This window comes from Artibeus jamaicensis, unplaced genomic scaffold, assembly GCF_021234435.1.
Source record: "Artibeus jamaicensis isolate MK-2021 breed Jamaican fruit bat unplaced genomic scaffold, CSHL_Jam_final contig_264, whole genome shotgun sequence".
Taxonomy (NCBI): domain Eukaryota; kingdom Metazoa; phylum Chordata; class Mammalia; order Chiroptera; family Phyllostomidae; genus Artibeus; species Artibeus jamaicensis.
The window spans coordinates 155,837-300,015 of NW_026521576.1; the positions used below are offsets into that span (position 1 = coordinate 155,837).

Consider the following 144,179-nt stretch of genomic DNA (forward strand, 5'->3'; position numbering starts at 1 on the left):
CTGTCACTGTTTGCAGATGACATGATAGTGTATAGAAAATCCTATAGATGCCTCCAAAAAACTACTCGACCTAATAAGTGAATTTGGCAAAACAATGGAAAACAAAGTCAATATTCAGAAGCCAAAGGCATTTTTTTGTACACCAACAATAAAATATAAGAAACAGAAATCAGGAAAAAATCCCACTTGATATAGCAACAAGAAAAATAAAGTACCTAGGAATAAACCTTACCAATGAGGTAAAAGACCTGTACTCAGAAAACTACACAACACTGAAGAAAGAAATTAATGAAGACACAAATGGAAGCATGTACTATATTCATGGATTGGAAGAATTAACATCATCAAAATATCCATAGTACCCAAAGCAATTTCTAGATTCAGTGCAATCCCTATTACAGTACCAATGACATATTTCACAGATATAGGACAAACATTTCAAAAATGTATATTGAACCATAAACAACCCTGAATAGCTACAGCAATTTTGAGAAAGAACTAAGTAGGAGGGATCACAATGCCTGATACCAAACTGTATTACAAGGCCACTGTAATCAAAACAGCCTAGTACTGGCATAAGAGCAGACACATAGACCAATGGAACAGATCAGAGAAGCCAGAAATAATCCCAAGTCTCTATGGTCAATTAATATTTGACAAAGGGAGAAGGAGCATAAAATGGAGTAAAAATAGCCTCTTCAACAAATGGTGTTGGGAGATCTGGACAGCTACATGCAAGAAAATGAAACTCGATCACCAACTTATACCATGCACTAAAATGAATTTAAAGTGGATAAAAGATTTAAATATAAGTCATGACACCATAAAAGTCCTAGAAGAAAACTTCGGTGGGGAAATCTCAGAAATCTCACACAGCAACATCTTCACTGATATGTCCCCTAAAGCAAGGGAGATAAAGAATAAAAAAATGGACCCCATCAGATTAAAAAAAATTTTGCATGGCCAAAGAAAACAGCATTAATATGAAAAGAGAACCAACTATATGGGAAAACATATTTGCCAATAATACCTCAGATTAAGGTTTGATCTCCAAAATATATAAAGAACTCTCATGACTCCACTCCAGGAAGACAAAAAACCCAATTAAAATTCAGCAAAAGACTTCATCAGACACTTTTCCAAGGAGGACATACAGAGGGTCCAGAGACATATGAAAAAATGCTCAGCATCGCTAGCCATGAGAGATATGCAAATTATAATCAAAATGAGATACCACTTCACACCAGTCAGAATGGCCATCAGAAACAAATCAATAAACAAGTGTTGGAGAGAATGTGGAGAAAAGGGAACCCCAGTGCACTGTTGGTTGGAATGAAGACTGGTGCAGCCACTGTGGAAAACAGTATGGAATTTCCTCAGAAAACTGAAAATGGAATTGCCTTTTGACCTGGGAATTCTATTGCTGGGATCCTAAGAACCCTGAAATACCAGTCTAAATGGACCTATACACCCCAATGTTCATACCAGCACAATTTACAATAGTCAAGTGCTGTTAGCAACCCAAGTGCCCATCAGTAAATGAGTAGATCAAAACACAATGGTATATTTACATGATGGAATACTATGCAGCAGATAGAAAGAAGGAGCTCTTATCCTTTGCAACAGTATGAATGGAACTGGAGAGCATTGTGCTAAGTGCAATAAGCCAGGTGGTGAAAGACAAATACCATATGATCTCACCTTTAAATGGAACATAATCAACAAAAGAAAAAAGCAAGCAAAGTATAACCAGAGACATTGAAATTAAGAATAATGTGACAGTAACCAGAGGGGGTTGGGAGGGGATAAAGATGGGAAGGGTTTTCAGGAACAAGTATAAAGGACACATAGACAAAACCAAGGGGGAGGGTGGAAGCAAGGGAGGGAGGTGGGTTTGGCTGGGGTTGGGGGCATTGGTAGGGGGGAAATGCAGACAACTGTAATTGAACAAAAATAAAATAATTTTTAAAAACTACAATTGATTTTTGTATATTGATATCTCCTGCAACCTTGCTGAACTCACTTATTACTTTGATAGTTTTCACTGGATTACTTAAAATCAAGCAACTTTTGTGTGTATATATATATATATATATATATATATGTATATATATATATGAAAAAAAACAATCTATTATAATGAGAAAAATGCAAATAAAATTATCATAAAACAATCATGAGATATGGTTTTGTTACCTACTGAATTGGAATATATCTGAAATGTCATTATCTTATGATCCAGCAATTACACTTCTTGGAATATATACCAAGAAACCAAAAACACTAGTTCAAAAGAATATATGCACCCCTATGTTCACTGCAGTGTTATTTACAATAGCTAAGATTTGGAAACAACCCAAGTGCCCATTAGTAGATGAGTGGATTAAGAAAGCTGTGGTATATTTACACAAGGGAATACTAATTGGCTTTTAAAAATATATAATTATCTTTTGTGACAGTATGGATGGACCTGAAGAGCATTATGCTAAGTGAAAACAAAACAGTCATAGAAACACAAATACCATATTATTTCAATTATATGGGGAATCTAGTGAACAAAATGAACTAACAAACTAAACAGAAACAGACTTATAGATACAGAGAACAGACTGATAGCTTGTTGGAGCCCAAGAGGCCTGTGAGGGGTCGAGGATAGGGTCTAGCACCGCGGGTGTGGTGACTGGGCCTGGTTTCCGGCCTCGGGGCTATCTTGGGTTGTGACTGTTCTCTGACCTCTTGAGAAACTAGCCGCCTTTCCTTTCCCATCAACTCATATCTTTGGCCTGTGCGTCATGTACCCGGAAGGTATGTTAGCCTGAGAACATCCTGACTCTAAGGGAAGAGATAAACTTTGTAGGTCAAGGAAGTGAGCTACGTGCCAGAAGGCTTCTCCTTTGTTCTCTATGTACTCAAGATTATATTTAAGCCTGAAGACTGCCCAATAAACTTGCCTTATGCCAGCAGAGCATTTGGTCCTCTCCTTTATTCAGTCCCTCGCTCAGCCTCACGACCACCCTTGCTGCAGCTGGCTGCGGCAATAGCTGTCAGAAGAGATTGGGGAGGTAGGTAAAAAAGGTGAAGGGAGTAACAAAAAATCTCAGACAGACAACAGTATGGTGATTACCAGAAAGAAATTGAGGGAGGGGGAGTAGAAGAGGGCAAAGGGGGAAGAAATGGTGATGGAAGAAGACTTGACTTGGGCTGGTGAACACACAATACAATACACAGATGATGTTTTTAAAGAATTGTACACCTGAAGCCTATGTAATTTTTATTAACCAATGTCACCCCAATAAATTAAATTAAAACCATAAAATTTAGATATCACTGTATGTGTGTGGTATGTATTAACACAAATACCCATACTCTTTATTCAGCAATCCTACTTCTAGGAATATATCCCAGAGGAGCTGCGTTCAGTTTGCAGATAGTACCCCAGGGGTAAATAAATAATATTGAAGGAATGTAATACGCAGGTATGTCACAGTTTGACCTATTTATATAAAGGTCAAAAGCAGGCAAAAAACTAATCTATTGAGAGAAATCAACATAACTATATAATATCATTGGGTCAAAATCCTTCAGGATGTTTCTTTTTTTCCTTTTTAAGTATATTTTATTGATTATCCTATTATAGTCCTCCCATTTTTTTCTCCCCTTTATTCCCCCTCTTCCCAGCACCCACCACCCTCCAACATCCCCCAACCCCCTTAGTCCATGTCCATGAATCATACATATATGTTCTTTGGCTTCTCTATTTCCTATATTATTCTTAACCTCCCCCTACCTATTTTATGCCTACCAATTATGCTTCTTATTACCTCTACCTTTTCCCCCCATTTTTCTCCCCCACTCCACTGATAACCTTCTACGTAATCTCCATTTCTGTGATTTTATTCGTGTTGTAGTTGTTTGCTTAGTTTTTGTTTTTGTTTTATAGCTTTCCTTGTTGACAGTTGTAAGTTTGTTGTCATAGTACTGTTCATAGTTTTTTATCTTCTTTTTCTTAGGTAATTCCCTTTAACATTTCATACAATAAGGGCTTGGTGATGATGAGCTCCTTTAACTTGACCTTATCTGGGAAGTACTTTACCTGCCCTCCCATTCTAAATGACAGCTTTGCTGGATAGAGTAATCTTGGATATAGGTCCTTACCTTTCATGACTTTGAATATTTTACAACCCCTTCTTGCCTACAAGGTTTCTTTTGAGAAATCAGCTGATAGTCTCATGGGAACTCCTTTGTAGGTAACTCTCTCCTTTCCTCTGGCTGCTTTTAAGATTGTCTCCTTATCTTTAATCTTGGATAATGTAATTATGATGTGCCTTAGTGTGTGCTTCCTTGGGTACAGCATCTTTGGGACTCTCTGAGCTTCCTGGACTTCCTGGAAGTCTATTTCCTTCATCTGATTGGGGAAGTTTTCCTTCAGTATTATTTTAAGTAAGTTTTCAATTTCTTACTCTTCCTCTTCTCCTTCTAGCACCCCTATGACTCTGATGTTAGGACATTTATAATTGTCCTGGAGGTTCCTAAGCCCCTCCTTATTTTTTTGCATCCTTGTTTCTTCATTCTGTTCTGGTTGGATGATTATTTATTTTATTATTTATCCTCTTATTCCAAATTGTTGATTTGAGTCTGGTTTCCTTCCATTCACTATTGGTTCCCTGTATATTTTTTATTTCACTTTGCCCAGCCTTCATTTTGTGACCGAGTGCAATCAATTCTATGAGCATCCCGATTACCAGTGTTTTGAACTCTGCATCTGATATGTTGTCCATCTCCTTATTGCTTAGTTTTTTTTCCTGGAGTTTTGATCTATTCATTCATTTGAGCCATATTTCTTTGTCTTGGCATACCTGTTATGTTGTAAGAGGCAGAGCCTTAGGTGTTTGGGGGGGATGGGCAACTCTTTGCTGCCTTGTGGTGCTGTCTGGGTGTGAGGGATCAGAGAGGAACAATGCTGCTGGCTTGCTCTGCTCTAGCCCCACTTTTCAACAAAATTTCCTATAAGACTGGGAGTTTCTCTTGCCTTTGCAATACCCACAGTATTTTACAGTTAGAGGTTTTGAGCCTTTAGTTTCCCACTTAGCCAGTCCTGCCTTGCCTGCACAGTCTGCCACCTTGCTGCACAAGTCCTCTCCCTGCCTCCATCTCCACCTCTCCTACTAATCTGGATGGATGTCTCTTTAACTCCTGGGTTGTCATACTTCCATGCAGTTTGACTTTCTGGCACTTTTGGTTGTTTATTGTTTTTAAATTGATTGTTATCCTTCTTTCAGTTGTGTTAGGAAGTAAAGCATTTCTACCTATGCCTCCATCTTGGCTGGAACTCTCCAGTATGTTTCTTTTAGTAAATAGGGCTTCCTCTTCCTCAGCCTCACCACAATGCTACTACTATATCCCTCCTCAAAAGGATAATAAGTCCCAACTATTAACAAGAACTAATTTGCTTGCTGCTTGAAATTCATTGTATTACCATTTTTATAAATACTCCATCCAGTTCACATCCTGTCTTCAAAAATTATTACAGTAACCTTCTAATTGGTCTCCTATATTTCAAGATTCCCACTGTAGCCCTGGCTGGTGTGGCTCAGTGGATTGAACACTGGCCTGTGAACCAAAGGGTCATTGGTTTGACTTCCAGTCAGGGCACATTTCTGGGTTGCAGGCCAGGCCCTGGGGGGGGGTGCAGGAAGTGAGAAGCAACCACACATTGATGTTTATCTTCCTCTCTCCCATCCCCTCTCTCTAAAAATAAATAAAATAAAAATCTTAACAAATTAAATAAAAATTATCCTGAATAACCAACTGAACACTAACTGGAGAGAAGGCCTTATAACCAAACACATATGGAATAAACCACATCACCACAATGAGATGGGTAAGAAGTATGGAGACATGAGAGGGCTGACTGGACTCCCATAGTAGCAGCTAAAGTTCTGGGAAATATTTCAGCAACTGGGAGATTCCCCCCGAGAAGTGTAGGGTCTAAAGCCCAACCTGGATCCCCAGCCTTGAGCAACAGAACCAGGAAAGGAACCCAAATAACATCCACCTGTGAAAAGTAGCAGGGTTTCTGTCCATTAGAGAGAAACAGCTAGAGACAAAGGAGCCTCTTAAAAGGCCAACACACAAAATTTTATTTGCAGCCACACGAAGAGAGTCTGAGGTTGCTGCCTCTAGGGTGAAAGGTGATGGCTGGCCACCAGGATCCCTGTGCTCAGTCATTCCCCAAACTGCAGAAGCCATCTTTCTCACCCAGACCACTCCCCCCATGCAACAGCAGCCTGAGGGGAAGTAATAGCCCTATCTGTAGATATCCCACTTGCCTTACTTACACTGTGGGGCTTAGGCCAGGCTCATGAGGAGTACATCTGGGGGCACTTTTAGTAATTAAGCCTAACAGAAAGTCAGCAGGCTATGGTGAAATTCTGAGAGCATTGAGATACTAGCTGACTGTCCTCAGGCCCACTGTTGGTAAAAACAGTCCTGGTGCACAGCTTGGTTATTTCTACACACATCCAGGCTCAGCAGAGGAAATCACAAGCTGTGGATCATTGATATTCCAATCAACCGCCGCCAGTCACAGGCATTGTCTGACACTGACCTACAACAAAGTCTTCACAGATATACCTAATACACTGAAGCAAACACAAACAGGTAGCCAAATTGGGAAGACAAAGAAATGGGCCACAAATGAAAGAACAAGAGACTCTTCCAGAAGAAACCTAAATTAAATGGAGACAAACCATTTATCAGATATACAGTTCAAAGTAATGGTTATAATGATGATCAATAGCATGAAAAAAGATAAAGAAGCAATTAAAAATAATCAGAGAGAAGTGAAAAATACAGTATCTGAAATAAATAATACATTGGAAGGAATAAAAAGTAGGTTACATGAAACAGAGGATTATATCAGTGATTTGAAAAACAACATAGGAAAACAAATACCAGAGCAGAGCAGCAAAAAGAAATAGAATTTTAAAAAATGAGGAGAGTTTAAGGGAAATTTGGGACAACATGAAGTGTAACATCATCTGGATCATGGGGATACCAGAAGGAGAAGAGAGTAAGGGATAGAGAATCTATCTGAAGAAATAATTCTGCCTATCACCTATCAGACCCAATAAGCAGAAACAAGGATAGGCACTTTACTCAGATGGCCAGCGATCTGAGAAGACTGCAGATTATGTACCCTCACAGACCATCTTAAATTCCATTTTAAACTGACCTTTTTGTAAGAAGAAGGAAAGTGTAGGTAAGGGGTTTGGAATTCAGTGAAAAAGTTAGATAAAAGCTGCAGCATTCTTTCATCTGTGCCCTGGGCAGTGGTCTTTATTTATGTCCTGAGCAGTGAACCTCTCACCCTGGAGTACAATGGCTCAGGTAGCACCTTGATTACTTACAGTCCTCCTAGGGCTCAAAGGTGGAACAGTTTATGGTTTCCTGGAGTCAAGGTGAATCATACCTTCAGTTCCCAGAGCAATAACTTTTTATGTGCATTGAGTACTAAGTTTATTAGCTACTACCTAAACCAAAATTTCAAAACTGCCTTTCATTCTTGTGCCTCACATCTTTGGAATGTTAAAACAGGGTAAAATAATTTTGGATTGGGCCTAAAGCAACAAAATATCCCAAACAACTGTTTTCAAAGATAACAAGAAAGCAGTTATTATCACCACTGGACTGAGGACTACCAGACCGAAAATTAAAGACATTCTTTAGAATTAGCATCACTGTGCTAGCTTATCTGCACTTATAGAAATTCCTTCCTTATATTGATATTATTCCCTTTCCCTTTCTCTAATACCCCTTTTATTTTGCCTCCTAATTGGAATGCTTTGGGTTTCTGCCTGAATCAGTGCTTCCCCAATAACTGTTCTTTTGGATCTCGAGTAAATTCTTGTTGCCTCTCACTTTGGCCTTTTATTTTTAGGTTAGCATATGTATCCATCTCTGGGATAGAAATTCCTGTATCAACAAGTAGGAAACCAGGACTCAGCAATAAGAGACATAGGCCCTACTACACGTCAACTTTTAACATGCTAACTTATATTAGACAGCAATAAAGTTCCTGCAAAAGGAAAATAGAGGTAGACTCTTCTGACCTAATGTGGGCAAGAAACTGTAAAGAAATTAACCATGTATTTGTTTCTGGAAATGCTTGGTTTGGAAGTTGGAAGAAAGCAGGGGCAGCGGGAAGCTGAAGCTATATGCCTTATTTATGTTAACATAAGAGACATTCAAACTCGTAGAGAATTTTTGGTGGGTTTATTTGAGCCAAACTGATGACTATTGCTAACAATTTCCAGGAAGTGCTCTGGAAAACAGTTTAGCACATTATTTTATACATTACAATCAAAAGAGAAGACATGAGGGAGTTTACATGAAATATGGTGGTAGATTAGGTAGGTAGAAGAAAGAAAAATGGAAGGGAGAACTTCTGGGATTGGATAAAAGGGAAAATGATAGACACATACTTCTTTTACATAGGTGGGTAAAGGTTAGTTAGCAACCCACAATTAACATGATAGTGGATTTGTAGTCTCAGTTCTGGTGGTTGTATCTAAGGGTTTTGGAAAAAGAGAAGTTACCCTAACATTCCAAAGGTATATTATCATAGATGCAAAAATACAATAGACAGGCTCAATTAAAGATTGACCTTTGTTAGGCAAAATACTGGCCAAGGACATGACTATCTGCCAAGAATTGATTTCGGTTAATAAGTTTTAATTTCAGACCATCCTTTGTAGTTAGTTAAGGTCTCTTGAGTTTGTAAGGCTGCAATACAGCCTCGAGCTTGTCAAGTTTTGCATATGGGCCCTTTTCTTCCACACTAAGCATCCTAGAAATTAAAAAATAACTTGGATATGACTTCCGCCAAGATGGAGGCATAGGTGGAGACGCTGTGCTTTCTCACACAACCAAGTTTAGAGACAACTAAATATTAGCAACAGAAAACACAGCCAGAACACAGAAAATTAACTTTTCAGAAGTCTGTTAACAACAAATTCTTCAGCCTGACCAGTAAGAGGGGCGAAACTAGCAGCTGGCGGAGTAGGGTAGCACAGGAAAACTGGGTCAGATGGACTCAGGCACATGGAATCAAGGCGCAGGGTTGGACCTAGTGAGAGACCCAGTGAACGACCTCGAGGAAACAACGAGGGAGCAGGGCTGCGGGTTGACTGTGATCACACATTTGTGTGCAGATAGACAAGCGAGGGAGTGGGCGATTGGACAGGACCCAGCGGGTCCAAGGCAAGCAGCAGCAGAGGGCGCCACCATTTCCCCACTCTGACCCCGCCTCCACATACAACGTCATAACCCAGTGACCTGGGAGTCCAAGGCTCCGCTCCTCACACTTAACAGGCACAAACAGACGAAAAATGGCTCAAGAAGATCTCAAAGCCCCAGAGCCTATAAATCTAAGTGATGAAGAAATAGCACAACTCTCAGACGCACAGTTTAAAACACTGGTTATCAGGATCCTCACAGAACTGGTTGATTATAGCCACAAATTAGAGGAACATATGAAGGAGAAACTAATTTAAATGAATGGTAATGCACAGGAAACCAATAGTGATGGAAAGGAAACTGGGACTCAAATCAAGGGACTGAACCAGAAGGAAGAAAAAAATAACCAAACAGAAAAATATGAAGAAACAAGAATTCAAAAAAATGAGGAGAGGCTTAGGAACCTCCAGGACATCTTTAAACATTCCAGCATCGATTTATAGGGGTACCGGAAGGGGAAGAGGAAGAGCAACAAGTGGAAAACTTATTTGAACAAATAATAAAGGAGAATTTCCCCAATCTGGCAAAGGAAATAGACTTCCAGGAAATCCAGGAAGCTCAGAGAGTCCCAAAGAAGTTGGACCCAAGAAGGAACACACCAAGGCACATCATCATTATATTAGCCAAGGTTAAAATGAAGGAGAGAATCCTAGAAGCAGCAAGAGCTAAGGGGATAGTCACCTACAAAGGAGTCCCCATCAGACTGTCAGCTGATTTCTCAAAAGAGACCTTACAGGCAAGAAGGGGCTGGAAAGAGGTATTCCAAGTCATGAAATCCAAAGACCTACAACCAAGATTGCTCTACCCAGCAAAACTTTCATTTAGAATGGAAAGACAGATAAAGTGCTTCTCAGATAAGATCAAATTCAAGGAGTTCATCATCACCAAGCCCTTATTATATGAAATGTTAAAGGGACTTACCTAAGAAAAAGAAGTTAAAAAAAGCATGAACAGTGAAAGGACAGCAAACTCACAGTTATTAACAACCACACCTAAAACAAAAGCAAACTAAAAGGACAGCTAGATAAGGAGTGGAACCACAGAAATGGAGATCACATGGAGGGTTAGCAACAGGGGAGTGGGAGGAGGAGAAGGGGGGAGAAGGTACAGAAAATAAGTAGCATAGACAGTAGATAGAAAATAGATGGGGGGGCAAGAATAGTATGGGAAATATAGAATATAAAGAACTTGAGACACATGGTCATAAACTAAAGGGGGGTAATGGTGGGGACGGGGGCGTAGGGTGGAGGGGAATGAAGGGGGGAATAGAACAACTGTAATGGCATAATCAATAAAAAAAGCTTTAAAAAAATAAGTTGGATCCCACTTTTACTTGTTATTTTGAAAAAAAGTTTTTCAGGCAAAGCGTAAAAAATTGCACAATGAACACATATATCCAGCACCTAGATCCAACTGTTAACATTTTGCTATCTTTTTTTATGTCTATATAAACTACATGTTTCTGAGCCATTTGAAAGTATTGCTATACCCATGAGAACTCTTGACTAAATAACTCAGCACACTTCTCACAAGGCATTCTCATAAATTGCTATCATAACACTGAAACATTTAATGATTTGGTAATACTCCCTCATATGTATTCCTCATACAAAGTTCTCCAGTTATCCTCCAAACCCCCTTCATAACATCTTTCTTCCAACCTGATATAGGACCAAAAGTTATGGGATGATTTGCTGGTGATCTCCTATGGAGGGATTCCGTAGCTTTTCTGTTTTTCTTGATACTGACTTTTTGAAGAGTCTGGTGGAACTGTTTAGCAGAATGTCCCTCAAACTGGATTTGTCTGATTTTTTTCCCCGTGACTAGATTCATTTTAAACATTTTGGGGCAGATATACATGAATGATATAAAAAACCATTTTTGACATTCAGCATGCTAATTAGCAAGGCTTCAGAGGTCAGTTGAGATACTTCTAGCAGGACTAGTAGTTGCCTCCTGGAAAATATGTGGCCCTTTCAAACTTACAGCTGGCCAGGTTTCCTGGCCTTGATAGTACCACTGATCAGTCTAGTGATACAAAGAGATCTGATCAGATCACTCAGGAGCAGGAAAAAGTGTTAGGAGGAGGTTGGCGGAGGCAATGGTAAACAGTGTAGAACCAGATTAGCTGAGAAGCTGAATGTCTTCAGAGCCAATGGAATTGTGCACCAAATTTAATGTAAAAAGAGAACTCTCTGGCTCTTTCTATCTTAACGATGCTTGGATGATCCCGCTGCAGCTGCCTGCATTTCCCAAAGGACAATATTTTGATTGGGGAGGAACTCCAGCTACAGCCTAGGATTGAGCTGGCCAGGCAGAGGTTATCATCCTTCAGATGTTCCAGAGGGGACTAGCTCGGAGGCAGAAACCTGTCATTCTTTAAAAATTGTTTAGCTTTTGTATCTTATGCTGTTTTAGTTCCTTAGCTATTCCTATAGAAATAAAATAATGAAATAAAGGGGGAATGATAAAACTCTGGTGTGAATCTAGCCTTAATAGGTTTAAGTGATTAAAGCTGTAACTAAAGAGTTAAAGAGTTTAGCCTTAATTGATAGGCCTAAGTAGCTAATGCACGTAGAGAGCTGTTTTTCCACAGTTGAGTGGTTATTAATACAGACTCCTTGTCTTTATCACCAAACCTTTGCCTCTGGAATTTTGCCTACAGGGTGGCAGCAGGCAGCAGGACCCTACTTTGCTGGTCAGTAACACTAGAGGCAACATCAACATATAAACCAGGGGTGTTGGAGTTTGAAGCACATTTGGCTTTGTATTGGAGATATTTTTGGTTGTGATACTGTTACAGAACAGACCCAAGGTGGTGTACAATATACTATTATCGAAAGGACCCCCCACTAGGTTCGCTATGCCTGCTGCCAGAGGAAATATGTCTCTCAACGCCAGGGATTTGTGAAAAGGAAATATTTATTTAAAGCTATACAGACTTAGAGTAGTGACTTAATGTCTTCATTAAAATATTAAAGTTTAGGATACCCACAGATGCACACCGTCCTTCCTTCTCCCTCTGTCCTAATCTGGGGTACCACGTATCTCAGAAAAAGAAGTAGAAGTCTGTGATTCAGGCTCATGGCACCATCAGCTGTGTAGCCGCTAGAATCTCCAGTTAATCCAAAGCCATGTGGCACCTTCCTCATGGCCCACCAGCAAGAGTCCTTTCACTCCTTTTCTTCCAGGCAAAGTCTCTCCTGCTTCCTAAGTCACATGGCAAAAGGGAGCACCCAAAGCCATGTGGTTCTCCCCTTGCCAAAGGTGCAGGGGTCCCCAGTCTGCCTAAGCCAAGTGCTTCTCTGCTTGCATGCCTGCTGAGTCTGGGTTTAAATCCCTGTGCCAGTCTTCCTCTGCACCCCCATTTACAACTCCTCCTACAATCAGTTACACCTGCCAGCATTCACATATTCTTCCAGCTTTACTGGGCTGCCATCATAAGTATGGGCAGGTGTTGCCCCATGTCATGGATCCAATGTTCTCCAAGCTCTCACACAGGCACTATAACCAGGGGGAGCTGCCTCCCATTTATATCTTGGGTGGAAGTCACTTCCATCCCCTTGGCTCAAAGCTTGGCCACAACTATTTCACATATCCATGAAACCATTTAAGAGTTATAGATATGTTAAATGACCATGCCAGAGGTTAGCTGCAAAGCTGTTGCTTTATAAGATACCTCTGCAGGTTCCTGCTCCATGTGTCCCTTCCCCCAATGCACACCTGTTGGGGGGAGGGGGGAAGACATCCTATATATCTTTCTAATATTTCCTGGACATCTTGAGTTCTGGACCCCATTCCAAATCCCTATTTGGGGCCCCTCTCTTGGCTACACCCTGTTACAATACTGTTGGGGGAGTGGTTGAACTATTGGCATCTAGTGGTACATTAATTCTTTTTAACTCTTGAAAAAGAATTATCTGACCTCAAAGGTCAATAGTGGAGAGGTGGACAAAGCCAGGGAGCGACTGAAGTGTTCCAACCAGCTGACTGGTTGGCATCATTCCTCCTCCTTTCTAAAACAGCTCCACTACTGCCTAGGCCATCGACATTAAACACACAAACGAAAGTAACAATTTTCCAATGCTTCCTGTTAACTACAAGTTCACTTTTATATGTGTGTTATCTAAATTGGTCCTGTAGTTGCTCGGTGAACTTCCCGTACCTGCCAATGCGTCATCTGAGAGGAGCACTTTAATTGCTAGAGCAGGTAGTACCAATCCTATTTGGAAGAAAAGGAGCCAGCAAAATCCCAAGAGCATGGTTAACTAACAAGTGTGCTGCAGGTCAGCGTACACATGTGATTTCCAGCAATATGTTCTGTCACTTAACCTGACAGCACTCGTGGAGACAGTTTGTTACTACGAAGCTGTTTGGGCTTTCAAACTGAACCAGAAGAACCACATCTGTTGGAGGACACTGGCTGGTGAGGGTGGAGTGGGTGAAGGAGAGAGCACCGAACTGGAATAGAGGAGGAGGTAGGGTGGAGAGAAGGGGCAGACCCTAGAATTCGGAGGCAGTTGGAGAAGGAGCATGAGCAGGGCAAGGTTAGGTTTCAGACCTAGGATTCAGCCACCAGGTCCTGCAATTCCTCAGGTGTCAAAACTGTTCCTTTCCCGCTCCTCACGCAAATACCTAACCCTAATCCTCAAAGAGAGCCTTAAAGTGAAATAAAGTCAAAGAAGTTCACGGGTGGCCGTGAGCATGCCCACGTTTGGACCTCAAGAAAAGGTATTCCTATTTATGATTGGGGGCCTGGAACGGGACGGGGAGAGGTCGGGTCTTGAAAAGGATTTCCCTCTCCCTACTTTCCAAGTAGGGTAGATGAGCAGACGAGGCTCGGGTCGGGGCGCCGATGGCCGGCAGATGCCCTTGGGCCGTGTCCAGCTTCACCCAAAAGGCAATGTGCGCGCCGGAGGTCGACTCGCTCTCCCAAGGACTAGAAAAACTGATCGTTGAATTTAAGGTCTCCCACTGCGCGAAAACGATAACCTAGAGATCTTACTTCCGTCGTCAATACGTCCCACTCAGTCTCAACGGCTTCCGAACAACCCCCCCCCCCCTTCCCGGCACGCACCTGGAGCCCAGCAGCACCGCCCACTTACCGCGCCGCCAAGTACTAGCGGCTCTAGGCCCCGCCCCATCGCCCGGCCCCTAGCCCGCTGTATCCCATCCATTTACTCCAGGCCCCGCCCCGCCGCCAGGTGAGTAGAGCTAGTCCCGCTCCGCCGCACAACAGACATTGTTCAATGGCTCCCCAGGCCCCGCCCTACCGCTAGTCTCGCCCCGCCCACCCTGCCGCCAGGTGAGCAGCTCCAGGCTCCGCCCATAGCCCTTGGCGCTTGCGCAGTGAGCCGGTCGGGGCTGAGGCCTGGCGGCGCGGTCGGCGTAATCCGCGGGTGCAGTGCGCGTGCGCTCTGAGGCCGGGGGCGGGAGGCGGTGGCGACGGCGGCGGCCGGCGAGCGGGGGCGGGGCGGCGCCGTCTGGCTCGGTCGAGCCGGGGCGGGAGCACGGCGCGGGACGGTGGGGCCCGCGGGTTGAGGACAGCGGCTTCGGTGGCCGACAGGTGAGGCCATTGTGCCGCGGGAGAGCAGGCGCCGCGACTGGGTTAGTCGGGGTCGCTGTGGGGCGGCAGCGCCCGGGGAGCAGCGGGCCCCGGCGCATTGTCCGGGCGGCGGGCGGTGCCTGCACAGCGCCCCCTGCCGGCCGGGCTGCAGGCGGGGGCCTCCGGCCGTTCGCCTTTGTTCACCGCCCCCGCCAACATGGCTGCCGTCCCCAGCCTGGCCGCACTGCGCGCTTTGTTCCGGACGCCGCGGTACCGGTCTGCCGGCGCGGCCGCGGGGCGGGGGGGCGCTGTGACGGGCTCCAGCGGGGGCGGGCGGGGTGAGTTGCGTAATGCTGGCTGGGCCGGGGTGGGGGATCGGACCTCCCCACCCCAGGCAGGGGAGATGGTTAAGGGAGGAGGAGGGTACGAGTCTCCTGCGGCCGGAGGGAGGGTGGGGAGGATGTCGGGAGAGGAGGGACGGGGGCGGGGACCAGGATGGTTCCACCCGGTACGGGGTTAGGCGGTGCGCGATCCTTTACGAAAAGATGGACTGGGCTGGGACCCCTGGGGAGGAGAGAGAAGGAGGTTCTTTGGACGGTACTCTGACACGGCTCTCCCGGCCCCGGCGGTTGACTTGGCGGAGAACGTTGCTTTTCGGGTCTTCCTGTGAAGCCCACCGCCTCTCTTGTGGCGCGGCACCCTGCGCCTTAGGCGCATTTCGCCAAAGGGGAGGGTAGCGAGGTCCACCCCCTCATACACACTAACACACTTTTCCTCACAATGACCTTGAGCGCATTTCGCAGCTTTTGTGGAACTGAATCGCACGACTCGGAAACTGCGCAATGCCTTGGGTTCGGTTCTGCCTTGTCTCTTCCCTAGAGATGCGACCTCCTATCCCACCTTTATAACTAGGCTGGATTTTAGTGATGGGCCTTCACAGTAAATGCCCTGAAATAGACATCCCAAATCTGTTTAGGCAGTTTCATGTTTATTTGCTTTCTTTGATATGTAGGTTGGGATTCGGGTTTTGGAGAGGGTTTTTCCTGTATGTTGAAGTGGCAGGTGCGGATTATTTGGCTGTTTTAGCTGTATCACAAAGCAACACGAGATATGTTTTAAGTGTCTTAAAGGATTACACTGTGTAATGTGACTTTTACAGAAGATGGCACACCTGCAAAACGAATACCTGTATAATTTCTGTTGGAATTTTCTGGATCGTTGCAGTTGGAAAGGATTGATGGAGAATGGAGTAATTGCTTTTTACATAGCTTTTGTTAGGAAGTGAGAATTACCGGTAAACCTGTACTTACAGATGTATACGAGGACATAATGTGTTTGTGAACACTCTTAGAGATTGTGGGTTTTCTTTCAGAAGTTGCGAAATTTCAGAGGGGGCTCAAGTGAAAATGAGACTTTTTCCGATTCCCCTCCCCAGCTTTGGTTAAAGGGCAAACACCAAAAAATTGTTGTAGCTGCTAATTTACAGAGTGTTTATTACTGAATTTGATAACATATGTAACGTTGCACAATGTGCCAAAATTACTGGTTGTAGTTATCAGTTTCTTGTGAGGAATAACAGAATTCTTTATTTCTAAACTTTAGAGTAGGATAATATTGTTAAAATGCTGAGAAATGGATATGGGAAAAGGGTCTTGGGTCATGTCATCTCTTTGTTTAATTTAGATTTTTTTTAAGACTTTTGATGATCCAGGAATTTCTCTAGTACTGTTTCTAATGGTACTTTTAATTACTAATTTAGAATACAATAACAGTGTTTACTTGGTTTTGGAATACCTGAAGCAGTGTTGCTTAAGGTAAATTCTCTGAGACACTACAGATTTATGGTTTTACACCCAATTTATGGTTTTACACTTTACAGCGGTGTGAAAGCAATGTTCATTCAACACAAATCAAACTTCACATTCTGAATTTTGAGCTGTTCCTGTGGTAGTAATATGCCACAGCGTACTTTCTCTTGATGCTGGGCAGGGGTCCGTAGCTCCCAGTCAGCTATGTGTTCACAGCCAATACTGTCTAAAGTGAACTGTTGCCAGCGTTTTGGAGACACGGTTTTGGGTTTTTGTATTCCATACGACCATCTATGTGTCCTGTATCTGATAAGAGAAATGCATTTACTCTTCAGATGAAACTAAAGATGCCATAATTGTGAAACTGTAGGCTAATGTAAGTGTTCTGGGCATGGTTAAAGCAGGCCAGGCTAAGCCATAATGCTTGATAGATTAGGTGTATTAAATGCATTTTTGATTTACAAAGTATTTTCAACTACGATGGGTTCCTTGTGATACAACCCCATTGTAAGTCCAGGAGCATCTATAGTCTAAGAGATGCTATAGAATAAAGGATTCCTTGGTCACCAAAGTTTGGGAAACAGTAATACTCCTTCTCTCCTAGGGTCACAGTTGTGAATGTCAGAAATAGTGCACTGGTGATTTCTGTATTTGGCCCCAGGTCCCTTTTTGTTTTGTTTTTAGCATAATATCTATTAAAGCCCAAGAAAACTAGGTAATCTTGGTCATGGGGTTCCTTACGGTGTATTTTTATTTATGTTATAATTTATTGGTTATGCTATTACAAGTTGTCCTGATTTCTTCCCTTTTGCTTCTCTCCACCTAGCATCCCCCACTGCCTCAGGCAATGCTCCCACCCTTGTTCATGTCCATGGGTCATGTCTGTAAGTTCCTTGGCTACTCCCTTTCCTATACTATACTTTACATCCCCATGGTTATTTTGTAACTACCTATTTGTACTTCTTAATTCCCTCACCTCTCACCTATTCTTCCCCTCCCCATATATCTTTATCTTTTAACATTTGGCATTTTAATTATGATTTGTCTTAGGGCGGGTGTCTGCATTCATCTTGTTTGGGACTTTCTGTGCCTCTTGTGTCTCTTTCTTTCATCAAATTAAGGAATTTTTCTTTCATTATTTTTTTCAAACACATTTGCAATTTCTTGCTCTTTTCTTCCGGCACTCATATGTTGGATTGCTTAAAGTTGTCCCACAGGCTGCTTACACTATCCTTGTTTTTTTGGATTCTCTTTTCTTGTTACAGTGTATCTTAACTAAACCATTCCTTTAATGGTGAATCAGGAAGTTATGTGGTTTGTGTGTGCCTTTGGGTCAGATTTGGCTGTTACTGTATTGATAAGAAATTATGAGTTATTAATTTGAAGTCTTAACTAGAAGAAATTTAATTACAGTGTTTTTAGTACCCGATCATTTACTTGATTACATTGTAACTTCTGGCTGCATTCCTTAATTTTTAACTTTTCTTTTCCTCCTGGAATGTTAGAAATATGTGGAAAAAAAATACCATTGTTTCCGAAGTCACTAATGTGGATTATTTAGAGATTAAAAATAATGCTGTTGGGTATTTCTTTGGTTTATCTATTAGCAGGATCTTCATTTTTCTGAGAAAGAGCAGTTAGTACATATATCCATGTAAAGACTTATTTATGCTTATTAGATGCCTCATTAAATTTTTTCCCTTTTCCTTGAATAAAAAGAAAGTGGAAGTGGGGAATCAATTTATTTGTCCAAGTATTTTGTTCAGTTTGGAAGATGGTATGGTGTTGTGAAAAGGAGATGAGCTTTGGAGTTGGCATGGAGATATTATGGCCTTTCAACTCAGAAAAGTCAGGTTGAAATCCAGCCCCACTGATCCAAAGCCACATAGCTGATTGATCACGTAGAGGTCAAGATGATAAACTTTCAATTCTTCATCTGTAAACTGGGGTGAAACCTATCATATGAGGATATTATGAAGATTGAACGAAATATGTTGTAGAGTTCCTAGTACAATTCCTGATAAAGAGCAACTAATGCCACATTGTTGACTTCCTGCTTTTAAACTTTGCTTAGTTATTAGCATGATTTTTTTTAAAGTAAAGAAGTTCTTAGTTGTGCCCAGTACTCAATTTAATTTTTAGTTAAATCTCCATTAGGTACTTATTTTATGGTCTTAGAATTGCCATAAGTCTTTTCTAGGAAAGTTACGTACGGGCATAATAAAGATGTGCCCTTAGAGACCTTACAGTCTGTTATACTGAGAGGATACGCATGTGTGTATCGAGGAAATTTTACACAGAACTGTGTGGGAGAGGGTGATGCTCCAGCAGAGTATAGAGTTAGGAGAGGATGAAAGTCTACATGGAAAGATAGCAGGAACAGAGAGAGGCATAAAGAACATGTTTGAGACCATACTAGATTTAAATCCCAAGCAAAAGATGGCCCTTGTTATCTTTTTTTTACTCCTGTGTGTTTATTTGTAGAATGGATGAGGATACCTACATCATTAAGTGTATGTTTCAGTGGAGTGGCTCCTGGATGTAGTGAGTGCCCTGTGGGTATTGATCATGATGATGTTCACCACAGCTGATAACACCTGTAGTTTGGCATTGCCAGTTTTCCTAGGGATGAATTTGGAGCCAGATTTCAAATAATCCTACACATCACATTAAGGCAGTTGGTGTTTAAGGCAGTTGGGGGGCAACATTGACAGGCATGGAATAGCATGAAGGTGGATTGGAGGACTCTGCCAATGTAGGATCTTTAGTCTCCAGAGTCTGGCCTGCTGGAGAAAGTAGGTGAAGTTATTTGAGGCAGGAGGGAATTGGTCTGGTGTTGCTAGAATGTTAAATATGTTGACCTTTTGGAATATTATGTTATTCTAATGTTGGATAAAATATCACTATAAATTTATCCAAATGGTCAGAGAGTAAATGAAAAAACTAGTAAAGCATTTTACTCCATTTTAGATGTGTTCAGGTTGTAGTAATGTCTTTAAAATAAAAGGCAAAACAACTTTTTTAAAACTTAGATTATATTTGTTTATAGTAAGTTGTCACTTCGCTTGTAGTCATATAACTTAGGTTTAATTTTGGATCTGCCTACAAATGATGTGTTAGTTAGTTGTGAGTTTCTTTTTGCCTTTTCTGTCGAGTATCACTGTGGCCCATGTTTTTTTGTGTATTCAGTGAGTCAGGTAGACATCATTCTTTTCTTCAGCATGTGTTAAATTGGGTGTGGTGGTGTCCTTTCAAGGTAGTTTTCTTCACTTGGATACAACCCCATTAATCTTTGAACTGTGTCTTGCTCCTGATACAAGGTGTCTGGGGCACATTTTGTATTTTTCCTCACCAGTATTTGTCAGTTTTAACCCCTTTTATCTAGAGTGGAATTTTAGATATCAGAACCTGGTGCTGTGCATCCTGATTGGTACTGGATGGTTGTTTCACCGGATAGATTTGGGAAATATAAAAAGTTTGGTTTTGTATGGTTATTTTCAACTTATACCATTGAAAATTTGCATTTTTAGCAACAGGAGTTACTTTTTTTCCCTGTGATATATAGTATTTTGAAAACACTAATACAAAAAGAGTGGTAGGTTTGTGTTTTATTACAGTTATTTTTGTTCTGAAAATGTGTCCATGTAAGGATGTACAGTTGACATTCTGAATTATTGGGTTGGCCAAAAAGTCCATTACTTTTTTTTCCAGTAAGATAAGACACTTTTATTTTCAACAATAAATATTGATTTGGGTAATCTGAGTATGTTTGCAGTCTCCTGCTCTTGTGGGTAGAGACCAGGAGTGCTGCTAAACATCTTCCAATGCATAAGAAAGCCACACAATAAAGAATTACCTGGCTAAAATGTCAATAGTACCAAGAAACTTCACAAACCACTTTGACATGCTCAGTCAGTCATAGTACCTTCTCCATATACTGCACAAACCTTTTTTTTTTGCATTTCAGTTGCATTTTTACCTTTCTTGAAATAATAATATGCTGAAAACATTGCATATCATCTTCCATCTTCAGTATTAAAATGACTGAATAAAAATTCACCAGTTTTGATCATTTTTAAATGCACACTGATGACAGCTGTCACTATACAGTCTAACAAAATTGTTTCAAATGAAGTTAAAGACAACCAAACACTACTAGACCCATCATATGGAAAAAACATAATGGACTTTTTGGCCAACGCAATACAATACCACTTAAAAATACTGTTCTCTCTAATTATATTAGCGGCTTGATTATTAGATTTATTTGCATGAAATCCTTAACGTTAAGGATTGTTTAAAATTATTTAATGTATTATTTCATTTTGTAAACCATTAATGTGGTTCAGAAGTTGAAGCTGTCTTACAAATGCAGCCTTTTATTCCTGTCCTCTGTACCCATTCTCCTCCTGCCCCATTTTTATTAGTTCTCTGGTTTATTCTTCCAGTGTTTCATTTTTGTAAATTCAGGCTCAGTCATATATTTTTATTTCTCTTCTTTTCTGAAACTAAATGTAGAACTCTGTGTACACAGTTTTGTTTCTTTTTACTTGCTATATTCTGGAGATCCCTTCATATAAGCTTTTTTTTGTTCTTTTGTGCTTGCAGTTTGTCTCCTAATAATGAACACTTGAGTTGTTTATATTCTGTTGCTGTTATACATGTTGCTAGTCCTGCCATTTCCTGTGCCCACTGTTTCCTTTTCCACCAGGGAGCATGGCACTTGTTTTTTCCCTTTGCCTGGAATGCTTTTCTGTCCCTATTCCATTTTTCCTAGTCTTTAGAGTTTGTCTCATCGCTTTTTCATGATTTTTGTGTGTGTGTGTGTGCATGTTAAGGATAGAGACAGTAGTCCAGGAAACCCTGTAAATCTGCTGCAAAAACCATCCATTTTCTGAAGTTTTTCTTGACTTCCTTGAAGCCCAGTCTTCCTAATACATGCTCTTCTCCCTAGTGGGTTATCAAATTTATAGTGCTACATTAGTTTACATAATTTAATTAACTTTTATTTTCCCAAAAAGGCTGAGCTTCATGAAAACAGAGACTATTATTGTTTTTGCCCATAATTACTTTTCTAGTACTTTGCTCAGTGCCTGGGTTGTGAGTACTCAGACCACCTAGATAGTAATTGTAGAATCATCCAAGGAAAGGTGAAGACTGTTTTTATATCTGGTCTGCTGTGAAGAGGTCTCTCAAACAGTGGTTATTAGGGATCAGAGTTAATGGGTGGGAGCTGACAGAGCAGATTAAAGAGAAAAAGGCTATTGTCTGCTGCCCGATGCTGGAGTTTGAAGTTCACAGGGCAAGCTTTTGGGAAGAGAAGATGTAAAGTAGGGAAGATGACAAACAAGCTGGAGGCTCCAGCAGGCCACATTGAAAGTTCTGTCAGTTCTTTTGTCTGTGAGTTTGGTCAAGTAGATGGCCTGTAAGAACTGGGCCCTTGTCATGGAGCCAACCACACACATTTGGCCCAGAAGGCAGAGGAGCTCAGGGAGGGGAAGGTACAAGCAGTTGGTGCAGCTGGTGCAGGCCCAACCATGCCTCAAATCAGTGAGATGTATGGGGAGATCCATGGATGCAGGTTAGAGGGGTGGCCCTTAGTGTGCCCTCTGCACTGCACAATAATGTCTCTTGTGGCCTGCCCAAACCAGACACTAATGGGAGAGGAAGTTCTTGGAAATGTGATTCAGCCAAATTCAAACAATTACAAAGTGAAACTATGAGTTCAGGGTTTTAAATTCCCAACTCATGTTCCATGTAAGGAAGTTTCTGTGTCTGCTGGGAATGTACAAATTGAATCCACAATTTGTAAGTTAGAGCATTGATTGGTAAGGAATGGGATCCTGAAAATTGGATTAAGAGCACAAGGTCAGATTCTGACTGACCTTTAATCCCTAAATTCTGCTGGACTACCTTTGCCAATAGAAGCAACCTTTCCACCTTGTGCTTGAGGAACTTAATTTCCATTTGCCTGAAAAACTTGTAATTGGCCTCTTTAGGATAGTCCCAGCAGTTTCCAAAGGGTGAGGTGCAAGTGTGCCTTATGAGGAGGTGCGTTACTGTCCAAAAGATTATCTGGTTTGCTACCATGTAGATAAGAACCTGGGGAATATGCGTGGGAGTGGATCTTAAGAGTGTGGGATACCAAGAATCCTAAAACATCAATTTCAAAGAACCTATGCACCACAATGTTCATAGCAGCACAATTTACAATAGCCAAGAGTTGGAAGCAACCTAGGTGCCCATCGGTAAACAAATGGATCAAAAAATTGTGGTACATATACACAATGGAATTCTATGCAGCAGAGAGAAAGAAGGAGCTACTACCCTTTGCAACAACATGGATGGAACTGGAAAGCATTATGCTGAGTGAAATAGGCCAGGCATTGAAGGACAAATACCATATGATCTCACCTTTGACAGGAAGCTAAAGAATAAAACAAACAAGCAAACAGAATAAAAACAAAGACACTGAAATAGAGAACAAGTGGGCAGCGACCAGAGGGGAGAGGGAAGGGAATTTAAGGGGAAAAAGGGGGAGGGATTTTGAAGAACAAATATGAAAGACACAGGGATGAGGACTGGGGGGGGGGAATGGGAGGGAGGGGGGAGACGGGGCGGGGGGGTGGGTGGGATGGGAGAAATAGATTAAATGTACTTGAAAAATAATTAAATAAAATTTATTAATTAAAAAAAGTGTGGGATAGTGGTGGAAGGAATATAAAGTAGAGTTAGATTGAATTTACTGATATGGACCCATAAACAGAGATTCTGAATTCAGCATTGTAGCTTGAGGGGTTAGAAAGGGCTCTGATCGCTCGAAACAACTCAAAGGGTAACCAGTGCTAAGTGACGTTAAGCTGCTAGAACTACTGTGGTGTATGAGGTAGGGTCCATAAATTTAAGAGCACTGGAGTATTGGAGTGGATTTGTTGTGAACGACCTCCTCACCCATCCTGGGGAGATTCAGAGCATATGTCTTATCCCACAGCTGTAAGACATTTGTGAGGGGAGCCCAGTATTCTTGAGAGCACTCGTTACTATTCTCTGTAGATCTGAAATCACAGTGGGAGTTGGCTGGCACTGATCTGGTGATTGTAAATGTAGTGGGGATAGTTGGATTCTAAGGTTGGCAGGTCTGTTGAATGGTCTTTTTTATTTAGGATTAATCTCTGGGCTTCAAAAATTGGTAATATTTTTGGTTTACTTTTGTGTTATTATTTAATCCTATAAAGTTTTTCCCTTAAATTGACAAAGTGAAAGATAAGAGCAGTTCTGTATACTTTCCATTTATAGTTACTTTTTACAATTTTTGAAATATTCATAAAGCAAGGGTCACCAAAAACACATGGCCTTTAAATAATCCATGTTATTGGTAGGACTGTAATTTGGTAGAGCCTTTTTGGAAAGTGACTTAACTATACTTAATTTAAAAAACGCACATAGTCTATTTGGTCTAGCAGTTCCACTGCTAAATTGATGCATTTACACAAATATACAGATTTGTATGTGTAAGAGTATTGGAGTTAGCAGGGTAAGATAAATGGTCTTTTTACCCATATAAAATCCACTATACTACATGAAAAACAACACATAGTGAAAGAGGCAAGTTGTAGAACCTGTGTGCATGTGTTTTGTGTGCATATATGTGTTTTAAGATGTTTGTGCATCTGTTATGCTTTAAATATTTCCACAGTGTGTTACTAGATTTATTGAAGTTTTACTAGTGGTTATCTCTGGGGGATGGGACTGATGGAGAAGGAGGGGAAGGAACCTATAAGAAAGTAACACTTTAGCTTCAGATAGCTTCTTTGTGATTTGAATTAATAGCAAATTAACCTTTGATTTGAGGACTGTTGACTTTTCAGTCTTGTATTTTCTTGTAATTTTAAAAAATTATGAAATATACTGTAAGTACAGAAGTATTGACAGAGATCTGTACCTGTGGTTTGTGATACCACTGAACTGCCACTGATTACATCAGGAATTTTACTCATGTGGTCACATACAGTTGTCTATTCATGTATGATTTATTTATGTATCATGGCTACTCATTTTCCTGTTAAATATTGGGTTATTTCCAGTTTGAGACTGTTAGTTCAGGTCTCCCAAGAAGAAGATGGCAAGTTGGGATTGGGTCTAGCTGTATCGAGGGAAATACCAGTGAGGCCAGCCCCTTGAAGGTCTGATGCATGTGGAGGAGGAATGAATAGGTAGAGAGAAGGTCTGGTGGGAAAAGTCTTAATGACCACAGTGCAGTTCTGAGAAAGTTTAAGCAAGGCCAGAGAGGAGTACTCCAGCTGAATATGGGTCAGAGGCATCCTTTGTCCTGCTGGAGTGGGCCTGCTATAGCATCCTGCATGCTAGGAACAGTCTGTGTAAGGGATGCATGGGGCTAGGGGTGGTGGCGATGGATTCAGCTGAGCAGCAGAGTCATCACTTAAGCTCCCATTGTAGGTGAAGTGCTCCCCATGGTAGGTGGTATAAGGGGCTCACTTCATTTTCATGGCTGATGTGGGGCTTATGTGAGTTGACTTGCTGTGAATATTTAGGTGCATGTTTCTTTCATGCTTTTCTGTTGTGTAGAATTTATGGGTCTCATATTCGGCTTGTGTTTAGTATTCATAGATAGTACTAAACTTCCAAAGTAGACATACCAATTTCTATTCCTGCTACAGCAGGGGTTCCTCAGCCCCTGGGCTCTGGACTGGTACTGGTCTGTGCTCTGTTGGGAACGTGGTAGAGAAGGAAGCTCCCCTGAGCTCCACCTCCTGTTCTGCCCTTCTCTGATCCCCCCAACCAGGCCACAGCAGGAGGTAAGAGGCAGAGAACAAGTGAAACTCCCTTGAGTTCAGCCTCTTGACCTCTGACCCCCCCCCAAAAAAAAAAGGTTGGGACTGCTATGCTACAGTGAATGCAATCCTGTGTCTCCACATCTTCACCAATATGTGGTATCAGTAGTCTTTTTCATTTTAGTCGTCCCAGTGGGTGTTTAGTAGTATCTTATTCTAGGGATACTAACCGCCTACATTAGGTGTGGCCATGTGATTTATCTTAACCAGTGATATGTGAGCAGGAGGGACATGTCAAAAACTTTTAAGAGCAATGGTGAGATTTGCTACATGTCCCTCTTTGCCAGTGATCTGTTTCCAGATGGAGCTTCCTGCAGTACATTGTCTTTTATATGTTTACTATGAACCAAGAGCAGAGGGAGGGAGGAGAAAGAAGGGACAAGGATAGAGAAAAGAGGAGGAAAGGGAAAGCAGGGGGGAGGGACTGGGAATTTGTCTCAAGCAACCAAGATTTCTGGGATCATTTGTAACCGTTGTAAACTTATTAGCCTATCTTGACAGGTAAACCTTTAAAAAATAAACTTTATTTTTAAGAGTATTTTGAAGTTCTCAGCAAAATTTAGCACAAAGTACAAGTTTCCCTGTATTCCGATCCCACAAAGGCACAACCTTCCGTATCCTGAACCAGATTGTACATTTGTTAGAATCAGTGAACCTACGTTGATATATCTTCATCATCCAAATGCATAGTTTACATTAGGTGTGTATATTCAGTGGGTTTTTACAAATATATAATGTGTATTCACCATTATAGTAAAATACATAGTGGCTTCACCACTGTAAGAATCCTCTGCTCTGTGCCTGTTTTTTTTTTTTTTTTTTTAACTGATTTCTGTTTGGTCAGAACACTGTATGATTGAAAGTTTATGAAATTTTTTTTTAAGCTTTATCTCCCAAGAGATGATCAGTTTTTATAAATGTTGTGTGTGTACTTGGAAAGAATGTGGTTCTGCCTTTGTTGGATGCAGTGTTTTGTATTTGTCAGTTAGTTCAACTTAACTAGCCATGTTATATTCTTCTATGACCTGGCGTAATCTTTTTTTTCTCTTCTGGTCTGCTGCTGTATTGGTTACCAAGAGAAATATATTAATACTGTGATTTTGCATTTATATGATTGTCCTTAGTTCTGGTAACTCTTACTTTATATGGTTTGAGGTTATGTTTATGCATATATGTTTAAAATTGTATAATTTCTTTATCAGTTCTGTTTTTAAACACCATTGTGTTGCTCCTTCGGGCAAAAGCATTATTAGAAGTAAAATTTTTTTAGCTTAATATTCATGTAGCTGCACTCTTTTCTTAGGTTAGTGTGTACCCTTTATTTTCAGTCTGTATGTGTTTATGTTTTAGACAATTTTGTTGTCAACAATATGTAGTTGGAATTGTAAAAATCCAACATGACAATATTTCTTGAAAGTGGAATATTTTTTTGATTTGTTGACAATATTTAACAAGATAGTGGACATATGGCCCTGGCCAGGTAGCTCAGTTGGTTAGAGCATTGTCCCGATATGCCATAGTTGTGGGTTCAATCTGCAGTCAGGGCACATACAGGCAGCCAATGAATGAGTAAATAAGTGGAATAACAAGTCAGTGTTTCTTTCTCTCAAATCAATAAATAAAAGATAATGGACATAGTTGGGTTTAAATCTGTTATCTTTCTAAGTGCTTTCTGTTTCTTATACCTGTTTCTTGTCTCTTTTTAAAAGATTTTATTTATTTATCTTCAGAGGGGAAGGGAAGGAGAGAGGGAGAGAAATATCAATGTATGGTTGCCTCTCGTACGTCCCCTGCTGGGAACTGGCCTGCAACCCAGGCATGTGCCCTGGCTGGGAATCGAACCGCAAACCTTTGGTTCCCAGGCCCGTGCTCAATCCACTGAACTACACCAGCCAGGGCTTATACTTGTTTTATTAACTATTTCTCTACTTTTAAGGGGGGGGGTGCTAATTTTTATTACTTTTTCCTTCTGTTATTACTTAAAACGTGCATCTTTAACCTATCAAAATCCAGTAATTGGTTATTTTCCCCTTTTCTTGGCTAAACTCTGTGTATCTTATTTTAAGTAATGTATTACTGTTGTGTTGTTATAATTCTGTGTATGTTTTATCTTAAGACATCGTTAAGTTGTTCAGTCAGTAGCCTTTTAGATTTATCCTCCTTAATTGCTCTTCATTCTTTGCTATAATTCCAGTCCTCTATCTTTGAACATTTTCCTTCTGCCTGAATATGTTTCCCACTTGTTGTGTGACTGCGGACAGTGAATTCTCTGCATATGTGTTAGTATAGCTATCTCAAATTGACCTTTTCAAAGAATATTTTTAAGTATTTTTTATTGATTATGCTATTACAGTTTTCCCAATTTTCCCCCTTTATCCCCCCTCCACTCTGCTTCCCCAGCCCTGCAGCATCCCCCCCCCCTTAGTTCATGTCCATGGGTTGTACATGTAAGTTCTTCGAGTCTTTTGTTTCCTGTATCATTTTTATCTCTCCCCATCTATTTTATGCCTACTGATTACCCTTCTTCTTCCCTGTACACCCCCCCCCCGTTCCTTCCTTGCTTCCCCACTGAACTCCCTCTGTGTGATGTCCATTTCTCTTTTCCTGTTCTGGTTGTTTGCTTAGTTTTTATTTTCATTGCTTTTCTTTTAGGTTCATTTGTTGATAGTTGTGTGTTCTCATTTTATTGGTCATATTTTTTATCTTTTTTTTAGATAAGTCCCTTTAACATTTCATATAACAAGGGCTTGGTGATGATAAACTCCTTTAACTTAACCTTATCTGGGGAGTTCTTTATCTGCCTTTTCATTCTAAATAAAAGCTTTGCCGGGTAGAGTAATCTTGGATGTGGTTCCTTGTCTTTCCTGACTTCAAATACTTCTTTCTAGCCCCCTCTTGCCTATAAGGTTTCTTATGAGAAATCAAGTGATAGCCTTATGGGAACTCCTTTGTAGGTAACTGCCTCCTTATGTCTTGCTGCTTTTATGATTTTCTCTTTGTCTTTAATCATGGGTAACTTAATGATGATGCGCCTTGGCTTGTTCCTCTTTGGGTCCAACTTCTTTGGTACTCTCTAGGCTTCCTGGACTTCCTAGAAGTCTATTTCTTTTGCCAGATGGGGGAGGTTTTCCTTCATTATTTGTTCAAGTAAGTTTTCAATTTCTTGCTGTTGCCCTTCTCCTTCTGGCACCCTTATAGTTTGGATATTGGAACATTTCAGGTTGTCCCAGAGAATCCTCAGCCTTTCTTCATTTTTTTGGATTCTTGTGTCTTCATTCTGATCCAGTTGGATGTTTATTTCTTCCTTTTGTTCCAAATCGTTGTTTTGAATCCTGGTTTTCTTCTTGTCACTGTTGGTTCCCTGAATATTTTGCTTTATTTCGCTTTGGGTACCTTTCATTTGTTTTTTGGGGTTTTGGGGTGTTTTTTATTGTTTTTTGTTTTTTTTTGTTTTTTTCATTTTTTGACGAAGCTCAGTTAGTTCTCTGAGCATTTTGATTATCAGGGCTTTAAATTCTCCATCAGAGAGGTTGGCTGTCTCTTCATCACTTACTTCTCTTTCTGAGGTTTTGCTGTATTTTTTCATTTGGGCCATATTTCTTTGTCTTGGCACATCTGATAGGTTGTGAGGGGGGCAGGGCTTTAGGTATTCTTGTGTGGGAGGTGCCAGAGAAGGAACAATGCAGCTTGCCTGCTTGTCTCTAGCGCACTTATCTCTCACCCTGGCAACCCCAGCCTTAGCCCACAGTCAGCTCTTAGTCTCAGTTTTCCCCTTAAGCCAGTCCCTCCTGTGTAGCTCTGGCCAACTCCCCAGTCAGCCCCGCCTCTCAGCCTTCAGCCACGGTTTTTCTGAATTGCCCACCTGGAGAGGTCCGCCTTCCCAGTCTGAGAGGTGGGGCTGGGAAAAAATCAACCCATCTGGTTGATTTTTTCTTTAATTCCTTGGTTGTTAGAGTTTCGTGCAGTTTGATTTTCTGGAGATTTTGGTTGTTTATTGATTTTAGATTGGTTGTTATCCTCCTTTGGGTTTTGCGAGGAAGCAAAAGGTTTCTACCTACACCTCCATCTTGGCCAGAACTCCCTTCTGAAGAATATTTTTGATGTGTATAGAAAATCAGTTTTCTACTAAAGCACTGAAAGAAGTTACTGAGTTACATCTTCAGCTTGCATTCTTTCTGTAAGAAGTGAGTTTAACATATGCTGCAATGGGTGTAACTCTATGAAGTTGACCTGTACACACTTGGACGCATATTTTTGCTTCTTTCACAGTGGCACCTGTGCCTTGGCATCGTTCTTTTTTTCCTACTTGAATAAAAGTTGCTTTATTCTCACTACAAACAAAAATATGTATTAGCTCCTATGAATGGAGTCTTTTTTATTTCTGGCTTTTATTATTATTTCTTGTCTTTAGTTTTCAACTCTAACTGTGGTATGTAGGTATATATGTCTTTTTGTTTATATTTTGTATTTGTAGGTCTAACTGAATCTGTGTGAATGTCTGAGAACCCATTTAAATACATGTTAGATCTTCTCAGTCTCACCCTCTTCACGCTTCATCCTGGATATAGTTTTCTGATTTCTCTAATTTTTAACAAATAGTGTACTGTTAATCTTTGTTGTGTTTACTATATTGTTTTTACTTCTGGGAAATATGATTCTTTGACAGTTTTCTATGTCTTATCTCTTTGAGCATAATACAGCTTTTTATATTATTGATCTTATGGGTTATTTTTAGAGAGAGGGCAAGGCAGGGGGAAAAACATCCATGTGAGAGAAACAATGATCAGTTGACTCTTGCATACTCCCCAACTGGTGACTGATCCATAACTCAGGTATGTGCCATGACCAGGAATTGAACCAATGACCTTTCGTGATGTGAGCTTTCATGACCTTTCACTCGGGACAGTGCCCAACCAACTGAGCCACACCAGTCAGGTCCTAATAATTTTATCTGTTTCAGTACCCTTCTTCCCCTAGCTTTAAGTTACAGTTTTGCAACTCCAATATCTGGCAGCCCTATGGGCCTGCCTTTTTTTGTTTCCTATTTATTGTTTCTTCTGGGTTTTTAAAAGTATTTTATTTATTTAATTTTAGAGAGGGGAAGGGAGAGGGGAGGGAGCAAAACATTGATGTGAGAGATATATTGATCAGTTTCCTCTCATACTTCCCCAGTTGAGGACCTGGCCTGCAACCCAGGCATGTGCCCTAAATGGAAACTGAACTGGCAGCCTTTTGGTTTTCAGGCTGGCACTCGATCCACTGAGCCACACCAGCCAGGGCTGTTTCTCATAGTTTTTAATTTGTTTCTTGTGGCTGCAGTGCATGTGTGTGAATGTGTGCGCATGCAGTAGAAGATTACATTTTAAAGATTGAAATAATTAGGGCCTAGGATGATATTTCTCAAAGGATTTACGCTGGCTTCTGCCAAGCTTCTGAGGGAGTGGATAGTCTGGGATTGCCTCAGTTCAGTTTTAGGGTAAAGAGAAGTTGCAGCTAGCTTCTTAGCCTGGCTTCCTTACTATTACTCCAGCTCTTGAGAGTACATTAAGATTTCAGCTCATGTGATGTGGGTTTACCAGTCCTCTCCTTTTCGTAGACTCTGGGTTCTGGTCTTCTACCTCTCGCCTTGCAAAGCTGTCACCCTTTCAGTTGTTCTTAACACTTGGTAGTTGTTCTCAAGGGTAAAATGATTCCAAATGTGGGGTTTACTTCCCTAGATTGTGCCTTTGTGAGGTCTACTATCTTTAAGTTCTTTGATGCCTTCAAACATAGTTTAGTGTATGTGTCAGTGTCTGTGTGTTCAAGTTTTGTCATTTAAGTTTTCAGCCATGTATAGAAGTCATTAAAATAGTGTAAAACAACCCTCTTTGTCTTCTTGACACTATTCCAGTGATATCTTCTGGCTTTGAGAGCTTCTGGCTTCTGGCATGACAGTGTTCTAGGCTCCTCTGACTTGGAATTAGCCATTCCAATAAGAAACCCTGGTTTCTGATTGTTTCTTTAGGGATATTCTTTTAGATGTTCATTATTCATCTCTCTCTCTATTTATTAGCTTTCAGGAGAGGTTTAAATTATTAGTCATTTTTACCAGGAGTTATTTGTTCTTTTTTTTTTAAAGATTTAATTAGTTATTAGGGGAAGGGAGGGAGAAAGAAACATCGATCAGTTGCCTCTCGAATGTGTCCCAACCGTGGATCGAACCTACAACCCAGGCATGTACCCTGTCCTGGAATCAAACCAGTGACTTTTTGCTTCTGGAGACGATACCCAGCCTACTGAACCACACAGGTCAGGGCAGGGAAGGAGTTGTTCAGTCTTTCCATTGATGCCTGCAGGTGTCCTATAAAGACTCATCAAAGATTCAGAGTTGTTTTTTGCCAGAAGTTTTAGGAGGAGCTTGTGCCTTGGACCTTTAAGCAGTCTGGTGAAACCTGTGAATGCTGTCTCAGAATGTTTCTGAATACAATAAATAAAATACTAGGGAATCACAAATGAAATCAATTATATTTAAATAGTTATAAAAAATAAAAACAGTTTTAATATAGTAATATGGTGACTTTACTAATGTGTGAACTGACAAGACATTATTAGCATACACATAAAAATTTTACATTTTAAGAAACTAAAATGACTGCTTTTGATGCTTATCGGAAAAATACATTGAGATATCTCCTTTCACATATTGATCAACAAATTAATGGTGTTAGGAAACAAATTTCTGGTGTTAGAGAATACTAGAGAGCAGTGTAGATCTGTGTATCTACACTGCAGTGGAGTCCCGACACACAAGCAACTCAGAATGGAGTCAGACTTTATTACATGCCAAGGCACTGTCCACACAGCTGTTCTTAAATGCAGACACCAGCTGCAAGCTGCGAGGTCCCTAGGACACCATACTTGTGACCTGCTGGATACAAATTCAGGGTTCCCATGATTCTCAGGTTCAACAGTTTACCAGAATAATTCAAGTGCTGTACTTAGGAAATACACTGTTACTACAGCAGAAAAAGATTCAAATCAGGACCAGCCAAAAGCACAGGGTGTGGCTTGTGAGGGTTTGAGGGAATCTTTTTCAATGGAGTTAGGACCATTACCCTCTGGTATATGGATGTGTATCTCTATGGAGTCAGAGCACTGATGACCAGGAAAGCTCATTCTAGCTTCAGTATCTAGAGTTTTTATTGGGGCGGAGGGTTAATCGCATTATGTAAGCATGATTTGTTGGCCATGAGGTTGAACTCAGTAGTTTCCCTCACTAGAAGTTGGGCTACTGTCATGGAGTTCATAGTCCCAATCCTTTACCCTGTGGTGGATCTTTCTGGTTTGGCCATCCCCCCATCTGGAATCATCTTGTTAGCATAAACTATCTGGTAGCCCACCGTGAATCGCAAGGACTCCTGTCACTCAGGAAATCCCAAGGATTTAGAGGGTGTTTCTCAAGAACTGGGCCAAGGACCAGCCAAACTCTTTTGTTTTATGACAGTCACCAATTCTGTTTTTATAGTGTGATCACTAATAGCCTCATGGCCGATCTACTCGACTCATGTCCATTCTGTGATGAGCCTGGTAACTCCATTTAGAATTAGTTTATGAGTCTAAAAGCTATTTTGAGATCTGCAACCAGGGCATTGTTTCGAGGAGATCTGTGATTTCTATGATTGAAGTGAGAGTTACTAGTAATAATGCTGTTGTTTGTTGTATTGATAAAAGAGTGTTTGGGTCTATCAAAAAGATTTGTAAATTTTGACTCAAAACAAGTATGAGGACATGCCTGCCTGGAGGCTGGATCTTACTGATTGAAAAAGTACTCTGGAGAGAATGGCAGTTTTGCAGCTTATTTTATATAGGAATCAAAGGAGAGAAGGTAGGAAAGGTTATATGAAATCCATTGGTGGTAGATTAATGAGGTGGGAGAAAGAAAGAAGGAGAAATATCTAAGATTGGATAAGGAAAATGGAGAGATACATACTTCTTTTACATTATTGGGTGTAGGATATTAAATTTTTTTAAATATATTTTATTGACTATGCTATTACAGTTGTCTCATTTTTTTCTTCCCTTTATCTCCCTCTACCCTGCATGCCCCCTCCACCATTCGCCCTCCCCCTTAGTTCATGCCCATGGGTCTGGCATACAAGTTCTTCAGCTTCTCCACTTCCTATACTATTGTAAACCTCCCCCTATCTATTTTGTTCCTACCAATTATGATTTATTCTCTTCATCTTCCCCTCTTTTTATCTCCAACCCCCTCCCCACTGATAACATACCATGTGATCTCCATTTCTATGAATCTGTTCCTGTTTTAGTTGTTTGCTTAGTTTGCTTTTGTTTTTTAGGTTTAGTTGTTGACAGCTGTGAGTTTTGTTGTTTCGATCTTTTGCTTAGGTAAGTTGCTTTAACGTTTCATATAATAAGGGCTTGGCAATGATAAATTCCTTTAACTTGACCTTATCTGGGAAGCACTTTATGTGCCCTTCCATTCTAAATGATTGCTTTGCTGGATAAAATAATCTTGGATGTAGGTCCTTGCCTTTCATGACTTCAAATACTTCTTTCCAGCCCCTTCTTGCCTGCAAGGTTTCTATTGAGAAATCAGCTGGAACTCCTTTGTAGGTAACTGTCTCTTTTTTTCTCTTGTTGCTTTTAAGATTCTCTCCTCCTCTTTTATCTTGGGTAATGTAATTATGATGTGTCTTGGTTTGTTCCTCCTTGGATCCAACTTCTTTAGGACTCCTTGAGCTTCCTGGACTTGCATGTCTATTGCCTTCACCAGCTTAGGGAAATATTCCTTCATTATTTGTTCACGTAAGTTTTCAGTTTCCTGCTCTTCCTCTCCTTCTGGCATCCCTATGATTCGGATGCTGGAACATTTTAAGTTATCCTGGAGGTTCTTAAGCTTCTCATTTTTTGAATTCTTGTTTTTTCCTTCTATTCCAGTTCAGTGTTTATTTCTTCCTTTTGTTCCAAATTATTGATCTGAGTCTCAGTTTTCTTCCCTTCACTGTTGGTGCCATGTATGTATTTCTTTATTTCACTTTGTGTAGCCTTCACTTTTTCCTCTATTTTGTGTCTGTACTCAATCATTTCTTTGAGCATCCTGATTACCATTGTTTTGAACTCTGCATCTGATAGGTTGGCTGTCATCTCATTGCTTAGTTCTTTTTCTAAGAACCAAGAGTTTTGATCTGTTCTTTCATTTGGGCTGTATTTCTTTGTCTTAGCACAGCAGTCTGGATTAATATTTCTTCTTTAACCCCTTGGTTGTCAGACTTTCATACACTTTGATTTTCAGGCAGCTCTGATTGTTTTTGTTTTTTAAATTGGTTGTTGTCTTCGTTTCGGTTGGGCGAGGAAGCAAAACATATCTACCTATTCCCCCATCTTGGACAGAAAGCCTTGAAATATTTTTCATTCTTACATTCACAAACCTCCTTGTGTCCTTCCTCTACTGCAACTTCTTCAAGTTATATTTTATACTTTTTAAAAACATAACAAGTTCAACCTGAAAAATTTAATTAAGTAGTAAGTAGTTGAAAGTGGTGAGGTTAAATATTCTAGTCAGAAAGGTGAACGTTCTTTAGAACATTAGTAGCTAAATTTTCTTTTCTTTTTTTTTTTTTAATTGAGAGAAGTAGTGAGGGAGAAAGAGCTTCTCCCATGCCCCGAAGTGAGGACCTAGCCTGCAGCTTAGGCATGTGCCCTGACTAGGAATCGAACCAGTGACCTTTTCGTTTGCTGGCCTGTGCTCAGTCCACTGTGCCATGCTGGCCAGGGCAGTAAGCTAAATTCTTGTTACAGAGCCAATGTAACTTATTAAGAAAGGCTACATGGGCATTTGTGTAGATTAAACTATTTCTCAGTCTTTGAAGAAGCCTTGTAAAGAGGAGCAGATAAAAGCAATGGAGTTATTGGATGTTTTTAAAGTTGGGAAATACTACATCATTTAGTATGCCAGTGGGAATTCTAATGCTAAGAAATAAGTTGATACAGAAGACAGAGATGGTACAGAGAAGACAAGTAAAAGGTGTGAATTTAAACAGTTCATCTGTTCCTATAGCAGCAAATGATAGCAATCAGTTGGTGAATTTGGTGGTGGGAAGGTATTTTGTTGTTTGCATCATTATTGAGTTTATCTGCTGAAATTGGGGTAGTCTTGACTGCTCACTTGAGACATGAAATTAAATAATTTACAGGGTTTCTTTTTAGCAGTGCCTACCAGTTTAAGCTATGGGCAGGGTAGGCAGATAGTTGGGTTAGAGTTTTGTCACAAAAGTGCCAGGAAGAGACAATGGAGAAAAGCAAGGGAGTCACTTACGGTTGACAATCTATGAAACTTAAGCTGAATTAGGACAATGAAAAAGTGGTCATGATGGAGTGAATGGTTGCATCAAAAATTTGTTGGAGTGATGTTGTTGCGTTAGAAAGTGGAATGATCAGCAGTGGATTTGAGTGTGAGGTTCTTGAAACAGATTCCAGAGGCGTTGCAGTCACTGGTGGTAAAAGGTTGAGGTTATGACCTTGGATAGAGGTGGCTAGAAGTGGGTCTGTAGTTTGAAGTGAAGATGTTGAAGAATTGAGGGATCAGGTTATTGAACAGATCATATGTTGCCAAGAATGTACTGATAGTGGTGGAAAAGGCTGTACAGTAGGTAACAAAGTCCTCAAAGTATGTGCAGACAAGAGGACTAATAAGAAAATGGGGCAGCAAAAACAGGAGATTGCCCAAACTGGTGCTGTGACACATACTTTCATGTGGGGTGTCGGTGTAGGAGAGATTGTATAAGGATAGATAATGGAAGTACACACAGCAGCACTGCAGAGAGCTACTGGGTGGAAGGGACTTTAGATAGACTTTCTTAAAGACAAGCTGCCTTCTGAAGGCAGTCAGAGAGGTTTGGCAGACAGGGATGGGAAGGCAGTGGAGTCCCAGTAAAGATACATCAGTGTGGGGGGGAGTTTAATGAGAGAAGCTGAGATGTCTGTTACTGATCAAGGTAGAGGGATGTGAAGTTTGCGTGGCTTTTGGATGGGCTCTTAGGTGAAGGTGGGTGACCAGTTAGGTGTGATGACAGTATTGCCCTCAGCTTAGTCTCCTTATGTCTTTGGGGCTGTGAGGCAGGCTGGTGTACCTGTTAGAGCACTTTGGACCTTGCACAGGGAATAATCACCTCCAGAAAAGGTGCTTGCTCCTGTGTCTTTCTTGATGTTACTTAATGCCACTTGAGACACTTTTTTAAAAATATTAAAGTATTTTATTGTTATTCTATTTGTTGTCCCCATTTATCCCCCTTTGCCCTCCTTTACTCAGCCTGCTCCCAAAGTCAGTCCCTACCCTGTTCATGCCCATGGGTCAATCATACATGTTCCTTAACTAGTCCTTTTCCCTTCTTTCCGATCTTATCCCCCTCCACCCCCATCTGGCCACTCTCAGTTTGTTACGTGCTTCCATACCTCTGGTTCTATGTTGCTCGTTATTTTGTTCATCTAGAAGATTTCCGTTATAGGTGAGATCATATAGTATTTTTGTTTCACCTACTGGCTTATTTCACTTAGCATAGTACTTTCCAGTTCCACCCACACTGTTGCAAAAGGTAGGAATTCCTTCTTTCTTTCTGCTGTGTAGTATTCTATTGTGTAAATGTACCACAGTTTTTTGATCCACTCATTTACTGATGGGTCCTTAGGCTGTTTCCAGCACTTGGCTTTGATTCCAGCAGTGGAATCGCTGGGTCAAAAGGCAATGTCATTTTTACTTTTTTAAGGGAATTCCATAGCATTTTGCACAGTGGCTGTACCAGTCTGCATTCCCACCAAGAATGCACTGGGGTTCCCTTTCTCCACATCCTTGCCAGCACTTGTTTGTTATTTTATTAATGATAGTCATTGTGGCTGGAGTGAGGTGATATCTCATTGTGGTTTTAATTTGCATCTCTGATGGCTAGTGATGTTGAGCATCCCTTCATATGTCTATGGGACATCTATGTCCTTCTTAGAGAAGTGTCTATTCAGGTCCTTTGCCTGTTTGATGGGATTGTTTGACTTCCTGCTTTTGGGTCATATGAGATCTTTATATGTTTTGGACAATCAGGCCCTTGTCTGATGTATCATTGGCAAATATGTTCTCCCATACAGTTGGTTGGTTCCCTTTTCACTTTGATGGTGGTTTTTTAAGTCATGCAGAAGCTAATTTGGCAAAGTACTGCGATACAAAGTTAATATTCAGAAATCTAGGCTACTTCTGTATACCAACAATGAAATATCAGAAAGAGAAACTGGGAGAAAATTCCATTTTACTATAGTAACAAGAATAATAAAGTACCTGGGAACAAGTTTAACCAGTGAGGCCAAGGAGGTAGAAGATCTGTACTTGGAAAACTACAGAACACTGAAGAAAGAGATTAAGAAGATACAAATAAATGGAAGCACATACCATGTTCATGGATTGGAACAGGTAACATCATTAAAGTGGCCATACTACCCAAAGCAATCTATAGATTCAATGTACTTCTTATTGAAATACCATGCCCTGACTGGTGTGGCTTCGTGGATTGAGCACTGGCCTACAAACCAAAGGGTTGCTGATTTGATTCTCAGTCAGGGCACATGCACGCGCTGCAGGCACGTTCCTCTTGGGGGCACAGGAGAGGCAACCACGCATTGATATTTCTCTTCCTCTCTTTTTCTCTCCCTTATTCTCTCTCTAAAAATAAGTGAATAAAATATAAGAAAAATAAAATACCATGCCATATTTCACAGATAGAACAAATACTTTAAACTTTTATATGGAACCAAAAGACCTCAAATAGCCTCAGCAATCTTGAGAAAGGAACAAAGTAGGAGGGATCATAATACCTGATATCAAACAAGGCTGCTGTAACCAAAACAATCCAGTACTGGCGTAGAAACAGACACATAGGTCAGTGAAACACAATAGAGAGCTCAGGAGTTAAACCGATGTATCTGTGGCTACTTTATATTTGTCAGAGGGGGTAGGAACATACAATGGAGTAAAAATAACCTTTTCAATAAATGGTTTTGGGAAAACTGGACTGGAACATTAAAAAAAATGAAATTAGATCACCAACTTACACCATTCAGCAAAATAAACTAAAAAATTGGTAAAAAAAAATTATAAGTTGTAATACCATAAAAGTATTAGAAGAAGACATAGTCAGTAAACTTTGAAATATCCCATGCAAGAATATTTTTGCTGATATATCTCCTAGTGCAAGGGAAATAAAGGAAAAAAATAAACATGGCACTTGAGACAATTTCCTTATATATTTGTGTACTGTCTCTGCCCTCCTACATAGACTCTGAACAGTAGTTACTCAGTGAATATTGAGTGGATTAATTATATAACCCATACGCTTTTAAATCTAGCTTCCTTGTATATAAAAGTTTTACATAGTTAAGAATTTTTTAACCACATCAAAATTGTAATAACAACTAGAACCATCATTCATTCAGAACTGTAAGAAATCAAACTAAATGCAAGTCCTCCATCTGTGGAATTAATAAGAAACCACATTGAAACTGGTAGGAGGAGCAGAGATGTGGAATTGGCTGATTCCACACCGAGGTGTGGCAGATAAAAATAGGAAGAGATATCTCAGCAACAAGAGGTCTGAGCCACACAGCAGATCCCCCATTCCAGGGTTCCAGTGCCAGGAAGATAAGTCTCCATAACTGCTGGTTGTAGGAACCAGTGAGGTTTAAGGCTGTTGAAGACAAACTTTTGGAGTCCATGGCAGTTCTCTTAGTGGGACCATGCACAGATTTGGACCCAGTCCCTCTGAACTCTAGCATGGAGGCAGCAGATTGAAAGGTCTCAGAGACATATGGGGAGGAACTGAATTATATGTTATCAGGGTAAGAGTTGGGGGGCAGCTTTCTTGCAGACAGAAGTGCTGGTAGAGGCAATTGTTCCCTTGAGCCCTCACAGAGCTGTCAGGTGGGCACCATATATGAGACTCCATCAACCTGGCTCCATGTTTTCTTTGCCTTGGTGATTCCCTGAGGCCCTGTCCTGCCCAACTTACTTGGGGGGGGGGGTGGGTAGATGGCAGGGGCAAGCTGTTTCTGGTGGCTTTTCCATAAGAATGGCTTGTTTTGGTCATCCTTCAGATTTTCCTAAGTTGTCTCAATCAAGCAGCATCCAGCTTCAGTGAGAACTGTATCTCATGAAGTTACCTCAGGTCCAGCACTAGCAGCAGCTCTCCTTGGTTCACAGCTTGGTCTTGCCTGAGCACCTCCAAGCCCAGAACAAGTAGCAACCATCTGCAGGTCATTCTGTTGCTTATGCTGTGTGATCCCAGACAGAACACAGTCATTGGCTGACATTGAATGTGCCAACAGCAATCAAGGCTCAACTACAGTAGGAAGGTTTACACAGTCCTGTTGGTGGGCATACCTTGAATATCCATCTTGGGTGAATGGGGAGGCTGGGCCATTGATCCCTATAGGATATCTACTACATTAGGCCACTCTACCAATCCTGGGAGGCATATCAGCTTTACCTAATACATAGAAACAAACATAGGGAGGCTGCCAAAGTAATGAAATAAAGACATCCAAATGATGGAACAGAACAAAACTTCAGGAAGAACTAAACAAAGTGGAGACAAACAATCTACTGGATGCAGAGTTCAAAACACTGGTTATAAGACTGCTCACTGAACTTAGAACGTCAGCAGCATGAAAAAGATCCAGTCAGAAATGAGTGATACACTAATTGAAATAAAGAACAGTTTATAGGGAAGGCACAGTAGAGTGGATGAAGCTGAGAATCATATCAGTGATTTGGAATATAAAGAAACTAAAAACCAATTGAACATCAAAGAAGGAAAAAGAATCTAATACAATGAGAATAGTATAAGAAGTTCTGGTACAACTTGAAGTGTACCAATATTTGCATAATGGGGGTGGCCAGAAAGAGAAGACAGAGGGCAAGAAATTGGAAACCTATTTGAAAAAATAATGGCAGAAATATTCCCTAACTTGTTGAAGGAAACATGTAGAAGTCCAGGAAGTGCAGAGAATCCCAAACAAGATGAATGCAAAGAGGCCCACACCAAGACAGCATAATTAAAGTGCCCATGGTTAAACACTAAGGGAATCTTAAAAAGCAACAATAGAAAAGCACTTAGTTGCCTATGAGGGAGCTCCTATAAGACTGTCATTTGATTCTCAAAATAAACTTTGCAGGCCAGAAGGTATTGGCAAGAATTATTCAAAGTGATGAACAGCAAGCACCAACAACCCATGTTACTCTACCAGCAAAGCTTTATTTAGAATGGTGGAAGGATAAAGAGCTTCCCAGACAAGAAAAAGCTAAAGGACTTCATCACCACCAAACCAGTATTACATGAAGGATTAAAGGGCTTCTTTAAGAAGATCAAAAATATGAACTTCAAAGTGGCAATAAATATCAACAATTGAATCTGGAAAGCAAAACCAAAAAAGAACAGAAACAGAATCATAGAACCAGAGAATGTTTTGATGGTTGCCAGGTGGGAGGGTGCTGAGGGGGATTGGTGAAGAAGGGATTAAGTACAAATCGATAGTTAGAGAATAGTCATGTGTTATATAGCGGAGGGAATTGAGTAAGCAAAGAATATACATGCATGACCCAGGAACATGGGGATTCCCATGTTTACACTTACACTTTGGGGATTGCCTGAAGAATTTGGGTGGGTAGGTGGGGGTGGGGGCAGAGAGGGAAAAATGGGACAACTTTTTTATTCTTACCAGCATAAACAATAGAATATAATTTTGTAAAAAAAATTTTTTTTTACCAGTTAAGCTGATTTCTTTCTCTCTAATTAATTAACTGTGAGCACATGGCCATAATTTGTAGACATGATTAAATGAAATTTTCGGGACATGTTTTTTTGTTTGTTTGTTTGTTTGTTTGTTTTTGATGAGAATACGTCTCCATATGTTTTACTGTGTGGACTGAAACTATAACCAAATTTGGTTTAAGTGATAAACTGATTATGCAAGATGACTTTAATTTATGTGTGAGTTGGAAGTTTCTCTGAGGCTTTTTCAGTTACTGGATGTGTTTCCTCTGTTTTCGGGAAGCTTGAAAGGAGAGAAAAAACGTGAAGTCTCATTGGTAGTAATCATTTTGCACAAAGCTGCTGGCCTACTGACCTACTGAGCTGTGGCTCTGTCTTAAATTTGATTCTTGTGTTGTCACCCTTCCTACCCCCTTACTTCACATGTTACCACCTCCATGCAGTGAGTGCATTGATGGGTCTTTGTCTCCAATATAGGAGATGGGCCATGTCAGTCTAAATCTCTTCTGACCTCCCAGCATTGCCCTTTTCCAACTTTTGGCAGCAAAATGGATTGAGGATGCCAGATGCTATATTCTGTTCCAGTTGATCTCTGAGGAATAGTACTTTGGGGTCTTACAAATGCCCCAGACTTCCTCATTGAAGGGTCTAGCTAATAGTGTCGACGGGAGAGACCTGGTTGTTCTTGCCGAGCCATGTAAAGAATTTCAGATAAGCAAATCTATTAGCGTGTAACCAGTTTATTAGTGACCTATTCCCATGGAAGAGAATGGGACTAGGTAGAGTGGGGGTAAAAGGCAAAGTTTAAGGGCAAAGCAGGGCAACAAAGTAAGAGCAGCTGAAGACCAGGGTGGCAAGCCCCCGGGCAGCCTGAGGCCAAATGGCCAAAGGCCCAGTGGGCCCAAGATGCTCTGAGAACCCAAGAGCACCAAAGAGCGTCCTGAGCCAGGGGGAGGGAGAGGGAGAGACACCTTTGTTCTGAGGATTTGTACAGTTGCTGAGATAGGAGAAAAAAATTACGTATTGATTAATGGGTAAATGTGGTGCCAGCTTTCCTGGGGGAGTGTGACTACCCAAACTTAGGTATGTGTGAGGGTCTTTTAGCCCTATTTCTTACCATGCTCCAGACTCCATTTGTTCATCTTGTTGTAAAACAAATATGTGACAGGAGGCAGTTAATTAAAATTGGGGCACTTTCTGAAGTTATTTATGGGCTCTTTCCGTAAGCATCAGGGACTCCCTCATAAAACAGATAGTGACCAGAGGAAGACAGTTAACCAGAGTTGTTTTATGGGTTTCTTCTTTGGGCACTAGGGACCCTCTCCCGCATTCAGGCCTTGGGATGAAAGTACATGTACTTTCAAGGCTTTCTTTTCCAGATAATGGAAATGCTACATAGAATTTCAAGGACTTCCCTTCTTTCTTGCTAACAGGTGTTTCTTGTGATGTTGGAACACCTGGTAATATTATCAGACCAGGCTCAGGACTGCTGAGTTAGGGTTTGAGACATGTCTCTTTCCTTCTCCCTGCCTCAGTTTACTATTTAATCTACCTAATTTGTAAAAGGCATTTCCTTGCAACCAGGGTGCTAGAGGCTGGCCAGTAACAGTATTGCAATCTCAGAGTTCTTCCTGTGCTGTCTCCTGCCTCGATAGGGGTGTCTAACCCATGGCATTCGGGCCAGATGCAGCCCAGGATGGCCATGAATACAGCCTAACAGTAACAGTAAACAAAACAGTAAATTTACTTAAAACATGAGATATTAATGTGCTTATGTGTCACATTGTATTCAATGTATGGCCCAAGACAACTCTTCTTCCAGTGTGGTTCAGAGAAGCCACACTGGAATGTTGGACATCCCTGGAGCACTTCCTTTATTCCTGACTCTGAGTTGCCCTAGGCATCCGGGTCAGGAAATAAAGTTAATTGTTCTTGGCAGGGTACATTTGAGCTAATGTTATGCTTAAAATTTCGTGTCACATTTGATAGCTTAGCTAGATAATTTTGCTCTTGTGATGCTGTAGTAATGAACTGTTATTTCACTATTTTACAGAGTGCTTATGATTTCACGTATTTTTGCTGAACTTGTATAAGAGGCACTTGGATGATGGATTAACCAGAACATTGAAATTCTGTGCACAGTTTCAAATTGGAGCATATTGGATTTTCACCCTAGTTCAGCAGCTCTGCTGCTCACTTAAATACAGATGAATGAAGACCCCATTCGGGAAGACACCTGGCCAGCGCTCCAGAGCTGATGCAGGTAGGCAGTGCAGTTCTCCATATATGTTAGTGTGATAAACTGAAAGTAGTTGTAAAATTGAGGATACTTTTACATAATTCCTAGTGGTTTGCTCTTAAATTTGTGATTTCTAATATTTCATATACATACATGTGAAAAACAGGTTTAGATTTTTGAGAGGCAGGATCATACTAATTTTTTCTCACCTTTTATCAAGTTATAGATGTCCAGTAAATTTAGCAAGTGAATTGTAAATACCTAGTTAATAGGATTATAGTAGATAAAGTAATTGTCAGTTTGAAGGAAGAAGTGAAAGTGAGGTAAATAGATGAGTATTAGATTTAGTAAGATTTAGGATATTTATAGCAATATGAAGGGGAAAAAGATAAATTGGTAGTTTTATGTATTTATTTGAAAGAAATTTACTGGAACAAAATATGTGAATATGACTGTTTAATGGAAATTATTTTTGTGGGACACAGCTAACACAGCTAGAAGTTTACACTTTGCATGATTTTTACCCACCCTCAAAACAGATAAGTCAGCCCTAGCTGGGTAGCTTAGTTGGTTAGAGTGTCATCCTGATATGCCAAGATTTTGGGTTTGATCTCCAATTTGGGCAGATAATAGGAAGCAGCCAATAAATGCATAAGTAAGTTGAACAACAAATTGATGTTCCTTTCTCTCTCCCCTTCTTTCTGTCTCCCTCCCCTCCACTCCCCTCCCTAAAATCAATTAGTAAAAAATTTAAAAAATACATTTAGTGGGAGCACAAATAATAGTGTGATCTTACATTACCTTATCTTATTTCTTAGAACATATTATATAAAACTAAAGACAAAGCAGGTACTTTGTAAATTCTACTTGGCCCATTGTTAGAACATGAGGTCATACTGTTTTTCACTGTTATCCTCTTTTAGAAAGATTGCTGACTCTTTGATCAGTATTGATTATAAAATTGTCTTAATCATTCTTCTTAACAAGAAGGGTCTGTTGCTATTAAATCCCTACATCAGTAATGAATGTGCCCCTCGGTGAAGAAAATTCACCAAGGCAGGGGTTTCTTTTTTTTTTTTAAGCAGCAGGAAGCCCAGGTAGGCATTCCACACTTCGTGTGGAGGCTCAGCTATGCCTGTAGTTGGTCCCATCTCAGAAAGGTTAGGGGCTGGGGGGGCTTCAACAGTCTGGCTCCTAAGGTGTCTTTTCAAAGTGGGCCTTGGGGTAGCTGGGCTTCTTCCATGGATGCTCCCAGAGGAAGTGTCTCCAGAGAAACTGAAACAGTTGTGTGGTCTCTTCTGGCTGAGCCTTAGAAGTCTACCAGGTTTACTTGTGCTGTGTTTTTGCCCCTTGAGGCAGTCCATATGCCTGTCCAGGTTTCAAAGGAGGGAGTTGTGCTGTGCTGAATGAGAGGAGCATCAAAGAATTTAAAACTGCCGCTATGGTAAATAGATTGGGTACTGTTTAACATAAGAGTATGAATGATCAATCAAAATAAGAAAATTGAATTTTTATATCCTTTCTATATATCTATTTGAACATATTAGGCATTTGTATTTTTAAAATAACAGGTTTGTATACCTAATGGCAAAGGGCAGCAAATCCTATTATATGGTGTAACTTTTTTTCATATATATTTTCCCCTAAAGTTAGCTTTTATTTTTACTAGTTTACCAAAAGCTGCAGTTTTTCTCCTTTTATGACATACTTTAATCTGATTGTTAGGTACAGGAAATGGTCATAATAAATATCCATGTGCTTAAGACTGAGACCTGACAACAAATTTTTGTTATATTTAATTCAAATGTTTTTAAAACCATAACTTTATTTTTATCGAATTAATAAAAATTCACAGTTGAAAATGTCAAATAATGCCAAACAAAGGCTTATACCAAAAAGTAGGCACTCTATTATGATTTTTAACTTCAAAATTTGTAAATATGAGTATATAAATTTCTTTCGTTCTGACAGTTTCAGATATTATGTATCAACATCTGTTGAGGATTTTGGCTTGTTCGCATAACAACTCCCTCTCCCATTAGCCTCCTGCAGATTTTGGCTAAAATTAAAGTTTTTGTTTCTATTACAGTTACTATATACATAACTGAACACTTTTGAGCCAAGTAATGCAATATGATTAGTCTTTTCTTTGCACTTTTTGTTTTTCTTGGAGTTTAGTGATTGCTTTTTTAACATACTTGCTTAAATTTCTTTGCAGCTTGAAGTCTTTAAACTCTCAAACAGCTATGTAAAACTCCTCTCTGTAATTTTTTTCAATGTTAAATGGGTAATCCATCAGTCCGTGATTTACTTAGAGAGGTGTTTTTAGTGCCTTTCGTTCTTTTCTTACCTGTGTGGATTGCTTTCTTCATACTTCCTTTTTACTGGCATATATTGGATTCTTATTTCCTGGATGCCAGGCCTTTCAAGAATAGTCAGTGAATGAATTGATTGTTAGAGCTGTAAGTAGAATATATGTTGATTCATTCACATTTTTTATTTTTGTGCATGTTTGAAATTGCCTCTATTAGTTTTTAGATACATACAGAAGATAAAGTTGTTTTTGAGACCTTGCCGTGAACATTGTCTTTATTCCACTCTCATGCTCAGTCTTTGGTGGGGTAGTAGATTCCAGGTAGGAAATGACTTTTGATCCAGAATTTTCCACTCACTGCTCCATTCAGTGCTTTTGTGATCCCAGTATTGCTATTTGGGGAAGTTGGATGTCCTCCCTCCCTCCCTCTCTCTCTCCCTCCCTCTCTCCCTCCCTCTTTCCCTCTTTCTTTTTTTCAGTGTGCTCTCTTACTATTTTTTAAATTAATTAATTTATTTCTAGAGGGAGGGGAAGGGAGGGAGAGAAACATCACTGCATGGTTCCCTTTCACATGCCCCCAACCAGGGATCTGGCCCACAACCCAGATATGTGCCTGACTGGGAATCAAAATGGCCATCTTTTGCTTTGCAGGGTGACACTCAACCAACTGAGCCATCCCTGCAGTCAGGGCTTATTTCTGAACTTTTATGTATCCAGTGGTTTTTCCTTCTTCTGTAGAAACTTTTAGAATTGCCTTTTTGTTCTAATCTTTATGACAATGTATGTTTGTGTGGGTCTTTTTCTTTTTTTTTTTAAGGCTTTTCAGCCCTTGGATTCATCCTTTAATTATGTGTAATTCTGTATTACTCCTTTGATTGCCTTTCAGTTTTTCTCTTATTCCTGGAATGTATGCTACTTGGATGTTATTTGGATGGTAATATTTCTGAGGTCATTCTATTTTTTTAACTCTCAATTATTTCTTTTTATCTTCCCTTTTTTTGAGGCATTCACTGACTTTATTTCCCAACCTTTTAAAAAATTTTAGTAAGTGTTTAAAATTTTTAGGACCTCTTTGTTTTGTTCTGTTTATTTATTTATTTCATAGCTGTAAGTAACTTAGGCTGTAAATTGTATTTTTAAAAAGCCTTTCTTCAATTAGCTTTGCCCCTTAGGTATGAAGTTTGTGTTTCACGTGGAGTTTTTCCTTAGATCTCTTTGAATGCAGGACTATTCCCGGGCAGGGCACAGAAAAGTTGATTAGAAGCTGTGTATCTGAAAGTGGACCTTGTTGCCTGGTAGATTTCATGTATATTACTGGAGACTTCCACCTGTCAGTATCTGTGGGTGTTTTTCTAGAAATGCAGTTTCATAGTTCATGTTTGTATGATGAGAATATTTATCACATCTCAGATTTCCTGATTTCTGCCTAACAGTTACAAAGCCATTCTCCTTTACCATCTGTTGAAGTGGCAACCCCAGAGACCACTGTTGGATGTTTAAAACTGGGCTTATTAAATTGCTAAGCAGCAAGGATGTCACCTTGACAGCTTCCCAGGGATATTTCACAAGAGGAAAAAGTGCCCACAGGGAAGGAATGAGTGAATTGGTGGAGTTGGAGGCCACAAGTGTGATGTGGAGGAACATTATTTAGTATTGCTAATCCAAATGAATTTCTGGAACAGATGCTGGTTTTTAGAACATCTGGGTTCCCACAAAGTTAAGTTAAAAGTTGGCAATTTTGGCCCCAATTAGGGTGGATCAGTTTGTTGGGAATTACACAAACCAAAAGATTATGGGTTCAATTCCCAGTCAGGAAACATGCCTGGGTTGAGGTTAGGTCACCAGTTAGTTGGGTTGAATATAAAAGGCTGGTCAGTGTTTCTCGCATTGATGTTTCTCTCCCTTCTTCCCTTCTCTCTTAAAAAAAAGTCGATAATTTTGGACCATGTTTCTGAATGAATTCTGTTAGAACAGTTTAAGTGTGTGTAGGTTTTCTTACCCATCATGATTTAGTACAGTTTATATATTTATTTTTAATATATTTTATTGATTATGCTCTTAGAGTTGTCCCATTTTCCCCCCTTTAATCCCCTCCACCTGCACACCCCCTCCCACCTGCATACATACAAGTTCTTTGGCTTCTATATTTCCTATACTGTTCTTAACCTACCCCAGTCTATTTTCTACCTACCATTTATGCTGCTTATTCTCTGTACCTTTTTCTCCCTCTCTCCCCATCCCACTCCCCCTTGATAATCTTCCACGTGATCTCCATTTCTGTGATTCTGTTCCTGTTCTAGTTGTTGGCTTAGTTTTTGTTTTGGTTCAGTTGTCGATAGTTGTTTATTGTCATTTTTCAGTTCATAGTTTTTGATCTTCAATTTCTTAGATAAGTCCCTTTAATATTTCATATAATAAGGGCTTGGTGATAATAAACTCCTTTAACTTGACCTTATCTGGGAAGCACTTTATCTGCCTTTCCATTCTAAATGATAACTTTGCTGGACAGAGTAATCTTGGATGTAGGTCCTTGCCTTTCATGACTTGGAATACTTCTTTCCAGCCCCTTCCTGCCTACAAGGTTTCTTTTGAGAAATCAGCTGATAGTCTAATAGGAACTCTTTTGTAGGTAACTGTCTCCTTTCCTCTGGTAGCTTTTAAGATTCTCTCCTCTTTCATCTTGTGTAATGTAATTATGATGTGCCTCAGTGTATGCTTCCTTGGGTCTAACTTCTTTGGGACTCTCTGAGCTTCCTGGACTCTCTGAAAGTCTATTTCCTTTGCCATATTGGGGAAGTTTTTCTTTATTATTTGTTCAAATAAGTTTTCAATTTCTTGCTCTTCCTCTTCTCCTTCTGGCAGCCCTATGATTTGGATGTTGTAATGCTTAAAGGTGTCCCAGAGGTTCCTAAGCCTCTCCTCATTTTTTTTAAATTCTTGTTTCTTCTGTTCTCGTCGAATATTTATTTCTTTCTTTTGTTCCAAATCGTTGCTTTGAATCCTTGTTTCCTTGTAGATTGGAAATTCTGATTTCCACTGTTGGTTCCCTGTAGATTTTTCTTTATTTCACGTAATGCAACCTTCATTGCTGCCTGGGTCTTTTTATGCTGTTGAAGTACCCAGTGAGTTTCTGGAGCATCCTGATAACCAGTGTTTTGAACTGTGCATTTGATAGTTTGTATATCTGCTTATCACTTAGTTGTATTTTTTTTGGAGCTTTGATCTGTTCTTTCATTTGGTCCTTTGTGTGTGTGTGTGTGTGTGTGTGTGTGTGTGTCTTGGCATGTCTGTTATGTAGCAAGGGGCCTTAAGTGTTCACCAGGGCAGAGCAACCCATGTTGCTGCCTTGTGAGGCTGTATGAGGGGGAGGGGTCCATGAGGGAACAGTGCCAATGCTCTGTTCTCTGCTGGTTTTCAGTTACTTCCCCTGCTACCCACAATCAAATTGGGCCCTTCTCATGGTGATTCCCAGATGAGTGGGATTGTGTATGTTCTAGGACCTTGTGGGTCTCTCCAGTGAACTCTCTTGTGAGGCTGGGTATTTCTCCTGCTGTCCCCTGCAGGTATTTTAAGTCAGAGGCTTTGAGGCTTTATTTCCTAGTAGTGGAACCTTGGGTTGTGAGGTCTTACTTTGCTCCACAGTTGTTCCTCCTGGTTTATTTGCAGGTGAATGTGGGGTGGCCCAGTCCACGAGCCACCGCCTTGTCTGGTCTGCCTGCCACTGCCTTGCCTGCCCTGGTCCTCTACCCATGCTGCCTTGCCTTGAGTCCTCCCTACCCGATGCCTATCTTCCCGCCTCCTACCTGTCTGGATGAATGTTTTGATTTTGTTGATTTTCTGTTTTACATTTTACTGATTTCTGCTCTTTAACTCCTTGGTTGTCAGACTTCCATACAGTTCAATGTTCTGTCAGTTCTGATTGTTTTTTGTTTTTCTATTTGTTGTTGTCCTTCTTTTGATTTTGGGAGGGGCACAGTGTGTCTGCCTATGCCTCCATCTTGGCCAGAAGTCGATTTAGCACAGTTTAAATAACTGTTTTATGAGTCCTAAAACAGTTTAGTTTGTTAATATGGCTCCATTTCTCTTCTTACTTCAGTCAACAAATAGATGTAGATGCCTAGTAAAGGATCTTGTTCTGTTTTCCATTGAAAAATCTGTGATGCTCGGATGGGTGTTATAATCTACTTTTCATTACAAACTAACATCAGTGCCCATTGAATATATATACCCATCTATCTTCCCTTCTGTTACTTGTGTTTTCCACCTAGCTGTATGTCTTGGTGACCACTTAGCAATATACAAAGATCTTAATGGCTCTGTACAACTACATAGAATTCCATTGTGTACATGTACCATATCAATTAGTTCAGTAATCAGTTCTTTGGGTATTTGGGGTGTTTCTACTTTTCTGCTATTAGAAATAATGACTGCAATGAATAGACTTATTCGTATGTCTTGTCATTGTGTCATTGGGATAGCTGCCCAGCATTACGAATTGAGTCAAATTGTAATTTGTGTGTAATTCTGTGAGATGCCACCAGATTACCCCATATGGGGCATTTTTCTTTCCTCTCTCCCACTGTCTTGCTAGAGTATTTTATTGCCAATAGTATGTTGTTAACTGTATGGATTTTTGTCCATCTGTTGGGTGAGAAATGGTATGTCTCAGTGTAGTTTTAAGTGTGAGGTTGAATATCTTGTCTTGTAAGGGTGTCTTTGGCCTTCCTTTTTCTGTCCTTATCTCAACTATTTCTTCTTTCAGAAGCTCTTAAAAAATGTCAGTTGTTAACCTTTGTGGTACAAGTAATTTATCTTCCCACTGTGTAGTGTCAGCTTCTTGGAGACAACTTCTGAATCCCTGGTCTCCTGCTCCATCTGTATGGGTCTTTGCCACCTTCACAGAAGGTGTAGATTTATGCACTCCAGGGTCATACCTATGGTTTTTTGGCTCCTGCGTATTCATGATGCTTTTCTCTCTTGTTTTCTGAAAAAGTATCCTCCAAAAATTAGATTTGTATGAGATGTGAATTCTGAGCCCTTACATGATTGTAAATGTCAATTTATAATTTTCGTGGGTATAGGGTTCAGAATTATTTTACCTCAACTTTGAAGGTATCAGTTATCTCTCATCTAGCTCAGTGTTTATGGTGTAAGAATAAGTCTAAATACTTCTTCATTTTAGGACTTTTAAAAAATGGACTTAATTTTTTTTTAAAGCAGCTTTAAGTTCACAGCAAAATTGAGCAGAGGGTACAACATCGTCTCTTATTTACTCATTGTCTCCCTAGTCTCCCTCACTGGTAGAGAGGTCCACATCAGAATGTACATTTGCTACAGTTGACACTATACTGACACATCATCAACCACAGTCCAGAGTTTACCTTAGGGATTCACTCTTTGTGTTATAAATTTGGGGGATTTTGACAAATGTGTAGTGATGTGAATCCATCATTATGCTATATTTTAATATCCCTGTGACTATTTTGTAACTGCCAATTTGTACTTCTTTTAATTACTTCAACCACTGGCTTTTTACTGTCTTCCTAGTTTCGCTATTTCCAGAGTGTCATATACTTTCTGTATGATTCCATCAGATTGGTTCTCTTGCTAATATATACTTAAGGTTTCTCTATCTATTCATGGTTTGATACCTCGTTTCCTTTTAGTACAGAATAATATTCTATTGCTTGGATGTAGTGCAGTTTATCTGCTCACTTACTGAAGGGCATTTTGGTTACTTCCAAGTTTTGGCAATTACGAGAAAAGCTGCTATGAATATCCATGTTCATATGTTTGCCTGGACATGTGTTTTTTTTTTTTTTTTTTTTTTTTAGATAAATGCTAAGGAGCATAATTGCTGGATCACATAGTTAAGAGTATGTTTAGTTTTATAAGAAACTGCCAAATTTATGTTCCCACTGGTGATTGAGTAAGAGTCCTCTTGCTCTGTATTCTCTCTAGCATTTGATGTTATTATTTTAGATTTTCACCATCCTAATAGATGTTTAGTGGTATCTCATTATTTTGAGTTTCTATTTCCTTGATGACATATCACATGAACCATTTTTTCATATGCTTATTTGCTGTCTCTGTATCTTCTTTGATGAGGTGTCTGGGAGGATATTTTGCCCATTTTTTAAAATCAGGTCATTTTCTTACTGCTGAATTTGAAGAGTTTTTTTCATATTTTAGATAACAGTCCTTTTTTAAATGTCTTTTGCAAATATTTTTTCCTAGTCTGTGGCTTCTCTTCTTGCTCTCTTGACAGTGTCTTTCACAGAGCACAAGTTTTTCATTTTATTGAAGTCCATTTTATTAATTATATTCTTCATGGACAGGCCCTTGATGTATCTAAAAATTCCTCCACATAACCAACACCTTTTTTATTTTCTCCTATATTTTAGGAACTTTGTAGTTTTACATTTTATATTTAGGCCTTTGATCCATTTGGAGTTCATTTTGGAGGATGTAAAGTCTGTCTAAATTCTTTGTGTGTGTGTGTGTTCTGTTTTAGTGGCATTTGTTAAAAATAAACTTTTTTTGTTATATTGTCTAAGCTTCTTTGTCAAAAATCAGTTAACTATATCTATGAAGGTCTATTCATGGGCTCACTATTCTTTTCCATTGATCTATTTGTCTGCTCTTTCACAAGTACCATACTGTTGTCGTTAGTGTAGCTTTATAGTAAGCCTCAAAGTCAGGTACTGTCAGTCCTTTCAACTGCTTTTTACTCTCAATATTCTATTTGCTATTCTGTGTCTGTTGCCTCTCCATGCAAACTTTAGAATCAGTTTGTTGATATAGTCACAAAATAACTTGTTAGGATTTTGATTGGGATTGCATTGACTCTGTAGAAGAAGGTGGGAAGAACTAACATCTCAACAGTATTATTTTTCTATCTATGAATATGGATAGTCTTTATTGTTCTTTGATTTCTTTAATCAGTTTTATAGTTTACTTCATGTATATCTTGTATATGGGATCTGCAGTGATGTTCCTTCTTTCATTTCTCATTTTGGTGATTTATGTCTTCTCTCTATTCTTAGTTATCCTGGCTAGAGATTATTAATTTTGATCTTTTCAAAGAACCAGTTTTTGATTTTGTTGATTTTCTGTTTTACATTTTACCGATTTCTGTTCTGATTTTTATAATGCCTTTTTCTCTGCTTACTTTGCATTAATTTGCTCTTCTTTTTCTAGATTCCTCAGATGGAGCTTAGATTGTTTTAGATGTTACTGTTTGCCAGTATATACATTCTGCCAGTGTATACATTCAGTGCTGTAAATTTCCTTTCAAACACTGCTTTCTTTGTATTCCACACATTTTGGTAAGGTGTATTTTGATTTAGTTCAAAATATTTTTTAATTTGTCTTAAATTTTTTTCTTTGAACCATGTATTTAGAAGTATGTTGTTTAATCTCCCAAGCAGTTTGGGATTTTCCATCTATCTTTCTGTTACTGAATCTAATTTAATTTTGTTGTTGTCAACATACATGGCATGACTTCTAGTCTTTTACATTTGTTAATGTGTGTTTTATGGTCCAGAATGTGATCTAGCTTGGTGAATACTCCTTGGGAGTTTGAGAAAGGTGTGTTCTACTATTGTTGAATGAAGTAGTTAGTAGATAACAGCTATTCAGTTGAACCGTATCCTACTTGGGATTTGTCCATTTCTTTAATGAATATGTGTGATAGGTTCTTAAGTCTCTGGCTGTGATAGTTGGATTCATCTATTTTTCCTTGTAGTTCTGCCATTTGAGTTTTGTTTTTGTAGTTCTGTCAGTTTTGCTCCCTATAGTTTAATGCTCTGATGTATGCATTAAGGACTGTTATAGCTTATTGGATAACTGACTTCTTTGTCATGGTGAAATGCCTCTCCTCATCGACTTTCTTGCTCTGAAATCTTTATATCTAAAGTGGGTTTCTTACAGACAACATGGAATGTGGTCTTGTTGTTTTTGATGGGCTATGACAGTCTCTTTTTTGGTGTGTTTAGACCATTGATCTTTGTGGTGATTGTTGGATTATTATTTGCCATATTTGTTACTGTGTTCTGTTGCCCTTGTTATTTTCAATTTTTGTCTTTCACTCTTATTTTACCTTTTATGGTTTTAATAGAGCATTTTACAAGATTCCATTTTTTCCTTTGTTTTTTAGCATATCAGTTACCATTGGTCCTTGAACAGTGGGTTTTCACCTGTGCAGATCCACTTACATGTAGATTTTTCGCTGAATACTGTTAATGTATTTTATTTTCTTAATACCATTTTCTTTGTACATTTTAAGTACAAAGAAAAAGAAAATACATTAAGAAAATGTATTTTCTTAATACATTTTCTTTAGTGTAAAAATACAAAGTATAAAACATACTAAAATGTGTATTAATAGGCTGTATATGTTATTGTTAAGTTTTCTGGTTAACAGTAGGCTATTAGTAATAAAGTTTTGGGAGAGTCAGAAGTTAATATGTGGATTTATGACTGCGTGGAGTGTCAGCTCCCCTAACCCCAGTGTTGTTTAAGGGTCAACTGTGTGCTTTTAAAAAACTTTTTTAGCCATAGAATTTGCAATAATACATTTGTAAGTATTTGAGTCCACTTTAAAATAACACTATGGTGTTTCAGTGCTATTAAGAGTACCTTATACGAAGTATTTTCATTCTTTTTCTGGTCCATTTACTAGTACTGTTTTGAACAAAATGTTATCCGTTCAGTTTTAAATAAGAAATCAAAGTTTATTTTAACTTCATTTATTTCATATCTTGGCTATTGTAAATATGCTGCAATGAACATAGGGGTGCTTATGTTCTTTCGAATTAGTGTTTTGGGTTCCTTTGGATATATTCCCAGAAGTGGGATTGCTGGGTCAAAAGACAGATCCATTTTTAATTTTTTGAGGTATCTGCATACTGCTTTTTAACAGTGACTGTACCAGTCTGCATTCTCACCAAAGGGCAAAAGGGTCCCTCTTTCTTCACATCCTCCCCAGCACTTCTTGTTTGTTGATGTTATTGATGATAGCCATTCTGACAGATGTGAGATGGTATCTCACTGTGGTTTTAAATTGCATTTCTCTGATGATTAGTGATGTCGAGCATCTTTTCATATGTCTATTGGCCATCTGTATGTCCTCTTTGAAGAAGTGTCTATTCAGGTCCTCTGTCCATCTTTTAATTGATTTTTTTTTTTTGGTGTTAAGGTGTATATGTCATATATTTTGGGTATTAGCTCCATATCAGATGTATCATTTATGAATATCTTTTCTTGCTCAATAGGTTGTCTTTTTGTTCTGTTAATGGTTTCCTTTGCTGTACAAAAACTTTTTCATTAATATTTTGTTTCCCTAGCCTGAGGAGACATATCCAGATATATATTGCAAAGAGTAATGTCAAAGAATTTACTGCCTATGTTTTCTTCCAGGAGTTACTTGGTTTTGGGTCTTATACTGAATTCTTTAATCCATTTTGATTTTATTCTTGTATATATTCCAAGAAAATGATCTAGTTTCTTTGGGGGGGGGGCATGTATCTGGTTTTTCCCAACGCCATTTGTATAAGAGACTTGTCTTCCACTACATATTCTTGCCTCTTTTGTCGTAGATTAATGACCACATAGGTATGGATTTATTTCTGGGCTGTGTATTCTGTTCCATTGATCCGTGTGTTTGTTTTTAGACAGTTTTTAGACAGTACCATGTGGTTTTGATTGCTGTAGCCATGTAATATAGTTTGATTATCAGGTAGTATGATACTTCTAACTTTGTCCTTTCTCAAAATTGCTTAGGTTATTTGAGGTGTTTTGTGGTTCTATATGAATTTTAAGATTATTTGTTCTAATTTTCTGAAAAATGCCATTGGTATTTGATAAGATGGCATTGAAATTTTTAGATTGCTTTGGGTGGTATGGACATTTTAATGATGTAAATTTTTCCTATCCATGAACATCATTGTTCTCTTAATTTCTTTTTCTAATAGTTTATAAAAATGTAGCTGATTTCTGAATATCAATTTTGTATCCTGCTAGTTTACCGAATTATTAGTTTTAATAGTTTTTGGTGTATTCTTTAGGATTCTCTCTACATATTATAATGTCATCTGCAAATAATGACACTTTTACTTCTTCCTTTCCAATTTAAATGCCTTTTCTTTCCTGTCTGATTGCTGTGGCTAGGACTTTCAATACTATGTTGAATAAAAGTGGTGAAAGTGGACAACCCTGTCTTTCTTCTGATCTTAAGGAAAATGCTTTTAGGTTTTTTTCTAGTGAGTGTGATGTTCTCTGTGGTTTTGTCATACATGGCCTTTGTTATATTAAAGCATATTCCCTCCTATTTTGCTGAGAGTTGTTTTCAAAAATGGATGTTGGGTTTGACAAATATTATTTTATCCATCTATTGATAGGATCATAAGGATTTCATTCTTCCTTTTGTTCATGTGGTATATTACATTAATTGATTTGTAGATCAATGTTGAACCAACTTTGCATCCTGGGAATAAGTTTCATTTGGTCATGGTGTATGATGAGTGTTTTAGTGAATTGTGAATTTGGTTTGCTAATAATTTTGTTGAAGATTTTTGCATCTATATTCTTCAGGGATATTAGCCTATAATTTTTTTTTGTAGTTTCTTTGTCTAGTTTTGGTATAAGGGTAATGCTGGCCTTGTAAAATGAGTTTGGGAGCCTTCACTCTAACTTTTTGGAATAGTTTGAGAGAGATGGGTATTTTTATTTGAATGTTTGGTGAAAAATAACTTGTGAAACCATTTGGTCCAGCAGATTTGTTTGTTGGGAGGTTGTTTTTGATTACTGGTTTAATTTTGTTAGTAGTCATTGGTGTGTTTGGTTTTGTTTTTTTTGTTTTTGTTTGTTTTTTAAGATTTTACTTATTTATTTTTAGAGAGATGGGGAAAGGAAGGGAGAAAAAGAGGGAGAGAAACATTGATGTGCAAGAGAGACATCAGTTGGTTGCCTATTGCTCACCCCCAGCTGGGGGCCTGGCCTGCAACCCAGGCCTATGCCCTGACTGTTAAGTGAACCAGCAACCTTTTGGTTCCCAGGCCTACTCAGTCCACAGAGCCACGCCAGGCAGCAGTCTGTTTCTTCTTGATTCAGTCTCAGAAGGTTGTATGTTTCTAGGAATTTATCTATTTCTTTCAAGTTCATTTGTTGGTATATATAATTGTTCATAGTATTACCTTATAATCCTTTGCTTTTCTGTGATGTTAGTTGTCTTTTTTTTCATTTCTGATTTTTTTATTGGGCCTATTTTTGGGGGATGAGTCTGGCTGGTCCAAAGTTTATCAGTTTTGTTCATCTTTTCAAAGAATGAGCTCTTGATTTCCTTGACCTCCTACCCTCCCTTCCCCTCTCTTTTCTCCTTGGTTTTTTTCTCTATTGCATGTACTTCTGCCTAATTTTATTAGTTCCTTTCTTCTACTCACTTCAGGTTTTACTCGCTCATTTTCTAGTTCCTTTAGGTGCAAATTTAGATTGTTTTAAAGAGATTTTTCTTCTTTCTTGACACTGCTATAAATTTCCCTTTTAGAACCGCTTTGGCTGCATCCCATAGGTTTTGGGGTCATTGTGTTTTTAGTTTTCTTCTTGTGATAGATTTCTAGCTTCATACTATTGTAATTGAAATATTGCTTGATAGGATTTCAGTCTTCTTAAATTTATTGAGTTAAATCTTGTTGAGATTAATTTATTATTATGAAATACCCTTTTTAAATTTATTTTAGAGAGGAAGGGTTGGGGGAGAGAAACATGGATTTGTTTGTTGTCCCACTTATGCATTCCTTGGTTGATTCTTGTTATATGCTCTGACCTGGGATCAAGCCACAATCTTGGTGTATGGGGATAATGCTCTAACCAACTGAGCTACTAGGCCTGGGTTGAATGCCCTTTTTTTTTTTTTTTGTCTCTTATTAACAACCTTCATTTTAAAGTCTCTTTTACCTCAAAGAAGTATGATTACCTCAACTTTTTTTTGCTGTTAATTTTCATTTTCATGAAATACCTTTTTTCATTCCTTTTCTTTCAGCCTGTATGTGACTCAGTCTGAAGTGGGTTTCTCATAAGGCAGCATGTGTACATGTCTTTTTTAAAAAACAAAAGTCTATCCAGCCACTCTGTTTTTTGATTGGAGCATTTAATCCATTCACATTTTAAGTACTTGATAGGTTTGTAGTTATTGCCTTTTTATTGTTTTCTGGTTGTTCCTCTGTTTCTTTCTGGTGGTTTCTCTGTTTCTTTCTCTCTTAGTCTCTTATATATATAACTTTTTTATTGTTGTTCAAGTACAGTTGTATGTATATAACTTTCTTTAGTGTCGAGTTTCGATTCTTTTCTCACTTTTGTATACTGTTAATAGAATTATGGGTTGTCGTTACCATGTTCTTCATATACACCCAGCTATATTCAAATATATTATAAAATCACTACACTTTTATTCACTTTTGTTTTTGGTTTGGGTATTTTTTTTTTTTGGTGTGTTTATGTCTATCCCTTAATGTATTGTTTTTATTATCCATGGTCTTCCTACTTTTATCTTTCAAACTTTGTACTAGTTTTATAATTAGTTGGCCTGCTGCTTTTACTGTTTGCTTTTGTCAGTGAGAGTTTTTTCTTTCCTAGTATTATTCCTGTTTTTGGTTGTTTTTACTTAAAAAAGTCCCTTTGACATTTGCTTATTCTTACCTGGGAGCCTCTATCTTTCCTTTGATTCTAAGTGTTAGTCTTGCTGGATAGAGTAATCTTGGGTGTAGGTCTTTGCCTTTAACTACTTTGAATTTTTTGTGTAAAATTTCCGTTGAAAAGTTAACTTGTAGTCTTATGGGAGCATTCTTGTATGTATCTAACTGGTTTTCTCTTGCTACTTTTAAGGGTCTGTTTTTGTCTTTAACTTTTGGCATTTTAATTATGATGTGTCAGTGGGTGGGGTTGACCCTCAGGCTGACAGGCTGTGAGGGCTGGCCTTGACAACAGGGAACAAGCTGTTTTGAATGGGCTGACCCCACAGAGTAGCAGGCATTGCTGTAATGGGGCTCTGGTGCCATCAGAGTCAACCCTTGGGTCTTTGTAGCTCTTGTGTGATCTGAAGCTGGCCACCAAGTGTGTTGGGACTGCAGCCTCTTAGGAGGGGCTCCAGTGCATTCCAGGTTCCGCCACTGATTGTGCCAGGCTTGGGGCTGCTTAGTAGGAGCTATAAAGATGTCTGTGGTAAGTTGCTTCTTGTGCTGGAAATCGCTTGGTAGAGGCTGTGCTGTGAACTGAAGCCAGCAGCCACAAGTGTTGGGTTTGTGGCTCCTTAGTTGAAGCTACATAACAGGCCAAGACTGGTCATTTCTTTTTATTTATATTTAGAGGGAGAGAGAGAGAAAGATAGAGGGGAAAACATCAATGTGTGGTTGCCTCTCACACACCCCCAACTGTGGATGTGGCCTGCAACCCAGGCATGTGCCCTGACTGGGAATTGAACTGGCGACCCTTTGCTTCACAAGCTGGCACTCAGTCTGCTGAACCATACCAGCTAGGGCTGGCCACTTCTTATTCCAGGCTTAGGGTCACCTGATGGGAGTTACAATGCAAATTGAGACAAGTTGCTACTTATGCCGGGCTTGGGTTTGCTTAGCAAGCTACAAGGGACACTGAAGCCAGCTGCTGCTAGTTGGTGGTGGGTGGACCTTTGAAAGATTTGGGGGAAGTTCATAGCACTAGTCCAGGTGGGCTGCTTATATGGAGAAGCCACTAGAAAGAAGCTCTGTCCAGAGTTGGATGGAATGTCATCTCTGGAGAGTCAATGAGGGTGTGGGGAGCAAGCAGCGTTAGCCAGGTTAATAGAACAGAATGGATCTGATTCTCACCTCTCCTGGACTGGCTGGGTGGAAGGAGAGCTCCAATAAAAGAATGAACAGTGTGGTGTGCCAGCACTTCCATTCTGTCTCTTCCCAAGAGAGTTTCCCTCACCCCTGCCCCTCCAGCCTTTACTTTGAAGTTAGTGAGTTCAGGTGTTCCCCATGTGTTCCCGGTACATTTGAGCTGCTGCTTTGGAGCTTAGAAACAGTTTGTAAACAAGTGAGTGTGCACTGGCCCTTTAAGAGTAGAGTGTCTTGGGAGTTCCAGCCAAGATGGAAGTGTAGGTAGACACACTGTGCCTCCTCACACAACTAAAATTAAGGACAACAAAAATTTAGAAACAAAAAAACAACCAGAACTGGTAAATGAGCTATACAGAAGTCCGACAACCATTCATCTAGACTGTTAAGAGGGGCGGAGTCGGCTGGCAGAGAGGGGTTGCAGCAGGAAAAAGCGATGGCTGGCGGCCCTGGGCTTGGGGTGGCAATGAGCAGACCAGTGAGGTGCTCAAGGCAGCTGGCTGACCAAGGTCACACATTCGGCCGCAGATAAACCAGATGAAAACGGATAGCAAGACAGACCGTGCAACCCAGGGCCCCAGCCCCAGAAAATAAAGCCTAAAAGCACTGACTGAAAACACTTGTAGGGGCTTGAGGTGCCAGGAGATACAGCCTCACAGGAGAGTTTGTTGGAGAGACCCACTGGGTCCTAGAATGTACCCAAGCCCACCCACCCAGGAACCAGCAGCAGAAGGGCCCAATTTGCTTGTGGGAAATGGCAGAGGGGGCTGAAATCTGAGAGAGAGTGGAACAAGCACCATTGTTCCCTCACTGACCCCACCCCCACATACAGCATCACAACCCAGCTACTGTGTCGCCCCACCCTGGTGAACACCTAAGGCTCCTCCCCTCAATGTAATGGGCTGGATCAGACTCCCCCCCCCCCCCCCCGCCAAAAAATGGCTCAAACGGAGGAACAGATCAAAGCCCAGAGCCAGTATATCTAAGCGACCAAGAGATAGCCAACCTATCAGGTGCACAGTTCAAAACACTGGTGATCAGGATGCTCATAGAACTGGTTGATTTTAGTCACAAATTAGATGAACAAATGAAGGCTAAACTAAATGAATGAATGGAAATGCACAGGGAACCAATAGTGATGGGAACAAAACTGGGACTCAACTCAATGGAGTGGACCAGAAGGAAAAAAGAAACATTCAACCAGAACAGAATGAAGAAACAAGAATTTTTTTGGTCCCAGGCCATGTGACCAAAGGGAGCACCCCAAGCCATGTGGTCCTCTTCTACCAAAGCTGCATGGGTCGGCACTCTGGCCAAACCATGTGGATCTCTTTTCTTGGCAAAGCAAAGAGGGGGTCCCACGTGGTACTACCCCTAATGGCTGCTGTGTCTGAGTTTAAATCCCCGTGAAATCTTCCTCTGTACCCCCATTTCTGACTCCTCCTATAGTCTGTTACCCTGCCAGCATTCCTGTATTATTCCAAGTTTACTGGGCTGCCATCGTGAGTCTGGGCAGGTATGGCCCCATGTCATGGAGCCAGTCCTCTCCCAGCTCCCACACAGGTGCTGTATAACTTGAGGGACCTGTGCCCTCAGATACATCTTGGGGGGGGTGACTTCCATCCCCTTGGCTCCAAGCATAACCACATCTAAGGGAACAGCCAAAGGCTATAGATATGTTAAATAACCATGCCATGGATTAGCTGCAAGGCTGTGGCTATACAAAACAGCCCTGCAGGTTCCTGCTCCATGTGTCCCTTCCCCAACTCACACCTGTGGGGGAAGGGGTGAGGACTTCATATATGTCTTTCCAGTATTTCCTAGACATCTTGAGTTCTGGACCCCATTCCAAATCCCTTTTTGCCCCCACCCCCGGCTGTACCCTGTATCATTCCTACCAGTTTTGATGTGGCTTTTTCATTATATCTATCTTTATAGAACTTCTGTTCAACTGGTATTCATGTGGTTCTTAATGATCGTTGTTCTTATACCGTAGTTGTAAATTTGATGTGATTGTGGGAACAGGTGAGCCATCCTGACCAGAAGGAAGTCTGATTTTCTACGTTTTCATTATAATAAATATATATACCTCCCCCCACCCCGCCCTTTCGTCATTTGCCCTGCTTTGTGTTCTCTGAGCTTCCTGAAACTGTGGTTTGGTGTCTGACATTATAGGTCATTAATTGCTTCAAATATTTCTGTTCCTTTATTGTTTTTCTGGCATTTTTATTATGCGTATGTTATACCCCTTGTTACTGTCCCATGGTTCTTGGATATTCTGTTTTGTTTTTTTCCTGCCTGCGTCTTTTTTTGTTTGTTTGCATTTCAGTTTTGGAGGTTTTTGTTGACATATTCTCACACTCAGAAATTATTTTCTTAGTAGTGTTCAGTCTGCTGAGTTTATCAGAGACATTTTTCATTTCTCTTCTTTTTCATCTCTGCCATGTTCTTTTGATTTTTCATGTAATTTTTATGTTTCTGCTTACATTGCCCATCTGTTCTTGAGTGCTGTCTACTTTTTTCCTTTGGGCTCTTACTATATTATTCATAAGTATTTTAAATTTCCAGCCTGATAATTCCAACCTTCTTGCCATAGCTAAAGCTGGTTAAGATGCCTGCTCTGTCACTTCAGACAGCTTTTTTCACCTTTCTTTTTATATGTTATTTATTTTTAAAGAGGGGGGAGGGAGAGACAGAGAGAAACATCAATGTGTGGTTGCCTCTTGCACACCCCCTGCTGGGGACCTGGCCCACAACCCAGGTATGTGCCCTGACTGGGAATCAAACCAGTGACTCTTCGATTTGCAGGCTGGCACTCATCCACTGAGGCACACCAGCCAGGGCTGCTGCTTTTCCTTTTAATACACCTTATAATTAATTATTTGATGAAATCCAGACATGATGTACTGAGTAAAGGAATTCTAGTGAATAGGCTTTTAGTGAGGTAGTGGTTAGATGTATATGTGTGTGGAGGGGTACATTCTATAGTGATATGATTTGGTCTCTGTCTTTCAGTGAGTCTGTACCACTGACTGTGACCTTCACAAGCGCTCCCCCTTTTGTGGGACAGAACCGAAAGGGGGCTGATTTTAAATTTCTCTTCACGTAAGGGGACCACCTGAGAGAGCTGGGTATTTTTCCCTATCCTCGTCTTAGTTAGTGTCTGATAAAGTAGTTTCTTTTGAGGGTAGGCCCCTTGAGAATAGAATGCTGTGGTATATTTCAAAAGGGGCACTTCCTTCTTCCTCTGCTGGAATCAGGAGGGGATCTTTCTATGATCGTCACTGTGAGGAGAACCTGGTAGAGAATTCCTAGAGGTAAAACTCACAAAAATTTGGCTCCCTTACCCCATCTCTCCCATGACTGGGTTCCCTGGAGTTTTTATCTCTTACACTTGTCTACACTGAGTTTCCAGCTGTTGGTCAATTACCTTTCAGGTTTTCCTGCCCCAGTACTGGTTGCCTGGAAGTATCTGAATGAGTTGTAATTCTGTATATGTGCACGTCTGTTTCTCTAGTTTTGGAATCAGTGATTTGCCCTGTGACCTCACCTGTGTGACCATTTTAGAAAGAGTTACTGATTTTTTAGCTTGTTAGGATGGAGTAATGACTTCTAAGCTCTTAATGGACTGAACTGGAAATAGGAAGTTTTCTCTATTCTTTTTCAGAAATTTTCAAGTGCTCTTGTTTCCTTTTTATAATTTTTTGTTCTCGTTTACAACTATAATATCTTACGTTCCTTGAGGATAACAATTATTTAATCTTTGTAGCTCTCGGACCATTTTGGGAACAGTGGTGCTGCTTTTTCTCCATCTTTCTTAGTTGTACCACTGAGGTTTTGTTTATGTGACTGTTCATCTTTGTTCATTCCTAAAAATTAAGGATGAACTACTAATGGCTTACCTTTTCCTGTGTGATCAATAGGAAATTGTTTCTGCTATGGTACTCTTCTAAATAGGAAAATCAACTTTGTGGGGATAAGTGGGACCTGATTAGCTTTGCCTAGGATTCAGGGACAGGGATGGTGTGTTATGCTGGGGCTGCACCAAGTGCTAAGTAAAGTCAGCTGCCCTTTCCTGTATAGTCAGGAAAGGGAAGGGAGGTAGGGGATCCTGATGCCTGGTACAGTGCTAGTAGAACTTGATAGAATTCTCTATTTCCCCATCTGCTTTTGCATGTCTTATCTCCTCATACTAGTTGTGTAGAAATTTAGATATGTTCCAGGGATCCTTAGGTAGATTTGCTCTGCAGTCTGTATCTTTATCCATGAGCTGCCCACTTTGAATTCATGAAGACATGCAAGGTGGAGGTGGATGGGCATGGCGTTCTCAGCATCAGGGCTGTGTCCAGCCATCTCTATTTGTGCACTGGAATGGACAGTCTTATGCTGGCCATTTGGCCATATCTCCTTCTTCAGTTAACTTTAAAATTGCAAATGTAGCAGTAGTGCAGAAATGTTTGTTTACAAAATGGTCACTTTAATCTAAGGCCAAGGAGAGAGAGAACTCAGAAGCCTTTCTCCTCCCCACCCAGGGAAACTTCTGAGTTTATGATAAAAAGTCTTTTGTTTTCTTTATATTCTTGTTACCTCGTTACCTAACATGAATTTTTATCTGTGTGATAAGTACTACTTTTACTGTATTGTAGTTTTCATTTTTTTTAATTCAAAATAAATTGAATCTTTATTGTGATTTTGTGTTTGAACAATGGATTTTTTAAGAAGATTGTTTAATTTTCAACACTAAGGTCTCTGCAAATATCTTACTTGTTTTTAGTTTAATTCTGATGTGGCCAGAGAACATAGTGTATTTTGCCATATGTAATGCATACTTTTTTGCCCAAATTATTGAGGAAAAAAAGATGTGCTTTGTTTGTACATGGCTATAATGATTACATACCATGGATATAATGATCCCGTGTATAATGTACACAAGACCATTGTTACATGCTATGCATGGAAAAAATATGGTAATTCATATGATTTCAGGTTGTTTTAAGTGTATTGAGGGTTTGCATTGTGAGTAACATATGGTACATCTGAGTTAATGTCCCATGTGAACTTGGGAGGGGAAAGTGTTTTGGCATTATTCGATTAGCACTCTGTAAATGTAAACTAATTGACCGCTTGTGATGGTCATGACTTCTATATCCTTTTTGATTTTCTATTTGTTATATTAATTACTAATAGAAAAGAGTTTTTAAATCTGTAAGTATGGGTGCTTCAGTTTTTCTTGTCAATTTTGTCAGTTTTTGCTTTATGTCCTTCAGTTTTGAATTAGGTTCAGACCAATTTATGATTGTTGTGACTTCTTGAATAATTGACCCTTTTATCATTTGAAATAACCTTTTTGTTGTTCCCTGAGGTTAACTTGTCTGATTACTATCTTTTTTCTATGGTCTCCTCATTGGTTTATTTCAACTATGTATGTTTAATTGATGCTGGTGTGGAGAAGTATTTTTGCTGTTTATGGTATTCTGAATCCATAAGGTTAATTTGTTTGTTCTAGCAACATCTTAAAGATATATAGTGCACTGTCCTATGACTTATATTGTTTCTGACAGCAAATCTGGAATTAGTATTTTATGTCTCCCTATTTGTAATGTCTTTTTATTCTTGGCTGTTTTAAAAAGACTTTGCCAGTGGTTTTCAGAAACCTGACCAGGATGTGACTTAGAATGGTTTTCCTTGTTTTTTATCTTTCTTGGGCTGTGTCCAAATACTTATCACATCTGGAAAATTGTTGTCATTATGTTTTTCAGATTTGTTTTTTTCTTCATCCCTCTGCCTTCTCTTTTGTGGAGTCCAGTTTCATTTATGTTATGTGTCCAAGCTGTTCATTTTCCCAGTTTTTGTTGTTGTTGGTGGTGGTGGTATTCCATTTTGGATACTTTTTAGTACAGTGTTTGAGGTCCATTGATCAGCTATTGATCACATTGTGATTCCTTTTAGAAATTTTAGATCACATATTTTTCTCCAGTTCCATTTGGTTTTTTGGTGGGTTTTTTTTTTTTTTTTGTACTGCCATTTTCCTATTTAAAGTGTTTGTGTTGTTTAGGTATCTGAGCATATTTATTACATTTCTTTGCACCTTTTCATGCCTGCGAATTACACTGTTTTGGTCATAACCTACTTGGTTATAGACTTACAGTCTGCCACTGTTTTGTATGTATAGCGATTTTTGTTGGGGCATTGGATGTTTGAATTTTGTTGTGGAGTCGATTTTTGTTGATGCCTATTACTGATTATTGGAGTTTGTTCTGGAAACAGATGCTAGGATTGGTCTATGTTAGGGCTATTTTTCTTAGGAGTACCTTTTATTGTTTTTTACTGATTTCCCCATGTGTTTAGAAAGGTGGCTAGATGGACATGGAACAACCTTCATGCCTTTGCAGTTTAGCATCTTAAGCTGTCCCTCCACTTGCCCCACCCCCTGCAATGTTTGAAGCCTCCATCCACTGAGATCTCATTGCCAGCATTCTGTCCACAATTTTCAGCCACCTTATCCTCTCCCCAGCTTCAGTCTGACTCTCAAAAAGCAATGTTCTTGGTTTCACATGGCATCATCCACAGTTGTTCAAAATGCCATCTGGACCAGTGCAGGATACCACCTGGCTTTTAGCTCCTTGGTCTCATAGTCCTCTACAACTTGTCTTTGCAGTGCCTGAGTGTAGATGTTGCATATTTTTTGTCCTGGGTTTTAGTTGTTGTGTGGCAGAAGGACAAGTTTTGTAACTGTTAGTACTTTATTACTTGGATTGTCTTTTTTTTTAATTGTATTTCTTGTCCACATGATTTTGGTTTTGTGTTTTATGGCAGTTTGGGGAAATGAACTATTGTTCATCTTTTTATCTTCCTAGAACCCCTAATATCTCCTTTTTGAAAGTTCAGTAAACAAATGCCTTTCTCACATTGGTTGTTTACAGTTTATTTTCATTTCATGCTTTATATCTCAGCTTTCATAAGTAAGTTTTTTCTTGAGTTTGAACTATTTTTTTAATCCAGTTTTCATTGACTTACACTCACTTCTCTTTTAGGCCATGCTGGTGTATCTGCAAGCATGATGAAGAAAAGGACATCCCACAAGTAAGCAATTCTGATGAAACTTGCTTTCAGATAGCAGGTTGTGGCCTTTGGTTACATGGGATATAACATCACCCATGTGAGACACTCTCCTCTGTAAGTGAGGTCTTTGTTCACAGCTGCCAGCCTCTCACATAACCTTCACTGCACACTGAGTCGTGGCTGAATCATATCTCTGATGACTCCCTTGTTGGCCTGGCCTAGGTGTGCCTGGGTCTGTCCTTCATTCAGCCTTTAAAAGCCTCTGGGTCACAATTTCCCCTCCAACTTGATGGGAGCTGGACTGAAGCAAGAGGTATCCTTTGTGGCAGGTGCATCCCGACCCTTTCCCATTTCTCTTTGGAAGGGCTTCCCTCTTGGCATGCAGATTCCTCTCTGAGTCTTGGATCCACTGCTCAACAAGGAGCTTCTTGTAGACAGAAGCCATAATTCATGCTTGAGGGCCTGGCTAGCACATTGCCTGGCACACTCACTGCTTCGTAACATTTCAGATGAATGAAGAGCTTGTAATTTAGAGAAAGCATATGCATGTTGAAAGAGAATTAAGTAGCCATGTAAATTTAATGACAAATGTGTTACAGATCCTAAGTTTTATAGGTTCCAGACTACAGAAGTCACTTTTTTCTCCCTCAGATTGTTTTTTGAGTGTAATGTAATTGTGTGCAAGGAGAAAATTGAGATACTATCTTCCTGTACTATATTATATTTAACAGATTTCACAAATATCCACCAGGACTGGTTACTGCTACTATACAATGTAAACCACTCTAACAAATCAATTCTGATAGTATGAGTCTTAACCATAGATTCCTTGACCCTAACACCTCCTTATAGCAGTTATTTCCAAATTATTCCTATTGTTAGGCTTATGCCCTTGTTCACTCACCATAGTGGTTGAAGAGTGTGATAGGTCTCTGGGCTGTTATGGAAGGTTCCTTTTAGTAATTGTTGGTGATTCAAGTGAACCTGTGTCCATTTAAATGAATACATTTAAAAGAATACATGAATACAAACACATCATGAAGTGTCTGTGATATTTAGTTAAAGAAATGACATGGAAAGTAAAATTGTGAAGGTAAGTATTTTCTTATGTTCTTGAGGTTTGATGAAGTTCTTAATTTGATTTTATTTCCCATCACTGTCATGGCTCTGCCATATCCAGTGATCTGATAACTGAGATAATATGTCTGTGCTCATCATCCTAATGTTACCATAAGTGGTTAAATCATTTCTTGGCACAAATAGAAGGCAATGATAAAAACTTAAATATAGTGGAGAATAAAAGCAAATTACACATTAACTTTATAAGAACAGAAGAGTTCATTAAAATAGATTTTGCTGCTTAGGTTAAAATAAATGCCTTTGAGAATGTGTACATTTTGTTTTATGCATTTTTGCATATTTCCAGGTAGAGGATTTTAGGCATTCATGGATCCAAGCTTTTGGGCCCATTATTAGTGTATTTTCAGTGAGAGAGATTCCATGTGCCTCATCCTAAGTTGTATTGTTTGTTAACTCGTGGCTTTGATATACTAGTTACCTTTTCCTTTGAATACACAAGGAATTAACATGTACCTATTAAGATTTTGCAATTCATATGTGTACAGGCTAAAAGGATCATTAATCCTATGTGTTTTGTGATGTGGGGAGCTCCCATCTAGTGCTTTAATAGAAGGTGCATTGTGACTAGAAGAAGCCTTGAACATGTTACTCTGTAGCAAAAGAGAGAATTTGAAATAAAAGAAAAGTAACAATGTTTTCCTAATCTCAATACAAATATGAAGATGGGTAGAAAGGAAAAAAAAAGACCAAAACAATAATTTCCTCTATTCACCAGTGGTAGCTGTTAATAGTTGCCTTTGGAGGGGTAGGCAGGGTGGTGCTGATTGAGAGGCCCCTACATAGAAGCTGGCTTTGAAGCAGGAACTAGACAGGCTCAGTGATGGGCTCATCAGGTTCCTTTGTCTGCCTGGCACTCAGTTTACTCATGGCTAAAATCAGTGTTGGATTAGAATCATGGGGTTTTCAGCTTTTAGCATAGTCTGCTTTCTACAAATGAAATGTTCATGGAAAAGCAGAGCTGGAGCCTTACTCTCCCCTTGCCTGCCACATTGTGGCTTTCCACCTGTGGTCACATCTGTCTCACTAGCACATGTTGGCATAGGGGGTCTGAGCAGTAATCCCATGTGCACACATCTCTGCTTGCTTGAGACTGTCACAGGAACACACAGGAGACAGTACAGCAGTCAGAACCCAGAGAACAGTTCCTGTCCCCATGGGTACCGAGGACGCTTCAGGGAATCAGGTCTGAGGTGCTCAGAGGATTGTCTCTGCACCCCATTATGTAGCTGGGTCTTGGTTTTGTTTTTGTTTTTTAAAGTAAATAGACACAAACATATGTGTCTTCTTGCAGGCCAGGTACCTTCTTATGTTTTGGGGACAAGCTTGCAGACACACCTTTCTCGGGAGGCGGTTTGGGAAATGTGTTTGCATGGGAAGTACATCTTAAAGGGAAGAATATAGTTGGGGGAGTTTAAGGTGAATTTAGCTATAGAGATTTTGTTTCACTTTTCAAATATAAATCTGGTTTTTCCTTCCCTAATTTGAATAGTGGATAGATTTCCACTTGAGGGCACAGTTTGTTGGAAGGTGTGACTTGGCTTTGATTTGTTTGAACCTACATCTAGAAAATGGGCAGGAGCTGTTACCATTACACACTAATTAGATGTTTTTTCCAGGGAATGTTTTCTTTTCTTTTTATAAGACACAAATATTAGTCACTGACAAAGAACTGTCCTTGTTTTTGTCCTCCCAGTATACTTGCTGTGGTTCTTGTGGTTTTCATGGTACCCTTCCATGCATACAGAGGTTAGGTAACTTGTCCAATGTCATAGAAGTGACGGAGTTAGGATTCAGAAACAGGACATTCTGGCTCTAGAACACCATCATATCACACTATATTCACTATCACACTATATTTCTTAAATTGCGTGTTTTGTTGTCTCACTTCTAAAAACTGCATTATTTTCGTCATAAAACTTAGTTAACTCTTCAGTGGGTGTTAAATGAAGCATGGTGTTGACAATCTTAAATTGGTCAAAACATGTAATACTTTTTAATCAGCTTGCAATAACTCTCTTATTCACACCGTGAAAGTAAATAGTACTGTGGAAGACCCTCAAGGGCATTCTGACATGTCAGGTATTCTCAGAGTACGCAGTGTGTACACAAAGTTATGAAAGAAACTGTATTGATAGGGATGGAAAACTCTCCATCCTATTTTTGTATTTGTTACTTGAAGCTGGGAATGATCATATCAGCTATAAAACTTTTATCAAAAAAGTAAACAAGAATTTTTTTCTGTACTTGCCGATGTGAATCTTGCAAAAAGAAAAATTATTTTAATTCAGTCAATATTTTCTTCTGAAATCTGCTGGAACCGAGTAAGGGAACTGCTTTTATATCACAGTACTAAATAGAATGAAGAGAGTATATCAGTAATTAATATTACAAAGTACATAGTGTGTGATAGTTTTAGCTCATGGTAGAATTCTGATCATTTTAACAGGTGTGGTGCCTTTAAATGTTGGCTATCAAAATAAGATACTTAACTACTCATGAGAAATAGTGGTTAATTAGAGTCATTAAGTGAGTCTAGATAAAAGATGAAAGGTCTTTTAACACACTCTTTCTCTTCTTGATCACAAAATGGAATGGTACTTTCAGAACTTATTTTGACAGATTGAGCAGACTATATAATGTCTCCTACAACCTCAGTTTACCATTTTGGGTACATGGGTGTATAGATATTAGGGTTTGTTCTGTATCAGCACTATCCAAGGTATGATGCTAGGTCAGAAGGAACAGTGGCACTTGGAGCTTATTAGAGCCTTTGGTTACTCTCCGCACCTGGGAGTGGCATGGACTTTCCTTTAACTGTCTCTGCAGGTGATGGGATGCATACCTGAATGTACGAAGCGCTGGCCTAAACTGTCATCAGGGTTGATATCTTAGGCATATCAGAGAACTATGTCAAGTTGTATGGAAATTAGTACACACTGTTATAGCAATGAAAGGCAGTAAGTTGCTATGTACTTGGTTATCACTTATTCCCATTGAAACTGTAAGTAAAGCCATTCTTAGACATCAGCACAGATATCACTTCATCACTAATAAAGTCATATACTTTCCAATTTCTTTATTACTTTTTCTTTGAACTGTTTGTTACAAGAAACAAGGAATAAATTAGAAACAAGGAAAGTGATGACCAATGTTTAATTTTGGTTTCTCTACTTCTATCCTGGAATTGTTTGAGTTCCCATGCAGTATAGCCTATTATTTGTACTTGGCTGTAACTTCATATGACTTTGGTTGAATGAAGTGTCTTGGCGGTGTGTACAGTATTGCTCTTTGTTTATTGACTACCTGGTGGGTGTCTCTTTCCCAAGAAAAGTACAAGAGATTGAGGGCTGTTAAAAATGCATATATCAAGAGGAGCATGAATCAAAATCACCATATTCACAGAGCCCCCATTTTGCATTAAAAACTACTTTAAATCCTTAATTCCACATTTTTGTTTGTAGCTGCTCTTAGATTGCATGGTCTAGAGATGACCAGAGTGTGTTTGTGTCCTTTTCATACCTTCTTGCAGTCACTGTTTGGTTCTATATAGACTAGTTCAACTAAAGTAAGCTTTATTTTTTATTGAAGCTTTTTTCTTGTTGCCTTTAAAATCTAAGTTAGCAATTAGAAATTAAAGTTACATGTAAATACTTGTTAATATATAATTTTTAACTTTGTCGTATGAAATATTTTAAGTATATACAAAAATAGAGTAGTATGTAATGTACCCTGAGTCCCTATTATCCACCTTCAGTAATGATCAGATTTGCCCATTATTAGTTATTTGTACTATTTTACTTACTATTTGGGGACTTTCTGAACTTTGTCTTCAAGTAGATGCTGGTTGGAAGAAATTAAATATTTATAAGTACTTGGAAACTTTGGCTGCAAGGGCATTCAAGGCTAATAATTGGAAAGTTTGACTAATGATTTTAAAAAGTAGCTTATTTTATTTTACTTTTTTAGAGATTTTATTTATTTTTAGAGAAGAAGGGGAGGGAGGGAGCAAGGTGGAGAACAACATTGATGTGCAAGATACAGAGATCAGTTGCCTCTCACATGCCCCCAGCTGGGGACCTGGTCTGCAATCCAGGTATGTACCTAGACTGGGAATCAAACCAGCAACCTTTAGGTGTGCAAACCATCACTTACTCCACTGAGGCACACTAGCCAGGGCTAAAAAGTAATATATTTTAATTACTTATTTTACCTTCAGTGTGTATTTGGGGGAAATTGTCTTTGTTGCCTTTGATTTTTCAGTCAAATTAAGTTGTTTATTAAACAAATTGGAGAGGAATAGTATTTGTATTAGATCTTCTTTTAGAACTAATGTAAATGTGTTCTAAAAGTAGAATTACCCTTGACTAAAGCAAGGCAATAGGGATAAAATTTGGAATTGATAACATTACAGTGTGTAAGTCTTTCTTTATATAAATTGCTTATAGAATTGGCACATTCTCTGCATTAATTTATCAGCAGTTAAATTTAAAAATTGTATGTTATCTGCTTATAATAGTAAAATACTGCCTTGTGTGCCTGTGTGATTAAGGGCTGGCCCGTGTGAGCCAAAGGGTCACCAGTTCAATTTGCAGCCAGGGCACATGTCTGGGTTTCTGGCCAGCTCCCTGGTGGGGGGCACACAAGAGGCAGCCACACATTGGTGTTTCTCTTCCTTTCTTTCTCCCTTCCCCCTCTAAAAATAAATGAATAAATAAAATCTTTTTAAAAAAAGTAAAATACTTAAGTCATTGCAGGCAAATTTTGAAAACACAGGTAGACACAGAAGACAACTTAACTATTTCTAATATCATCATTTAAGAATTATAGCTGTTTAATAATTTAATGCATATTTTAAGTTTTTTCTATATATCATCTGTATAGATAATTGCATGTATAAAGTTTTTTCAGTGATCACGTTTTAAATACCCATTTGTGGGTATTTAAAAATGTCTTTAAATTTTTTTCTATGACTTAATAGCCGTGTAGTTATTTCATTATAAAGATACACTACTAATTTTTTAATCAGTGGGATCTGTTGTTGAACATTTTTTATTTCCAACTTCCTTTATTATGAACACTGCTCAGAACGTCACTGTAGCTACATTTTTATATCGTCTTTTACTATTATCATCTATTATTATTATTATTAATTTTTCTGTATGTGGAATCACTAGGGCAACAGAGAGCCAAATTGTTTACCAAGAGGGTTGTATCAATTCTACAGAGAAAAGAGTACCTCACCATTGTTTATATTAAAATAAGTTCTCAAAATTTGCAGTTTTTGTTATTGATATAGAAAGATCACTTTACCCAGCAGATCAGAACACTGAGAAACTTTTGAAACATAGAAATTAGATGGGGACAGATTTATATAAAAACTAAGCTGAACTGAGGAACTCTCCACCACTTTGAGCCGAAAAGGAAGACCTCCAAAAAGTGGATGTTTTTACATAAGACTCCTACTGTCCGGGTCAGAGACAACAGAGATTGGTCATCATCACCAAAGTCATTATAGATGAGAACCCCACTGACTAACTAATCCAGCAGCAGATACTCACCTTACCTCCCCTGACTTAACGTATGTCTGCTCACTCTGGGCTGCTCTGCAACTGCCTGGGTCATGGCTGCTTCATCAGAACCTACACTTTTACTGCTTAGACTTTAGGACCTTGACTTGGTCTGAAAAAATATAGCATAGCCACAGATACCACTTTCGTCTTGGCATTTTACTGTATGAACATCAGGAATCACCCATTATGTAAGGAACACTGACAGCATGAAAGGGAATCATACATAGGACAGGGGAGCTAAGGATCAGCAAATGTGTAGAAAACCACCACTCAGAAGGCACCGAGCCCACACAGAAGGTTGACCCCCAAAGATTTTATAGGGGAAATCGAGAAAGGAAGTGAACATTATCCTCAGAGGTCAGTGTCATGTTTGTTAAAAAGAAAAAAATGTTCAAGATAAGGAAACAATCAGTTTGTAGAAATTAAAAATTCTGTGTAAGGTATTCAATAGGCTGAATTTCAAGCCTGTTTATTTTACCTAATTCAAGAAAAATTGAGCTGAGGAGTTCTTGATGAACGGTAGGAGAGGGAACTTGAATTTCAGAGGCTAGAGAGATCTGGAGGTGCTAACATTCATTCATCTAATGAAAGTTTCAAAGGGGGATGGAGGAGGAGAATAATAAATATTGAAGATGATTTTGCAAAGCTATCTTTAGACTGACCAAGTGCTAATGAAGGACCATTAAAAACATATGACAAGTTCTGGTGACATTTCAGAATCCAGGAACAAAGAAACTTCTAAAAGCAACTTAAAGAGAAAAATGAGTTATTCCCAAAGAAGTGGGGATCAGATTGACATCTGTTGTCTGTAACTCTGGGAGATAAGAGAAAATGAAAATAATTTTTCAATAAAAGTGCAGAGGGGAAAGTAATTTGGAACTTGTATACCTAGGTTATTTAAGGATGAGTGCAAAATAACATTTTGATGCTTGCAGGAATTTAGAGTTTGCATTTATGAACCATACGTAATTCACCAGAGGGATACATCTAGAAAGACAAAACAGACATGAGAGGAAAATAAATGTAAAAATGTTAAAGAAAAAAAGCAACAAAAATCCTTTTTTATTTCTAAATAAGGCAGTGTTTAAAGAAATTCTTGTCCTGGCTGGTGTAGCTCAGTTGGTTGGAGTGTCATTCTGTAACTGAAAGGTAGCAGGTTTGATTCCCTGGGTTTGGGGTTCGATCCCCAGTCTAGGCATGTACGGGAGGCAACCAGTTCATGCTTCTCTTGCATTGATGTTTCTCTCCCTCTCTTTCTGACAGCACTGAGAAAAAAAATGTCCTCAGATAAGGATTAAAAAAAAATTAAGGTAGTAGCAACATGAAAAAGAACAATTTGAAACAAAAGTCTAAATTTCAGCATTGTGGTAAAAGTGGCCAGGTGAGGTTACTATGTGCTAATATGTTTGCTTTTTAAAAGTTTACTTTTTTTTAATAAGAATTTTGTGTTTGGTTTTAGTCTTACTTGGTCTGGGAAATGGGAAAGTGTGGGTTCTGATTTAATTGTAGATTTTAGTAGAAAAATACAAGTTTAAATTTGATACTTTGACAGTAGAGGTATTTGCTGTAAGATATTAAGAGCTCTTGCTATTATTAAAGAAACTTCATTTATTCTAACTGTACAGATAAATAAAGGAAGAAAGGGTTGAGGAAATAAAAACGTTCAAACACAAACAGTGTTAGAATAAACCCAGGCATATTACTTAATAGCAAAGTTAATTAAAATTCCCTTAATGAAAGTAAGGAAATAAAATCCACTTGAGTCTTTTGTAAACCTCAGAAGAGGGTGGAGTGAGAGAGAACCTTGTGACCAACCACCTCTGAAGGTGAGCAGGGAGAAAACATCTTGTTCTGAATGTGATTAAGGGAACATCAAATATCTCCCTTTTCAAGAGCCAACTGCTCGTTACAGAAGAATGCCACTAATGAGTGTAGAAAGGATGAGTAACTAAACTGGAAAACCATTCCTCTGAGTTTCCCAGTTACCCTTTTCTGCTCTCACTTGGCTAAGTTTATATTGGTTTTATTTAGAATCACAGTGATAGAAATTTTATGTCTCTGAGCCTAGGATAGAATCTTTATCTGGTTGTAGCTAGTGTTCTCCAGAACAATAGAACCAATGATGTGTGTATGAGTATATATAAGGAGTGTTTAGAGACCCAGGGAAGAGCTCATGTTGTAGCTAGAGTTTGAAGGCAGAATTGTCTCTTCCTTCAGGGAGAGTGCTTTTTCTTAAGCCTTCAACTAAATGGGACATGGCCCAGCTTACATTATGGAAGACCGTCCTCTGACTTACATGTTGTTTTTCTACAAAAAAAAAAATCCCTTCATGGGGAAAAAAGGTAGAATAATGACTTGAGTAATGTGGCTCAGCCAAGTTGACACAAAATGAATTAATCATTATATTGGTGAATATGCTGTAATTGTGTCTCATTTTGGTAGTGAATTATATATAGAATGGTGCATATGACTGAATTACTTCCTCAGTCAGGCTGGGGAACCAACTTCTTTCTTTGCTATAAAGACAGCCTGGTCTGTACCCAGCATGAATAACTAGGACTTTCTGCCTCAGATCAAAAGATAGGTGATTGATTATCTCTGATGAAAATATAAAATTAAAAATTTCTGTATTCTAAAGGAAATATAATGTCTGCCACCATTTATTTTTTTACAGAGGGCCAGTTGGATGTAGTGGCACATTCCCAGTGATTATGAAAATATCTTAAATTTCACTTTTTAAATTTTAATTTGTGTTTGTTTATTTATTTATGTTTGTTTGTTTATTTTAGAAAGGGGAAGGGAGGGAGAAAGAGAGACAGAAACATCAATGTGTGGTTGCATCACACACACCCCTCTACTGCGAACCTGGCCTGCAACCCAGGCATGTACCCCATACTGGGAATGGAACCTGCTACCCTTTGGTTCACAGGCCGGAGCTCAATCCACTGAGCTGTACCAGCTTGGGAAATTTCACTTTCTTTTGGAGTTTGAGTATTACTAGTATTTACAAGTTAAGACTTGCTAGTGCTTTATTAAACTTTTTTCTTTCAATTAAGGAGTCTGCTACATTACAGAGTCTATTATTTATGTTCCTGGTAATATAGGTTGGTTTCTTCCCATGAACAGTTTTGAATTTAGCTCTTGGCTCTATCCTTTCTCTCTCCATTAAATGTAAGGTAGTTTGTTCCTGGTAATATTGAACTGTTCATTATTTTTGTGTTCTTTCCTCCCCTTTTCAGAGTAGTATTAACTATTGTCAGAGCAGATAGTATGTACATACTATTCTGTTTCTCCAGTTCCCATGATTACTCTGCTCTTAGATATATTCATGACTTACTGCTGGCTCTATGCTGAATCTTTCCCAAGTGTTCCTTGATTGTGCAAAACTGTGTCCTAAAAATTCTGCAGGAAGCATCTGTGAGAACAGTGTTCCTCAAATTCTTACATGTTCACAGCTTTGTCTATGGCCTTTTACTTTGTGATCAGTATAGAATTCTTGGCCAATAGTAAAATCTTTATCTACATTTTCTTTCCTGAGAACCTTAACTTTGTCATTATATTGGCTTGAGGCACACAGTGTTGCTGTCACATTCTGATTTTCTTTCCCTTACACGTAATGTGTAGGGTTGGCCAAAAAGTCTGTGTTTTTTTGTATAAAATACAAAGCACATTTTTTATTTTCACCAATAACTTTCATGGTATTTTTTTTTAGTGTGTCAGGTATCTCCTGCATAGTATAACGTTGATTATTCTCAACTGTCTTGATTTAATCACTATCAACTTCTACTGGTCTACTAGCATAGTCCAGAGAGAAATCTCCAACAAGAAATTTTGCAAGCTGCTTTTGACACGATTATCAGTCACAGCAGCACCTTCTCCATACACTGCACAAATCTTTTTTTGTGTTTCGCTTGTGTTTTTACCTTTCTGGAAATAATAAAGGATAATATGCTGAAAATGTTGCATATTTTCTTCCATCTTCAATATTAAAATGGCTACACAAAAATTTACCAATTTTGATGTTTTTTTTTTAATGCACACTGATAGGTTTTAACAACTGTCACAATAAAACCTAACAAAATTTTTCAAATGAAGTTTTAGACAGCTAAATGCTGCTAGTGCTATCTTATGGGGGAAAACCAAATGAACTTTTTGGCCAACCCAATATAGTTCTTTTCCCTGGAAGCCCAAGAGATGTTATTTTCTTTAAAGTACATTTGTTTTACTAGAATGTGTTAGTGTCCATAGTGCTAGGTTTGCTTTCCCAGGGGTGCATTTGTACATGTATGTCTTATTTCAGGAGATTTTTCTTGAATTATTTTAATATAATTTCTCCTATTTTAGTTTGGTGTAATTGCATTAATGTAGAAGTTGAAATATTGTATTTGTTACCATCTCTTAGTTCTTTATATTTTTGCCCCATCTGTTTTCATCATCTGTTTTCCTCCTGTACCTCATTGTATCTCTTTCTTGTCATAGTTCCTCTAGTTTAATCTTCAGTTTCTGAAAAGTTTTCAAATGCTGCTTGCTGTCTGAACCGTGCCTCATTTTCTTCATGTCTTCTGTAGCAGTCTTATTTCTGATGTAAGGCCTTATTTCATGGCCTTGCTGTGTGCCTAATATTAGATGATAATTTTCTCTACCTGGCGGGTCTGCCTCCATTGCCCGTTGGTTCATCTTTTTATTGTTACAGTATCATCTTGTGTTGTTCCCACCATGGTTCTCTCCTTTACTCCTGTACATGAAGAGGGTGAAAATATTCCAGGTCAGCTGTCCTCTGCACAGGTTTCAGCGATTTTCCTTTGGCATACTAAAAAATAGGGCCTCTGAGTAGTCTCGATCATACCTTTTGAGGTCTGCCTCTTTGGGGAGTTTTTGAACTGCCTCTTTCCTTTGTCCTGTGTTCCCATCCTTCTCATTTACGATGTGGTCCCCAGCAGTGTATCCTCAGTTCAGTCTCTGCCTTCCTAGAAGGCAGTTTTGCTGGGTGTTTATGGAGCCTTGAAGGCTGGGGCAGCCCTGTCAGTTCCTGGTTTCCTAACAGTCTACATGGACCATGAGTGAACTTTGTGAATCTTTTTCAGTCTGACTGGAGTTTTCCTTCTGGGTGTTTTTCCAAATGGTATTCCCCATTTTGCTTAGGTAAGATTTCAGGCCTCATCAAGGCAGCCCTAATGGTGTGCTATAACCTATTTCTCTGTTTCACAAAACTCAACTAAATTTACCAAACTGTTCTATTTACATATGCAATTGTAGTTTTAAATATCATAGCCTATAATAATTTTTTTAGTTTATTTGTATTTATGCCAGTTGTTCATTACTTTTATTCATGGTATACCAAATGAGAACTTTATGCCTGTAAAACTGTGAGAGGCGAATTCTCTTCTTTATATTGTCTTATTGTTGGCATAAAGCAGTATCCAGGTGCCAGTAGGGCCTGGCCTTCAGCTTGTATTCAGGATAAATGTTACCCCTGTGGGTGTCTTTGGATATCTAGGTGATACAAAGATTTTTTTCCTAATAGTAAGAGTCAGGTGTATTGTTTGTAAACATTGTATGTAGATTTTTCAGTTGTTAATAATCCAGAAAGAATGTAGTTTGGTGTTGGTCCATACTTTTTAATATTTAAGTATTTATCACAAATTTAAGCATTTAAGATTATATATTTTCTAGAGAAGTAATAATGTTATAATGCACAAAGTAAGCCAGTGGACTCCAGTTTTAAAAAGTAAAGTTAAATGTCTAGTTTATTTTTACAGCTTAAGTCAGTGGAGGGGACAAAATTATGTGAGCATTAGAGTGGATGGAATTGAATGGGTACATTTCATTTTGACTAGATATGCATTTATATTCTATAAAGCCGTATATGTGTGTCTCTTTCTTTGATTTACTGGGATAATTGTGAGTTGATTCTATTAGAAAACTGCTGAAAAACTGATACTTAATATTAGGGCTTGAGTTGCTACTGATTAGTTGAGTTTTTCTGCCGGCCACAGTTGGGGTGCACAAGAAACTCCTACTGCCAACCCACTCTTTACACTCAGGGTGGTAGCCCACCTGTATGGCTATGTGACTGCCTGGGTGGCAGCATTAGCCAACACAGCCACGGTTGTCTAGTGAGGGAACATGCTAGCTAGTGGTAGTTGTGTTGAATCTAGTAGTGCATACCTATGAGCTGATAACCTTACATGTGTATATGTGTGAATACAGAAAACACCGGAGCAGTGTGGGGCCAAGCAAGCCAGTGTCCCAGCCTCGGCGGAACATCGTAGGCTGCAGGATTCAGCATGGGTGGAAGGAGGGGAGTGGCCCTGTCACCCAGTGGAAAGGAACCGTTCTGGACCAGGTGCCTGTAAACCCTTCTTTGTATCTTATAAAATACGATGGATTTGACTGTGTTTATGGACTAGAACTTAATAAAGATGAAAGAGTTTCTGCACTCGAAGTCCTCCCTGATAGAGTTGGTAAGTTCTTTTTACTATTTCTGCATTTGTATGCTTTAAAAATAATTACCAAAATAGATGCTTTCTAATTATTCTTTTGTATTATTGGTATCTTCATTTTTAGTAGAGCGCAAACACTGTATTTAAGTCAGTAACCTAATACTACAAAAATGGATCAGTGATTGTTCTAAAGCAACTGCAGGGCATATAAATATGTATGAAATTGTTCTCCAGGAAGTTTACAACCTAATAATTTTAATATGGTTATTTCTCACATTTTGTTCACTATTTATCTGTACTTTGATAGGTAAGAATATTTCTTACTAGCTCAGATATTCTGTGTATTTATTTCATCAGATCATAATGGCCAAGAAAAATCTTAAACATTTTAGAATCTTTATGTGAAATGTATGTTTCATTCTATGTTATTATATAAATGACAATTTTACTGTCAGCCAAATTTTAAACAAGCAAAACATGAACTTTATTTTATATTTCTTAGATTTTGTTTGCACTGCATTAATGAAAATAAATAGATCTTTTTAAAAAACATACAGAATTGGTTTTGCTTTGCATAATTTAAACACCTTAAGGCATAAGGTGTCAGTAAATAATAATGATTGATTTTATTTTTATGATCACTAGGTTATGGCCAAGTTAATGTTAGTTTCTTCAAAGTTTTTACTTTATAAGTTTTCTTATTATTATGATGTGATGCTGCTATTGCTTGAATGCTTACTTATGCTTTTGGAACTATCTTTGAAAGCCTATGCAATTAATAAATATAACCTCAGTAGATCTGGTCTTGAAGGGTTAGAACTTTGGGGATCACTTTATCAAGGGAAGAAGTGTTTACCTATTCCCCTTGCCATTTTTGTTTTTGCCATTGTCTTCTTGGTTCTTGTGCTTCCCTCAGCAAGTTAATTCTTTGCCTGAGCAGCAAATTTATTGTTAATCTTCCCTTTAGATAGTATATGTTAAGTCTTTATTCATTTTGCGTATAAAAATGGTTCAGTTTTCATTCTTTAAATTATTCCCAATGGTAACTAATTGTGTAATCGTAAATCTTTGGCATTTTAAACATTTTTGTCTATTACAAGTGCAACCGAACACCTTATTTTTCTTCATGAAGCACATAATGTATTCCCTTTTGATCTTGACGTTAGTCTATTTCCACATAAGAAACTAATCAATGATTTGAATCTTCGGGGCTTAAAAAATATTATCCAAACCTTTATATCAATTATTTGTACTAATTATCATGCATTCTTTTTCTGACCCCAAAATTTTATTATCTGTGCCTTTTAGGGCAAGACTACTAGCTCATGTGAAGTTTACAACATTTTGCTGCATGACCTGTGTTAGTCAGTTCTTTTGTCATCATAAAAGAGAAAAAATATTTTTGTCTAGATTTTTTAAAAAGATAAAAACAAAATACCCCAAAATATTTATCTCTAGTGATGGGATTAAGAGTTACCTAATGTTTTTCTGGTTCTGAGTCATCTCATTTTCCAACTGTAGACATGGATGTGTTTGTTAACAGCAAAGTAATTGAACACAGGAAATCCAGAGGCCTGTATGCAAAACCAGCAATATATCATGTGCCTAATTTAATTAATAGCTAATTATAGTATTCCCTACTATACTTAAGCCTGAAGAATTATCCATGTAGAACAAGTCTGCTAATTTGTTTCAAGCAGTACATTACACTACAGTTACAATACTGTTTTCCTTAAACTAAAGGTGGAGAAAAAAATATGTCAGTAAGCCTAAAAGCATGTGATAGCACAGAGTAGTGTTTCCCAAAGTATGGTCGGGGGAACCCTTCAGGTTTCCTGAAGCCCACTCAGGAGGTTTGTGAAGTCAAATTAATTTCTATAATAGTAAGGAGGAACTTGCCCTTTTACTCTTATTCTTTCATAATTGTACACTGGAGTTTCACACTGTTTGGAAAATCTGCAGAACTCAGCAAGTTCAATATGGACTGGGAGAAAACTAGATTTACAGTGGGGAGTACACAAAACAGAGTTTAGTCTTGTGTTATTATTATTTTATTTCCCATCCAAACAATTGTAAACCTGCTTTTGCTCCACTCTTATTTTCTATATAAACATGCATGATGTTACCAAATCATATATTTGTTTATTGTTTTGTTTTTACCAAATCATGTATTTGTAAAAGATCCAAAGACTGAGAGACTTTTTTTGTTTTGTGGTAAGAAACACAATTTACTACTTTAACCATTTTTAGATATACAGTTAAGTGGTGTTATGTGTATTCACATTGTTGTGACATAGATCTTTAGAACTTTTTCATTATGTAAATCTGTAATTCTATCCTCCTTAAACAACTTACTTTTTTCCTTGTCCTTAGCCCCTGGCACCCACCATTATACTTTCGTGTCAGTAAATTTGATTATTTCAGATGCCTTAAAAATGGAATTACACAATATTTGTCTTTGTGACTGGCATTCTTTGTCAGCATAATGTCCTCAAGGTTCATTTATGTTGTAGCATGTGTAAGGCTGTCCTTTTAAGGATGAATAGGACTCCATTGCATGTGTAGACATTTGCCCATATTTTGATGAGGTTATTTGATTTTTTTTGTTCAGTTGTAGGAGTCCTATATGTATTCTGGAGATACATGAGTTCTAATTTAACAGTGTGCCAAATTTATTGATAATGATTTTATATTCTACATTGTAATTAACCTTTAAGGAGCTACCATATGTTGAGTTGAAACAATATGATAAAAGAATATCTAGAATTACCTGAAAAGATTAATAGAATGCTACTTTTTCAACAGCCTGTTTTTTGAAAGAACATGTAACATTGAATGCTAAAGTAGATATGAGAAACTATCCTTTTTAAAGCTAGACTTAAGAGATTTGCAAATATGTGAAATTATGACACTTTTTTACTAATTTTTTGTTAGAAGATATTTATTTTTCATTAAAAAATTATGTAGGTGTTTTTTGAATAAATATTTTTAGGTTTGTCATTTACAGTTTCTAAAATAGTTAATATTGATAGTTGTCATCCATACAAACAAATGCTCTTTTTGGGTCCTCAAAAATTAGGAATGTAAAAGAGTCCTCAGATCAAAAAGCTTGAGAACTGCTGGTATGAAGAAACTAGTGGGGTTTCATTTTAACATTATACACAGTGAGGAATTCTATGTACTTTTTATTAATTATCCCATAATTAAGCCGAGAACACCACCATATGTTTTTAGAATGTCCTAATAAATTGGATAGTGGTATCTTTACCAAGAAATTCTAATCTTTGTCCCTTTGAATTTTATTTAACAAAGAAAAGGAGCCACAAGCAAAATAGAATTGCTAATTTATTTTAAAGACATTTGTCTAAAACTTGAGGACTGGAGAAATCTTACAGTCAGTAAGAATCTCCGTAATTTCCCAGTGTTGAAGTGAAGCTTGTAATTTTTGCCTACTTCTTTAAAGAAGGTGAAGTTGGACTGCAGAGGGCTGTTGCTATACCAGTGGGGAGGCCACGGTGCTCCTAACATAGGTCGTGTAGAACAGCCCCACTATCTGAAATAATTCATACAACAAATACTGAACTACTATGAGCTTGGTATTGAAAACAGGATGGGAAAGACAGGCCTCTGCTTCCATCGTGGTATGCAGGCTAAAAGCAAATAAACAAACACATAAAACAGATAACCGCAGATACCATTAAGAAATAAAACTGGGTGAGGTGACTGGTGGGGCAACTTTCACCAGGGTGGTTCTGGAGAACCTGTGGGAGGAGACCTGCTCAGGAGCGAGCCCCTGAAGGTTTGGGACAGCACATGGCCAGCATGAAGAGAAGCAAAGGATTTCTTAAAAAAAAAACAAGGTGTTTAGGTCTCTGAGGTGTAGACAGTCAGGGGGAAGGCTAACAGGGAAACATGGAATGATGGCCCGTGAGAAGCAGTGTGTCATTCAAATTATGACAGAAAAGTACTAGTGCATTTTAAGTAAATGACCTACATGACTGGTGTAACTGCCATGAAGGTCACTCTGAGTGCTGTGGAAATAGATTTAAGGAGCAAGACTAAAATCCTGTATCTTGAATAAATTAGTTTTTTAGTTTTAATAAGTGGTCTGTGGGTTCTTTATGTAAGATGATAATACAAAGGGAAGGTTGTTGAAGGGTATAGGGGAATGCTAGTTTTTTTGCAACTTTTCTGTAAGTCTATTATTATCTCAAAATTTAAAATAACAAACAATAACAAAAAAGCTTTATACCTTGAATGAACAATTAAAAGCCCCAGTTTAGATAAGTACAAAGAGCAGATGAGTACAGAAAAATTAAATAAAAACAAAACATTCTCAAAATAACCAACTTGGGGCAGTAAAATAGTTCTTATGGAATTAAATCTGGGCTGGACTCAGCAACATAATTTTGGTGGGTGTTCTTAAAACCCACAAGGTGACTGATGCTGGCTAGTGATGTGTGGACAACATTTTAGGTAGTCTCCTTGAATAAATTCAGTTTTCACAGTACATATTCAGTGAAACCCTTTGTGGACCATTGTTTGCTTTTTTTGTCCCCAGCAACATCCCGAATCAGTGATGCACACCTAGCCGACACAATGATTGGTAAAGCAGTAGAGCACATGTTTGAGACCGAGGATGGCTCTAAAGATGAATGGAGGGGAATGGTCTTAGCACGAGCCCCTATAATGAACACGTGGTTTTATATCACCTATGAGAAGGACCCCGTCTTGTACATGTACCAGCTCTTAGATGATTATAAAGAAGGTGACCTTCGTATTATGCCTGATTCTAGTAAGTATGGATTGACAGCTTTTATTTTTGATGTTTCAAAAGTAACTTGAATTTTACAGTAGATATTTATTTTGCAGATACATTTTAAAATTCCAATTATTAGGGATAAATGATGATTCATTTAGTCACACACCAAGCATAGGTTGTGAAATTGTCCCTTTGCCAAGAGTAATTTACCTTCTGTGTAGATTTCCTTGCTTTGGACTTTGTACTTTCATATGAATGGGGTATATGATATGGCATCCTTTGTTGACTGGCTTCTTTCATTCAGCGTAGTCTTTTTAAGGCCCATCTACACTGTAGATTGTGTCAGTACTACTACTTTTTTTTTTTTAATGGCCAAATATTGGGTTGGCCAAAAAGTGCTTACAGGGTTTTTGTTTTTTTTTGTAAAATAAAGACAAATTTTTCATTTTCACCATAACTTTATTGATTTGAGCATTTTGAGTATGTCGGTTATCTTCCACATGGTATATGTAACATTAATTGTTCTCAGTTAATGTCCCAGTTTGACTGCTCTCAACTTCAACTGGTCTAACCGTAGAGCATGGTCCAGTGAGAAATCTCTAACAAGAAACTTGGCAGTCCAGTTTTAACATGTTCCATCAGTCATAGCACCTTCTCCATATACTGCACAAATCTTTTTTTGCATTTTTACCTTCTTGAAATAATAAGGCATAATATATTGAAAATCTTGCGTATTTTCTTCCATGTTCAATATTAAAATGGCTACACAAAAATTGCACCAATTTTGATTTTTTTAAATGAACACTGATATAACAGCTATCACAGTGCAACCTAACAAAATTGTTTCAATGAGCTTAAAGACAACTAAGTGCTACTAGAGCCATCTTATGGGAAAAAAACTTAATGAACTTTTTGGCCAACCCAGTACTTTTCGTATGAATAGACTGTATTTTATTTGTTCATCTGTTGATTGACATTTGGATTGTCCTCTATTTTATTTCAGAAGACTGCTGCTATAAACATTTGTGTGCAAGTTTCTGAGTGGATGCATGTTTTCATTTCTCTTGGGTATATACCTAGTAATGGAATTGATGAATTATAGTGATCACTCTATGTTGAATTGTTTAGGAAACTGCTAGAGTAATTTTTAAAGAAGTTGCATTATTAATCTAGTCTCATCAATAGAGTATGAAGTTCTGATTTCTCCACACCCTTATGAATACTTAGTTAACTGATTTTTTGATTGTAGTGATTTTGAAGTAATAGCTCATTGTAGTTTTGGTTTGCATTTATTTCCCTGGTGACTGAAGATGTCAAGTATCTTTTCATTGTTATTGGTCATTTGTATTTCTTTGAAAACATGTCTATGTCCTTTGTCCTGCTCTGAACTGGGTTGTCTGTTTATGAGTTGTAGTAGTCAGTATTCTAGGTATAAGTCACTTGTCAGATACACGATTTACAGATTTCTCTCATTCATTCTGTGGATTCTCTTTCACTCTTGATGGTCTAAAAAATAAGTCCATTTTACTTATTCTTTGTTGTTTGTGCTTTTGGTATTGTATCATGTAATCCTTTGTAAAATCTAAGGCTGTGAAGATTTACCTACTTCTTTGTTTTCTTTTTTTAAGAGTTCTTTTTTAACTCTCAACTGTATAGGTCTTTATCTCTTCTATTTAGATCCTTGGTATGTTTTGAGTTAATTTTTGTTTATGATGTAGCTTAAGGGTCCTACTTTATTCTCGTTTGTGCCAACACAGTTCTCTGAGCACCATTTTTTAAAAAACTATTCCTTCCCTGTTGAATGCTTTGGCACCCTTGTTGAAAATCAGTCCATTAGGGATGTATGGTGTATTTGTAGATTTTCACTTCTATTCCATTTGCCCATATGCCAGGTTGTGTCAATGCCACACTTGATTACATTGCTTTGTAATGAGTTTTGAAATCCAAAAGTGATTCTGCCCTTGTTTCCCCTCCAGAATTGTTTTTGCTATTCTGAGTCTCTCGCAATTTCATATGAATTTTGGAATCAGCTTGTCAGTTTTTGCAAAGAAAGCAGCTGAGGTTCTGATAGGAATTACATTGAATCTCTAGGTCAGTTCAGGGAGTATTGCCATCTTCACAATGCTAAGCCTTCTGACCTGGGGCTCTGACTTTTCACATTATAATATTGTTTTTTTGATGTTTCTATACATTTCTTATAAGGTTTTTTTTCTCTTTTTTAAAAAAAAATTATTTAGTTATTTTTCAAGTACAGTTTTCTGTCTATTTCTCCCATCCCAGCCTACCCCACCCCGTGCTCCCCACCTCCCTCTCATTTCCACCCCCCTTAGTTATTGTCCCTGTGTCCTTTATACTTGTTCCTCTAAATCCCTCCCATTTTTTCCCCTTAAATTCCCTCCCCTCTCCCCTCTGGTCACTGTCCCCTTGCTCTCTATGTCAGTGTCTTTGTTTTTATTTTGCTTGCTTGTTTGTTTTGTTGTTTAGCTTCCTGTTAAAGGTGAGATCATATGGTATTTGTCTTTCAACACCTGGTTTATTTCACTCAGCATAGTGCTTTCCAGTTCTATCTATGTTGTTGCAAAGGGTAGGAGCTCCTTTCTCTCTGCTGCATAGAATTTCATTGTGTATATGTACCATAATTTTTTTTTTTTAGTTTTTAATGGATAGTATGTACATATAGACAGGAATTTTTATGACAACATTCCTTAAAAGCATTTCTCCTGCCCTGGATGGTGTGGCTCAGTGGATTGAGAGCCTGCCTGTGAACCAAAGGGTCACCAGTTCAATTCCCGGTCAGGGCACATGCCTGGGTTGTGGGCTGGGTTCCTAGTTGGGGACATGTGAGAGGCAACTGATGGATGTATCTCAGACATTGATGTTTCTCTCCCTTTCTTTCTCCCTCCTTTCCCATCTGTCTAAAAATAAATAAATCTTTTTTAAAATTTCTCCAACCTATATGAAGTTAGTTAGTTAATTAATTTAGAGATATATCCAATCAACCTAAAATGTGTAAGTATTGAGGACTTAATGATAATGTGAGGTTATTTGCATATTCTCCATGTCTCCTCCCATCCACATCTTTATCCTCTCTTCTTTCTCCAAACTGCTAAATGTTTTTTTGAGTTGTATAGAAGCTTATTTGCTATTAGAAACAGTGTTGATGCTCTGAATCGAAAGAGCTCTACAGTGGCCTCTGTTTCAGCCCTTTGCTTCTTTGCTCATGTTACTGTAAAATGTCTGGAGATCATGTTTTTGGAATTCTTTTGTAAACGTGAAGGGCCATGAAAGTATGGAAGTATGATGATGATGCTTTTGAGGAAAAAGCATTTTTTAAGGTATTTCAGCCTAGGTTTCCTCTTCCACTTTCTTGTTTAAACATCATGTGTGCATAGTCATTTTTTGTGTGACTCTTAGTACCAGGTATCAGAAAACTGTTTGGATTGTGCCATTCAAGAGATAATTTGTTTTAATCAGAGAGGCAGACTACCATTAGCATAAATATATGATAATGATCCAGCCCAGGATACCCATGAGCATAAAATGGTACACTTCTTACTATTTTGCCAGAATGACTGGCCTAAGTCTGAACTGTCCTAGAAAACCAGGTATCTGGATACTCTCCTGAAGGCCCTGTTTCCTCTTAGTACCTGGGGAAAAACTTGAGTTCTTCAAGAGTTTCTTAAAATAGGATTGTTAACTGTCTGCCTCTATTCCCCCTTTTTCTCTTTTACTTTGTTTCTTTGTTGTTGCTGGTTATGATTTGCTCTCATTTCATGTGTAATACTAGAACAGAGTTCCTGCTAGGTCATACAGAGGGTTGTGTTTTCCACCACTTGGGTTTTCTTGGGGACCTTTTAAAAAGTACAGGGGCTTCAGCCATCCTTGGAGATTCAGTTGTAATTGGTCTGGGGATGGAGTTCATTTATCACTTACTTGTAAAGCAAAGGAAATCTTTTGTTTTGAAACTGGGTTAGGAAGACAATGTGTAATACAATAAAGTTGAGGAGAATCAGGAGCTTCAAGAACACGATTACTTAAGAATTTTCTGTGTAGCATATTCTCAGTAATATTGCAGAGTGACTCTAACATTTTTAAGAAGATGTATAGTTGTTTAGATTTTTTTTCCTTGGACCTTTTCTTCATTTAATCCTTACCTCCTCAGGTAATTATAGCCATAATTAAACATGAACCAAAAGAATTTCTGGTTATGATTTTTAAACTTGTTTACATGTCTAGATCTCGGCAGGGGCCAGCATACTGTTTTTTAACAAATGAAATTTTAGTGGCACTCAGCTACACCATTCACTTATGTATCATCTATGGCTGCTCTCATACCACAAAAGCAGAGGGGAGTAGTTCATTCAGAGACCATGTGGCCTCAAGTCTAATGTATTTATTTTCTGGTCCTTGAAGAAGAAGTTTGCTGACTTTGGTCTAGATAAGATAAACTCGGGAAATTAAAAAAAATTGTAATTGATAAAATAAACATGTGAGTTGGCATGTATCTAAAAATTCACTTTAAATTCTTTTTCCCCCTTCTTTACATATAGATGATTCACCTCCAGCAGAAAGGGAACCAGGAGAAGTTGTGGACAGCCTGGTAGGCAAACAAGTGGAATATGCCAAAGAAGATGGCTCTAAAAGGACTGGCATGGTCATTCACCAAGTAGAAGCCAAACCATCTGTCTATTTCATCAAGTTTGATGATGATTTCCATATTTATGTCTACGATTTGGTGAAAACATCCTAGATGTCATCATGAACTTTGCCAAATTTATGGAACTATTAAATGTATAATTTGTAGACATAAAGACTTGATTGCTTTCCAGTTTAATGAAAGCTTAAATGTCCTGCGAACCCACAATCTCTGCCAGCAGAACTGGTTTTGTTCTGAATATTACAGATTTATGTGAACACAAAGCATTTTGTGTAAGGAACTCCTTCCTCTTAAAAAAGAAGTCTGCCTGTTTGGAGGGGAGTTACAGGCAAATTTGGTAAAAGTTAAGCTAGTATCATAGTCAATTAAAACTGTAATAGATCTTATTCATTTTCCCCTTTACTCTTAATATTTTCTTATCTATTCTGCTGCCACAATGCAAGCATAGTTTGGTATTTTCATTACTGCCTTTTTTGAGATATATATGTATCTGTATCTACCTATCTATCTCTTTGTATACATATATAATATACACAGAGATCTCTGTGCGCACATGTGTGCACATGTGCACACACACTTTATTGGCAGTCCTTTCTTTGTGGATTGGGATGTGGGTTAAACAATTTTCTCCAATTTAGCAGTAGTGCTTGACCCAAGTCAGTCATATTTAATAAACTACTGCCTTTTACTGAAAATTAAAACTGGGCACAAGAAACATGTAGGGATGTTCAGCTTGTTTGAAAATCAGAAGTTCAGAGCACCTTCTAAATTTGGAGGTTTTAAAACCATAAGTCCAAATGTGAATTACTTCTTGATAGTTAGTGACCCACATTAGAATTTTATAAAACAGAAATCTGGATGAAAGCCTGCCATTAAGTCTAAGCATTGTAAATTTTTTTTGTTTACATTTTTAATTAAATATTTTTTTTAAGCAAAGCCCAGGTGCTTGGTCCACACAGTGTAATGCCAGTGTATTTTGGGCACACATTGGGTCCATTATTTGTACAAATCAGTAATCTGGATTTTGGTACACAGATTTAAAACCAACAGTACATCAGTCATTTGTGTGTATGTGGTAAGTTCCTGGAAGAACACAGTACTTTTTTATTAATGTAAGTTGGAAAATGACAGCATTGCCCTCTAACAAGTTCTCTGGGAAACTTGTGTTTTAATTACTATTATTACTAATATATGATTATGGTCCAAAGGCTTTTTTCCGCTGGCTTTTCCCCACAAAGGATGTCTAGACAAATACTAGCTAAAACCCCCTGACACCTTTTTGGTGTTGTACGTTCTTGCTCACTGTGTGCCGCTGCTGGGGACTCTCTCATACCAGGGTCAGTCAGCCATCTCATTTGTAGGTGTGACTGATAGCAGCCCTTAGCCACAGACTCTTTCCATGGCTTATTCCTTCAAGGTTGTTTTAACCAAAAAAGTAGTTGGTTTAGCAGCAAAACACCCACCTGTCACTTTGTTTTAGATAAGCCCTCGTGGTTTGAAAGCTAAGAGGCCTTATGTGAAACCAGTCTTTTGGGGAGATATGGAAATCTTAACAGAGATTTGGGCAGAAGACTAACCGCTCACGCTATCAGTCAAACATTAGAGGTCCGTGCAACCTCCTTCGTGGCCGTCCTTGATGTTAGGGATTCTGTAGTTCCAAGGTCTCATGTGTGGTTCGCATGATGCCCACTTCATGTTCAGGAAGGATGTATCTAGTTCTGTTGGATGGTCACCTTATGCACCATGAACACACCCCACATTTTCTGTAGCATGTCTAGTGCCTCAGCAGCCAGGGGGTGAGCTTCTCCTTGCAGTGAGTACCCAGGTCTTAGATGCCCCTCCCTTGTTTGAACCAGTGTCATGCTGCATATATGTCAGCTGCTTTCCTGATGGTTCTTGTAGGAGTGCCTGCATTTGAATCTCAAGGCTAAGCCCAACCCCCCAAGCCCAGGTGAACATGGGTGGCCCAGTGTGTCCAGCACGTGCACTACACAAACACAGCACACTGACTTTGGGCTGGAAAGCAAAGTTCTTTGGAAGTATTCTGCGGGTTGGGTCAGTTGAAACATTTCTAGCATTACTTAATGGCTTGTATTGTGGTTTTTCTGCAAGTACCTTTAGCAACCTCAGTACCATATGATCTGCCACCCTCTAGATGAATGTGACAAGTGATTATTGTTATTATTTTAATTATTTCTGGGTTTTTTTGGGGGGTGCCTTTAGGGCTGAAGGAGGGGGAAGGGGTTTTTGTTTGTTTTTCCATTTTTTTCTTTTTTCCTTTTTTGGTGGCCTAAACCACACTTAGTGATGCTGTGACTAATCTCCCTAGCCGAGTATTTCAGACTTCGTTTTAGGCTCATATGTTTCAGATCTGCATGCATTGCTTGCATTTTCCTGGTATTTGGATGTTGGTTCCTTTTCCTAGGAATCCAACATTAATTTCCAAAATCATCATGGGACTTGTGACAATACGAGACATGAATCTCTGTATAAAATGTATTGGCCTTTCTCATTGACCTGCTATAGTATTACTGTGTCCTGTGTGCGTGTGTGTGATGTCTGGCTGCCACGGAAAGCTTCAAAGGAAAACTTTAAAAGCAGACCATCCTTTTTTGCATGCTCTATTCTAAGTAGAATGTTCAATGTAACTAACTAAAAATGCATGTTAAAGATATTTAGGTTTTTTGTTTTCTATCTTTGTTTTTACTTGTTTTCAGTTTTCTGTATATTTGCTTACTGTGCTGTCTTAGTGGTTGTAGGATAAAATGCACTGGTGAAGCAAACGTAGTGCCAACAGAAGGTGACTTTTCCACTTGTATGTGTCAAGCAGCATTTGAAGGGACTGTGCATCTTAAAACACAGTTACCGGTAGACCAGATTTCATTTCTATTATTGTTTTATGTGCCAAACCCCGAAGTGCATTGGGCTTGAATCTCTGAACGTTGTGGACCCATTAGAAAACTATTCTGATTGTCACAAATTGTAGTGCCTGAAAACATTCTTAAGCTGATTGTCTTAAAAAAAAAAAAAAGAAACTTCTCCAAAGACAAAACAGGAACAAATAATTATGGTCAAAATGTCTGTGGTTCCTTGGAAATGCTGCGCTTTTTGTATTTTCCATCATTGTAGTGCAGTTTGAACGAATGTGTATAGTTCAGAGGTCTTCGTGTTCGCATCTTAAAATTAGGTAATGACCTCATCTTTCAAGCTTGAATTCATTTTTAATTTTAATTTTATTTTATACAATGTGTAGACAGTTCCCTGTTCTCTGCATTTAGAAGTATAAACAATATAAATCTGTTAATTCTGTAAGTAATTTTTATAATTATGATGTAACTCTATCTTATCCTTAAAACATTTAAAATAAACCCTTTATGTGCAACTTTTGACTGTAAATTTTGTGCTCATGAGAAAAATGTGATGTCTTAAACCTTCTGGAAAAAGTTTAAAGATTTACTTTAAGACTTTAAGTAACCTTATTTACCCCTTTTTACCACATGTAAATGTCAGATATACATAGAAACAAATAGAATTTTTATTTGAATAATAATATTTAATAATACCTGAAAGGAGAGGGGGCATTAATCAATATCCCAGATATATTATATAGTTCCAAATATTAAAGTTTGTGATTTACCATTAATGAGAAGTTTTATCGTGAAAATTTTAACTTGTTTTAAATAGAATTAAATGTGTGTTTTATACTTCCACATCTATTATTGCTTTGTATGCTGCCTCTAGTGCTTTATTAATACTTAAATAGCAATCCATAAGATTTTGTAGTAAAAAAATCATATAGGTACTCGTGTGACCTATATGTATGTTTTTTATGTACATGGGTAATTTTAAACAGGTAAAAAGTAGAGTTTATGATGTGCCTTTATTAGATTGGTTTTTTGTGTGTCCTTGTTGAGTTTGGCTCAAGGACTCTGTAGTTAAGGCTAGGCCAGGCTGCCTTCCCCTCTTTCCAGAGTGGCTGAGCAAGGCTTGTCACACAATAGCTGCAGTAGCCAAGGGGAGGCATGGTGGCCTCTCAAGCTCTTGGTGGAGGAGTTGCTGCAGACGGGTGTGGAAGAAGATGAACCAGGAAGGACAGTTGCCCACTCTTGGCCATATCTTAGTCATCATCTTGTGGCATCAAAGGTATAGCTCAGGAAATATTTTCTCCCCTAAATAACAAAGCAGGTTTAATCTGAATGTTGGTGGTTGCTGACTGCTGTTTGTAAACTGATGAGCCGGGTCTGTTGAAAGCATTCATTATTCTCAGAGAACTACATGGATGGGACTGCCTTCTCTTCATTTCTTCTCATTACAGTCACAGCTCTGTGTTAATAAAAGCCACTTGACACTAAAAAAGCAAATACTTTATATAAGTAGTACCTTGCCAAGTGCTTTTCATCCATTATTACATTTAATTCTTAGTTCGTAAAAGTTGTGCCTTCCTCTGTGTTGTACAGGTGAGGAAGGGATGGGGGTTTAGTATGTTGTCTAGGATTACAGAGGTCATCAGGACTCAAACCCTCAATGCTGTTGTGTTAATGTCTCAGAATTAAATTACCTCAGTGGGATGATTTGAGTAACCTATATTCTGATATCTATTGTCCTAAGTTGATAGTAGATTGCCTAATAAAAAGTTTACATTAGTGACTAGAATGTAGGACTCTGCCTTTATGATAAGAATTAGAACCCCAAGTTATCTTTTTTCTGTAAAAATATTTTGGAGAGAAGTATGGTGAAAGAAATTAAATAATTTCCATTATAAGAATATAGGTACTATTTTCAAATTCAAAGACACTTAAATGTCATTAAATTAATTTTTTAATAAGACCTGGAGTTCTCATGACTAGCACAAAATCTTATAAAGAATTTTTATAGTATTTAGTTTATGCCATGTGTTTGTAAGTTTTTTTAGGCCGTTGTGTTTCAGGGAATTCGGTGAGTCTTTAAATTATTTCTCCAGACATTTTTAGTCTCTGTTTGCCCTTATATCGGCCTTAAAACTTTTTTTAGTTTTGGTAACTCAATGGTAGATGGTTTGGGGACATTACCTTGGCACATTATTTTTTGTAAATATGACATTACAGTTTTTCTGTTTAATTTTATGAGAGGGCAGTGGACCAGGTGGCGATTGTGACACTGAAGTATGGTTGGGCCCTTTTTGTGCATTTCTTTTTTACAGTGACCATTAACATTAGTTGAGTACTGCCAGCTGTATTGGAGACATGTTCTTGCCTCCACTTTTATCTTCATCCTCTTCCATTACTTTATGCTTGAAAATCCTCGCTCCAGGGAACATACAAACTTGAAGTAACATGAACTAAAATCTTTTATAGGATTGGCACAGTTACATGTAACTAAAGTTCTGTGTCTTAACATTGAAACCATGATGTGGAGAGGACAGAAGGAAAGCCTTTGAAAATCATGATGTTAACATGATGAGTTGAAATTCAGTATTCTGAATTGTCTTCGCATAGACTGTGAAAATAGCTTTAAAGTTTTTAGCCTTGAATTTGTCTCCTAAAGTATTTGTAAGAAATTTGGTAGTTACTACCCATGCTCTGTTTACATATATGTGTTATAGGTTGTGGGTATTCCCACTAGGAAAACAAGAGTGACCCCTGGTGACTGAGGCTTTTTTCCTGAAAGTCATTCTTTATTGGATTGTGTTTGCTGTCTGTGGTTTATTGTGGGGGCGACTTCTTTCGAGAGATTCTCCGCGGTGCCATGGACACACATGAATGAATAAATATGGCTGAGACATGATGAGATCTGTTTGGGGAGGAGGAGTGGGCTGTGGCCAGTTTCTCCAAGGAGAAAAAGGTCCCTAGCACCTTTCTCCATAGCCTTTTATTGGGTTGTAATACACAGGAATACAGGGTGACAAGGATCAAACAGTAGATAACATTACAAAGAGATCTGAGTCGGTGTCTGTCAGGAAGAGAGTTGCAGAAACTTTGGGAGACATACTCATTTCCTCTTGGACCCTTATCATATGAATGAAAGCACTCTTAGCAGAGCAGATTTCAGAGGTTTATCAGCAAGTCTTTGTGATGCCAGATTTTCCCCCAAGACAAGCTCTAGCTAGGCAAGGAGCTGCACCTCTCCCCATCAGGTATTCAGGCTTAAGGGGATTAGAGCCAGGAAGTACTTCTCCCAGAGAACATGGGGACTCGGGCTTTGACGGGGGGGGGGGGGGGTCCAGAGTCCATTGCTCTTTGTTGCCCCCCAGTCCTTCCATGAAGGCCTCCCAAGTGATCGAGTCTGGCTTAGGTTGTGCGCCCCCCCCCCCCCCCCCCCCAGTGTGAGGGGTCTTATCCGTCATTGACTTCTCACCAAGCTTTGGGGGCAGGGAGAAGAACTGAGGCAGCGTTTGCTACCAGAGACAAGCTTTGTCTCCTGCAGCTGTCATTCCAAAGGTCATCTCTCGCCCTTAGCCACAAAGGGTAGGGATGCAATTCCTAAAATCAGGCAGAGTGGTCTACTACAGTTTATTATTTATTAGGAATATTATTTTTACCATAATGTTGCTTTGGGTTCTGTAATACTGTGGTCAAGTAGTTCTAACCACTGTGTTTGTATCTTAATTTACCCTTACTCTGATTTGTCACACTAGGAGGGACAATACTGGTCTTTTTCAGAGCAGTTCTGCAGAGGGAAGCAGTATATTGAAGACTGAAAAACATATCTGAGCGGATGGAGTCCACACTTGCATTGTTCCATAAGTGCTTCTGAGTGGTTAGAAGGACACAGGAAACCATGATGTCCATTTGGTTAATTTACACATGTTCAAAAAAATACAGAAATGTCAGGCATTGTCAACTGGCCCTTTTTTGGTAATTTTATTTTTACAATGGTCATTCTCTGATTAACTAAACAATGGGTAGACCACTGAAGGAGTACTTTGTGATAAAATTCTACATACCATGTGTATCGGCCTAGGCTGCTGTAACAAACACCACTGACAATGCTGTCAGTGGCTTATACAACAGACATTTAGTCTTGCAGTTCTGGAGGCAGAAAATCCAGGGTCAAGGTGTCAGCAGAGTTGCATTCTCCTTAGGACTCTTTCCTGGGCTTAACTATCTTCTTCCTGTGCCCTGACATGTCCTTACCTCTGTGTATCTCTGTCCTAGTCTTCCTTTCTTAAAAGGACCCAGTCATACTGGACCAGGGCCCACATTTATGACTTCATCTTAACTTAGTCACCTCTTTAAAGGTCCTGCCTCCAAATATAGTCACACTCTGAGGTACTGGGGTTAGGACTCCCAACATGGATTTTGGGGAATTACAGTTCAGCCCTTAGTATCGTATTAAAGTGTAGTCATGTTTTCTTACTGTTAACCCTAAAATGGAAAAGCAATCTTACTGGAATGCTAGTTATTTTTTAAATAATACTAATTCCCTATCTTGATATGAAAGAGAAATAATAACATTGTAAAAAGAACATTAAGAAGAGCCAAATCACTGAGTTCCCCAATCTGATTCCCTGCCCACTTCCTACTGGTGTGATAATTTAGCAAATTATCACACAAATAATTGTGTGATAGGCAAATCACACAATTATTTGCCTGAAGTAGTTCTAACCTCAGGCAAATAATTTAGCCCTTTCTGACTTGTTTTCTTTGTCTGTAAATGGGAGCATCCCACCCTATGATTTTCCAGTGAGACGGTGGACACGGGCGTTATGCAAACCTGACTCTAATACAGAGGGGACATGTCACCTTTACGCTGGCATTTATCAGGAGGCAGTGCCTTGTATATACAGATGGCAGGTTTATTTAAGACCCTGCCATGTTTTGCTTTGATTTTTTCGACCTTTGAAATTACACTTAGTTCCACATAATTTCATTTATTATATAATACTAAGAAGATGTTCATTTCTATATTTTTCTTTTCAGAAAACTAAACTCTTGCATAATGAGCACTGTTGAAATGTTGGGATATGCCATCCATATTTTGGATTTTATTGTTATTGAGTGCTAGACTGTAAATCTAACCTTTTTAAATAAAGGTACACATCTTTGTTTTGTTTAGGTTTGCATATCACAGCAGTCACGAGCATTAGCCTGCTTTTGTGAAATGTGTTGCTTAGACTTTGCGGTGTCAGGCAATGGCCCAATTGGTAGTAATTTAAATTACATAGCAGGTCCACTTTCAAAACGTATCCCTGCCAAAGCAGGAAGCTGTCTTTAAAAAAGGACAGTTATGCACCGTGAAATGTAGCAGTGTGTGCAATGGGAGGGGAGTAATCACTGTCTTATCTTTTATTATAATCTGAAATCAGTTCCTCTTTGGAGAAGTTTTGAAAGTTGATTATGTTTCTAGGTGTAAACAGCTTACAGGTGTTAAAATTCACCTTAGTTGTACACCTCATCATTAAATTCTGGTGTGGAAAGAAGTTAACATTGGTCCCCACACTCTTTCTAAGCTAACCCAGCTGCTTTATTTAAATTGCAACTGAATATCTTTCTATTAAATATGTGCTCAAAAGAAATAACCATCAAGATTACCAGAGAATGGTGACTGGAAGCTAGCGTTAAACTGGAATGCTAAATGTGTTTCTCCACAGGCATTGGGAAATTTGGAGGGTTTGGGTATCAAGAGCATGTTTTTGTTCTAAGAAAGCAAAGATAAGGAGCTGATTAGGGCATTTGTGACTAACCAGGGTTCTTGCTTTGTGCAGCTCCATGGAGGGCTCATACCCCACAGCTGCCACTTGGACATTTTAATTCTCTGAAATCAGAGTGGTGTGGTCTGGCTTTTAGAGAACACAGAAAGTGAAATAGAATTTATATCATATCCTGAAGTTTATAGTGCTTTAATTCTTCTACCTGACCATTAGCCTACAGAATGTCCATTCTCTGGAATCCACTAGGGCTGTTTCTGCCTAGCCTTACTCAGTGAGGCTGGAGCACTCATGCTTCTGTGCTAGAGCAGTGGTTAGGGCCTTACTGGCTGAACATTGTATTTGCTGCTTCTCAGGCTTTATGCACTCACTGTCCTGTAGCTTATCAGGAAGCACAAGGTGAAGTTTCAAGTTGTTTCCCATTGCTATCCAAACTTTTTTCCTCGTTTCTGTGTCTTGATAATTTAAAGTATCCTAAAATTGTCACATTTTGCTGTTTAAAACCAATTCTAGTTACAGTGTCATGAGGTGTGGTTTTGGATAGACAACCAGTTTAACTTTAATTGGATCAATTAACCAGTTCAACAAAGGCTCTGTATTCTTATTTCTACCACCTTATTTCCCAGCTGGGAAAAGACCAGCTTTACATCTTGTATAAGCCAGGGTATTTTAATGTTTTCCTTATACTGTGGAAAGAATCCTAGTTTTGACTTAATAGTGTATGTGTTGATTAAACAATGAACTGGAGGAAAATTAGAAATTTTTCAAAGTTGAGAGGCCTTTATAATCAATTGATTTATTCTGAGGCTAATTGTTAATTTTTGCAAAAAAAAAAATGAAGTCTCTTTTAAACTATTACCAATATTTCTTTGCACTTTGTGAAACCATAAAGTTTGTAGGGTAAAATTGTCATACCTTTATTAAGGATCCCTTTTAAGGACCATGGTAATAGAATTCTGTACTTGGTTTTCTTTTTTGATCTTGAGATGGAAGAGTTTAAGAATCTTGTGTCATGAATTGTTTTAGATGGTTAAGTCCTTGTTCACTGGAAAGTACTATTTTGAGTACCTTTTCGAAAAAGTCCTGGATTTCAGTGACTTTGAGAAAACAATTCCCTCAAAGGGAAATACATGAGTACACCATTGGAGAACAGAGTGTCCGTTCACACAGTGCCCAGGGTGACTGTAAGTATTAGAAGGCTTACCCTGGCAGATTCATCTCCAGTTCACCCAAAAGTCCATTTTTTAAACAGCTCCTTATTTGAGGCAGCCAACCACTCTTGAGTGCCTACAGCATGTGAAACTGAGCACTTGAGCACATACCAGTTGGAGTCAGGACGAACTCTGCTGTCCTATCTTCCACCAGGACATCCTTTCCAAAAGGTCATGATTGGTGTTACCTTTCACTGCCTCTATAAAGTCCAGGGAGCATCCCAGCCCTGATGGCCAGTTGCAAGTATAGTTTCTGGTGATGTATCCTGTCAGCTGGACACTGAGAGGCTACCCACACCTCAGAAGTCAGCATGTTCAAAGGCACCTGAGGACGCTGCTGCCCAGCCTCCCCTCAGGCTACTTCCTGGAAGGAGAAGTGAGAGAACTGCTTTCTTCATACTGATATCTGTCATATCACTACTGTCTCAGTTATACTCTTGTCATGGATCATCAGGTGGCCCACAAAAAAAAGGTCTTCATAAAACAGAAGAGCCACACTCAAATCCCAGTGACTACACAGGAGGAGTTGGTCCTGTGTGACTGGCTGTGAGGAGCAGGTGTTTGCTGGCAAGGTTTGCCATGGCAGTTAGGATCAGTCTCCTAGTTCAGCATGGGGAATTCTTTCTCTGGTGCCTGGGTAGGCTGGTGAGGGTCTGACCACCCCCTTCCACCTTTAACCACGTATTGGTGACTTGAGATTTCAGAGAAATGAGTAGCCAACCATCCCGGGCGGCCTGTTGACTGATGTAAGAATTTTTTTACACAAATTAGCCCCTGTCTTCTCATACCTTTAATGTCCCTTGTCCTGTCAGTAGTTCACATGCTTTTAATTGTTTATCATGAGCCCAGACAAGCTCTTCCAGAAAATACTTGCTACCTTATACCTTAAAGTGCCTTTTTGTGAGCTTTTGTGTCTGACATTGTGCTATAACCTACCTTCAAGTTATTTACTCCACTGGGGCAGAAAGGAGTTGCAGAACCAAGAAATTGGAACTTATTACACACTAGTTTTGTTAAGCATTAAAAATGGATGGTCTTTAAGAATGATCTGTAAAAATGAGAAATTCTTATGCTAGTGTCTCATTGCAGGGTGAGAATCAGCTGCATAACAGTGGGTAAGGGTTATTAAAATGCAGATTCCTGGCCTTCACGCAGACTGAAATGGTGACCTAGGAAACTGCAATCTGAGAAGCATTCCTCTGATCCGTAAATAATTTTGTGTACACTCAAGTTCGAGACTTCTGTCTTAGATCTTAGAGGCAGGTAAAATTTATGGAATTTTTTATATTTGCAAAGCTGTATCTCAGGGATGATGAGGACATGCTTTTGTGTTTCTGATAACCTTGACCTGAATCTTCCTTTGTTTTAAAGCTCCAGATTAAGTTTTATATTGGGGATGCCCATCCTTTTTGACATCTCTGGGCCACACTGAAAAATGAAGACTTGTCTTAGGCCACACATTAAATACATAAACACTAACAAAAACTGATGAGCAAAGAAAAAGGTTTGTGCATAATTTTTGTGCTGTCACCACAGATAAGCAAAAAAGTCCACATAATAACCCTAATTTGCAGTGGCCCTTTGATCATCTTTTAAAATCGTCAAGCAGTTCCCAAGTTTGTGATCACTGATATAGAAAATGTACGTAACTAAGTAAGAACTAAAAAGTAAGTAATTTTTAAAGTAAATTTACAATTATGTGGGGGCCACATTCATAGCCATCCTGGGCTGCATATGGCCTTTGGGCCATGGGTTGGACACCTGTTTTATGTCAGTAAAAAAGTCTTATTCATAAAAACTGGAATTGTGGAAAAGAATAAAGTTGTTTTGTTTAGAGTTGTGAGAGTGTGTTTTCCAGGTTGCTCAGGTTATCAGCACATGGCATTCCTGTGTTCTGCCCATTTACAGTTAGACCATGTTAGTTCTATGTGACCCTAGTCCTCTGTTGGCCATTAGGAATAACTTCCTTATGGAAAACAACCCTCAGGCTGCAGCATTCAAATAATGTTGGTAATTGCATCAGAAAGGAAACTCAAGTCATTTTAGATTACCTTCATTTTGTTCCTGAAAGAATACCCAGTATTGGTATATAGTTTTAAAACAAAACAAAACTGCAGGACAGGGAAATCCTTGTATCAAAATTATTTTCATGTATAGGATGCTGATTCTCTCACACATTAAACAGGAGATGCCATTTTATAACTTTGGAAGATATTTATTATTTATTACAAGAAACAACTACTTTAATAGGAATGAAGTGACAGTATTTTATCACAGTTCCTTTGTCACGTATACTTGAAATTTCTCTGAATAACCACCTTAGCTGTATGTGTGACAGCATTCATATTTGGTATAAGAGCCTGGAACTTGGTCTGCATGCAAAACATCTGAATTATGGCATGGGCATGTATGTCCAAAGTGGCCTAATACTGAACACACTACTGTTTACTTTTAGATAGCTCACCTGAATCTGATTACCGGGCTATAATCCATAGGTAAAGAAAGAGAGAGATCTTAATATGCTTAAGATTTTCAGAATCTGAGAGAGCTTGAATTGGTTAATTAGTAACCTATGTTTTATATTAAATTCCTTGTTACCTTTCTCAAATGGAGTTGACCTTTGTAAAATCTATAAGTGTACATTGAAGAGGTGTTGGTAAAATAAATTGAACATCACATATTGAACATAAGTGCTAAGCAAAACACAACATATCACAATTTATAGCTGTAAATATCTATACTGAAAAATGTCAAATCAATAGTCTAAGCTTCCACCTTAAAAGCTAGAAAAAGCAAAATAAATCCAAAGCAAACAGAAGGAAAAAATTAAGATTACCATGGAAATCAATGATATACAAAACAAAAAAATAGTGAAAAAAAGTAAAACAATAGGTCTTTGAAAAGATCAACAGGTTTGGCAAACCTTTAACAGCACTGACCAAGAAAGAAACAAATCACCATCAGGAATGAAGGAGGAGCCATTACTACCAAGAAAAGAATTGGACTTCCCACCAAGATGGAGGCGTAGGTAGACACTGTGCCACCTCCAACAACCAGAAGAAGGACAATGACCAATTTAAAAAAAACAACCAGAACTGACAGAAAAAAAACTGTATGGTAGTTTGACAACCAAAGTGTTAAAGAAGAAACATTCCTCAGACAAGTAGCAGGGGCAGAAATAGTCTCTGGTGGGGTGGAGAGGACTCATGGCAAGGCGGCAGCTGGCAGAAGCAGTGAGTGAGGCAGTGGGTTGCAGACAGGGCAGTCCCACATTCGGGTGCAGATAAACTGGGAGAAACAACTAGGGAACGAAACAGACTGCGCAACCCAGGGTTCCAGTAAAATAAATAAAGCCTCAAACCTCTGATTGAAAACGTGTAGGGGCTGAAGCAGCAGCAGGGAAACTCCGAGCCTCACAGGAGAGTTTGTTGGAGAGATCCACAGGGTTCTAGAATGTACACAAACCCACCCACCTGGGAATCAGTACCAAAAGGGCCTGATTTGCTTGTGGGTAGTGAGGGAGGTGACTGAAAGCTGGCAGAGAGCAGAGCAAGTGGCACTGTTCCCTGTTGAACTCCTCCACATACAGAATCACAACACAGCAAGGTGGGTTGCCCTGCCCTGGTGAACACCTAAGGCTCTGCCCCGAGTATGTAACAGGTGTGCCCAGACCAAAAAAAAAAGGCCCAAATGAAAGAACAGATCAAAGCTCCAGAAAAAATGCAACTAAGAGACGAAGAGATAGCCAACCTATCAGATGCACAGTTCAAAACATTGGTAATCAGGATGCTCACAGAACTGGTTGAATATGGTCACAAATTAGATGAAAAAATGAGGCTATGCTAAGTGAAATAAAGAAAAATGTACAGGGAACCAACAGTGATGGGAAGGAAAACAGGACTCAACAGTGTGGACCAGAAGGAAGAAAGAAGCATTCAACGAGAACAGAATGAAGAGAAAATTCAAAAAAAAAAAAATGAGAGGCTTAGGAACTTTCAGGACGTCTTTAAACATTCCAACATCCGAATTATAGGGGTACCAGAAGAAGAACAGGAAGAGCAACAAATTGAAAACTTATTTGAACAAACAATGAAGGAGAACTTCCCTAACCAGGCAAAGGAAATTGCACTTCCAGGAAGCCCAGGAAGCTCAGAGAGTCCCAAAGAAGTTGGATCCAAAGGAGCACCAAGAGACATCATAATTACATTATCCAAGATTAAAGATAAGGAGAGAATCTTAAAAGCAGCAAGAGAAAAGGAGACAGTTACCTACAAAAGAGTTTCCATGAGACTCAGCCAATTTCTCAAAAGAAACCTTGTGGGTAAGAAGGGGCTGGAAAGAAGTATTTCATCATGAAAGGCAAGGACCTACATCCAAGGACCTACACCCTGGTCAGGTGGCTTAGTTGGTTGGTATCCATTCACCAAATGGTTGTGGGTTTGATACCTAATCAGGGCACATAATGAGGTTTGAGTTTGATCCCCTGTTAGGACACATGGGAGGCAGCTGTTAGATGTTTCTCATTCCCTCCCTCCCTTCCTGTCTGTCTAAAAATCAATAAGCATATCCTTGAGTGAGGATTTTAAAAATTTTTAAAGAAATATTGAAATAGTATGAATATTGTTATGCCAACACATGGGACAACTGAAGTGAAATGGAGAAGTCTTAGAAAGATACACTACCAAAACAGTGAGGAAGAAATAGAAAATTTGTGTTATTCTAGCTTAATTTTGGGATGAGCACTTAGTAAATTATGTAATGTCTAATCACTGGGGTGTACAGTAATTGAAAATTTTAAAGCATAATTTAAAATAAGGATACTAAGAAATTTTTTAAAAAGAAATAGAAAATTTAAATAGATCTGTAACAAAGAAATTGACTAAAAAGTAGACTCTTCTCATGAAATAAAGCTCAGGGCCAGATAGCTTCACTGGTGAATGCTACCAGACATTTAAAACCAACCTTTAACAGACTCAAAAAATAGAAGAGAGAATACTTACTAGCTATATGCTAGGAGGTCTCTAATTACTCTGATATTAAAGCCAGACAAAGCAAAAATACTATGGACCAATATCCTTTTCCTATAGATACAAAATATCTTCAGCAACAAAATGAATTCAGCAAGGAAAGACAAAAAGATTATATATACAGATTAATTGCATTTCTATGTATTCAATAAATATAGCAATGAGCTATCCAAAATAGATTAATTCCATCCACAATAGAAACAAAAAGTTCAAAATATTTAGGAATAAATTTCACAAAAGTGTGAGATTGTACCTTGAAATTTACAAATTAAAGGAGATTTAAATAAAGGGAGAGACATTCCATGTTCATGGGTCAGAAGACTTATTAATGTGGCAATCCCTATAAGAACCCCAGCAGGCTTTGTTGAATGAAAGAACAAGCTGATCATAAAATTTGTATGAAAATGCAGCAGACTCAGCCAAAAGAATATTGAAAATTAAAAACAAATTTGTAGAACTAGTACTTACTGATTTTTGAAATTACTATGAATCTACAATAATCAGCATAACATTGTACTGGTATAAGGATACATCTAGAGCAATCTATCTATCTAACCATCTATCATCTATCTAATCTGTCTATGTCAGTGATACAATTGAGAGTCCTGAAATTAATCCTTACATTCATGGTCAATTTGTATTCCTCAGGTAGGAAAGTAATGTAGTGGGAAAAAATGCTCTTTCAACAAATGATGCTGGAAGAACTGGATATTCACATGTGAAAAGTTGAATTCAGCCTCAGCTGGCATGGCTCATAGCTCTCATAGCTTTGTGTCATTCCACAAAGCAAAAGGTTGCCAGTTTGATTACCTGTCAGGGCACATGCCTGGGATGCATGCTCAGTCCCCATTTGGGACACATGCAAGAGGCAGCTGATTGATGTTTCTCTCCCACATTGATGTTTCTCTTCCTCCCCTTCCCTCACTCTAAAAATAAATAAGTAAAAATCTTCAAAAGTTCAATTTAGACCATTCATCATAATGGACCATAGGCCTAAAATGTTAGAGCTAAAACTATAAAACTTACAAGAAATAAATCATAGGTGAGAATATTCATAACCCTGGGTTTGACAAAGATTTATACATTATCAAAACCATAGTAAAAAAAGTTTTATCATTATCAAAACCATAAACTTTTGATAAAGTTTTATACATTATCAAAACCATAAAAGGTAAGGTTGCTAATTTAGACTTCATCAAAATTAAAACCATTATTAATAAAATGAGAAAAGCCATAGACAGGGAGAAAATATTTGTAAACCATATCGATAAAGGATTGGTATGCAAATATATAAAGAACTCTAACAAGAAGACAATTCAAGCAAAAGTATCTATTTGAGTAGACATTGCTCTTAAGAAGATACACAAATGGCCAATAAACACAAAAAATGGTCAACATCATTACTAAAGAGGGAAATGCAAATTACAACTAAGATGCTACTTCCCAATCACCAGCATGACTGACCCCCCCCAAAAAAAGGCAATGACAAATGGTGAAGGTATGGAGAAGTTGCTGCAGCCCCTTTGAATAACAGTTTAGCATATTATTTAAAAGTTAAATGTAAATTTAGACTTCCACCAAGATGGAGGCGTAGGTGGAAAAATTGTACCTTCTCGCACAATCAAGTTTAAAAACAACAGTTTTAGCAACAAAAATGCAGCCAAACCATCAAAAATTGAACTACACGGAAGTCTGACAACAACGAACCTTTCAGCTAGACTGGTAAGAGGGGTGAAGCCAGCAGTGGAGCAGGGTTGGGTAGGAAAGATCCACCGGACTGACTCAGGCACGTGACCCAGGTGCACAGGCAGCCTTGGGCGGATCCCAGGTGTGGAGTAGCAGCAGGCAGACCCACTGAGGGCCTAAGGCGGCAGACCCACTGAGGGCTGACCTCGGCCACACATTCTCGCCCAGACAAACCGGCGAAGGAGCGAGCAGTGAGACGGACCACACAGCCCCCAGTGGTGGGAAGCAACAGACGGGAACGCAATTGCCCCCTTTGACCCCCCCCCCTACATACAGCATCACAACCCAGAGACCTGGGTGGCCCGCCCTGGTGAACACCTAAGGCTCTGCTCCTCATACATAACAGGCATGAACAGAGCAAAACATTATGGCTCAAGAAGAGCTCAAAGCCCCAGAGCCCATAACTTTAAGCAACAAAGAAATAGCCAAACTTTCAGATGCACAGGTCAAAACACTGGTGATCAGGATGCTCACAGAACTGGTTGATTTCAGTCACAAATTAGAGGAACATATGAAGGCTAAACTAATTGAAATGAAGGGAAATGCACAGGAAACCAATAGTGATGGAAAGGAAACTGGGGCTCAAATCAAGGAGTGGACCAAAAGGAAGAAAAAAACGACCAAACAATAAAATATGAAGAAACAAGAATTCAAAAAATGAGAAGAGGCTTAGGAACCTCCAGGACTGCTTTAAACTTTCCAGCATCGATTTATAGGGGTACCATAAGGGGAAGAGGAACAGCCACGAGTGGAAAACTTATTTGAACAAATAATAAAGGAGAACTTCCCCAATCTGGCAAAGGAAATAGACTTCCAGGAAGCTCAGAGAGTCCCAAAGAAGTTGGACCCAAGAAGGAACACACCAAGGCACATCATAATTACACTAGCCAAGATTAAAATGAAGGAGAGAATACTGGAAGCAGCAAGAGATAAGGGAACAGTCACCTACAAAGAAGTTCCCATCAGACTGTCAGCTGATTTCTCAAAAGAGACCTTACAGGCAAGAAGGGGCTGGAAAGAGGTATTCCAAGTCATGAAATCCAAAGACCTACAACCAAGATTGCTCTATCCAGCAAAGCTTTCATTTAGAATGGAAGGACAGATAAAGTGCTTGTCAGATAAGATCAAATTCAAGGAATTCATCATCACCAAGCCCTTATTATATGAAATGTTAAAGAGACTTATCTAAGAAGAAGAAGATAAAAAATATGAACAGTGAAAGGACAGCAAACTCACAGTTATTAAGAACCACACCTAAAAGAAAAGCATACTAAGAGGACAGCTAGATCAGGAGTGAACCATAGAAATGGAGATCACATGGAGGGTTAGCAACAGGGGAGTGGGTGGAGGAGAAGGGGGGAAAAGGTACAGAGAATAAGTAGCATAGACAGTAGGTAGAAAATAGATAGAGGGGAGGGCAAGAATAATAGGGGAAATATAGAATCTAAAGAACTTGAGACATGTGGTCATAAACTAAAGGGGGGAATGGTTGGGAGGGGTGTGCAGGGTGGAGGGGAATGAAGGGGGAAAACAGAACAACTGTAATGGCATAGTCAATAAAATATATTTTTAAAAAGTTAAATGTAAATTTACCATAAGACCCTAGGTTCCTAGGAATATATGCATGAGAACTGAAAAAAATATGTATATGTCTATAGAAAACATGTAAAACTAATATCATAGCAGCATTATTCACAATAACCTTCAAATGGAAATAATTCAAATTTCCATCAATTAGTGAATGGACAAACACAACATGGTGTATCCACACAAAGGAACACTATGCAGGAGGAATGAACTGATACATGCATGCTGCAACATGGATGAACCTCAAAGACATGTAAAATGAAAGAAGCCGGATGGAAAATACCACATATGTGATTGCACTTATGTAAAAATGGCCTATAGAAGGAAAACCAGAGATGGACAATAGATCACTGTTTGTGGAGTGGGGAGGGGTGGTGTGGGGCTAGGAATGGAGACCTGCTAGTGCACTCTAGGAGTCTCTGGGATGAGGAAAATGTTTAAAATTCCATTGCTGCGATGGTTGAACAACTCTAAATTTATTAAAATAGATTGTTCACTTAAAACAGGTGATTTTATGATACATGTAAATTATACCTTAATATAGCTATCAGGAGATTCCTGATGTGAGACCTGAATTCCAAAAAGAAGGAAAGGAGAAAGGGAGAGTTTGTAATTCTGAGTTTAGGCTGGTGCCTAAGAATTTGTGTTTCTGACAAGCTTCCAGGTGGTACTTATATTTGGAGTTGGGCGTGGGGGAGTGGCTGGTGGCCTGGATGGCAGTATTTTAGTGAGTTAACATTCATTTGAACGAGGCAGACTGATCACAAGTGGTGAGCCTCTTTGTGCTGTGGGTCAAATGCTGGTGAATAGTGTCAGGACTATAATTGTGGAAAACTGAAAGCATCTCTTTTTAGGAAAATACCTGGTGGAAACCAGATGATCATCCTGCAAGGACACTCTTGTTGAAAAGCTGATAGGAAGGAAGAGCAGGAAAACAAGGAAAGAAACTCTATGTACTCTCATTGCTGGGTAACTCTGGGCTCAGGCTGAAGAAGGCTTTGGGGTACTCCTTGTCCTGATGTGCTGGCAGCTTGGGGGACAGTAGTGGTTGTGGAGTGAGTCTGGACTGTGCAGCCTACAGCTCACCAGAAACTAAAAGAAGCACCTTGGCCCCAAGGCGGTCCTTTCTGATTCTAACTGTGATTCTGCCTGGAGACAAAGGGAAGGAAACTCATTCTGGAGGAGGGGATAGGCCCATGAGAAAGGCAGAATCAGAAGAGCCACAGCCAGCAGACCAAAAAGGTAGTGGGAAAAGGAACGCCCCGCCCCCACCTTGCGGGGGGGGGGGCACCCCCCCCAAAAAAACAGCTGAGTATGAAAGCGTGCATTTTATTTTCATTTCCCATAGTATGTTACATGACATCTTATGCTTTTTTAGACTAGGTTAGCTGGGAATTAATCGTGTCTGCCATGGCTTGGGACCTGGCATCTTTAAGGGTGAGGACAAGTGGAGAGATGGACCCAGGTTATTCTGAACTGAGAACTCTTCCTGTTACTCTGGAGTCTCCTGCAACAGGAAAGACCCTGGGAAGTCCTCTAAAGACTGGTTGAGAATGCCCTCTAGAGGGAGCTAGGGAATGAGCCTCACTGTGCCATCCTCCTCTGGGGACCTTTGAGTTCTTGAGGGTGAAGTCCCCTCCTCCCTCACATGCACTCAGAGTGGCCACAGGAAGAAGGTGCCCTGGTGGAGGGGAAGAGCTGCTTAGCTTCGACTTTGGGGTCCCTAGATGCGCTGCCCTCCTGGGCACAGATACCCACGCCTCCTTCAGCACAGAGTATTTATGCAAATAATTGGAAATTTCTTCCGTGGGTTGGTGGCACTAAAAGGAATGTTCTCTATTGTGTTCACTGTTGTGATTTTTTTTTTAAAAAAAGGCCAAACAAATCAAAATACAGTCTTGATATTTAGAGTTTGGGGACATTACATTCGTCTTATTTCTGAAATTTAACAAGTCCTCCACATGAAGATTTATACTGCTCAAAACGCCTCGATTTACTTTCTCCAATTTGCCTATAAATTCCTATTTTTTCTAAGACAACTGTGAATGAAGCCTTGGTAGCGCCCTTCATGGATGATCATCCGTCCCCCATCGTAATTTCCACTTAGCCCTGGCCGCCACGTGCACTTACACAACCAGTCGAGCAGGTAGTAAGTGCATGGTGTCTTCGCGTCAGTCTTGTGTCACGGGAGAGCCGGAGGGAGTAACAGCGGCTTGGAGGACGCCGGCCTCCACCACTCATTCAAACGGCTCCTCTCGCCATGGCTCTGGCCCTCCGTGTTCAGAGCAAGCACAGTGAATTTTCTTCACTCACCTGGTTCCTCCCCCGTTACACCAGACGTCCCCCCCCGCCCCCCCACACCACTGGGAGGTAAGCAAATCCAGGCAGAAGGTGGGTGGAGCTAGGTGCTGCCTGAGTCTGAGGGCAGGTGGGATCCTGTCCTATTTCCTTGTTTGATGTTCATCATGAACTTTTTTGGCATTACTTTTGACTTTTTAAATATTGAATTAAAATATTCTTTTTTCTTGATCACTAAGTTTAACGGCGCTTCCTTAAATTCTGTGCCCACGCAAGTGTCTCTTCTGCCCCATCAGGGAACTGAGACTATTTGGCCCCAAGGTCTCCGACAGTGCCGATACTTTAATAATCAGCTTCTTGAATAAAACGTTCGTTAAGAACCTCTCCCAATGACTTGCAGGACTCCTGGGGCCTTCCAAGGCCGCGCGCAGGCCATCGCGGCAATCCGGAGAAAGAACGTGGCACAGCTCCCCAGCTCCTACCTCTCCTCCCTGGCCCTTCCCGGTTCGCAGAACACCTGGGTCAGGTGGGACTCGCAGCGCAATTGGGAGAGAGGAGGTGGAGATGCAGGATGGGGGACTGGGCATTAAGGGCAAGGTGAGCAGCGGGCGGACGCAAGGAGGGCTAGGAGGGCTGGGAGGGGAGCGTTCGTGGGGCGTAAAGCTCCGAGGTAGAGTGGGACGAGGGCGGGACGCGGCGGGGCGGAGCCGGGCAGGACGTGAGGCGCGGCACCAGGGGGTGGAGGCGAGCTCTAGGGAGGAACGGTGCCAGGGCAACTCGGCTCCCTGGAGGCCAGTGCTGCGCTGTAGCTGCAGAGGCTGTGACGAAGGTCGCTGGTGTCTGTGAGATTCCCACACCCCTTCTGCCCAGGGTGGGCTTTCCTGACCCTGTCTCGGGCTGAGGCCGGTGCGGAGGCCAAGGAGAGTTGTGAGCTGTACAGGCACCAGCAGGTGAGAAAGGAGAGGAGACACCGCTGCCCGCCTGCAAGTGGCCATTTATCTGCGCTCACTGCCCCCTCCTCCCGTCTTTTCTCTTCACAGGTGTCCCCGTGCTGGCCATGGTGGATATGTTAGGCGGGCGGCTCCTGGTGACCCGCGGCGGTGCGTGGGTGGAGGCTGAGGCAGTGCTGCAGAACAAGGTGGTTGCGCTCTACTTCGCTTCGACCCGTTGCGCGCCCAGCCGCGACTTCACGCCGCGGCTCTGCGACTTCTACTCTGAACTGGTGGAGCAGGCGTGCCCGCCCGCGCCTTTGGCTGTAGTCTTCGTGTCCGCAGACTGCAGCGCACAGGAGATGGAAGACTTTTTGCTTCAGCTGCCCGACGCCTGGCTGGCGCTGCCCTTCCACGACCCCTACCGGCAGTGAGTGTGGCCAGGGTTGGAATTCGACAGCAAGTCCCAGAGGCCTACTCTTGTCCATGCAGTCGGAAGCTTTCCTCCGGCTGAAACCCTCCTCCCCCCGGGTCTGGCCGCTCAAGGGTACCTTCATAGGCTCTACTCCGGTTTCTAGGGAGGCTATAGCATTTGGCGGATTGGAGCAATCACTTCCCCGGGGGTCTTGGTGTGTCCGGACCCCCTATCTGGGAGGGTCTGCTGCGGCTAGGTTGCGGTTTGAGGAGCTCACGCTGGGTCCAGCAGCCCGGGCACCCTGCCCCACCGCACAGGGCAAACCCCAAGTCTGAAGAGCAGGAGAACGAACTTGGCTTGGCAGGTCACCCTGGTCCAAACCGGAGACCATGGCTAGGTGAGCCTGACCAGGCCAGCAGCGTAGAGACTGGGGGTGAGGTGTGGCGTGGAGTGGAGGAGACTGGCTGGAGCTCTGGTAAGCGTGGAGCTAGCCACGCTGCAGTTTCATTTTTACTGCCAATGAATGGAATTTCCTAACGGTAAAGGCAGTCCCTGCGCCAATCTGTAGGGGGAACCTGAGGAGGCAGAGATCAGAGGTGACAAAAATCCTTGCTCTGAGGGAACTCATCCGGTCCTAGCATTAGAAAAGAAGTGAGAAGGTGGAGAACCTCAGCTTTTTTGGATTTCAGAGTTTGTGACTAAACTAGAAATTGACCCTGTAGTTCCCCACTGGCTGAGATCAGGGGCTCTGCAGAGGGAAGTACGGCGTACTCTGGGAGAAGAGGGAGAAGATGGAAGGAGGATTTCGGGCTGGATTGGCAGAGAGGGAATATGGCATGGGCCCTAATGTCCAGTGTCTTGGGGTCTCCTGTGATGTAAGTGTCCAGCCTTGGGTTTAAATCACACTTTGCAAAGTGCATTACCCCACCATCTCCCTAACAGACACAGAACTTCTGTGCTTTTACAGGGGCAAGTTTTGCATTTCTCTGGGGATTATTATTTAGTTGTGGCATTAACTCCCAAATTAATTGTTCTGAGAGAACATTCCTTCTGGGCAATTAAAAATGGGAGCTCTGTTTGGAAATCTCATTTCCCCAACACCTGCTTTGGGTGATGCTAAAGAAGAGATGAGGTAGGCAAGCCTGCTTCTCTCCCAGCAGGACTAGTAAAGTCAACAGATGATGTGTCCAAATTACCATGGCTCACTTGGCAAAAGGATACATTATAGCATCACATTTAGTACTGATTGTAAAATGTGTTTGATTTCCTTAGTACTCACGTTATGCACAGCTTTTGAAAGAACATAGTTTTGAAAGTGACAATAATCATGCCAAGAGCTCAGGCCCCCTGGCAGAGCCCAGCTCTGGGCATTGCTTGGTAGGGTGACCAGAGACAAGGTATGAGTTGCTGAGTAGAATGAGGCATCACAATCAGAACTCCCTTCTTCCCCATTATCTGGTCAAAGTTGATGAAGCCCTTCAGGCAGCTAAGCAGCTCGGGACCTTGAGGCATCTGGCCTCACCTGGCCATTTCAGGTCAGGAACCTGATTTCTGGAGGGATCTAGCCTCAGGTTTTTCTTTTGGGGAGGTTAGCTCCTTGTCCCCACCCTTTTCCAGACTGCACTTCATTAACCCTGTCACTGCTGTTTGTACATTCAGAAAAGGGTATTTTGTTGGGATTTTTGGAGCTGTGCCCTCAGTTCTGCTACCCTAGCCTTCGTTAATGGAATCAGAAGAGGCGTGAAATGGAAGTAGCCACCACCAAACTAAGGAGTGTAGGAAGCATCAGGCAGCAGAGGGGGAAGATCCTAATGTGTTCAGAATCCAACACTCTGCTTGGTGCTGTGGGAAGGTGGGTTTGGGACAGTAACTTCTGGGCTCCTTGGGTCATGGTGAAGGCCCTGGGCTGCCTTCCCTCAGTGGCTGCCTGTTGGATTACTGAGGATAGCAAGTCTTGGGAGGAAGAGAGGAAATCACCAAAGAGCCCCCACAGGGTCACTTTGGCATGGTAGAAAGTGGGACCACTACAAATGCCCCTGCAGGAAGGAAATGCCTGGAGTTGCTCACCTTGTCCTCAGAGTTGCTTAGATCTTGGCTTTGCAGCGCAGCCCTCACAAAAACCAGTGTGAGGGATGCCCCTCTGCCTGGACAGGGACATGTTTCCTTGCATTCCTCCAGAGGCAGCATGGGAAAGAGGAGGGGCTGTCCTTTTAGGACTGAACTAGGGGATAGCACCAATGACAGGCCATCCTGCCTAGTTTCCTTCCCTTTGTTGTGGGCCCAGGAAAGAACTGACAACTAAATTTTCCAGCAGGAATTCCTGTCATATTCTGCCATGCAGGTGAGACCTACTAACTGTTGATGTCACATGGATTTTATGATTGTTTCTTGAAAACACTTGAGCTCTGGAACCTCGGTAGAGCCCAGTGAGGCCTGGAATAGATGATCCTTACTGTTCTAGTTTTCACCACTGCCTGTGGCCATGGGCCATGTGGATGGAGCACTTTAGCCTCCAGTTGAACAGGTTTGAATTAGATAGAAAATAGCTGGCTGTGGCTTTATTTTCTGGGTAGGGAATGGTTCTATTAGAGCCCTCAGTGTCCTGGGGTAGAGTTAGTGCATCTTCCAAGTTTCTCAACTCTGCCCTCCTGACCTGGGAGTCCAGCTCCTCCTGGACTTGCTGACTCAAGGCATCCCTCTCAGGCCCCACATTTGCTGAGTCTGTGGCTCTCCAGTCCTTTCCTCCTTTCTGCTTTCTACTTTCTTCATTTTTGTCCTGACTGTTAGAATATTTTAACTGGTTCCACTAGACTTTGTATCTTCATTTAATCTGAACAGGTTCTTTTTCTCACATCTGCTTCATCTCATCACTGACAGGTGTGGTACTGTCATGCCCTACCCCAGCTTTTCAGTGGTTTCCTGAGTTTCTGTTGCTCATAGGGCTCAGTCTACATCTTGCCCTGCCCTCCAGCATTTGACCACACATGTCTCCCACCCCAACCCTTTCCACCTGTGTTCTGTCCAGACTAGACAACTGAAGTTCCAGAACACTTCATACATTTTCCCATCTCTAATGATTGTACATACCATGTCCCCAGAACCCTGGAGCCCCCTTGGCAGTCCCTTCTCCATGCCTCTGGGGACACCGGCAGCATTTCTGGCCTGGAAGGCCTGTGCCCTTCATAGGTTGAACCTAACACCACCCTGTGTAGGAGTGTGTGTTTGGGACTCTCTGTAGCCCCTAATGTCACACTTGACATTGTTCAGTACTTGATGTCTGCAGGGCATGTGTTGCGTGCATGATTGGAACAAGGAGAAAGATTTGCTCTTTAACAGTTTGATGGTGGCCAAGCTGGAAAAAGATGAGCCAGAAGTTGCCATAGGAACCTACAGGTAGTTGTGCCAGGGACAGCGAGGCACTGCTTTAGATGAAGGGAGGATACCAATATTGCGACAGCACCCAGCACTGAAGGCAAGGAGGAACGAGCTCTCAGATTTCCCAAAATGGTTAAAATGCTCAGTTATCACAACTTCCCTCTTCCCAGCGACAAGGTTCTCTCGTTTCCCAGCACAGTCTCTTCTCTCTGGTCGCAGCTCAGCCACCAGAGGGAATTGAGATGACTCCAGGGGAGGTGGATGTGACTCCCAGGTTACAGTTGTCCCCAGACAGAGGCTGCCAGGGTGGGGATTTGAGGGCCCACAGCACTGACTCTTTCAAAATAAGCTGGAGCAACAAAATGTCTACTCCAAACCTCCTCCATGTTCCTCAAAAATCAGTTTGCCTTGCATCTTCCTGACTATCAGAGCTTGATTTAATGTTGCAAGGGATTAAAACAACAGCAACTCCAAGCTTAAACAAATGAAGGTCATCTATCAGTTTAACTGAAACACCCCACAGGCTGGTCTGAGGAAGAAGGGAGGCTACTGGGGATAGTTTAGTGGTTCTGCTTTCTGCTGTCTGTTTTATGCTTGGTTTGCAGCCATGGGTTGTCAAAAAAACCCAGTCTCTTCTTGTGACAAGAGTGGCTCTAGTATCTTGGGGTATACATTCTTATACTTTCCTCTTTCTTAGCACACAAACAAGTGCTTCAGTGAGTCTCACTGGTTGAATCTGCTAGTTGCCCATTCTTATGGTAGTTGGAAGAGCCAAGGGCAAAGACTGGGCACTTGGCCCAACTGGAATTGGGGCAGGTTCCTGCCCCAATTCCATCCAATAAGAATAGCCAATGTTCATTGAGCACTTACTATGCACTAAGCCCTTAGCTAAGCTACACACGTATTAATCATTTCATCTTCACAACAACTCTGGGTTCCGTTATTCTGCAACACAGGTGAGTTATCTGGGGTGTAGGGAGGTTAACTAACTTCTCCAAGTCATACAGGTATTTAATGCCAGAAAGTGGAAAGACATGCTCTCCAAGCGTGGGTCAAGGGTGCTGAGCAGTAAGACACAGACCTCTATTACCCTGGCTGTCTAGGGCACTGTCCTCAGCTCCTGCCTGCTCTCCCCATCCTCTGGGTCTATGGAGGGAATGCAGAAGGCCCTGGAGGTTTGGCAAACTTGAGTAAATGGACTCCGCTGTCAGAGGTGAAGACTGCATTTTTGACCAGTTTCCAGATGATGCTGCTGCTGTTGGTCAGGGATCTCATACTCAGAGTCACTGCGGTTCTGGACATGCTGCCCAAAGATGGGACCTGGAGTAGCAGTGGCTGTAGTGCTGGAATCTGAAGGATATGCAGATGCTGAGTCAGGTTCAAGGTGGATGCAGGGCCTCCAGGGTCCCCTCACCACTCTCCAAAAGCCACCCAGGCTCCTTCTCCTTGAGGGTAAGCCCCACACCCTGGGTGGCAAAGCTGCAGCTAGACCATGGCTTCCCTTCCTGGCTGTATGCCTGCCCCCACTGCCCAGAGTCATGGTGACATAACCCAGCTGCTCGCATGACCAGAAAGAGCTTAGAACAGGCTGCTGGGCATGTCCTGAGCTTTTGTGCAAAGAGCTATTTGGGTTGTTCTTCTTTAATATTTTTGTTTTATGCCTTTGGGGAAAGCTAATTTCATAGGCATTTCAAAATTCAGGGATTGTGCAGGGATTTTAAACATTGGGTGGGTGTGGGGGTCCTCTGCTCTGCCACATCTCTCATCAGCCCCACCTGAGTTCCCAGACCACTGTGGCTGTTTGGGACCGATCCATCTGTCCCCTCAGTCTGTACTTTGACATGGTATGGGTTTTTCAGTCCTGCAATGCAGTTTCAGCAGGGCTATTTCTATATTGTTTTTCTCGTCATGCACGAGTGTTTTTGTATAATAGTTCACTTTTTTTTCATTTATTTCTTTTTTCTCTTCATGTAAGTAGTGAACATGTATGGACTGGCTTCCAGAAGCTGCTGGAGTGGTGGTCACATTCAAGGTTTCCTTAGGGAACAGGCCATCCGGGGATTGCCGAATGTTCCTAGAGTGACAATGGTGCCTGCCTGTGGCCCCAAGAGCAGGACCCCTGATTTCTGATGTTCCTGTCTTTCCTTCTCCTTGGTCCAGTTTTGGTAGAACTTTGCTCCATTTTTTAGTCTTTCCTCAGAAAATAGTTTGGTTTTATTGCTCACCCTATTTTGATTTACTTCCTATTTCAGTGATTTTTGTTCTTAAACTTCTTTTGCCTCTTTCCACCTTCCTTATGTTGGCTCAATTATTGTGTTTTTAGCCTCTTAAAATAAATGCAGAACTGGCCTATCTGGAGGCCTTCTACTTTTGGATAAGGATGTTTAAGACCAGAGCTTTCTGTGTCAAATTGTATCTCCAGCTTGGGATCTGTAGTATATTCCATATTGGCCTGTGTTACTTACTTTGTAGTCTGCATTGCTATTTTACATTTATTTATTTTTTTAATTTTATTATTTTTTCAAGTACAGTTTTCTGTCTATTTCTCCCTGCTATTTTACATTTAATATATGGTTCTTTTGTTTTTAAGCTCATTGCAAAAAAAATTATTCTTTACTGGTCTCCAATCTCATTTTATTATGGTCTGATTGAGTGGTCTGTGTACTACTGATTATTTGAAATTCAGTAAGACCCCCTCTATGATGGAAAGCATGGCCAGTCTGTCACTATATTTCACTGGTGTTTGAAAACAAGGTACATTCTCCTTGTTGGATATAGGTGCTGTGTGTGTTTTTCTGCTTAAGTTGAGACTCGTCTTTGACCTGGAAAAGAATGGGAAGACCTTGATGGAGCTGTCAGTGGGAGATTTGGTAACATGAGAGTCTCAAGTGCAGTTTTCCTTTCCCTCAGGTCACAGGCCCGGCTGACAAAGGAGGGAAATCAGATTACGGCTGACATTGATGTGAGGTGGCCAGGGACACAGGAGGGAGGTTTTCATCAGCTGTCCCATACTGAGAGAAGTAATCCCCATGATGGGGAGATTTGCAAAACTAAGGATGATGCTCCTTCCCCTAAATAAATACAAATCATTTTGTAAACAGGCCTCTTATGGGGATGAAACTTAAAATGTTTCATCCATAATGTTAATCAGCATGTCCTTGAATTTGAAGGCTAGAATGTTGAAAAAGGCTTTGCGTTTATTTAGAAATCATGAAATTTTAACTTTTACCATCCTATATACCTGCTATTTTCAACCTCTTGAGATGTAGAAAGAGATTTGAATTTATTGGGTTTATTTGTGGGCTTACAATTGTAGTGTGCAATAGGATAGCCATGAGCCATATGTGGCTTCTTAAATTTAAATGAAAATGAACTAAATGAAAGATTCAAAGCCCTGGCTGGTATAGCTCAGTGGATTGAGCGCGGGCCTGCAAACCAGACAATTGCGGTTCGATTCCCAGTCAGGGCACATACTGGGGTTGCAGGCTGGTTCCCTGCAGGCCAGCTCCCAGCAGGGGACGCATGAAAGGCAACCATACATTGATGTTTCTCTCCCTCTCTCCTTCCTTTCCCCTCTAAAGATAAATAAATAAAATCTTTAAAAAAAAAAATGAAAGATTCAGTTCCTCAGTCATAGCAGCCACATTTCTAGGGCTCATTTGTTCCTTATGTCTGTGGCAGCACAGTCACAAAGCAGTCCCACCACTGTAGACACTCCTCTGGGAGAGTACTGGCGTGGACCGATAGCTGAAGGAAAGAAAGAGAGGCTCAAAGGGGACCCGAAGCACAGTAGGAAGGCACAGATGACTGGGTTTTGAGGCTGTGCAGGATTGGTTGGTAGGCACAGGAGAGGCCTTGGTCCCTTTAGAGATGTGGCAGCAGCTTCCTCACCCCTATGCTGACCCCTGACCTGCTGTCTTCTCTCCCACAGTGAGCTGAGGACCAGGTACCACATCACAGCCACCCCTAAGCTTGTGATCCTGAAACCCAGTGGGGAGGTCATCACCAACAAAGGACGAAAGCAGATCCTGGAGCGGGGGCGGGCCTGCTTCCAGGACTGGGTGGAGGCTGCCGAAGTCTTTCAGAACTTCCCTGGTTGAAGTGGTGGATCCCTGGGGACCTGGACAGGCGTGAGATACACCAGCTGCTGCAGCAAGGTTACAGGGAGAGGAGAACTGGGTGGTTCAGTGGATGTCAGAGCAGAAGCACTCATCTGTGTCAGAAACACTGCTCAGAAAGCATGTCCTCCTGTTCAGCTCCCCTGGCCTGCTTATAGCTATTTTTATCATCAGCACAGCTTTCTCAAAATGAAATTAGCTGGGTTTGCATTTAGCTGTTGGAAATCTATGCAAAAGTTGTATTGATACAGGCTCTTCAGGTAAAATAATATGTTAATTGATACATTTCCTGTAGATCTACTTATTATAAGGATATATTTCATTATGCTTTCACAACTACATTTATTGCTAAAATCTGTGCATCTATATGCTTTAATAAACAAACCTGTTTCCATTGGTGCCCTCTGATTTCCATTTTCTCCTGGTGAACCAAGTGGTGTTAAGAGGAGAAAGAAGCCCTTGGGAAATACTGTTTTCAACTTAATTAGGAGTGTTTGGGGATTTTTTTTCTTCTCTTTGTCCTTTTCTCACATTTATTTTTAATTACATCACAATAGCCTAGAAATAACTGAAAATATCAAGGCTGTATAGTCACATCTTCAAGATCAAACCTCAACATCTTTTAAAAGATGCTGATGAATCCTGGTGAACAAGAGCCCATGCACAGTGTTTGAAAACAGCAAGACAGGAGCCATCAGGGTTCCCCTTTCCAGCTCCAGCCCCCTCCTCTCTCTGGGTGGCTTTTCCAACTGCATTTTGATCTGGATGACTTAGATCATGAAAATACCAACACCTACCTCTAGCCCAGTCCCCATCTGCCAACCTACTTAGCTCACTGGATCCCTCAACTGGGAATTGGAACACACCAGTCCCTTGTAGGACCTAGAAATCCCCATGTTCCTCTAATAGGCTCTCTGTGGAGCAGTGTGGGGCAGAGCAAAGAAGGCATTGGGTCACTTTGGTAAACCAGGAGGTAAGAGCTGAGTCCTCAAAGGTAAGACCATGTTGTTGGTTTAATAAGAATGTAGCTGTGGGCTCCCCCACATATCCTCTATCAGTCAGGTTTTGTCACAAAGACCCACCATCAATGGGATGGATGCATTGACTAAAAGTGTAGTTGATGGAATTAACCTGGCCATTATTTGCCCCAGAAATAAAGCACATAGGAATGTAGTTCTCTTCCTAAAACAATAAGTGGGATATTCATTTAATTGTGGTATTTTCCAACTTTATTGAGATATGTATTACATAATAATTAACATTGTGTAAATTTAAGGTATATAACATATTGATCTGATACATTTATACATGACAAAATGATGAATGCCACACATAGCTCAGCCAGTGCCTTACATGGTTACCATTTCTTTTTTTGTGGTAAGAACATTTAAGATCTAATTATGGTATGATTTAAAATCATTTTTTAATTTTTATTCTATTAGAGTTGTTCCAATTTTTCTCCCTTTGCCCTCCTCTGCCGATCCCACCCCTGCTCCCACCATCAATCACCACTTATTGTCCATGTCCATGGGTCATTCATACACATTCTTGGACTAGTCCCTTCCCCTTCTTTACATCGTTATCCCCTGTCTCCTCCCCTCTAGTCACTGTCAGCCTGTTCTGTTTCTATGCCTGTAGTTCTATTTTCTTTGTTAATTTATTTTGTCCATTAGTTTCCTCATGTAGGTGGGATCATATAGTATTTATCTTTTGCTGCCTGGCTTACTTCACTCAGTTCCACCCATGATGTCACGAAAGGTAGGAGCTCCTTTCTTTTTGTTGTATAGAATTCCATTGTGTAAATGTACCGCAGTGTTTTGATGCACTCATTTACTGATGGGCACTTAGGCTCTTTCACTCACTTGGCTGTTGTAAATAACACTGCTATGAACATAGGAGTTATAAGTTATTTTGAATTGGTGATTTGGGATTTTTACGATATATTCCCAGCAACAGAATCACTGGGTCAAAAGGCAGTTTCATTTTTAGTTTTTTAAGGAAATTCCATACTGTTTTCCATAGTGGCTGCACCAGTCTGCATTTGTACCAACAGTGCACTAGGATTCCCTTTTCTCCAAATCCTTGCCAGCAGTTGTTGTTTGTTGATATATTAATGATAGCCATTTTGACATGTGTAAGGTGATGTCTCAATGTGGTTTTAATTTACATCTCTCTGATGGCTAGTGATGTTGAGCATCTTTTCATATGTTATAGGCCTTCTGTATGTCTCTTTGGGGAAGTGTCTATTCAGATACTTTACCTATTTTTTGAAAAAAGATTTTACTTATTTTTAGAGAGAGGGGAAGGGAAGAAGAAAGAGAGGGAGAGAAATACCAATGTGTGGTTGCCTCTCACACACCCCCAATGGGGGACCTGGCTTCCAACCCAGGCATGTGTCCTGACTGGGAATCAAACAGGGAACCCTTTGCTTTGCAGGCCAGCACTCAATCCACTGAGCAACACCAGCCAGGGCTCCTTTGCTTATTTTTTAATTGGATTGTTTGTCTTCCTGGTGTTGGGTTGTATGAGTTCTTTATATATTTTGGGAATCAAACCTTTGTCCTATGTATCTTTGGCAAATATGTTCTCCCATATAGTCAGTTCCCTTCTTGTTTTGATGATGATTTCTTTCGCTGTGCAGAAGCTTTGCAGTGTGATGTAGTCCCACTTGTTTATATTTTCCTTTGTTTCCCTTGCCCTAGGAGATGTATTGGAAAAAATATTGCTACATGGGATATCTGAAATTTTCCTATGTTTTTCTCTAGGACTTTTTTCGTGTCATGACTTACGTTTTTTTATCCATTTTGAGTTTATTCTGGTGTATGTTGTAGGCTGATGGTCTAGTTTCTTTTTTTATTTTTCTTTTGCTATGTACCTGTCCACTTTTCCCATAGCCATTGATTGAAGAGAATTCCTATCTTTACTCCATTCAATGCTCATGCCCCCTTTGTCAAATATTAATTGACTATACACACTTGGGTTTATTTCTGGGTTCTCTATTCTGTTCCATTAATCTATGTGTCTGTTCTTATGTCTGTACCAAACTGTTTTTATTACAGTGGTCTTATAATACAGTTTGGTATCAGGCATTGTGATCCCTCCTAATTAGTTCTTTCTCAGAATTGCTGTAGCTATTCGGGGTCATTTATGGTTCCATAGAAATTTTTAAAATATTTGTTCTAGATCTGTGAATATGCCATTAGTACTGTAATAGGGACAGCATTGAATCTATAGATTGCTTTGGGTAGTATGGACATTTTAATGATGTTAATTCTTTCAATCCATGAACATAGTATATGCTTCCATTTACCATTTATTTGTGTATTCCTTAACTTCTTTCTTCACTGTTGTGCAGTTTTTTGAGTGCAGCAGGTCTTTTACCTCCTTGGTTAAGTTTATTTTTTGGTACTTTATTTTTCTTGTTCCTATAGTACATGGGATTCTTTTCCTAGTTTCTCTTTCCGATATTTCATTGTTCGTATACAAAAATGCCATCAATTTCTGAATATTGACTTTATATCCAGGAATTTTGCCAAATTGACTTATTAGGTTCAGTAGTTTTTTGGTGGAGACTATAGGGTTTTCTATGTACACTATCATGTTGTTTGTGAATAATAGTTTTGTTTCTTCCTTTCCAATTTGGATGCCTTTTGTTTCTTTTTCTTGTCTGATCACTGTGGCTAGAACTTTCAGTACTATGTTGACTAAGAGTGGTGAAATCAGTCACTGTTGTCTTGTTCCTAATCTTCCTAAGGGGAAAGCTTTTAGTTTTTGCCTGTTGCGAATAATGTTGGCTGTAGGTTTCTCATATGTGGTTTTTATTATGTTGAAATATGCTTCCTCCGTTCCCACTTTGTTGAGTGTTTTTATCACAAATGGGTGCTGGATATTGTCAAATGCTTTTTCAGCATATATTTACATGATTGTGTGATTTTGGTCCTTTATTTTGTTTATGTGATGTATTACATTTATTGATTTGCAAATATTGTATCAGCCTTACATTCCTGGGATGAATTCCACTTGGTCATGGTGTATGATCTATTTAATGTATTTCTGAATGTGGATTGCCAGTATTTTGTTGAGTATTTCAGCATCTATGTTTATCAATGTTACTGGCCTGTAGTTTTCTTTCTTTGTTGTGTTTACCTGGTTTTAGAATTAAGATGATACTGGCCTCATAAAAACAGTTTGGGAGTCTTCCCTCTTCTTAATTTTTTTGGAATTGTTTGAGAAGGATAGCAGTTAGTTCTTTAAATGTTTGGTAAAATTCATCTGTAAAGCCATCCTGTCCAGGGCTTCGTGTGCCAGGAGTTTTTTGGTTACCGCTTCAATTTCATTAGTTGTTATCTGTCTATTCAGACTTTCTGCTCCTTCTTGATTCAGTATTGGAAGATTGAATATTTCTAGAACTTTGTGCATTTTCCCCAGCATGTCCAATTTCTTGGCATGTAGTTGTTTACAGTAATTTCTTACAATCTTTTGTATTTCTGTGGTATTTGTTGTAACTTTGCCTGTTACATTTCTGATTTTATTTATTTGGGTCCTCTCTTTTTTTTCTAGATGAGTCTGGTTAAAGGTTTGACTTTTTTTAATTAATTTTATTTAGTTATTTTTCAAGTACAGTTTTTTTGTCTATTTCTCCCATCCCAGCCTCCCCCGCCCCTTGCTCCCCACCTCCCTCCCATTTCTACCCCCCTTAGTTCTTGTCGCTGTGTCCTTCCTATTTGTTCCTCCAAATCCCTCCGCCTTTTTCTCCTTAACTTCCCTTCCTTCTCCCCTCTGGTCACTGTCCCCTTGTTCTCTATTTCAGTGTCTATGTTTTGTTTTTTTTTTTCTGCTTGCTTGTTTGTTTTGTTGTTTACCTTCCTGTTAAAGGTGATATCATATGGTATTTGTCTTTCAGCACCTGGTCTATTTCACTCAGCATAATGCTTTCCAGTTCCATCCATGTTGTTGCAAAAGGTAGAAGCTCCTTCTTTCTCTCTGCAGCATAGAATTCCATTGTGTATATGTACCACGATTTTTTGATCCATTCATTTACTGATGGGCATCTAGGTTGCTTCCAACTCTTGGCTATTGTAAATTGTGCTGCTATGAACATTGTGGTGCATAGGTTCTTGCACCTATGTGGTGCATAGGTGCATTGGTATTGATGTTTTAGGATTCTTAGGATATAATCCCAGAAGTGGAATTGCTGGGTCAAAAGGCAGGTTGATTTTTATTTTTCTGAGAAAATTCCATACTGTTTTCCATAATGGTTGTACCAGTCTGCAATCCCACCAACAGTGAACTAAGGACCCCTTTTCCCCACACCCTCTCCAACATTTGTTGTTTATTGCTTTGTTTATGATAGCCATCCTGACCGGTGTAAAGTGGTATCTCATTATGGTTTTCATTTGCATCTCTCTGATAGCTAACGATATTGAGCATCTCTTCATGTGTCTCTGGATGTTCTGTATGTCCTCCTTGGAGAAGTGTCTATTAAGTCCTTTTCCCATTTTTTTACTGGGTTGGGTGTCTTCTTAGAGTGGAGTCGTGTAAACTCTTCGTATATTTTGGAGATTAAACCTTTGTCTGAGGTATCATTGGCAAATATGTTTTCCCATAGAGTTGGTTGTCTTTTTAATTTAATACTGTTTTCTTTAGCCATGCAGAAGCTTTTTATTTCGATGAGATCCCATTTGTTTATTCTTTCCTTTATATTCCTTGCTCTAGGGGACATATCAGTAAAGAAGTTGCTGCGTGAAATATCTGAGATTTTCTTGCCAATGTTCTCCTCTAGGACTTTAATTGTGTCACGAATTACATTTAAGTCTTTTATCCACCTTGAATTTATTTTGGTGTATGGTGTAAGTCTGTGCTCAAGTTTCATTTTTTTGCATGTAGCTGTCCAGTTCTCCCAACACCATTTATTGAAGAGGCTATCTTTACTCTATTTGATGTTACTGCCCCCTTTGTCAAATATTAATTGACTGTAGAGAGTTGGGTTGATTTCTGGGCTCTCTGTTCTGTTCCATTGGTCTATGTGCCTGTTTTTATGCCAGTACCAGGCTGTTTTGATTACAGTGGCCTTGTAATACAGTTTGATATCAGGTATTGTGATCCCCCCTACTTTGTTCTTCTTTCTCAAAAGAGCAGCTGCTATTCGGGCTCGTTTATGGTTCCATATAAATTTTGAAAGTGTTTGTTCTATGTCTGTGAAATATGCCATTGGTACTTTAATAGGTATTGCATTGAATCTGTATATTTCTTTAGGTAGTATGGACATTTTGATGATGTTAATTCTTCCAATCCATGAACAAGGTATATGCTTCCATTTGTTTGTGTCTTCCTTGATTTCTTTCTTCAGGGCTGTGTAGGTTTCTGCATACAGGTTTTTTACCTCCTTAGTTAGGTTTATTCCCAGATATTTTATTTTTCTTTTTGCTATATCGAATGGGATTTTTTTCTTTATTTCCGCTTCTGCTGATTCACTGTTGGTATACAAAAGTGCCTTTGATTTCTGGATATTGACTTTGTAACCAGCTGTTTTGCCAAACTCATTAATTAGTTTGAGCAGTTTTTTGGTAGAGTCTATAGGATTTTTCCATGTACACTATCATGTCATCTGCAAACAGTGACAGTTTTGCTTCCTCCTTTCCTATTTGGATGCCTTTTATTTCCTTTTCTTGACTGATCGCTGTGGCTAAAACTTCCAATACTATATTGAATAGAAGTGGTGAAAGTGGACAACCTTGTCTTGTTCCTGATCTTAGTGGAAAAGCTTTTAGTTTTTTTCCCATTGAGTATGATATTGGCTGTAGGTCTCTCATATATGGACTTTATTATTTTGAAAAATGCTCCCACTATTCCCACTTTGCAGAGTGTTTTTATCATAAATGGGTGTTGTATCTTATCGAAAGCTTTTTCTGCATCTATTGATGTGATCATGTGATTTTTGTCTTTGCTTTTGTTTATGTGATGTATTACATTTACTGATTTGCGAAGATTGAACCATCCTTGCATCCCTGGGATGAATCCCACTTGATCATGGTGTATGATCTTTTTGATATATTGTTGGATACGATTTGCCAATATTTTGTTGAGGATTTTAGCATCTATGTTCATCAGCGATATTGGCCTGAAGTTTTCTTTCTTTGTTGTGTCTGTATCTGGTTTTGGAATTAAGATGATGCTGGCTTCATAAAAAGAATTTGGGAGTTTTCCATCCTTCTGGATTTTTTGGAATAGTCTGTGGAGAATAGGGGTTAGCTCTTCCTTAAATGCTTTGTAGAATTCTCCTGTGAACCCATCTGGTCCAGGGCTTTTCTGTGATGGGAGTTTTTTTTGATCACTGCTTCAATTTCTTTTGCTGTTATTGGTGTATTTAGATTTTCTGCTTCTTTTTCACTGAGTTTTGGAAGATTGTCTTTTTCTAGAAATGTGTCCATTTCCCCTAGGTTTTCAAATTTCTTGGCATACAATTCTTCATAGTAATTGCTTACAATCCCTTCTATTTCTGTGGTATCAGTTGTAATCTCTCCTTTTTCATTTCTGATTGTGTTTATTTGTGTCCTCTCTCTTCTTTTCTTGATGAGCCTACTTAAAGGCTTGTCTATTTTGTTTATCTTCTCAAAGAACCAACTCCTGGATTCATTGATCCTTAAAATTGTGCTTTTAGTTTCTATGTCATTTAATTCTGCTCTAATCTTGCTTATTTCCTTCCTTCTGCTTGCTCTGGGCTGTCTTTCTTGTTGTTCCTCAAGTTCTTGCAGGCGTGGGGTTAGGTTGTTTCTTTGAAATGTTTCTATCTTCTTTAGGTAGGCCTGTATTGCTATAAACTTCCCTCTCAGGACTGCCTTCGCTGTGTCCCATAAGTTTTGGGTTGTTGTGAGATCATTTTCATTTGTTTCCAGAAACGTTTTGATTTCTTCCCTAATTTCATTCTTGACCCATTCATTGTTTAATAGCATACCATTCAGTCTCCATGTTTTTGGGTGTTTTGGGTTTTTTTCCTTTGGGGTTGGTTTCTAATTTCAGTCCCTTGTGGTCAGAGAAAATGCTTGGTATGATTTCAATTTTCTTGAATTTTTTGAGGCTCGTTTTGTGTCCTATCATGTGGTCTATCTTTGAAAATGTTCCATGTACATTTGAAAAGAATGTGTATTTAGCTTCTTTGGGATGAAGGGCTCTATATATATCAGTTAAGTCCATTTCATCTAGGGTGTTGTTTAATGCCACAATGTCTTTGTTGATAATTTGTTTGGAAGATCTGTCCATTTTTGATAGTGGGGTGTTCAAATCCCCTACTATAATTGTGTTGCTGTCAATATCTTTCTTGAAGTCCTCTAAGTATTTTCTTGATATATTTGGGTGCCACTATGTTTGGTGCATATATGTTTACAATGTTAATGTCTTCTTGGTGGATTCTTCCCTTGAGTATAATGAAGTGACCTTCTGGGTCTCTCTTTATGGCCTTTTTTTTGAAGTCTATTTTGTCTGATATGAGAATTGCTACCCCAGCTTTTTTTTCTTGTCCGTTTGCTTGGAAAAGTTTTGAGCCTTTCACGTTTAGTCTGTGATGGTCTTTTGTCCTGAGGTGGGTCTCTTGTAGGCAGCATATGTGTGGGTCATGCTTTCTTATCCATGCAGCTATTCTGTGTCTTTTGATTGGAGCATTTAATCCATTTATGTTTAAGTTTGTTATTGATAGGTACTTATTCATTGCCATTTTTGTATCTGTGTTCCTCTCTGTCTCCCTCTTTTCCTCTCTTTCCTTAAAGCAGTCCTTTTAGTATTTCTTGTAGAGCTGGTTTGGTGGAGGCATATTCTTTTAGACTTCTTTTGTCTTGGAAGCTCTTTATTTGGCCAACTATCTTGATTGAGAGCCTTGCTGGGTAAAGTAGCCTCTGTTGTAGGCCTCTGGTTCTCATTACTTGGAATATTTCTTGCCATTCTCTTCTTGCTTGAAGTGTTTCCATTGAGAAGTCAGTAGCTAACCTTATTGGGGCTCCCTTGTATGTTATTTCTTTTTTCTCCCTTGCTGCCTTTAAGATTCTCTCTTTGTCTTGGAATTTTTCCATTTTGATGATGATGTGTCTTGAAGTGGGCCTCCTTTGGTTCCTCTTGGTTGGGACTCTCTGTGATTCCTGGATTAGTGAGACTTTTTCTCTTATCAAATTAGGGAAATTTTCTCTCATTACTCTTTCACATACATTTTCTATCCCTTGTTGTTCTTCTTCTCCTTCTGGTATTCCTATTATTCGGATATTATTACGTTTCATATTGTCTTGCATTTCTTTTCTCTTCATTCTTTCTGAGCCTCTTTTCATTTTCTTGCTCTTTCTGTGCGATGCTTTCTACCTTGTCCTCCAACTCACTAATCCTATCCTTCGCTTCATCTATCCTACTTTGGAAACTTTCTACTGTGTACTTCAATTTGGAAATTGTGTTCTTCATTTCTTCTTGTCTCTTGCTGATAGTTTCCATTTCCTTTTTGATGTTGCTGTAGTTTGCAGAGAGATCATTATAGTTCCCCTGTAGTTTCTGGTAGTTCACTGTGAGCTCTTTGAACTTCATAATAACCAGTGCTTTGAATTCACTATCTGATAGTTGATCAGCCTCTATTTCATCTAACATTCTTTCTGAAGTTTCTGCTTTTTCTTTCATTTGGGGATTGTTTCTTTGTTTTCCCATTGTTTGAGACTCTTCTTGTTAGTGTCAGCTTCTAAAATTGATCTGTTCTGAAACCCTGGTTTTATGGTGTAAACTTCTGTGGTATGATCCTTGTGAAGTTCAGTGGTGCAGACTCCTTGAAGTTTCTTGGTGTTCTTCGTCTCCACCTACACTCACACTGGTCCTCGCGCTGGTCCCTGCATTGGTCGCCCACCACTGCTGAATGTCCCGGCTCTAGTAGCCGCCTCCTCAAGCTCCCAGGCCCGTTACTACGGCAGCGTCACAGAGGCTGGGAATGTTCCGGCTCCCGTATCTGGCTCTCTCTGCTGCCCAGGGCTGTCTCAGGGGTTTGGAGTGTCCCGGCTTCCTACCTGACTCCCCAGAGTCCAGTCCGGTCGCTATGGCAGTGGCACAGGAGCTGAGAACTTCCCGGCTCCCGTAGTTGGCTTCTCTGCTGCGTCACAGAGGTTTGGAGAGTCCCGGCTTCCATACCGGACTCCCTGGCATCCTGTCCTCTCGCTATGGCAGTGGCAGAGGATCTGAGAATGTCCCGGCTCTTGTAGCTGGCTCCTCAGGGCCCAGGCCTGTCTCTATGGCGGCGTCACAGGGGCCTTTGGTGTCCCAGCTCCTGCAACTGACCCTTCCGTTGCTTAGGCCAGTAGCTATGGCATCGGCACAAGGGCCGAGAATGTCCCTGCTCTAGTTCCCGACTCCTCTGTCTCCCAGGACCGTCACAGGGGCTTGGAGTGTCCAGCTCCCGTACCTGACTCCCCGGCTCCCAGGCCTGTTGCTCTGGCAGCAGCACAGGGGTCACGTGAGACCCAGCTCCAGTAGCTGACTCTGCCACCATCTGGTATTTCAGCATCAGTCACAATCTCTGGTCTTTTAATTTCATAAATGCTGGGTAACCGATGGTTCATTGTGCTGTTTCTCTATAGATCTGCCAGGATTTTCACCCATGAGTACAGGAGCTAGCATCCGCTCCATCTTACTCCGTCGCCATCTTCCCAGCATCCTCCTTCATTTCTGACTGGATCTTTTTTATGGTGCTGAGGTCCTCACTAGATTCCTTGAGCATCCTTATAACCAGTGTTTTGAACTCTGCATCTGATAGATTTCTTAACTCCATTTTGTTTAATTCTTTTTTTTTAAGATTTTATTTATTTATCTTTAGAGGGGAAGGGAAGGAGAGAGGGAGAGAATATCAAAGTATGGTTGCCTCTTGTGGGTCCCCTGCTGCGAACTGGCCTGCAACCCAGGCATGTGCCCTGACTGGGAATCTAACTGCGATCCTCTGATTCACAGGCCCGTGCTCAATTCACTGAGCCACACCAGCCAGGGCCCATTTTGTTTAATTCTTTTTCTGGAGTTTTGGTCTGTTCTCTCATTTGGGCCAAGTTTCTTTGTCTCTTTATTTTGGCAACCTCCCTATGTTTGTTTCTATGTATTAGAGCTGCTATGACTCCCTGCCTTGATAGTGTGGCCTAATGTAGGAAGTATCCTACAGGGTCCAGTGGCACAGCCTCCCCTATCAACCAAGCTGGGTACTCAAGGTGCACCCTTCACATGGGCTGAGTACACCCTCTCCTTGTAGCTGAGACTTGCTTGCTGTTGGCAGGTCAATGGGAGGGATTTGCCGAGACCAGTGAGCTGCAAGGACTGGCTATGACCATTGACCACATATCTCCACCCTCCATGGAGAATAAGCTGTATGGGGGCAGGATGGTGGTCCTCTGACATGGTCTGTACCTGTCCACTGGGTGTACTAGCCCCTGGAGTTTCCTAGGTGGTGCAGTCCAAGATCAGCCTTTACCTGCGTTTTGCCTGGGGCCATCCTGCCTGAGTTATAAAACAATCTGAGATGGCTGCTACTTGTGCTGGGCTTGGTGATTCCCAGCAAAGTCAAACTGTGAATCTAGGCTGCTAGCTGTGGACCAGGGGTTCATTGAGGCCGGCACAAACAGCTTGTTTGTTCATATGGAAAAGCAGCCTGGGTGGTCCATAAGCTGGGTGGAGTGGAGTCTCTGGGGATCTCCAAGGTGGGTCAAACAGTGTTAGCCAGGTTGATGGAATCAGATATGGCACTAGTCTGCCGGCTCTGTTGGAGGGATAACCCAGAAAAAGGACAATGACCTCTGCTCACCTTGATGCCAGATACTTCTGCCCCCCATGCATGCCACTGGTGCCCCTCAAGCTGCCTCCCCATTGCCAGAGCCCAGAGGGAGTGAGTCTGAGTAGGTGAGTCCATGTGTGGGTTGTTTAGGAGGAACTGCTTGGTGATCCAGAAGTTTCTTGCACCAACTCAATCCCCACTCTTTGTTGCAGCCAGAAGTTGTGGGGATTTATCTTCCTGGTACTGGAACCCTGGGGTAGGAGGCCTGGTGTGGGACTGGGACTCCTTGCTCTAGAGATATCCTTTCCATATTTTTATCCACCACATGTGGATATAAGACCAGCCCATTTTATGTCTGCTCCCCTCCTACCAATCTGGAAGGATGTGGTTTCTTTATTCTGTAGTTGTCAAACTTCCATTCAACTCAATTTCTGTTTGTTCTAAGTGATCATTGTTCTATATTTTAGTTGTAATTTTGTTGTGGTTCTGTGAAGAGGTAAGCCATGTCTGTCTATACTGCCATTTTGACTGGATTCCTACTGAACATTTCTTCTTATTTCCTCTTTTGTTTTTCTATCGTTAAAAAAACCATTTGCCACCATTTCAGTATCTTTTTGGGGGAATGAAATTATATGCATGAGTTCAAGCTTCCTGTTTGCTGCAAAGAGTTAAGTTTAAGTTTGCAGCACCACAAGGAAGCTTCCTTTAAAAAATTTATTTAATTATTTCCCTGGGTTCTGGCCAAGATGGAGGCATAGGTAGATACACTTTGCCTCATTACACAATCAAAAGGAGGACAGCAACAAATTTAAAAACAAAAAATAACCAGAACTGCCAGAAAATTGAACTGGATGGAAGTCTGACAACCAAGAAGTTAAAGAAGACACATTCATTCATACTAGTAGGAGGGGAGGAGATGGACAGCTGGGGTGAAGAGGATGTGCAGCAAGATGGCAGCTGGAGGACCAGGTGGTCCCACACTCGTGTGGATAAACCCAGAGAAACAATGGGGGAGTGAGACAGACTTCACAACCCAGGGTTCTAGCATGGAAAAGAAAGCCTCAAAACCTCCAGCTGTAAAACTCTGTGGAGATTGTGGCTAGGAAAACTCTCAGCCTCACAGGAGAGTTTTCTGGAGAGACCCACAGGGTCCTAGAATATACACAAAACCACCCACCCAGGAAGCAACACCAAAAGGGCCCAATTTGCTTGTGAGTACTGGGGGAAGTGACTGAAAACCAGCCAAAAGCTGAGCAAGCAGCATTGTTTCCTTTCTCATTTCTTGCCTACATACAGCACCACAATTCAACAATGTGCATTGCACTGCCCTGGTAAATACCCAAGGCCCTGCCCCCTAAAACATAACAGGTACACTGAGACAAAGAAATATGACCTAAACGAAAGAACAGATCAAAACTCCAAAAACAGAATTAAGCAATGAAGAGACAGCCAATCTATTATATGCAGAGTTCAAAACACTGGTAATCAGAATGCTCACAGAAAATGTTTGAGTGTGGTTGCAAAATAGAGGAAAAAGTGAAGGCTATGCAAAGTGAAATAAAGAAAAATGTACAGGGAACAAACTGTAATGGGAAGAAAACCAGGACTCAAATTAATCATTTGGACCAGAAGGAAGAAAGAAACATTCAACCAGAACAGAATGAAGAAGCAAGAATTTTAAAAAATGAGGAGAGGCTTAGGAACCTCCTGGACAACTTTAAACATTCCAACATCTGAATCATAGGAGTGCCAGAAGGAGAAAAGGAACAGTAAGAAATCAAAAACTTATTTGAAAAATGAGATGGAGAACTTCCCCAATCTGCCAGAGGAAATAGATTTCCAGGAGGTCCAGGAAACTCAGAGAGTCCCAAAGAAGTTGGACCCAAGGAAGCACATACCAAGGCACATCATAATTACATTCCCCAAGATCAAAGATAAAGAGTGAGTCTTAAAAGCAGCAAGAGAAAAGGAGTCAGTTACTTACAAAGGGTTCCCATAAGACTATCAGATGATTTCTCAAAAGAAATCTTGGAGGCAAGAAGGGGTTGGAAAGAAGTATTCCAAGTCATGAAAGGCAAGGAAGGACCTATAGATTACTTTATCTAGCAAAGCTCTCATTTAGAATGGAAAGTCAGAGAAAGTGCTTCTCAGGTAAGGTCAAGTTAAAGGAGTTCATCATCACCAAGCCCTTATTATAGGAAGGACATGAACTAAGGAGGGAAATGCTGGTAGGAGTGGGAGTGCAGAGTAGACAGGAATAAAGGGTAGAAAAAAATGGGACAACTTTAATAGCATAATCAATAAAATATAGCTTAAAATTTAATGAACTGACAAAATGCTGTGTAAATCCAGTTTTCTTCTTTAAAAATGAATTTCTAATTTTTACAATGTCTCCACAATTGTAATTGTATATTCAATATCATTTCTGCAATATATTTTTGACTTTGTCCTTGGAGAATGGGAAGGACAATTGTGTGGAGCATAGTAAAGTTGCCCTTGTGTAAGATCTAAAAGAATGATTTTGATCCAAGTATTGGTAGACGTGAATCTTAGGTCTGAAATCCTGGGTGATACCTCTACTCCACATGAAACCCACTGTTCTGTAGGCACAATATCTCACACAAAAAAATCCTGATTGGCAATAGTAATTAAAAGGGGATTCCAATGATTTACATGCATTGCTTCAAAAATAATCGAAAAGATCCATTCCACAACCCAAGACTATATATCTAAAACTCCCCTTGCTCTATTCTCCAAATCTTCTCCAAATTCTTCAAAAATCTCTGTCTACTCCCAGGGGCCATCCCAGACAGCTCTTCTCCCCATGCTACTTCTCTATCAATTCCTTATCACATAGTAGGTTTTAGCATCTCTGGTTCCATTTGCATTGTCCCCTTACCCCCTCTGTGTTCTCATGTGGGACCTGGGCTGACCAGAGGGTATTCTTAGTTGCTGGGGGAGGTAGCTTATCTTATAGGGTAAAGGGAACATTCTCTCTTTACCTGGCTGCAGAGTGGCAGGGAGAAGGCTGGCTGGGGCCATGACAGACCATGGTTCCTTCATACATTGTGTAAAAGATTTCTTGTTCTAGGTAAATAGAAACCTCTGGAAATAAGGCTCCATGATTTTAGAGTCAGCATCCTTAGTGATTAGGCATAAATAATTTTTTCCTATATTCTTTTACTCCCCTCTTTTCTCCTTTTTTTTTTGTGAAACAGTAAAGTCATTTTTCTTTATTTTATCCGTTATTAATTATTATTCTTGGTTTTGGGGGAGAAATGCATTGTATCAATTCAATGTTTTGGATATTCATTAACTAACTTATTTGACAAGCATCTGGTGCTTGTCAGGCATCTGGATTGGCAGACTCCATATGTAAATCGGATAGGCTAACCACTACACTATAGAATCACCAGATTCTAAACATGACATTAAATGGTCTGTGATGATGGAGCGTGGAGACCTGAGGCAGGGCTCAAGCTCAGGGATGAGCAAATATGGCTGCAGCTGCTGACAGACACCAAGCCCTTTAGTCAAGTTTTCAGTAGCTCCTTTCCCTGCAAACAGGTCCAAGGCCATTCCCAGGAGTGTGATTATTTCTTTGTGGTGATAACACGACCATCTACTGTAAATTGGACCAGAGCAAATAATCTCTCTGCATTGGAGGGAATAATTTAGGAATATTTTTTCATTGCAGAGCCTTGGATATGATACCAATATTGCACATTCACTGAAGGACAGGGAATTTTCCCAGGATGGTGCTTCGTGGTTGTCTCCTTCCCTCTGAGAGCAGACTGTGCTCCCATACCTTTATTCAAAAACAGACTCATGAAGCATCTTGTGTGAGACCAGCACCAGGCCCTCCTGGAAAAATGAAAATAACCAGTTTATGGCCATATCACCCTGAATGCACCTGATCTCGTCTGATCTCGGAAGCTAAGCAGGGTCAGGTCTGGTTAGTACTTGGATGGGAGACTGCCTGGGAATACCGGGTGCTGAAGGCTTTGCCCTGGCTGGTGTAGCTCAGTGGATTGAGCATAGGCCTGTGAAGCAAAGGGTCACCAATTTGATTCCCAGTCAGGGCACATACCTGAGTTGCAGTCCAGGTCCCCAGTAGGGGACACATGAAAGGCAACCACACATTGATGTTTCTCTCCCACTCTTTCTCCTTCCCCTCTCTTAAAAATTAATAAATAAAAAAATATTTTTTAAAAAAGAAAATAACCAATTGGCTGAAATAAAGCCCGAGGTCAACAAGAAAAAGGGGGCCAGGTGGGTATTTTCCTGGCCTATGGAGCAGATTTTATGAGAAAAATATTTGAGTCTTCTGGATTATGGGAAGAGAGAGGCAACATTTTTTAACTGTGCAAATATTTTTACATATTGCTATCTTCTCTATTAATCTCACCTGACAAGGCCTCTCTTTCCTCCTCTTTTTCCCAGCTTCTAAAGGGACCTGAGAAACTTCAGACATGACAGCTTTCCTCTGAATGGGCACCAGAGCTCCCTTCAGAGTTTCTTCTTTTTTTAAGTATTTTTTATTTATTATGCTATTACAGTTTTCCCATTATCCCCCCTTTCTCCCCCCTCTTCCCCACCCCCCAACCCTCCAGCATCCCCCCCCGCCTTAGTTCATGTACATGGGTTGTACATATAAGTTCTCTGAGTCCTCTGTTTCCTATACTGTTTTTTATCTCTTCCTGTCTATTTTATGCCTACTAATTATGCTTCTTCTTCCCTGTACCTTTTCCCCCTGTTCCTTCTTTCATCCTCCCCACTGAAATCCCTCCCTGTGATGTCCATTTCTCTGATTCTGTTCCTGTTCTAGTTGTTTGCTTGTTTTTTGTTTTCATTCTTTTTCTTTTAGGCTCATTCATTGATAGTCAAGTCACAAGTTTGTGGTCATTTTACTGCTCATATTTTTTATCTTCTTCAATTTCTTAGATAAGTCCCTTTAACATTTCATGTAATAAGGGCTTGGTGATGATGAACTCCTTGAACTTGACCTTATCTGGGAAGCACCCCAGGTCTAAACCCAACCTGGGGTTTAGACCCCTACATCTCAGGGGTTTGAATATAATACATAAACATCATTCAATAGTGTGTTCTCCACAACAATTATCTACAGAGAACCTCCTGTGTCTGAATATGAGAGATTTTTAAAAGTATATTTTATTGATTATGCTATTACAGTTTTCCCATTTCCCCCCTTCTCCCCTTCCCCCTACTGCCCTGCAACCCCCAACCCTGCAGCATTCCCCCACCTTAGTTCATGTCCATGGGTTGTACTTACAAGCTTTTTGAATTCTCTGTTTCATATACCATTCTTAACCTCTCTCAGTATATTTTATACCTACCAATTATGCTTTGGTATTCCCTGTACCTTCCTCCCATTCCTCCCCTCCCCCTCCCTACTGAAATCCCTCCATGTGAAGTCCATTTCTCTGATTCTGTTCTTGTTCTAGTTGTTTGCTTGGTTTTTGTTTTTGTTTTCATTGTCTTTCTTTCTTTCTTTCTTTCTTTCTTTCTTTCTTTCTTTCTTTCTTTCTTTCTTTCTTTCTTTCTTTCTTTCTTTCTCTCTCTCTTTCTTTCTTTCTTTTTGTTTAATTCTTGATACTTGTGAGTTTGTGGTCATTTTTACTGTTCATGGATTTTGATGTTCTTCTATTTCTTAGATTAGTCCCTTTAATGTTTCATATAGTAAGAGCTTGATGATGATGAACTCCTTTAACTTGACTTTATCTGGGAAGAATTCTATCTGCTTTTCCATTCTAAATGTAAGGTTTGCTGGATAGAGTAATCTTGAATATAAGTCCTTGCCTTTTATGACTTGGAATACTTCTTTCCAGCCCCTCTTGCCTTCAAGGTTTCTTTTCAGAAATCAGCTGATACCTTTATGGGCACTCCTTTGTAAGTAACTGCCTCCTTATCTCTTGCTGCTCTTAGGATTCTCTCTTTATCTTTAATCTTGGGTAACTTAATGATGATATGCCTTGGTGTGTTCCTCTTTGGATCGATCTTCTTTGGGACTCTCTGAGCTTCCTGGACCTCCTGGAAGTCTATTTCCTTTGCCATATTGGGGAAGTTTTTCTTCATTATTTGTTCAAATTAAGTTTTTAATTTCTTACTGTTTTCTTCTCCTTCTGGCACCCCTATCGTTCAGATATTGGAACATTTCAGGTTGTCCCAGATGTTTTTAAGACTTTCTTCACTTACCTGAATTCTTGTTTCTTTGTTCTGATCCAGTTGAATGTTTATTGTTTCCTTTTGTTCCAAATTGTTGCTTTAACTCCTGATTTCCTTCTTGTCACTGTTGGTTCCCTGAATATTTTGATTTTTTTCACTTTGGGTATCCTTCATTTGTTTTTTCACTTTTCATCCTAGCTTAGTCAGTTCTGTGTGCATCTTGATCACCAGGGCTTTAAATTCTCCACCAGATAGGCTGGCTGTCCCCTCATCACTTAGTTCTCTTTCTGAAGTTTTGCTCTGTTCTTTCATTTGGGCCGTATTTCTTTGTCTTGGCACATCTGATAAGTCGTAAGGGGGTGGGGCCTTAGGTATTTGCCTGGGCAGGGCAACCCTCTTTGCTGCACTGCAGTGCTGCTTGTGGGAGAGGGGCCAGAGAGGGAATAATGCAGCTTGCCTTCCTGGCTCTAGCCCCACTTTCCAATGAACCCTCATGTGAGACTGTGAGTTTCTCCCACTGCAGCAACTGCTGTAGTCCACAGTGAGCTCTGACTTTCAGTTTCCCCTCCAGCCAGCCCCACTTGTGTGGTCTGCTGCCTCACTGAAGTTTTTCTGAGTCAGCCCGCATGGTCTGCAGCCTTACTGGTCTGGTTGTTCTAGATGATTTTTTCTTTAACTCCTTGGTTGGCAGAATTCCATGAATTTTGATTTTCTGGCACTTTTGGTTGTTTATTGATTTTAAATTGGTTATTATCCTCCTTTTGGTTGTGTGAGGAAGTGAAGGGTTTCTACCCATACCTCCATTTTGACTGGAACTCTAATTAATTTGCTTTCAGAGTTTCAATAGTAGTAGTCCTGGCCCTACCAGGCCTACTGCATTAGGATTTCTAGAGCACTTACACTGTGAGGGTATTGATCAAACAGGCACAAAAACACATAAACAAGCAATCCTTTCTGTCAAAGTTCATCTCAGTTTAGTCTCAATGGACTTAAGGTGTTCGTTCCTATTTCCTGGTATTCAAATTGGTGATGCCCACCAACAGCCTGGGACATACTTGCAGGTAACCTAACTCTGGGAGCTTGGCCTTGTCCTGAAACAGACCCTGACTGACCACGGTGGTTACAGATGTGCTTCTCAACTCTCACTCTACCCAGAGGTGCTGTGGTGAAAATCAGAAAAGAAACAACAGTATCCCCCCTGTTCAAGAGCCTTTGAGTCAGGAAAAGAACATAATTTCTGAGAGTGTTAGTTCATCCTTCTGTGTTATAAGCCAAAGTCTCTCCTTCACATTTCTGGAAATCCCATCAGCATGTTGTCCACCTCATCCTCATTCAGCAGACATCAACTGAGAACTTGTTTAATGGGAGGATGACTCTCCCTGTTAGGGCTTCTCAGGACTTGGTATAACAGGGAAGAGAGAAGCCCCTCTGGTCTCAAGTGGCAGGTTGCTCAGTACTCACAGGGCCCCTGTCTCTGCCTTCAGTCTCTTGGCATATGTATCAGTCAGCTGGGGCTATGTAATAAAGCACCACAAATCTATTCTCTCACGGTCTGGAGTCTGAGAGTCTGAGATCAAGCTGTTGGCAGGGTTGGTTTTGCCTGATGGCTCTCACCTTGGTGTGTAGATGGCTGTATTCACTCTATGTTCTCACATAGCCTTTCTTCTGTGTATGTCTGTGTCCTAATATTATTATTACTATTATTATTATTGTTATTATTAAGAATACCAGACAGATTGGAATAGGGACCACCCTACTGACCTCAATTGACCTTAATTTCCTTTTAAAGGTCCTGTCTCTGAGCACAGTCATATTCTGAAGTCTTGGGAGCTAGAGCTCAGCATATGAATTTTGGGGGAGGGATACAGCTCAGCCTGTAATAGAGCCCAGTACTGAACCTCCTGAAAGTGCTCTCCTTTGGGCAGACAAATTGCTTGCAGATAGCTGCTTACACTCTTGAGTGTCACAGCAAACATAACGCAGAAACACAGAAGGCAGAATGGGTCCAGCTAGCCTTTCAGAGACCTGTTGTCTTTCAGGACCTTTTGCTCTCCTATCCTGCCTGCCTGATGTGACCCCTGGGATATGGGAACAGGAGCTCAGGGCCTACGTCTAGCCTGTGGCTATTGTAGCCTACAGGGGACATGGAAAATGCTCCCACATCACCAGCAACGACAGCAGCTCTCTGGAGACTGCAGGCTAACTTTAGGCAAACCCAAGATGCTTCGTTCTACTGAAACCCCAGAGAGAGGCAACATACGAGATCCTCCTCAGGGATGCAGAGCTTTGATCCTCCACTACCAGCTGGCCTCCACTGCTTGCCCTTCCAAAAACAATGACAGCAATATTAGTGACTGCAAATGGGCTTGCAGTTCCTAAGCTCTAGGTCTCAGCTCTTCTTCCCTGGCCACATTCATGCACCTTTCTAAACAAAGCCCTGAGTTACAGATTCCATCAAGTAAGTCTTAGGAACAAAAAGGGTTTGACTCTAATGGGACATTAAATAATTCAATGTTTGAATCTGGGAGGTCTTTAACACCTTTTCAGGTAAGTTAGCCAAGCTGGGTGGGCCCTTCACCTTTCCTCAGGCCTTTAGAGGGAGGTGGGGACATCTACATAAGAACCATCATTCTCAGAAGAAGGCTGTAGCTGGCAGAAACAGTGTAAAAAGGAAGCCACCAGGAATTATTGCAGATCTCCCTGACTTTCATCATCAGGAATTCTGAATGCAAATCTTCATGCTATAGTTTAAATCATTTCCAATAAATTCTGGCCTCAGTGAAGATTTTTAAAAAAGGTCCAGTAGCTTTCGGCACACAGCCTCTCCTAGACCAGCTGGATGCATCCACCTGGCAGATTTGGCCTCCCTGCCCCATGCTCATTTTTCCTGTGGACATGGACCTCCTGGCACTCATACGTATTCACCTGCCGTGGACTTCTGCTTTCCCTAGGGACCAATACCTGAGGTGTTTGCCGAAAAGGCCCAGAGACTCTTCAGTGTGGGGTCCCAGATCATTGTGGAGCCCTCAGATGAAAAAGCAGGGCTAGAGGCATGAAGGGGTAGGTAGGGAATTTTCCTCCTTTGTTAGATTATCTCAGAGTAGCTCACGAATTGCTTAAACAAATCCTTAATAGTTGGGGATATGTTGGTCAATAGAGACCGCATAAATAAATGGCACATAAAAAGAGAGCAAATAAATAGCACAGGTGGTCAATAGAGACTTTATAACTGGTATACATAAAAAAATGAATATTTCTGATGTGGAACTAATGAATAAGTGACTAAGAGAAAAGACATTTTGCAACGGCAACAACAAAAAGGGGCCTTCCCCATGTTGTCCACAGAGCTGCCACAGGTGACAAGAAAGGACAGTCAGGAATGTGCAGAAGGCAATAACAGGCAAGTTACAGAGAAAGGGATCCAAAAAGCTCACAGATGTGAAGAGATGCTAGCCTTCATTAGTCACTGGATATGAGTTGCAAGAGCCCTTTTGGACTTACAGGGCCATGCTGTGCATAGCTAGGACAGTACAGAGGTAAACCATGGTGATGGCACCAGAATGGGACATACAGCAGACTGCACGAATTAGATGATCATGTAATGGAACAGAAGAATGGAAACCATACTCCACATGGAAGGTACCTTGATTCCTCAGGTCTTGAGAGGCTGAAGAGCAAAGAAGATGCCCAAAGCCACTGGTAACAGGCTTGTCACTGCAGGTCCCCTGACACCAGAATAAGCATCCATTGCAGGAGGCAAGTCTTGGACTGAGAGACAGGTGGTCAGTTTTCAACACATTTTGCCAGTGAACTGAGCACAACAGCGTGGGTGGCTATAAAAAGCACTATGCTGAGTGAAGAGTACAGAACACAGTGAGATATCAGGTGGGTGTGCAGCATTATCATTTATGTCATTTAAATATGTGCACACACAAGAAAACCACACACAGGGCACAAGAACACATGCACACAAAAATCTGGAGCAAGGCCATTAGAATTAGTTCCTTGTGCTGGAGGAGGACCGTGGACATACAAAGGAGCATAAATATGTGAGCAAATAAAAAGCAGATGAGTCTTCTCTTGAATGATGATGGTAATCTACCTCAGACCTCTGTCCAAAGAATTTAAAGCTCATCTGTTAGAGTAGGCAGCTGTTTAGTTGTTGACAAACATAGGGGAGATTCCTCTGCTGGGCACATGCTCAGTTGAAGCCATGGTAGCACAGAAGGAGGTAAACATATGCACAGTAGAAACCAGGTAACACTGCAGAACTTTGAGGCATGCATACTGGGATACAAGATGGCAATCACAGAGACATGTCTATATAGCCTGGGAAAAGGATTGAATTGGACAAGGGCATGAAACTCTGGAAGATACAGGAAATTATTTGAAAAGGAAAAGGACCCAACGCAAGCCTGCAAAGAGTCAGGAAAGAGATTGGTTAGTTCGAAAGAAAGCTTACCCCTTTCCAAGCCCGAGCTAATGTAATCAAAGCTTAACAAAGACCTGTATCAATAGTAGCATTTGTCCATGCACTCACCTGTTTGTTTGCATTCTGTCTCCATAGCAGTTGTGTAGGCCTGACATCCATGTGGGCCTGGGTGCAGCAGCTCAGCATTGGCCAGAATGTAGTTGGGAACAGATTAAGCTAGCCAGACAGGGACAGAAACTGAGCTGGACTAAGCTTTGGCATGGGCTGAAATGAACTACAAAAGCCTTGGATGCCCTGCCAATGTTGGATAATGGCACAATATCTGTGGACCCTGGCCCTTCTTCAGGTCTCGATGAAGGCAAGGCTGGACTTCTTCCACAGTGGGGTGGAGCTAAGCCACCTGGTCATGGGTGAAACACAGGGAATAGTCCTTTGTTTTTGCTCTAGCTCCAATAAACCTTACCACTACTTCTCATCCTCCCATATATGCAAACCCAAAATACTTATTTCATGACTCTGTGGAAGAGTCCTATTTCCACCAGCAACACATTGAATAAACCCAAGTGTGTCCAAGCCGCACCTAGCAGAATGATTTAGTTGCAAAGATGAAAAATGTCAAGTGTGGGAGACCAGGTGGAGCAGTTGAAGTCTCCCCTGCTGGGAGTGTAGACCCATGTAGTCATCTGGTTTGATGAATTTTGCTGACACTGAAAATTAGCATACCCTATGAACCAGGAAATCCAAGGTTTATCTCAACAGAGCATATGTCACCAAAAGGCACAAGTTAGACAGTGCATAGAAGCACTATTCATAGTAGCCTCAAACCAGGAGTAGCTGATGGCCCCATAAGAGGAGAATGGGTACACCATCTATAGTGTATTTCCACAGTGATTATCGGTAAGTGCTCACAGCCATGGAGCTGAATCTCAATGACTAATGTGGAGCGAAAGACACACAATGTACATTTTCATCTAGATAAAGTACAGCAACAGGTGAAATTCATCTGTGTAGTCAGGGTCATTGTTGACCTGAAGAAGGCGTTGGAGATAAGGGCACACAAGGGTATAGCAGAGTGCTGGTTACACAGGTGTGGGCACTTAGTGAAAATCAGTCAAGCTATTCTTTTTGGTTAACTTTCTCTTTTTTTAATTTTATTTATTTATTTATTTTTAGACACAAAAGAAGAGAGGGAGAAAGAGATGGAGAGAAACATCAGTGTGTGGTTGCCTCTCACACACCTCCCACCTGGCCTGCAAACCCAAGCACATGTCCTTTGGGAATTGAACCAGTGACCCTTTGGTTTGCAGGTTGGCATTCAATCCACTGAGCAACACCAGCCAAGGCCTTTTTGGTTAACTTTCAATAAATGTAAGAAGAAAAAAATAAGCATGAACTAGTTTAAATTGCAGTAGGGCATTAAGAGAATTACAAATAATAGAACACATTGCAGAGGAAATATGGCTTATTGACAAAATATTAAAATAAATTCAGACTGAGGCCTTTCTGCATGTGGTGCCAGGGTTTGAATACAGAGCTAGACTGACCTGCCCCTACTTGCAGCACCACACACAGATGCACACACCCGCACAAGGCCATGCCCTACCCCAAATGTTCTGTAGCTTGTATTTCTCACTTCACCGTATCTGTTGCTGATTACTATTTGTACACTGATATCCTCCATCTTTCCATTGCTCAGGTGAAAAGTCTGGGAGCTACCTGAAAGTCACACTTTTTTCTGGCTCCCCACACCTGGATCCTCAGAGGGCTTCCATTTCCAACTCTCTACCCCCTTCCTATCCACCACCAGTCCCTTGCCTGTCGCTTGATCAGTCACCATTGTCCCCTGGCTGGGCTCCTGGCATCCATTTCAAACCTCCTGGAATATGTGGTCCATATAGCAACTAGAAGCGTCCTTTTGATGTTGAAATCCATTTTGTTATTTCCCTGCTTCTTAACACCTCAGACTAAAGCCCAAATCCTTCCCTTGTTGATGGCCTGCTGATCTCCTGTTTCTCTGTGCCCCACTTTCTCCACCCCAAACACACCATGACTCCTTCCTCTCTCCCACCTCTTTGAATAAATGTCCTTCTCCACCTCTTTGCAGTACTCATAATTTCAAGTTACTCAGGCCCCTGACCAAAGGCTCCTCAGAAGCTTCTTCCCTGACCATCCTACTACAAATGGCACCTCACTCCTTATTGTACTTGATCTTCATCAAAGCCCTTCTCTGATGTTATGTATCTACCTATCTGATCTATTAATCACCAATAATCTATATATCTGTCAATCATCAGTCGTCTATCTGTTATCTAAGGTAGTGAAAGAAACATTTCCTCTACCTTTCTAGGTTTTTCTGGCTGGTTTAAGAATTAAATTGACATGAAACAGGTTAACTAAAGGAAATCAAGTTTGGTTTTGTACATATGGAGGTTTCATATATATGGGATCTAAAAGAAATTACCAAAGAAGGCAGCTTTATACCTTTTAGACAAGAAAGCAATGCATTTGGCATTTGTGAAGAACTGACAAGACAAAGAAACTTCTCGTAGGGTACTAATTGATGAAGATACTAAGCAGTGTTCAGTCTTCTAAACTCTGAATCCTTTATCTCTGATGATAATGATGTCTCTTTATTTTCTGGTGCAGAGAGGGCACCTTCCATATGGATACCCTGCTTTCGAGGGGACAGAGAGGAGGGTCAGAGTGTTCTTGCACCAGCTCTTTCTTAAGTAACTCTAATTCAAAATAATCAAAATATTAATAGTTGTGACTTCCGGCCAAGATGGAGGTGTAGGTGGAAACACTGTGCCTCCTTGCACAACCAAGTTTAAAGACAACAAAATTTTAGTAACAAAAGCGCAGCTGAAACACAGAAAATTGAACTGTACGGAAGTCCGACAACAACGAACCATTCAGCCAGACCGGTAAGAGGGGCGGAGTCAGCGGTGGAGCGGGGTCAGGCAGGAAAGATCAGCTAGACTAACCCAGGTGTGAAAGTGGTGGTTGGTGAATCCAAGGTGTGGGGTAGCAATGGGCGGACCCAGTGAGGGCACAGGGCGGCTGGCTAACCACGGTGGTCACACATTCAAGCGCAGA

The 144,179-nt window shown here is 40.0% G+C and overlaps 2 protein-coding genes and 1 pseudogene across 4 annotated transcripts; all 3 read left to right on the top strand.

Annotated features, from left to right (window-relative positions):
- Window positions 1-14,741: 14,741 nt before the first annotated feature.
- SPIN1 (spindlin 1) lies at window positions 14,742-92,401 on the top strand. 3 transcript variants are annotated; one of them, XM_037132758.2, is made up of 6 exons: window positions 14,743-14,863; window positions 43,359-43,568; window positions 66,767-66,815; window positions 79,715-79,968; window positions 84,509-84,742; window positions 89,260-92,401. In XM_037132758.2, exons 2-6 carry the CDS (start codon window positions 43,517-43,519, stop codon window positions 89,457-89,459), a joined length of 789 nt encoding a protein of 262 aa, XP_036988653.1. In that variant the 5' UTR covers window positions 14,743-14,863; window positions 43,359-43,516; the 3' UTR covers window positions 89,460-92,401. The 3 variants fall into 3 exon arrangements, with proteins under 3 accessions (XP_036988655.1, XP_036988653.1, XP_036988654.1); XM_037132759.2 differs by lacking the exon at window positions 14,743-14,863 and adding an exon at window positions 15,097-15,180; XM_037132760.2 differs by lacking the exon at window positions 43,359-43,568 and having other exon boundaries at window positions 14,742-14,863.
- Window positions 92,402-110,619: 18,218 nt separating this feature from the next.
- NXNL2 (nucleoredoxin like 2) lies at window positions 110,620-119,052 on the top strand. The gene is made up of 3 exons (XM_037132761.2): window positions 110,620-110,811; window positions 110,902-111,220; window positions 118,512-119,052. The coding sequence occupies exons 2-3, from the start codon at window positions 110,919-110,921 to the stop codon at window positions 118,678-118,680; spliced, it is 471 nt and encodes a 156-aa protein (XP_036988656.2). The 5' UTR covers window positions 110,620-110,811; window positions 110,902-110,918; the 3' UTR covers window positions 118,681-119,052.
- Window positions 119,053-134,350: 15,298 nt separating this feature from the next.
- On the top strand, window positions 134,351-134,469 carry LOC119039921 (uncharacterized; annotated as a pseudogene).
- Window positions 134,470-144,179: the final 9,710 nt, after the last annotated feature.

What these genes read in the sequence shown, in the direction of transcription:
- SPIN1 (XM_037132758.2), top strand. Translation starts at nt 43,517, where the DNA reads ATGAAGACCCCATTCGGGAAGACACCTGGCCAGCGCTCCAGAGCTGAT. An exon ending in GCGCTCCAGAGCTGATGCAG is followed by an intron (nt 43,569 to 66,766) that starts GTAGGCAGTGCA and finishes CTTCTCTTTTAG; the next exon opens with GCCATGCTGGTGTATCTGCA. An exon ending in TCGTATTATGCCTGATTCTA is followed by an intron (nt 84,743 to 89,259) that starts GTAAGTATGGAT and finishes CTTTACATATAG; the next exon opens with ATGATTCACCTCCAGCAGAA.
- NXNL2 (XM_037132761.2), top strand. Translation starts at nt 110,919, where the DNA reads ATGGTGGATATGTTAGGCGGGCGGCTCCTGGTGACCCGCGGCGGTGCG. An exon ending in TTCCACGACCCCTACCGGCA is followed by an intron (nt 111,221 to 118,511) that starts GTGAGTGTGGCC and finishes TCTCTCCCACAG; the next exon opens with TGAGCTGAGGACCAGGTACC.